This window comes from Atractosteus spatula, chromosome 7 (assembly GCF_055471065.1).
Source record: "Atractosteus spatula isolate fAtrSpa1 chromosome 7, fAtrSpa1.hap1, whole genome shotgun sequence".
Taxonomy (NCBI): Eukaryota; Metazoa; Chordata; class Actinopteri; order Semionotiformes; family Lepisosteidae; genus Atractosteus; species Atractosteus spatula.
The window spans coordinates 34,975,022-35,117,530 of NC_142712.1; the positions used below are offsets into that span (position 1 = coordinate 34,975,022).

Here is a 142,509-nt window from a genome sequence, read left to right on the forward strand (position 1 = left end):
GTGTGTGCCCTGTCCAGGGTGTACCCCACCTTGTGCCCATTGCTTGCCGAGACAGGCTCCGGCTCCCCTGTGACCCTAAATTGGATGGAGCAGTTAGAAAATAGATGAATGGAGTAATGGCCATGAATAACTCCAGCATCTGGTGCTGGTTGAGAGTGTGAAGCTTCATAAAACCCGAAATGGATCAGATTGCAATACAGCGGGAGTCTGATCCATTTCCCCACAGTGAGATCGCCAAACCAAAGGCGTGCACCCAGCTACAGTTCAGAACAGAGGTTCAGGGCTGCAGAGGAAGGAAAATAAAATGACATTCCATAATGAATTAAAAGCAAATAACAAATGTATGACATAAAAAACAGGCTTGCCTGTGAGCATTTCAAAGCCCACCCTCGGGCAGAAAGGGCTCTGCCACAGAGAAAGCCTTGTTTTTCTTTTGAGGTTGCTTTTCACAGAAAAGAGACTGCAGTCCGGCCAGCTCATTGTTCAAATATGGCACAGGAAGCAGATGTCATGAGGACAATAGGAAACATCTGAGTATCGAAGTTTTGACAGCCGCAGCCCAGAGGAATAAAGAAAAGAAAGTCTAAACATTGCAGAGTGGGTTTAACCCTTTCTGCCTTAAACAGTAAATGATCTGAAATTAAGTCTTCTACAGATATTAGAGCATGGATGTGCTGAGATGATCTCTGACACAGTGATGCAAAGATAAGATAAGAGATAAGATCACTTTATTGGCCATATACAATTTCTTGTATTAGGAGTTTGTCTTTTCACATACCCCAACTTGCTCTCCATGAGACACACAGACAGCTTGGGGTCAGAGCGCAGGGTCAGCCATTTATATGGCACCCCTCGAGCAGTTGGGGTTAAGGGCTTTGCTCAGGGGCCCAACGGAGTAGGATTCCTCTGCCGGCTGCGGGATACAAACAGGCAACCTTCCAGCAACAGGCGCAGATCCTTAGCCACAGAGCCACCACACCCCTCAAAAATTCCCCCTGTGCTGCATTAATGCAATTGTGGCATATCAGCTGAAGTGAGGATAGTAAATAACATCTTACCTGCCCCTAGAGACTGTTATGACCTCTAGTTTGTATGTAGGTTCACATGAGGTGCGTCCTTTAATTAGTTAATTGGTGGAGGTCTAAGAACCACATTATCACATGTGGTTAATTTAGACTGGTTTCGGGGGTTTTTAGAGCCTGAGCTGGGACTTTGATGGTATGGTAGAAGATTGTTTTGCTGGCATAAAGACTTTTTTATACCACCCCTCCACCTCTGTTTTTCTGGCCATCATGAGTTTCAGGCCTCGTGAGCCACCTACTTACAGGAAGGCCTGTCACAGTCATACTCCATTGAGCTCCTGAAATCTGTTAAGCTGTGGAGCCCTGGCTATCCAGGGTGATCATCATTTAGAAGAAAAGACACTCGGAGTTGCTCCTTTAGTATTACTGGCAGTGCTCAACTTTCAATTCAGGCTACATGAAGAATTGTTTTTCTTTATAACAGAAAGTAAATATGATTTAAATCAAATCTCCCTGTATAGATGTCATGTCAATTTCACTTGAATTTCAGATAATTCATAAAAGAAATTCCTACTACCTGGCAGTCTGAGTATCTTAAAAAGCCTAGAGAGCCTGTCATATGGTGTATGCAAAGAAGCACTTCATAAAATTCTTTATAGCAGGCTCAACTCACTTGAAAATAATATATTTGCACCAGATGTGTTGTAGGTTATGGTTCCAAATTCCTGCCTAGAACATTTCTTCTCAGGCAGAAAGCCTGATGTTTTAAAATGCTGTAAGACTGTTGCTGATCTATGGTGTGAAAACGATGGGTAACTTCACACTTCTTAACATGCATTTAGTTACAGTTGCCTGTACCTTTCCTCTTCAAAGCAAATGCATTGCCTGTGTTCAATACCTTTAAGTTCGATACCTAATTGCCATAACGACTAGTTGCATGGATTTGGTATGAAAGTCATCAGTAAAATTAAATGTGAAAGTAAAAAATGTGCCTGTTTGACAGTTTCTCACTGGCTTTGAGACTCAGCACTCAGCTGCTGTAATTGTTAAGAACAATAGTGCGTCTCTGGGTGGAACACCCACAACTATTTGTATAAAATTCCCACTTGTGTACTCTAGTTGGTGTTTCACTGTTAATACTGAAGAAGTCCATTGGGCTGCCATTGTCAGCGCATTTGAGGATTTTGGATACTTGAATCAGTTCCCATTTAGTCTGTTCTGCTCAAGACTTCCCTCATCACAACCTCAACAGAAGGCAATCCAGAAAGGATGAGACTTCCAGTATTTCATGCCCCTGTGGAAAACACCCCACATCCTATTTAAACCTTTTTTGTTGTGTGCACACAGGCAAATATGTTATTTGCTAGATGATTCCTACTATTTTGGCCAGTCTGGATTAACAGACCAGGAGGCCTAGAACATCTTCAATTCAACATTAATTTATTAACACAGATTAAACGTTGTACTCTTGTCAAATTTTGGATGGTAACAAATCTCTCTCCAAAGGAAATTCGACAAACACATACTGCAGGTATGTGACGTGCAAGTTAAGTGATGGCATAAAGATGATGTTATGTTTTAAGAAATACACTGGGGCATTCTCTGGTGCCTCCTTCCATCTCATGTAAGTTACACCTCACATGTCAGGGCTTTTACTTAATATAGTCAGTCTCCTTTGACAAACCCTCCACAGGAAACTGTGTCACAAAGGTGACAGTTGCCACAGTTGCTGTGCACAGTCAGTGCAAGAGTATGGTGAGTCAGCACTGCTTCCTGGAGACTAAGGTTCAAAGCCACAAAGTAAAATGATGAATGGAGTGATGTGCTTAACAGTCACTTTATACTATTTAACAGGGCAGAAGGTCAAGGCACCTGTTGAAGTATAACATACACTTGATTCCTCCACTGGAAACAGTGAGCAGGGCCATCCAGCACCGACTGTAGATATCTCTCTTTCTCATGGTCACAAAAACTTCCTGCTATTTAAACACCAGACACATGTTGTGTCATTTACTTTCATTAAGGATGTCTTCTTTTAAGAGTTTAAAGAGGGCTAGACACCTTCCCAAGCTGAAAGACACTGAACTGTGATGACAAACAGCACTTCATCTTCTCGGGCTCACTCAGCGGCAGCTCACGAGAGGCTGAGAGGCCTCCCAGAAGAAAACTGGGAAGAGTTTGACTGCTGTTTCTGGAACCAAACAGATACCGAGGCCCAGATTAAATCAAAGCCACGTCATGTCTGAAAGTGATACATTCACACCCCCGATGGAAGATTCACCTCCTATTTGTCTTCTTTACTAAATGTAAAAGTTCTGTCATAATTTATCATTGGTTTGTCGGCTCTCACAGTCTCCTCTGTTATACTTTTTGAGCCAATTCAAAGAGATGTTGTTTTTATACAGAGAGTGGTCAGTGTTTGTTTCTCCTGGTGGACCCAATGAGCTACAGTAGGCCCTTGCTCACACCAGATGCAGCAACAGAATGTGCCATTCCACTTATCGGAAACCATGAGCTTCTTAATTTGCAGAGTGCAGACACTCCAATTCTCAAGTGCAGTTTAATAAGCGGCTTACTTTTTAAATTGCCGTGGAGTTTATCCTGATCCACATCCAGTTCAAATCAGAACAGGATGGACCTCATTTTTCTCTTCATAGTCTACATCATGACTCAAGATTAAGAATAAAAGTGTTTCGTCCTCTGCAAGTTGAAAACATTTTTGTCTTTTGGCGATTCCTTCACTTTAAGCGAAAGCACAAAGACAGATTTGGGAAGTCATTGGCAATTGTACATTGCACCTTTGTCCAGTAAGAGGTGAATTTTGCTTAAACGGGAATATTGCTTTTCCCACTCACCCAAATGTATCTTATTGGATAATATATGCTTTGCACCTTCCCTGTTTCCATTTATAGTAAAAGAAGAGTGCAGAGAAAAAACACAAAGGAAAAGATTCTTTTGACTGAGGTCAAAGGTACTGGCACAACAGCAGGCTCCTTCCTAGAGAATTGTTTTCTTTTCCCTTCCGCACAGCAAGGATGACCTGGTTGCACTGGGACAAAGAAGTAATATAACAAAGCTCACAGGACTAACTGCTTGTCTCTTGACACTCAGGTTTTAAAACCTTTTTGTTGAAAGGAGAAATCAAGAAAAGAAAATCACACCAGTTAATGATTCTGTTGAAGGTCATTTCCGTCTTTACTACTGCTTTACACAACACATGTGCATGTTGTGTGTCTTTTCTACAGTCGCCCTGTGAAACAGCTCGTTCTTTCTGCATATATAATATAACATGCGGTCTTGTCCCTGGGTGTAAAGGAATAAAGGGATACCCTGCAGATTATTTTTACTACCACACGGTTATTGCTGGGCAACCTTTTAATAGAAAATGAAGGTATATTTTATTCACTTAGCGACAGCAATGGATTTTTTTGCTGTTTTTGGAGGAGTAGGTATTGTTGGCATTGAAACAAACAAATCTGAATATTTGATTGTTCCGGAAAGTTCCTGCATCCTTGAAAAAAAAAAGGCTATTCACTAATTAATTAAATGTATTTGGTGTTGTGTGTCAATGATACTCCTGACTATCTTGAACGCTAATTAAGCCCTACATGTAGTAGGTAAATTAATTTAACTAGTTTTTTTAACTAGAACACTATACTGAGGTGGTGACATGGGTAAGGTATTTGTGGGTTCAGCTCTCACAATATTCTACCCAGGAACAAGATTCCTCACCCACATTGTTCCAGTAAATTACCCAGCTGTATAAATAGGTGATTTGGATAAACGTGTCTGTCAAGTGAGTGTACGCTATGTAATACTCATGTGCAGATATTTATATCTGAAGCCATGGTTATCTAGCAAGAAGAATGAAACAACATTCATAACACTTAAAAAATAAGTTAATGAGTTTAGTTTAAACAAGTGCCACTAGTTAATTCAATACAATTTCTGAAACTGTATTTTTGAAATTTCACATTCAGAAGTCCTCGTTATTAGAGTTCGGTAATTAGTAGATGACGCAGCTCACAAAATGTTATGGAAAGGCTGGGTAGCGTGGTTAGGCTCCCGCTATTTAACTCTCTGACGCCCTCAAGTGGTCAAATGTTTAATTCATTTTTTTTAGAAGAGGGGTCAATTCAGCTTCATCCAAATGGCTAGACAGATTTCTCTAGTACTCCTACTGCTGCTGAAGTCTGAAGAAATGCCTCCTGTTTAGACCTGCTCTCAGTTCTCATTGTTGCAATTCTCATCTGGGTGTGCTGTCTTACTATCATGCAGCCCACTGAAATCACAGAAGAAGGATCCTTGCAGGGGAATGCAACACCATCTATACACAGTATGTGTGGCACATATTTCTATCTATATGTACTGCAAAACGAAATCAACATGAAAAATACATGCATGTACAAATAATGCATGCCTGTAATTTCCTATTTAATAGCAGATATACAAGCTCTTGCACAAGGCTTTCCAAAAGGAACATGAATTTGCCGTATTGACCTACAAATTACTGTTTATCAGTACAACAAATACATAGGATCTATCATTTTAGTTTTTGGTACCTTAAAAAAAAAGTTCTGTCGTAGAACATTGTGTAAAAGAACACTGTGATTTGTGTGTTACCAGTTTTCTCCTATTATCAATAAAAATGATGAACTCTATACAGGTATGAATGCAATCCTGCAATGTGTGTTACTATTGGCCCCATGATTCCTTTCTGATGAAGCATTATATAGGTGTTCCTGTCTTGCCCCATGTGACTTCAATGCCACACTGCTGCTCAGCCAGCACACAGGAAATGTTCCTTTGAGTCAAGGAAGTGGGGAGCACTAGGCTGGCCGAAGGTGGCACACGCCAAGTGAAAAACAAATGTCAGTACACAACAGGGCAGATTCAGGTCCAACTGAGATCTCGTCTATCAAGTTTCGGTGTGACTGGCTGAGTCATCTTTATGCAGCAGCATTGGGGAGTCAGAGCGGAGACTCTCTGATGGATTCCAGGACCTTGATGTCCACTCAGCGCTTGTGTCACTCTCCAGCAGCCACTCGTCCACTCGCTGCTCTGCCAACATTTCAGCTCTGCAACGTTCTCCAGTTCCCCAGTCCTCTTCCAAACACACTTCCTCGTTTTCTAATCTCGTTGGTTGGAGAGTCTGTCCACAGCACTCACCACAGCACAGGGGTTGGGCTGGAGCTCCTATTCCACACAACACACGTGATAATCCCCTTGTAGATCTGGGAGAGCACATCCTGACTCTCCTGGCATGTAGGAACTGTGCGTGACATCCATATGCTGGTAGACCTACAGACCAGTTATTATGTCTACATTCCCTGTCTTCTCTGTGTCCTCCTCCCTCTCTCTCTTTTCCCCTTTTGTCCTTATTCCCACCCCAATCCTTTAAACTCTTCTCTTCGCCTCACCTTTTCATACTCTTCCTCTTCCTTTATCCCACCTGTCTACAATACTTTCTCTTTTCTGCTTCTCTCTTCTTCTCTCACTCCAGTGTTCGCCTTCTGTTCTCCCCCCACTCTTCCTCCACCTCTGCACCTCAGCCCTCCCTCCCATCACCAGCCCCACCCCCCACTCTTCTCTCAGTGCAGGTGCCAGTCTTGGGGTGCCCAGTCCTGGGGTGCCCAGGGGTGTTGGCTCAGGAGGCGGAGGTGGTTGTGCTGGAGTGTGCGCAGTTCAGTCAGGCGCCCCAGCAGCCGGGCAAAGCGCCGCGGGTCCCTGGGGTGGCACAGGCCGCTCACCCTTCCCAGCAGCTCTAGGACGGGCTCCTGCAGGGTCTCCACCTGGGTGGGGGCGCGAAGCAGGGGCCGATCTGACAGGAGGGGTCAGAGAAAGGGGGAGGCAGACCATCAGTCTTCACCTCTCCCACTTACAGAAATCAGGAATTTCCAATGAAATTCGGGAGCGCAGGCAGCCGGCTATAGCACTGGGCCTTGAGAGAAAAATGTGCAGATCTCAATATCTCAGTCTTTCTTTTCAGCTCTGAATCCAGCTGCTTGAAAAGGGACTTGGAACTCGGAGTTTTATAATAATAGTTACCTATAATAATAATTCCTTACACTTATATAGCACTTTTCTGGACACTCCACTCAAAGCACTTTACAGGTAATGGGGACTCCCCTCCACCACCACCGATGTGCAGCCCCACCTGGATGATGCAACAGCAGCCATAGTGACCAGTACACTCCCCACACACCAGCTATCAGTGGGTAGGAGAACAGAGTGATGAAACTGATTGATAGATTAGGAGGCCATGAGTAGTAAAGGCCAGGTAAAAATTTGGCCAGGATGCTGGGGTTACACACCTACTCAGAAACACCCTGGGATTTTTAATGACCGCAGAGGTTTCATGTCTCTTCCGAAATACAACACCTTTTTACAGTATAGTGTCCCTTCACTATATTGGGGCATTTGGGCCCACACAGACCACAGGGTGAGCACCCTTTTTTCCAGGAGGTCTCCCATCCAGGTACTGGCCAGGCTCATACCTGCTGAGCTTCAGGGGGTTACTAGTTAGGAATTGCAGGGTGATAAGGCTGCTGGCTGGCTAGGTTGGCTACTACTTGTTATTGAGTGAAGAACTACCACTCCCACATAAATTACACAAAATTAGTAATATGTAGAATAATGCCAAAGAAAATCCTGGTCTTGTGCTAAAGAAGAAGTATAGAAACATTATGTATGTATCAGCTTTTCAAGTACAGTAGTGCACATGTGGGTGGCAAAATAAAATATATATTACAAAATAGTTATTGGAAAATGCGATTTAACCTATACTATATCTAAGCTGTGTTTTTCACGTTAAAAAGCAACTTTATTCCGTAGAAGGGGGGATCAGAAGTAATCAGAAATTGACAGTGGCGTCCACAAGGGGGCGATACTTACCAGAGCAAAGCACAGCAGTGGCAGTGAGGAGGGCATATTCTGACTCGGTCACCCCCAGGACACCCATACTGCGGAAGAAGCTAAGGACTGTGGTCAACAGATCCTCTGTCACTTCTGCAGACACAAACATACACACACCAGATCAGGTAACACATCACTGTCACCCTTTCCTTCTGAGTGTGTCCAGACTTCCAGCACTTCATGCTGTCCAACTCTGCAATCTTTCTGCATGCTGGTCTTTTTGTCTATTCTTAGATCCTCTATTACCAATTTCCTGTGTCCCTCTCTGACTGACATTTGGGCTCTTCCTTTTTGTCCATTTTCTCTTTGTCTTGATTGCCCTTCATCCTCCCTGCTAGCTAGTGTCGAAGGTCCATATTAATTACCATTTCTGACACACTCTCAAGCTGGCTGAATACCTTTCCCACTAGTCTGTCTGTCTCTGAGGATGGTGATTGGTTACCTGTGGCCCCAGGGATTTCTGTTCCAGACCGCAGGCCACGTGTCCAGTACAGGGGTGAATGCTCCAAGCTAGAGGGATACACAGCTGAAAGCGGCCAGGACAAGGGATCTGAAACCAAGAATGGAGCGGTACCTCTCACTAGACTTAAAGTCACATCACATACAACCACTGACATGACCCTGTGTTCACTGCCCATGAACACTACCTATGTCACTTAAAACACCTATAGAAGAGAATGAAAGCAGTGCACTCCACAAATCTTTATATTTACCAGGTGTCTTAATTTAAACAATATGCTATAGTGAATAAACTAAGACACCGGAAACCCAAGGGCCAAGGCTGAGAATCCCTGTTGATGATGTGCTTACACATTTGACGATGTGCTGAGCATGATCTCTAACCATCATTTCACAAGTATCTGGCTATGTCCAGAAAAACAGGGATGATTATGGGGATAGGGGGGTGAAAACCAGAGCTGATCTCAAATAATTAGTGGGGTATTGCAGCATTCAGTGTTCAAACCACTGCTGATGAGGACAATCTACAGAGAAGCAGGGCGATCGAGATTGTCAACCTGCTAAAAGAGTTGGTATGTGAGTTTAGGAACTCAGCCACCTGGTTTCTGAAAGATTCAGGGAAGCAGATCTCAGCTTCATACAGCATGTCTGAGCTGCTTGTTCCAGACACCCACTAGTCTTAATGCAAAGATGTGTTTCTGGGTTTAGGTCCTGAATTCATCCTCACATCCTCTTCATTGACATTCATGTCCATCATGCCATGTTTTATTTCTGGTTACCGATCAAGATTGCAGAAGGTGCAAGGGTAATGTAAATACAAGAAAACACGTTATCAGAGGAAAGAAAGCTAAAATAAAATTGGAATTTATCTATCCCTTGCTTTTGGGACTCCAGTGCCTTTTGATCCTTTGCTCTAGCTGAGCTCTTAGTTGCTTCCCTGTATTTTAATTTTATTAAGTACAGTCTTTACTCTACTCAGCATTTGTTGGCGATTTGGAATGTTTATTTCAGAAGTTAAATAGCCTCTCTAGTTTAAAAACAAAAGTCCTGGGATCAGCATGGCTTGATGCTTAAAGATAATGAAAAATAATTTTGCATTCAGCTTCCAGCAGCTGCCCCATACCCGTTGTGGCCTTCTTCGGCCCCTGGTTAAAATGCTGAGCTGAGTGCAGGAACATGACCTCCACTGTGGAACCCCTAAGCAGAGAACTCTGATCCTCACAGTCTAGGAGCTCAAACCCTGTGGAAAATGTGAAGAAGATATGTGAGCCGCCAAAGTCAGGCTATGAACAGTTATTGAAGGACAGACTTATTGTATTGATCTGACAAAAAAAAGAGGAAACCATCACAGATTAGATACAGGGAAATTGACATGTCCAAGCTCAGTGTAAAACTAAAATTTATCTTCTCTCTTCTGAAAAAAAAACAACAGAAGGTGACTACAGGAAGTTAAGTGCGGGGCTTACCAGGCAGACTCCTGGCAAACAGCAGCAAGGCATGGCACTGTGGTGATGCCAGACCTGCCAGCCTGTCAAAGCCCTCCTCAGCATCTGGGATGTCAAAGACCTGTGGAGATGCCAGAAAAGGCCACAATTTAGTTTTAGGACCATAAGGACATTAAAAAGGTTACAGACCACAGGAGTTCTTTATGCCATTATTAATTGGCCAATTGATCTTGGGATCTCAATCTCCCACTTCTGGAATTGTTCATTAACCTTGTGGATTAGCCTTGAAATTGAAAAAGTTGTTCATTAACCTTGAGCTGTTGACAGTACACAGAGTGCAAGACTCTCCTTAGATGTGTAGCTACCCCGTCACAGGTGAAACCCCATTTTAGCAATGATCAGCTGAGACTAAACAACAGCGGCTCACTAATCAGTTTTGTATGAGATCCTCCCAGGAGACTATAGGGTCAGCAACATGAATTATAGGTTATATATAAGGTGAGGACCTTATATCTGTCCATTAATTTGTTTTCTACTTGCGCTTTTAATCGAAGTGGGACCTAAATAAATCCTGTGCAGTTTTCCCTAATGGTGTTCTTCTGCCCTACATGAACTCCACTCACAGTTCAGACACAGACAGATGAGTTTGTCCTGCAATCTTAGAAGTTGGCACATACTCGTTTCACCCCCTGACTCCCTGTCAGTCAAAAGCACCCAAGCATCATTAAGCAGGAAGCAGGAGAGTGAGAGCATAAGGAAAGGCTACACACAAGAGAGGCCCATGTGGCTCATCTATCAAACATACAGTTTATTACGTAGTTGGTTGCTGTGACAAGTTTGATCCCAGTCTCTCATGCATTAAAAATCTTCATTTACAGGGAATTTACCCCTGCCTATGGGCTCAGTAGGACCTTATTTATCACAAAGTCACTGATGTTTTGACAGAATGATTTTAGCACAAATAAAGCCTGTTTGAATCATACCTGACAACAAGAGAAAACACAGTGCAATTCCAAAACACAAAATACCAGGATTGGTCAAAGCCAGCCTGTCAGGAGAGTGAAAGGCTAAGGGAAGGGTGCCCTACCGTGCTGGGCAGTGTCTCCTGTTGCCCGCGGTACTTCCGATGAGCCTCAACAATGCCATCTAGCAACCTCTGCTCCTCAGGAGTCAGCCCTGTGTTGCCCTGCAAAGAGAAAGGAAACACCACAGGGCTCAAACATGTGCTCAGACTCATTACTGTGCTGTTGTAAAGAAGCGGGATGCAAAGTGTAGGAAACCAGGGCAAAGGGAAGAGCAGCAGGGTCTTAACATTCATGAGTTTCAAGGGTTCGGTGCATTGAATATATCAACCCCCATACCATCGCATAATGTACTACAATATATTGTATGTATGGTTAAAAGACAAAACTAATCCTCCCTTATATGTTAAATTATTAATATACTGCCTTAATTAGTTCATTCAAATAACATTGATCAACTAAAAGAACAGTAATCACAAACGTATCGTAATCATCTAAAATAAACAACACGAATCCCTTCTCTATGTCCAGCGGATGCCTGTACTTTCTCTCTCTGTCACCTTGATTAGCACGGTCCTATGCATTGAGAAGGGCTATAAATCCATCAGCGAGCCCGTAAAGTCATCTCCAGCCTGTCTTTCCCAACACCGCCGATTCAACCAGGAGCGCTCGTTGCAATAAAAAAATAAGACCACGCTGAGATGCAGATGGTGGGTAGTGGGTACTCGGGCAGAGGGCAGGGAGATGCTCCCTCACAAGCTAGATTCATCTCACGATGCTAGGCTGTTGCGCTTCTGATCTGAAACTTGTGCTTAACAACCTTCTGCTTGGTTTCATCCTGCTCTACTCTTCTTCCATCCAAGACCCCATCAGCCAGACCTAATAACGAATAAGCAAATCTGGGAATGTTGAATTTGCAGATGTCAAGACCCTGCTGTATATGCACGATTCAAGCATGGTTGAAACAGAAGCTCAAGGCATATTTACCCAGCACATTTGCCCATGGTACATTTTCACAAGGATAACCTCATCATGGTTGTTACGGGAGACTGGATTTAAGCCAGAAGGGCTGGATACCTGGCCTGGCAGCCTGCTGGTGGAGGAGACCTGTCGGCTCTCTGTGCCCTCGTCCTCCTCCTGCTTGATGGCACACAGTATGTCCGAGCCCTGCTTGGCACTCTTGCGTAGCCTCTTGGATTGACACTGTACCTCTGTCAGCAGGCCTAGAGAGGACCCACCAAACATGGCTGAAAGATGACATATCACTATCGGACGTTATAAAGACACTTCTTATATCCAACGTCTTTCATCCTCTGTCGCCAGGTTTTATCAGCACCTCACTTGTACAAAACACTTAGTAGGCTCACTTGCCAGAAAGGACAGAATGAGAAGTGTTAAAATGATTCATAACCACACATGTTGTGCAAGATTCTCGTTTGCTGCTGTTAATGTTAAAAAAATTGCAGACATCATTTACTGAGAACCAGCAAGCAATGGGAAAATACAGTCAGACCAGACCAGAGTACCAAACCGTTCTCTGTTTATTGCTCATTTACTCTGGGGTCATTTGCACAGCCAGTCTGCTTTGATAACTATACTTCTACACACATGATGTAAGTAATGTCTACAGCATATTTATTAATTCAGAGATGTCAATAATACCTTCATTCTGGCCAATTGCCCTCTGAGATGGTGCAGTACATTGATTTTCTCAGTAGAGTTTCAAAACCTATTGCATGTCATACTGGGGAGAATGACATTCATATTTTAGCACTGTGTGTTTTTCTCACTGTCCCAGGAAACCACTGTCGGTCTTCATCAGACAGCTTCTTGTCAGCACACCAGGATTAAGCAAGCTGTTTGCTCAGATTTGCGCACACACAGCATTTACAAATTATTGCTTACACTTATATAGCACTTTTCTGGACACTCCATTCAAAGCGCGTTACAGATAATGGGGACTGCCCTCCACCACCACCAGTGTGCAGCCCCACCGGGATGATGCAACAGCAGCCTTAGTGTGCCAGTACACTCGCCACACACCAGCTATCAGTGGGGAGGAGAGCAGAGTGATGAAGCCAACTGATAGATAGGGATTATAAGGAGGCCATGATTGGTAAAGACCGGGGGGGAATTTGATCAGGACGCCATTTTTGCAGTTTGTTTTTGCTTTGAGACATCAAGGTGTGCAAAAGTGGGTCCCCAGCTCAAGGGTACAAAGCCTCCAGCCCCTGAGAGCAGACCGCGCTATAGCGTTGGGCGGTGAGCACTCACACTCCGCCAGCATGCCCACAGCACGGCACTTCTTCAGCCGGCACTCCTGGCACTTCCTGCGCATGTACATGTCCATCTCGCAGCCCCCGCCACTCTTGCATTTGTACACCGCCTTCTTGGTGATGCTGCGCCGGAAGAATCCTGCAGAAAGAGAACAGGAGCCGGGATCAGACACAGCCTTGTCTGTGTCCAGTACACACATCACTGCAGCTCCTCAGGCTCTGGAGACACAGTTGTTTTAATGATGACCCACATGACCTGCTGCAAGGCTCTAGTGCCATCTTGAGGCGGCAGACAGAATTACAGGGTTTTGCCAGTCCATACTGTTAAATACTGTCGACACACGTGACATTGTTTTTTGATTAGAAGAAGATAAATACCAAATTTTAAAAAATCAACCATGTCAAAACAATAATAATATATTAATAACTATGAAAACGTTTTTTTTATGTTAAAGGAGACTGTACTTTTGTTGTGCTCCCCGACAGTTATCAATCAGCAATATTATCTTGTTTCATTGCTCTGATTACAAATGAATTTCTCTCACTCTCAGGCAACTCAGGAGATTGTGTCTCACTGTCCCAGGCAGTACTAGGCTAGCTGACTGCTGTTGTTCAAGTTGAGAACTCAAGACTTGCCCTCCGGCAGGTTGTCTTGGCCTCTTTTTAATCATCACCAGGTGAAAACCTGTGGAGGCTCATTAAAGTGATCTGGGTAACCTGTCAATGAATGATTGTGATTGTAATAATTATAACTGTTGTCCACAGGTATCAAGCTAGTGATGACCACAAAGACATAGATAACCTGCTGTTCTGTGGCCCTTAAGCTTCAAGAACGGGACCTCTGGAAGAAAAGCCCATAAGGACCAGGATTGAGAACCCCTGTGATGCACCCTGTCAGGGCAAGGGCAGCGGGTCCCTTCTCTAGACAGTGAGGGCCTTACCTTTGCAGCCCTCACAGGTAAGGGCATTGTAGTGGTACCCTGAGGCCTTGTCCCCACACACCACACACAGCTCATCCTGCCCACGCAGCCTCAGCGCGCCAGAGCCCAGCCGTGCCCTTTTCAGCAAGGGTAGCCCAGGGAGGCTGGACTCCATCTCAGTGGGCAGCATGCAGGGAGGTCGACCCAGTTCGCAGCTCCCAGGTGGATAAGGTCCTTCCGGGCCCTGAGGGCTGTAGGAGTAAGGCGGGTAGCAGGCTTGTGGGGAAGGCGCCCCCTGTGGCATGGATGAGAACTGTAGATTGGAGTACTGGCTGTAGGAAGGCAGCTGGAGGTCATTCTCCTGGAGGGAGTAGCTCAGAGGGTCTGACAGCACATCTGCCAAGGAAAGAAAGAGTCAGCAGAGGGTTTCCATATCTCCTAGAGTTAGAAGAGTAATTTTTCGGCTCAACGTGTCAGGATTTCTTCATGCCGGCATGTTTTCTCAGGGTTGCTGTTTGCCTGACATCACTCGCAGCTGCTGAAGTAATGCCTGTCTCCAAAATTTAATACTGACTGAACAATTCCCTGTTACAGTGCCAGCATTATTTGTAGAGCTATACATGTGCAGATCAAGCTTTAATCAAGGCTTGAAGGATGGAAGAGCGAAACTCCAGCTGATAACTTACTGCTGACCAGTCATCTCTCTGGCCAGGAGACAAGGGTCTGCTCTCAACATACTGAGCATCTGGACACAGCTGGGACGTGTTGGCCTACTGTCAGAGAGACCTCGCACGTACAACGGAGCAGGAATGTAATTCTCGCAGCCCTTTCTTTTTAGTATTTTCCTTTTACGAGGCCACCGAGACGCCATTGAATGGACCGCAGTGACCTTTGAACTGGTTGGACTTCAAAAACAGGATGCAGCTGGTTGGCTGGAACTGTGTTTTAACAGCATGCGGAGTGGGGGACTCCGCCCGTGTGAAAAGAGGGACAGGGCTTGTGCTGGAGGGGACAGCGTTCACACTGATCGGGATCGCAGATCAGAACTGCAGAGAGCAAAGCGATGACATCATTGGCAAAAGGCCTTAAGGATGCCTCAAGGAAACCAACCGCCAACTCTTCCCTTTCCTGACTCTCACTTTCACAGCTAGGGACAGTCTCGCAAGTACAGTAGCCCTGGACCTTCAGTAATTTCCTGGGATGAGCTTAAACACCCATCCATCAGTTTTCAAACCACTTCATTCCCTTCAGGGCCACAGGACAGGCCTATCCCAGCAAGCAATGGGCGCAAGGCAGGACATACCCTGGATGGGACGTCCGGGCAAATTTTAGAAACCAATTAACCTACCAATATTTCTTTGGAATGTGGGAGGAAGACCAGAGCACCCATAAGAAACCCATGCAAACAAGGGGAGAAAATACAAACTCCATGCAGACAGCATCTCAGGAATGGAACCCAGGGACCCAGAGCTACAGGGAAGCAAAGCTTACCACTGCACCATCATGCCACCCATAAGCTTAAACAGTACAACTGTACAACCAGCATAAAAAAGCTATACAACATGATAAGGACTAAATGGACCTATTCAGATACCAATACATGGCAGATTGCCTAGAGTATGTGCAGCTGTGACTCCTGACATGGCAAAAATATCTAGCAGTCTGCAGTAAAATGTCTGCAGGACACATTCTCTGCTGCAGTTTCTTCTATCCAGGTTAATACATGTTCTAACTGATCAATATCTTATGCAGATTCTTAGTTGTAATTTGGTAGTTTGGCAGGTGATGTCATAATATTGACTGCTAGTCGTAATATTCTCCTTACCTGAAGTTCTAACAGTCTGGTCACACTATTAAATCCTACTATCATTTCTGCCTTCAGTCCGACCTAAGATATTCAGTCTCTTTCAGGCGTCTTGGCACAATAGCAAAATGTTGAATTTTAAAATGGACTGTAAAGGAATCGTAAATAAGGTTTACTTGAATTGCAGCAATGCATTCATTAATCCCGGGTACGTGCAAATGGGCTAATCACAAAGACACCAGGAAGGCAACGGAGGCTCATGTCTCCGAATAAAAGAAGCGTGGCCCTGCATAGTGAATAGTCAAATAAGCACAGTGTTTCCAAATATTTTAGAGTGCAACAAATTTATATCATGCACAGGCTGCTCACAGACTACACTGACTGCTTCAGAGCCTGAAGCAGAAGGCTCCTTAGCCTTTACTGCCTTACACTGCCTGCCTGCAGTGATCAGCTATTGAGGCAGCTGAATGGAGCAGCACTCCAGGCATTCTAGTGAATTAAGCAGCACTTGGGTAACAAGCAGTAAGATATTTGTTATTCTAAAAACTCTCATTTCTCGTTCAGTGAAAACAACTTGTTTGTTCAGTGAAAACAATTGCACCTTCTTAAATGAAGTCAAGTTTTTTTTCTTATACATGCCCTTCCACACCTCCCCAACTTGGAATCTCAAATGGTGAATCCACATAGCGCACTACCTCGACCTCCCTACCTCTGAGGAGGACAGAAGACTGATGCAGCCGTCACTGAGAGTAACCAAGGACATTGAGACAAACCTGACTGACTCCAGCCCACGCAGGCCCTGTGGCACTGTGTCAACTGTACCTTGACTCTCAGGCAATCCTGGTCAGAGTGAACTCAGAGCGTTGCTCAAACATTTGATTTTTTTTTTCTATAGGGTTCATTTTCTACTACTTGGATCACACAGGAGTCTCCCTCAATTGGCACGTGTGAATCGGGTGGTGCTCTGTCCCATTGCAGACAGGAGCATGAGAAGTGTTTTCTTCCTTTCTTGGTAAAGCCAATTCCAATCTCCCCCCTCCTTGTTACTGCCATTATTATCTCCTTCCATCTTTCTAAACATAATAACATCACAACAGGGCGGAAGTGGAAGATTAAATAATGCTAGCTTAGAGAAAAAGGTAGAGCCTCCTTACACAGTGAATTAGGAGCTCACGGAGCAATCTCCAGTGAAATCTGAACCAGGTGAAATCAGGGGTTTCTAATCCTGGTCCTGGAAGGTCAGCATGTCTACAGGTTTTTAGTCCATCTGCGCTCTTAGCACCATGATTGACTCCTCACTTGGACCAACTTCTTCCAGTTCCAATCAACATATATTCCAATATAACATAATATTTTAAGAATATAAAGAAGTTGGATGGGCTTAGTAATTAGTATCGTCCTTCAGCAAAATTCTGGTTTCACAGCTTCTTAAAATTACATTTGTGGAATGTAAGCAACTGGGCCTCTGAATCACTATAAACATCCATTCCTACCTGTATTTGGACAGCAATCATTAGTCACCCACCTATTAAGATCTAAGAGACGGAAATAAAGTAGTAACCACTTAATGAGCAGGATGAAGAGTGAATGGGTAATATTTTTACTGCTGTTTTTTTTTACAATGGAGGCAAAGTATTTTTGAAACCAGATATTTTAAAAACCTTCAATTAGCTTCCGAAATTCAAATTGGTTTCAGTGGTTAAGAATTCAGTTGGTACAAAAACCAAAAGATACAGGGAAAGTCCATGACCAGGAGTAAAGACAATAGCTCTAATATATTTTAAAGTCCCATGTGTTTATGTTCCAGATGAGCTTACTTAATTGGGGTGATTATGTACTTAATTGCTATCAGCTGTAGCAGAGTTCAAGTTGGAATGAAATCCAGGAGAGAAATCATCCTTCTGTGCATAAAGCCTTAAAGAGGCTAGTCAGTGCTAGAGATACATTCTTCCCTGACCAGAGGACTGCTGAGCTGGTCCTAGAAATCCACTGTCCTGCAGGATTTTTAAGTGGTCAAGGAGAAGAGATCAACATCTGGAAAGCATGTTCACTCTTCATAAGTAAGATTGCTGATCCAATTAGTCATTCAGGTCATCACTGAGTGTTAAATCCTACAGAGCTCTTCTGAAGTGAAACAATTTTCTCGTCTGTTTAATTCAATTCATCTCAGTCAAAATGTTCTGAAAATTATTATTTAAAAACTACCTACAAAACCTGCTACACCAGGGTTGGAGATCTCTGTTGTGGGTTAACATTGATTTTCAACAAATGTTTTTATTAGTTTAAGTCCTTAATTTCACAAGTGTTTTGATTTTAATGGTTTTCTGCACTCCGATATTAGTTACAGAAATAATATTTTATATGTGTGATATTTCCAAGATATTTAGTAGATATATCTCTGTTTTGACTTTGTTTAGCATTTTTGCTATCCAGCAGTTTTCTAAATCACTCCTGATAGGTTTCAAATTTTGATGTATAGAAAAGGCTGGGAATGACACTGTTTAAACAATCCCATAATCAGCATTCTTAATTTTGTGTAGACTCAGCAATTAAATTACTTTTGGTTCTTTTTCTGCAAGTTGGAATCATATTTATAAGAAAGGTTGAATGGCTCCACTCTTTTTGTAACCTATCTAGTTTGTTTGGTTACTAGTAACTCATTGATCCAATGGTGTCATCAAGCATTTTTCTGAAAGGAACCAGGGTATCAGCTTTAACAATATAGCTGGGTAACTTGTTCCATACTCCCACAACACTTTGTGTAAAAAAAAAAGTGGCTTTCATAATTACAAAAAATGAACTTCTCCTTAGTTTCCATAGTTGTCCTCTGGCTCATGTTTCATGTTTGATACTGAAGAGGTGCACTAAAAGTTGACTTGCACCTTTTAGTTTTTGAGGATTTTGAGTACTTGAATCATGTCCTCTGCATGGAGTTTCCATGTTCTCCCAGTGTTCACATGTTTCCTCCGGGTGCTCTGGTTTTCTCCCATTGTCAAAAACATACTGGTAAGTTAATTGACTTCTGGAAAAATGGTCCTGCTGTGAGTGTGTGTCTGTGCCCTGCAATGGACTGGTGTCCTGTCTAAGGTGTATCCTGTCTTGCAACCATTGCCTGCCGAGATCCCTGTGACCCTGTACTGGATGAAATGGTTAGAAAATGAATGGATTTCATGGAATTCCATCTCTTGTAATGACCAGACCAAGAGCAACTGTGTACCTGATTGCTACCTGCATGCTGTCAAAGCAGAGCTTCGGCTCCAGGTCCTGATCCTGGAGTGCCTGTATTTAGCTCTCATCTCCGACAGGCGCTCATTGAACAGATGTTTCCTCTCCACAGAGGAAACTTCCTGTGGGCTCCCCTGTGTGATTATGCTCCAATATCAGTGTTTGTAAACGGCATTAGCTCTATATAAACACTTGCACTGTCGGGGCTTGATTCTCATACTGGGAAACATTGGGCTGCCAAGATAAGAGCCAATTAATTCAGCACAAATTAACGCATCGGGTACTGATAGTTCATATCAGGGTCAAGGGCTTAATGCAATTTGTCACTCTTTGGAATGAGAACCCCAGGTGATGACACCTAAATGGGCATCTGTCACCCCAGAATTCAGTTTAATATTGGCTTTAAATCTTATAGGGAATGTTGGGCGGGTTATAAGGTGTGACAAAGAAGCACAGATTTAAATAAAAATGTATATTATTACCAAGTGTGAGAGACCCCTTCTCCTCAGAGAGGCAAATAGATTCACAGTTGTTTTACAGGTTAAGTATCCCTTTTACAAAATGACTAAAATAATTTCCATTCCAATTCATCACCATTAAAAACCGTCTGAACAATCGTACCGAATGCTTCTCTTCACATGCTTTAACGTTCAGACATGTTTTAAAACAAGTTCATTTCCATTACTTGGAATACCTTGCACTTGAAATCCTGTTAAAAGGCATTATTTGGGAAAACAGAAATTATGACAAATCCCTCTGCATCAAAGAAGAGAACACTTCTTTCCCTGAGCTGCATGATTATCTTACCGTAATACGGCAGGGGCTCTGACATGCCGTACCCATCAGGCACTGCCAGATAGCTGTTGGCAGCCATGCTGACGTCTGGCTCCCCCCACTCTCTCATTCAGGCAGCGTATTGGTCAAGGGATCTGGAAAGAGGGGCAGAGAATATCTGCACAGTTGCAATAATAAGCAAGTGTATTGTAAAGATACATGGAGCAGAGCCATATATTCAAGGTTACACACAAAAACACACAGGTATGTCATTTCTTTTAAGAATATGCAGATATTGGCAGCAGTAACCAGCTAGCATTGAATTTAGGAAAGTGTGCAACAGAGTCAACGGAGTCAGATGATTCCCACAGTTAATCAAGCTAAAGAATGGTTTTGTCCTAAAAAGAAAGTATGTAGATGTATTTCACATGTATATAAAGAATATATGAAGACGAATGATGGGCTCATCCCAAGAGGTCAGGATGAGGAGGCTGATCAGATTTGTGTAGTGTGAGAGGTGGCAGGAGGGAGACTATTCAGTTTTCTGCATCTTGCAAGTATTGGAAGGCCACAGTAGGAGAGGTGGCTCACAGGAGGCAATCTGATGATCCGTTCTGTGGTGTGAGAGATGACAAAAGGGAGGCCAGTCAGATGCTTGCAGAAGAAAAAATGATGAGGGCGGCTCTGCCCCCTGCACCGCCTCCTCCAGCTGTGAAACAGCAGAGCGCCCCTCTGAGTCTCCCAGAGGCCAGAGTGCAAAGAGAGCATCACCAGCGCCGATCGCTGGCAGGAGCATGTTCTGACAAGGGCCCGAAGCTGGAAGAGAACTGTGATCTGAGAGCACTGCCTCAATTCACAACACGTCCGGCCTGGCCTGGGGTTCAGACACTGCCAGGAAGTGTCTTAGGGCAGAGGGAAGACCTCCAGAGTGCAGGAGGCCACACGCTCAACCTGGATTGATCTTTCAGTCACGAGACACGATTATTTCTCTCTTCTGACGCAGTGATGAGGCCCCAAATCCCATTCATTCTTCATACTGAACAACTGTGGAAAAAGTCACCAAAGTGCATTGCTTTACATACAAGTGAGGCTGGCTGTTCCTATCATGGGCTACAGTGTACAGTGGTAAAAACACAGTGGGGGGGGTAGAAAACCATGGTAATCCTAAATAGAGAGGTGGAAAGCCACTCTACAGATACAAGTATCACTTAGAAACATAAAAAGCAAGAAATGCTAAAGCCAAGTATACATTTCCAGAAAGGTTTGTGGGAGCCTGAGTCAAGTTACCCACCCATGTGGTTGAAGCCAAAACCGTTGTTTCGTACAATGGTTGGATGGTTGGATGACATCCTTGTATCAGTTGGCTGCTAGCAACTAAACAAGCCAGACAAAGTGAATGACCTTCTCAGGTTTGTAACCCTTTTTATGTTTTTAAAGAGCAGCAGCCGTACACCAAATTGTGCTCAGTGCAGAGGGGAGTCACAATGACTCAGTCAGGCAGAGAAGTCGCCCGCTGCTGGAGAGACAGGAGAGTAGCACTTCAAGGCCAAAAGTCGTGAAGCATGTTTAAATTTAATTTTAACGATTAAATGTTTTCGTTATCGGTTTGGCAACGATAGAGCTCTTTGAGTTTGATTTTCATGGGGGTGGAGCACAGCGGTATCTTCCTCCTCTCTTATCTCCAGATCTCTTATGTTTGCAGCCATTTTGTTGATAACTTTTTCAAAAAGGATCAAAGACATGGATGTACTGGTGCTCACATGAATTCTCATGGTCTCTCATAGTTACTGTGTTATTTGTCAGTTATTCACATTCAAGTGACCACCTTCTGCAACACACACACACACACCTCTTAACACAAGACAGTTTGGGCTATTTAGTGCTCTTAGAGGGAATAACTTAAATGATTGTCTTTAAAGAAAAAAAGGACTGAATTGCACAAGCTAAATCCAAGTTTGAGAAAATGGCAACATTCTAGATTTTATATCCTAGCTTTGTTCAACAACTTTCCAATAATTATGGCTAAACAAAGCCACAAACAACTTGAAGCAAATTCTCTCTCTTTGACGCTCTCACTTGCTGCCAAAGTCTAGGCTATGAAGTTCAGCAGAGAAGCACAGCTCACTGTCGCAGAGGAGTAAGGGGTTTTCCCTGATGTATAAGAGCAGAAAAGCATTTCAGACATCTTTCCCCGGCTCATCACAAGTTAATTACCTCCCATGGTGGACGGGACAGGTCAGCTCTGTCAGTCTCAGAGCAGGTTAGCTCTTCCAGAGCCAGAGTGGGGGCCTGTGTGTCCGCCAGACTCCTTTCACTGTGTTTACTCTGACAGTGTTTGTCCTGACCTGCTCATTCCCTGGCTGATGTTTAACAAGAGAGCAACTCAGATAGTCACTCTACTGGGAAGCCCCACACACACACTGTGTTCTAAATAGACAGTCAGGCCTCTCTGTTTACTGGAATTTTGTGCCTTGAATGTCCCAAATGCAACAATATTCTGAGATGATCAATCAGTGTTGAGTATATCATTGTAAACGTTAGTTTTCATTATTAGTTTGCTAGTTTATTCGTTGAGAATACATGTGCTCCCTAGCTCTCTGTGAAATGTCTCCAATGGGTTTTGTTTTGTATCTCAAAGATATGCTAAACCTAGTAGTGTAAATTATGAATGCGTATGAGCACTATAACTCCGTTTCTTCACTTCCGTCCATCCGTTTTCTAACCTCTCCTTCAAATGCAGGGTCACATTTGAAGCAAGCAACAGACACAAGGCAGGAGACACCCTGGATGGGATGTCAGGCCATTGCAGGGCAGTCACATAGACATATACACACTCACACCAGGGCCAATTTTTCCAGAAGCCAACCACCACCTGTGCCACCTGTGTTCATGTAGGTGAGAACCCATCCTGCCTTGCACCTGTTGCTTGCTGGGTCATGCTCCCCAGACCCTCTATTGAATGAAGTGGTTAGAAGATGGGTGGATATTTTTCTCTTGGCCTGAAAACCTTTCTCCACTCCTTAGACTGGGCCTGTGGAGGAATAAACCTAGTGAATATTATTGTTTAACAGAAAAATATGGGTCATTTCCTGTTCAATACTAAGTTCTGACAACAGGGAGGCACTATGCCCCCTGTACTGCAACCTGGAGAGGTTTCTCTGCTGACATGAAAGCTGATGAAAGCAAGAACATCGAAAATTGGTCAATTACTGGTCAATATTGCAGGTTATATATTAATACTTTTATTCTGGTATGTGAGAAAGTGTACCTCAAATACGTACCTTGTAAAAACCTATTTAAATGTTTATATCAGATTGAGTTCATTGCCATTGAGACTAAACTAAAAGATAAAATCCTCATGTGATTGGGACCCCCTGACTCCGGCACCTCCTAGCTTTTCAATGGGCTGATTGTGAAAGTGGACAGACAGGCATAATATGGTTTCTTATAATATTTTGACATGATTATAACCTGCTGAATAAGTTGCAATAAGCTACTCTTGTTTCAGGTGGAAGCTGGTCAGATTAATCGGAGGTTGCTGAGCCTGCACGTTCCTGCCTGTCAGCTCTGCTGCTTTGCACACAACCACAAGGAGATAAGCAGGGGTGCTGTGAAAACCAAGCCCTGATTCTGCAAATAAAGAGCAGAAAACAGGGGCTTCTTCTCATCTACAGCTTATCTGTAAATGGTGCACAACAGAGGCCTGTCACTGCGATTGCTATGAACAGAATAAACCCCAGAGATCCAACTAAAAGAAAATGGCATATCCGTACTGCTTTCAACACTGGGGAAAAAAACAGCTTACGAAGGTTACAAAGGCTCTGAAGCTATTTGGGTAATATTGCTTGTTCAGTTATTTGCAGCTGAGTGACCCCACAGTTTTCTGAAAGATCCCAGGGAGTCCACTGGGGCCAGGCTGTTTGTTCTAGTCATTTTATGTGGCTTCTGCAGTTTAAGGACAATACAAATCTGAGAATCTGATACTGAGGATTTCTGCTTCGTTCTAACAATGCAGGAAGTGTACACCTGTCCGTCCAGGAGACAGAAACACTGTCTCCTTAGAGGAAGAAAACTGGGAGTTTCCACACCATCTTCCTGGCAAAGAAAGTAAAGTCAAATCTCTGCTCCACAATTGGTATCAATTTCTCCTAATGAAGACCAGCATAACATTCTAGTCGGTTGTAGATTCAGGTTGGAAATCACCACAAAATCACAAGTGCTCCTAATCTCTTGAGAGGAGAAGTTGTTTTTGTTCCATGGTAACTCATTCATTCTGTAGAGAACCAAAAAAGTCATTTTCTTGCAAAAGCCAAGAATGAGAAATACCAGAGATAAACTCACAGCCCTCTGAGAAACACCAGTTTCTAAGAAACAAAAACACAAATCACTATGGCTTAAAAAAGCGTGGTGACTAGAATATAGTCCCAGAATACCAGATGGTCTTATAAAACGTGTTTAATAAATACACAAAATGTCCTAAATAACATAACAAGTTTTCACCATTCAGAATAAACTGAAATACTGTCAGCAACAATGGTATCAATTTCAAATTATTGAGATTTGATCAGCAATGCTTTGCAGTACTTAAATATCAGAGTTGCTTCAGGGTTTGCTTTAAAACCTCAGTCTCTTTCATGAATATATATCCATCCCAGATGCACTGGACATAAGGCAGGACTATGAAGAGCCAAGCAGACCCAGCCAGCTTGTCACTGGGTAGTGGAAGGAAACTGGATCACCCAACAAAAATCCAAGCAAAATGGAGTACGCGTAAACTCCACACAGACAAACCTCATAGGCCAGGACGGAACCCAATATCTGGATGAGGCAGCAGCAGACACTCTGATATTGATATTAGATTGTGTTTTTTTGCTTGACATGTGAGGTGGCTTAGTTGCTAAGAAACACAATTGCGACAGCAGTTCAAGAGAGGTACAAGACTGCCTACACCATAGTATGTCACTAAAATCACAAAAGCTCAGCAGATACGTTAATTACAACACATACACAGCAGGGGTCAGGATTCCTAGCACCATGCAACAGTGTAAAGTACTGTAGGTGGGAAGGCAGTATCTACAGTATATACTAACACAATTGCAGAGAATACGAAAGCTTAGAGAAAACAGCCTTTACCAATCTCTGCTTACAAAATTTTGCAAAGTGTAAAGTTCCTATCCTAGGCATAAAAATAATAATAAAATGAATTGATCAGTAGTTCTTAAAAAAATCTCAAATTAGCTTGTTTAGAAAATGATTGATTTTTCTAATCTTTTATAATGAAAGGATTGGTCATTTGATTATATAGTCATAAAAGCAAACCTAGCTGTGTCTAGTCTTTGGTATGAGAAAATTTAAGAGAAGAAATCTATTTCTTCAGACTTCGACATCACAAGGCTTAAAAACTTCACTTTTGCTAAATGTTAAGGTTTCTTAATGAGCATGGTGAGCATTTTCTTATTTTCAAAAAGTCTTACACAGGTAATTATCTTACCCCGATAACTGATATTTTAACTTCAATTAAACTATCAAGAATTACACACCACACTTGATAACTTTCTGCATTTTCTTCCCATTTTGGGATTTTGGCTTTCTGCAAGTGTGGCACGGTGGTGCTGTGGTTAGCATTGCAACCTTGCAGCACTGGAAGCCTGGGTTCACTTACTGGGGTACTATCTGTGCTTCAGTTTCCACCCACACTACAAAAGCATACTGCTAGGCCAATTGGCTTATGGGAAAAATGGGCCCTGATGTGAGTGTGTGCGTCTGTGTCTTCCCTGCGATAGATAAGCGTGCCGTCCAGGGTGCATCCTGTTTCATTACCTTGAATTGGATTGAGTGGTTAGAAAATGGATGGACGCATTTTTCACAGAGATGCAAATTACCGTGACAATTGCAGAAGTGAAATTTAAGTGAAAATTACGGAAGCCGTAACTACAAAACAATGTCCAAATGTTCGTTTTCTGATCTGTTTTCCCTCAAGACTACATTTCTCTCACGTACGAGTTAGGCAAACCGGAGGACCTCTGTGTCACTGCTCACAGCAAAACCAATCTCAGGATCTCATCCTGTCAACAAGGAGATGTACTTCACTCAGAAAATAAAGGAGCAAGGATGGAGTGCTTCATGCTCTCCACACTTTGCTTTCTGTGCCAGAGGCTTCGCCAGGCTGTTGCAGCGTGTGGAAATTCGATATCTCGTTGTCTCTTTGAAATCAGCCCTCACTCAGGCACAGTCAACAGGGCCCTTGTTTGCCCCCTGTCTTCTGACTGGGCGGCTCAGGAGCCGCCGTGTTTGCTGTACAAGCAGGAAGTGGGCTCAGGAGATAAAACCGCGCCATGTTTCTGAGAGAGTGGTGACACAGGCACGACAAAGTCCAGGGCTGATGCAAGAGGTTCACAAAACTGTTGGAAGGCTCACTGGGGGCTTCATCTTTCATTAACTCTTTGACACCTTCCCTTTCAGAACTGAAATTTATTCTTGGTACCGTATGTTCCCAATCAGATCGAAAGACTCTAGAAATACCCATTTTCAACTCAGGAATATTTAATAATACGCATATACATTATAAAAATAAATCAATGAATAGATTCAATATATAAATATCTTGGGTGGCATGGTGGAACAGTGGTTAGCATTGCTGCCTTGGAGTGCTGGGGCCCTGGCTTCAATTCAGAACCTGGCATCCTCTCTGTGTGGGGTTTGTATGTTCTCCCCATCTTCACATGGGTTTCCTCTGGGTGCTCCGGTTTCCTCCCACCAAAAAGCGTACTGATAGGTTAATTGGCTTCTAGGAAAATTGGCCTAAGGTGTGAGTGTGCCTGTGTGTGTGCCCTGTGATGGACTGGTGTCCCGTCCAGGGTGTATCCTGCCTTGTGCCCTTTGCTTGCCAGGATAGGCTCCTTGTGACCCTGAATTGGAAGAACCGGATATAAAATGGATAGATGGATGGATATACAGTATAGCAATAAGCAAGCCATATCATTTACTGCAATGATACATAGTTAAATATAATGGCAGTAGCTTTGATCTTATAACTGTAATGCACCTTACCATGCAAAATCACACTAGCTTCTCTCACTCTCATATATAACAGATATGCAATGTGGCATTTGTAGACACCAGAGCATAATGGATTTTACAACGTAATTGTTCTGCTTTCCATATTTCATTAGACTGCTTTGTTATTTCCAAAGTTCATAAAACCCTTCCTATTGAATCAATGAATCATTATAAGTCCTTAGCAAGGACTGAGTGGTGTCGGTTGATGCAGCAGTCTCACGGAAGGAACGCTGAGTCAATTATTATTTATTGCAAAGTACCGAGGCAAAAATTACTCAGGCATACGTGAACACAGCTTAGAATCACCCTCAGTGTTTGATGTGCACACTGCAAAACAACAGACCTGTACCAGAAACAGCAGCAATATATTGTGAAGTTTATCTATACATTTTTTTAACCTCTCTTTGTACTGATTTCTTCTGCTAAAAAGAATTGGGGAAGAAGATTGAAAGATACAAGATCAGTCTAAACAATCGCTTGCGAGCTCAGAAAAGGAAGCTGTGGAAAATGAGACCAGCTCTGGAAACACAAAATCTGGGGCTCTTTTAAGTGAAGGCTTGTGGCTGCCTGAAACAAACTACCCAATAATACTGTGGAAGATGATTCACTGGGAGTCTTTAAGAAAAGGCTATTGAAATTGCAAAACAATTACTTTAAGAATGCAAGAAAGGTTGTAAAGGAGAGGCAGCTATTCATTCCAACAGCGCATTAGGTGCTAGTAGTTAATTGATCTCAGCCAACCACTTCTTCACAGAGGTCAGGGTATCAGCTTTATCACGTTATTGGGATAACTCGTTCCAGGCTCCCACAACCCTAGGTGTAAATGAAATCCCTCCAGTTCTCAGTCTTCAATGCACTTTCCTGTACTTAAGCCACTTGTTAGAAACCAAATGAGCAAGTTGAACTGAATTGTCATTCCTCTTTTTGGTAAATTTTCAGAAGACTGCTGAAGTGAACTATCAACTGGTACTGAAAATGTTTTAAAGATACACAGCAATGGAAAAGGTCTTTTCCTCAGCAGGGAAGGTGTGAAGTATCAGATATAAACAATTTTAAGAGCTGCTAATGTCATCTTATTTGTAGTTAAATTAAAACAAATAAGCACATAATAAGCATTAGTGAACCACTGGGATCAAATAGCCAAATCACTAACATGATTTGTAGATGTTACTATTTGTTTTCCACAGTTTTTTTTCAGTGTGTCAAAGTCAAAGTTTATGGCTTATGGCTGTGTTTTTCAAAAAACAACATTACTTAAGTGTTTCCTGTTTGCTTTCCATCTTTATCATTTTGAAGTCTGCACAACAGACTGACCAAGATCTGCACCTCTGTAAATCAGCTAGTGACCTACCCAAAGACACCCCATGAAGTGTTTCACTTACATTGAATCCAGACTTATACAAGTACCATTGTGGACTACAGCGGCACAAGTGAAGAGCTGTTTATTAAACAGATATTTTATTAGGCTCCAGGAAGGTTTTTCTGTTTTATTTATAAATAACAGAAGCTCATGAAAGTTCAATGAATTGCAGCTTATGACACAGCACAAACTTTGAGTGTACATAGTAAAGTAACAGTCTTAACAGAAACAGTGATCTTGCTATTATAAGTAGTAGTTTTAATATATAAAACAGTAGAAACATTGGCATAAGTCGCAACAGAGTGCTAGAATCAGCTGTAGTATTAGGAGTGTAAGTATAATATTAGTGGCGGTAGCATTTAAAGGAATGTTTTATTCACTTTAGGACAGTGTCACATGTATCTGACACCAAAATACACTGATATATCACCTTCTAAACTATTTGGTGATCATCCCTACAGCATATTTTAATTTGTTAATTTCAGCAGGTGTGACAGAGTTGTCCTTGTCTGAGAAAGTACTCAGTACTGCTACATTACAGGAACATAAAATATGTTGACAGTCACTGTAAACATATGAGTACTATCCTGTATATTTAAAGTAGTATGGCTAAAAAAACACTTTCACAGACATCACAATGTTTGTAGATGGGGTGTTTTTTGTAAACACGACTTATTTGTGTAGACCCTGACCTGATCTGTCCTGAGTATGTGATATTTTTGGAATAACTGAAAGGCGGGGATAACCTTATCAGAAATAGTCATTGTGCCATGTGTGGAAATATTTAGTTCTAATGCATATGCAATGGTCGCTTGTACACACTCAGTCATGACAATAACAGAGAGTGATGGTAGCTGTACTCAGGCTATAAAACGTCCTGCAAAACCGCTTGGATTCAGAGCACTACAGGGGCAGAGGTAAGGGATACACCTTGTGTGTGTCTTCTTGGGTGTTCTCCGGTAATTGCCTTTTTTGTAACAAATTATAACTTGTTTCAAACCTTCACTGGGCTATGTTTTCACTTCTTGCATCTTCTAAATTGGTCCTTGGCAAAGCCAACACATTTTGGTTATTTAGAGCCATACATAAATTTCTGTACACTGCAGAATATCCATCCGTAAGGTAATACAAAACTCCTCTCCTGAGATTCAGTGTGAATCAAAGACCGCAGGTCAGAGAAACTCTCACTCTTCTCAGCATTGCTGTGTAACCTATATAGAGACACTCTCTGAATTGGAAGCTGTGAGAGCAATAAAGGTGTTTCCAAGTCAAAACCTCAGTAATGTAACCTGGCTCAGACTTCTATTCTGTTTCTTGTTTTATGTGCAAGACTGCTGTCCTATCATAAAAGCTAGTATTATTTTTTTCTGACCTGCTCAGGCAAATATGGTGATACCACAGCAACAGGAGTTGAAAATTCCATTTGTTAAGACATGAAGAAAGCCCTGATACATCTATCAATAGTCCCATACCCTCAGAATGTTTTCATGTGTTAAATTCTTTAATACCACTATTATTAAAGTGTGTTTAGAAATGTTAACAGCTGGTTTGTGAATAATTTATCTGGTGTCATTAACAACACCTAAAATGTAACAGAAACATTTTCAGAAACGTGATTTGGTAATGTGAGAAAGAATCCCTGTTAACTGCGTTCTAGTTATTTTTTATATTAACTATCTTAAATGGCTATTCCTGCGAGTTCATCAGGACAAATGTAGAGGTAAAAGGCTGAACAGGAGATCTTCTTCAACATCACTACGATTTCTTCTGTAATTGTTCTTCTGATTGTAATTTCTGACAATCAGAAATAGTCAAAACATGCATTTTAAAATCTACCTGATCATTTCTAAAGAAAACGTTTGCTCCTGTGTTCTTTTTGGGGGGGAAGCTGTATAAACAAACTTTTGTGGCTAGTATTTCTGCAAGTGACCTAAACTTTTGTCTGACAACAGCAAGTGTGCCTTCAGGCAAAGCAGGGGCTGAAACATTAAATCATTGACAGTATCATCCCAGGGAACAGTGAGGGCAGAAGTGTGTCTGCAGTCTGCCAAGAAAAGGAATCTCTTTTTGTATTTTCTGTCCTCACTGGGAAATTCCTATCCCGGTTCACACTGGAAGTTTGTGGTTTTAGTGTCTATAGATTTTTTTTATTCAGTGCCGTCCAGTTCTATCTCCTACAAATAACTTCAATAATTGTGGTTTTGAAATTCGCTAAAGAAGACATAATATGTTGTTGTTTTCCTGCTTCCAACAGTCTTCCCTCCCTGACCTTTGACACGCTCCATGGATTACTCTGTATCCTTTAAAACATTGGCAGATAAGTTGAAATCAGGACTATTCAACACAGTAAATTTGTTGCAAAACAATTAAAGGGTTTGAGGGGATCTGTTTCTGTGCATTCTGCTCTTAAAGCAGATAATTTGATTATATTACTAGCCTCCTTACAGATGTTTTTGCTCTGAAAATTGCTCCAGTTTTTTCCAAAACAAAATAAAAGTAAAAGTACAGACAATTCTTCAACCAACACTGTGTTTAGGTGATATTTTTGAAACACCTTTCAGACATCCAAACTCTTCAATAGTCACAGGAAACCTTGCCAGATATGCGCCTTTAAATATTTTTACAGTGACTTTCAGAAAATGGAGAGAAATGATTTGATCTGGTTTAAAAGACCCCCTGCTGTGCTGTTGTATTAATTTTTAAATTAGAAAACAGCTGCTCTTCCAAAATGCTTTGCACTTCACTCGCTTGTCCCCCGTGTCTGTCTTCTTTGATTATCCTTCATAAGAATACGCCGTTATGCTGTGTGGACATGCCAAATGTGTTTTAACATCTGCCATCATGCACTCAGAGCATTTCTGGAGTTATTTTTAAGAGTTTTACTCACTGCCACGCTCACTCGCAAGGCTGCTGTCTGGCCACTCTCTGCTTCCTCGCTTCCCCCAGCTCTTCTTCTGTGGGACACTCTGTCTCTCTTGTGCGCTGTCTCTGCACTCAGCCACTGAGGCTCCAGACTGAGCACTGCTCTCTCTCCTCTCTCCCGAACACTCCCCCCACCCCCCACACAGCAGCGCGGCACTGAAGAGGGGGGGTGCTCGGAGAGAACCCACTCTCCTCTGGACAGTGCCTGGGTACAGGAGCAAGTCTTTTTGAGGTAAGGGAGGGGGATACCAGTATTGATATTAAACACTTAGATTGAATGGTTTAATTATGTCACCAATGGGCTTAAGGGCTGAACTGCCTTCATTTCTGTAGATTTAGGGCAGAGGGGGGATTCCGTTAATTATTGTTGAACAACCATGTTATTGCCTTCCTGATAACTATTGTTACATTTTTCCAGAAGAAAGAAAAACGAAAGAAATATCCTCATTCTCTTCCTCAATTTGAACATGGTAGAAGGAAGATTTTGTTGCTGTATTGTTATGAGACAATGATTTTTACAATAGATTCCAAAGTTTGTATGTATATATATTATTGTCATTTTCAGTTTAAGTGTTTTTGTCTCAAATGAATTGTTGTAATAGACTTGGAATTGATCCTATAATGACTGCAAAATCTATAGTAAGTTGTGCATTTTGCCTAAGTTTGTATCAACCAGGAGGCAAAAGATCTACTTTAAGTTGAGAGAAGGGGCAACTTCATGATCCACACTGAGAAATTGGGACAGCAGTTCCCTTTTAATTTAGCTGTTCTCAGAATTGGAATGTTTCTAAAGCATATTCACGAGAGGCAAAATACCAATGATAAATAATAAGATATCTATGGCACAAAATGTCAGTTGATGACTATAAACTGATGTGCAGTTTGTTGATACATTTTGGGTGATCAGAGCACAAAGATTAACACAACAATAACACATAACACGGGCATAAAGTTGCACAATGAAAAATTGTTGAATTATCAAGAAACAGACACTAAGCTTTATTTCTTCTCCACACTCATTTTATATTTGAAGGCATTTAATAAGTACTGATGCACAATGAACATGGAACTGTTTTACTTCAGTATCTCATTGGACACAAACATAAAGTTATTTACATTTTAAAAAGCGAGTACATATGTTGCTTGAATAGTTCTTGGAGGGCAAAATGTTGGAATCAAGCTATGTGATTTCATAAAAAACAGGTGCTCAGTTTGCAATTTGAATCAAAATGAATGTAAGAATCTGTGTAAATGACAATTGTAAAAGGCAAGATTGTGATTAATTAAACAGTGTAAGAGTCAACCATTTCCCACCTGAGAACTGAAGACCATGTGGTTGGTATCAGTGCAACTGAAGGTGGCCTGACTGTGAGAGAAATGTTCCACTTCAACAATCAGTAGACTAGTCCAGAGAATCCAGAAAATTGGCTCTGTGAGGGACTGAATCACCTGTGAGGCAAAGGAATCACTATACAGGCCCAGAACAATCTGACCCACCTGTTTGTTTTCAGACTGCAGTGGCTACAGTGTGAGGAATTCCAAAAACAATAGCCTGGCCATCTGCATAATAACTGTGGATCACCATGTTCTTGATGATCTGCGTGCTAGCTGGTGACATCTAAGCTGGTTGTAGAATGGGAGAGAGTCATTTGATTTTTCTCTTGATGGTCCTGACACTTCAGAGCTCATCTCAACCAAAAACCAAGAGAAGTGGGGTTCACACATAAATGAACTTGCAGTACAGCAGTGACAGCTTTCGCACAAAGGATTTTCAAACAACATTTGTCATTCAAAACAGTTCAACAATATATTAAAAGAAGCTTTTGAGGTTTTACAGAAAAAAATATTATCAAAAATGCTTGATCGGGTTACTTTATCAGCTACTGCATTAAAAGGAATTCATAATAGAAATTCCTCTGATCGTATTGAAACGGAGCTGCACTAGTTTGATAAAGTGAATAAAATTAATACTAATTAAATTAATATTTCACGGGCATTCGAATGTGTGCAGGGGGTAGGTAAGATCTCAAAATATCTGCTATCACCTGTAAATACACTTTTTATTATAGTTGTTGTAACAAATTTTGTTTATTTTGGAAAGTGATCAATCTTATCCACAGTGGTAATGCAGTGAAATTGATTTGGATATAGGTGTATTTATAGTGTTTATATCGAATCAGTATAATTTATAAAACCAAATAAGCAACCTACATTAAAATCAGAATCAATGCTCTATAAGACATTTGTTAATTAACTCTGTAATTATTATTTAAACCCACACCTGTTGTCTGTAGAGAAACGGGACTACTACCAGATCCCTGCATCTGAATAGATCTAATCGCTTTGCCTTTCTTTTACTAACATTTGGCGACGGGATTTTGAGAAGGGACAAGTCATGCCCTCCTAGACTCTTGAATTCTTATTTCCAATAATTCATTACTCGTGAGTTGCACAAGGGAGGACCTTTCAGAAACACATTTGGCCCAGGAACAGAGGAGTGAACAGGGCTATCCCAGGACTGGCAGGAACACTGCGAACCCTGCTGGGTCACAGCAAGCCTTGATTTACTGGAATTCAGCACTACGCCTGGTCAAGAGGACACTTTTAGTGGTGTTATGTACTTCAGGAACTTGCTAAGAACACATGGCTCACTTTGAGGAAGTCTTCCTCCTCCCTCCTGGGACTGTGACTGATCCACAGCTTCCAGAATGTCCAGAATCCCTTAGTTTTCATTCTAGCTGAGCTTCCACTTAATTAATTGAACCAATCATTGCCTTAATTCGTCAAGATAAAGGATTGAAGATGCATATGTAACCCAAAAGGCTGGAGCTCCGCAGAATGAGGGCTGGAGAAATCATCTTTCTCCACTTCCTATATAACAGTTACTGTATATAGCATAGGAAGGATTGTTCTTTTAAATACTCTGCCACAGTGTTCTCTCCAGAGCTCCATTATTTTGTGCACATCCACCTTTCCCAGCAGTGATAAAGCAGACTTCCTCAATTCAGGCACCCAGTAGTTCCTCTTTTGTGGTCCATAGCACTTTTAATGAATATATTTTTACCTGAATACAGTACATAAGTATGTATTTTGGTTTTTATGCATTGCTTTTGGTGCCACAAGAACATACACAGCTTTTAAATGAGAAAATTTCATTTATTGAACTTCAATTAAAGCTTACCTAAGTGTGGAAGGCAAGACTGTATTTGAACTGTCTCCATTCCAAAACGGGGATTTCACTCTGCTCAGCGGGAGAGAAGGAGTTACACAGCGTGGGAGTGAAGAGCAGTCCAGTGGGCTCATTAAGACATTCCCAGCAGCAGCGAATGTTTATAAACACTAAATAATCTGCTCTCTTGTGATTGATGGTGGCCGCTATCACAGGCTCTTCCTGTAGCCCCTAGAACAAATGATTTTTGGATTAAGGAGATGGGCCCAGCACCTCATAAAACATAACGGCGCTGGGTTTCGCAACCAGGCGACAACAGCCTTCTCCTTACAGCGTTCCAATAAATCGTGCTGCCTGACCCCCCTACCTCTCCGCCCCACGCTGGCTGGGTGGGCTTTCTGTCACTATGTCACTGCTGGCTGTGGAAAAGGGGATTTTGTTTCCACAAGGTCAAGATTCCATTCCCCATCAAAACGGCATAAAGCAAAAATAATAAAAGTCCAAGTGAAGTTATGACAGTATTGGCAAAGATGGGGTCGTGCTCATCGGTTTATTCTTCTCCTTAGAGACCAATGCTCCACAGCTGGACAGGGCTCTGAGGTCAGCAGTCATGGGACCTCGTTTTCGGGCCCCTGTATCAAATGAGATTTTCTGGAACATTCCTTGCAAGTGGGAGGCTGGGATTTTGAGATTGGTGGCTAAGGATGTCCAGGTCAGGAATTGAGTTCGTCCCTTGAGCACAATTTCTCACAGTGTCCCTCTCTCACTGTCGTCACTCATCTTTTGTGCCAGAAAAAAAATAAATGTCAAATTTGCAAGACTGGTGGGGGGGGCTTGTCAGTCGTAAACGCCTAACATTCTTGAACTGCTGAAAGGTGTCAAAGATGGAAGGTAGAAATTAGAGGAAGAGATATGTAAGTTGTGCGCATAAGAAACACTTTCGTAACATGACACATCAAATAAATATTTGGGGTTTTATGGTGGTTATCACTACTGCATCCCAGGTCCTGGACTCAGTTCCAGTTTGGTTCACCTATCTGTGGGGAAATTGCATGTTCTCCCCATGTTTACATGTTTTTTATGTATTTCAGTTTCTTCTCACCTTTCGAATACTTGCAGGTGAGTTTTCGTTACGTTCTCTTTTTTGTGAAGATTTCATTAGATTACAACTATAGGAAAATAGAGACAATGGAGCTTGATGGACCAAAGTTTGATGAGGGATGGGAGAACTAGTTATTTCACTTGAAATTTAACACAGAAGCTAAGCTCTGCTGCTAATAACATAACATCAGTCTATAAAGAAAATGGAAAAAGTCCCGATTTCATGAATATACATCAAAGGTGCTAGCAACTGGGCCGCAAAATTGAACATTTCCAAATGCTTCCCTTATTTCTAAAACCTTGGCTTTTCACTCTGTTGCCTGGCTTGTGTCTGATTGTGTTTTCAGGCCTGGTGTAATTCAGACAACAGCAACGAAAACTCAAGGGTTTTAGCAATATTAGCCCTTTTTTACAGGACATTTTTACAGGTTAATGCTTCGATTGTGCCACAAAAACGTGTGCCTATTTTTTTTAAAATGCAGGAGAAGCTGTGCATTTAACCTTTGGAAATGAAAAGAAAAAAAAAAAGCAAGTCTTGCAAGAATTCTTATCTGAAGAGGATCCCAAAAGCAGTTTTTTATTAGAGAGCGTGCTACCACAGGTTTATTGTAACTGGAGCGCCTACAGAGCTGTTTAATGTTACTAATCTAGAATGGGCCAGAGATTTAGTCTGGTTTGTGTTTGTATTACAAGCTTTAGGACTCTGATACACTGGAGGGAAGGAGGATGGTTCTTCCCTCATTACAGAAGATCCAACTCAGCACTTTATCAGTGAGATAGTGTGGCTTCATGGAGGCCTGCAGGGCTTCTTAAAATTACCCCCCGGCCCTGTCTAAAGCAGCAAGCCTCCCTGTTGCCTGGCTTGTGTCTCCTGGAAGTGTGTTTACTGGAAGTGAAGACCTTTCAAGGCCCAGAGCCCCAGCGTTAGGCTGTGGGGATAATGGGCCAGCACAATCTTTCCAGCCTGCCCTCAGGACCATAATTTTCTCAGGGCTGGAAAAAAAAAGCCAGCGGAGTCAGCAATGTCAGGAAACACAAAGGGCAATTAATTATTCTTTACTGCAGGTTATGCACAATAATTAAGTGGTAATAAAATACATCCCAGATCTCCCATCATCCTCTGACTACCTGGGGGCTGGAAGCAAATCTTCCCATAACCAAGAATGCTTCACGTCCATATTATTACCACTTCAGGCAACTCTTCACAAATTCTGACACTCTGGTAGCAATGTGTGATTCACTGCACAATAATTCTGCACGCAATTTATCCAAAACAGCCCTAAAGCGGTTTGTATAAGCCATTTCCATAGATGTGTCACAAATTGAAAGATTCAGTCTGTAAGCTAATGATAACATCTAGAATTTTATCATTGAGTTATTCTGACCGTTTCTACATGGTGGGTAGCCAGAGTGATTTCCAATCTGGACATACGTACCTGGATCTCTGACCCAGTGCAAACAGTAAAAGTTAACCTCTGATTATACATGTATAATGGGGCTGGGTGATGTAGCGGGTAAGTCCTGCACTCCTGGCTGATGGACAGTGGGTTCATGTCACTTTTGGGGTTCTTTACTCTAATTATTCCAGTCACAATTGATGGGATAATCCTTTAGAAGAACTGGTGTCCTATCTGTGGTCAGAGGGGGTCACATGCTTTCTTAATGCCACAGAAACCAGGGAGAGCACTGGCCCATGAGCCGATGTGATTGCAATGGAAATTACCTACATCTATGTAGGTAATTATATGTAGGACTTTGTTGTTTTCTCAGACAGACAGGTGAAAATATAGAGAAAAACCAGGGCTACAACCCTGGCATGTGTCCAGTATAACTCTGTGTGATGATCCTTGTGGGCCCTATACCACTCATGTGCATGGAGCCTTAAGTATGAGATTAAATACCTCTGGTGTAAAAGATAGACTCCTTTTCTAATTTACTAGGCTAATAGCTTCTAGTGTGTCAAAATGTTTTGCGCAATGTTCTTGTTGTCAAGGAGATCTTAAAGGGAAATTTAAACACAGGTGGTGTCATGTATTATCCCCTGACTGCTGGGCTCAGGCTGCACTGTGTCAGTGGATTTGTATGGCGGACATTTTCTCTCAGGGCCTATAGGGGCCCCAGCCGCATCGGGGAGAGATGGTGGCAGCAAAGTTGGCCTGCAGCCCCTTATGGGACAGGACGCTGAGAAGATCCCTGTGAATCAGGCTTAGCAAACATTACAGGACCTGATAACAGCTCTTGACATGACAGAGCCAGCAAATGCTTATCACCAGCTTTCACTGAGGTATTTACAGGCGTAAATGGGGCAGGGGCTGAGGTCAAGGGTAGGCACACAAGAGTGTCCTTCAACATGGGAGAGACCGTTCCTGAACAAAAGCAAAAACATGTTCTTCGAATTAATTTATCATTTACATTCACACCAGTATTGTTAACTTGTGATTTCCATGTAGCCTTAGTTTTGTGAGACAAGCTCCTCGTAGGCATCACAGTTTCTCGCAGGAGATTTCGGGCGACTCTGAAAGAGGATTTTAAAGACAAAATTACTGTTAGGTAATCAAAAAAATTTGAAAGTTTAGGTACTGTCAAAATACTACTAATACTATGAAACCTTAAGGATTGAGGCTGTGGAGAAAATAAGATGTTATGCGTCTAAACGTTTTTATTCTAGACACATCATGTCCTCTGTGCTCTAGCGATTGCCTTGGGGTTTTCCAGTACTCAGGGGGTTATCTCTGAGTCCTCAGAGATGGACGGACACTGTTTTATACATAGAACCAACAACCAGCACTCCAGCACAGGAAATCTACTGTCTGACAGCGGTCTACCACAGTTCAGATGTTAATTCTGCATCTTTAATAAATAATAATTAAAACCTTGAGTTTCGCTCCCTGTTCGATCTTTATTGAACGTCTTGAGGCTCATCCTGCTGGTACGCGAACCCCGCCGGCACTGAGACCCAGCGGACGGCGCTTGGCCATGGGGGTGTGGCAGGGATCGGAAGTGTTCAGAAGGGGAGACAGAGGAGCGGAAGGCATTACGGGACGGTTGAGGTGAAGTGGTGTTATCCTCTTTAATGTGTGTTTTTGGCTATATTAAAAAAAAGAATACGGTATTATCAACGCAATATGTTTGCTGCAATGTAGAAAAAGAAAAGCGCTCTTTTGAGATCTAGCGGCTAGTTGAATTATAGTAGTCACAATAAAATTAAGCACCGACTTTTACAGATCCCATTTTCACATATATTAGCTGAGGTTTTTGCCATTAAACAGAATCCGTTACGGTTTTTTTCCCTGTCATCTCACGATGAGAGCGTGTAAAACGGTTAATTTGCAAGATTTGAAAAATACAAGTGGTTGTCTGATTAATGCGAAACTGCAGTAAGAAATAATCAAACCGGTAGTTAAGCGTTTTTTAAACCCGTTGTACAAGAGTACGTGTTCTGTGTTCTCTCTAGCTGTGTGTTTCTTCTTGTTATAGTTAACCTTTTAGATGTATTTCGTTAATCATCCGTGTCCCTCTGTTTTGTATTTGTCATGTGTTATATTTAGCTACGTATCGTCGTCATCATCATCATCATTGTCGTCATCAGTCTACTGCTGTCTAAAGCCCACCCTCCTGCTAGATCTTTTGTCTCTTGGGTTTTAAAACTTGATCCTCCGGCTCTGATCCCCTGTCGGGGAGAGCATCACTGGTCCTGAGGACCACGCCGGCTAGATCTCATTCCAGCTGAGCTCTTTACTTAGACTAATTGAATTCTTGATTAACGTACACGAACTTACACGTTCCTTGATTGGGATCCTTGCAAGGTGTCTGCTGAACAGATGGAGATCTTAAGTTACTCACGAAAGGCAATGGTTAAAAGGCAATCCACCACATATTTAGGAACTGACAGCAGCTGGAATTAGTGCTGTTATTAGCTTAATTAAGTGGCTGAGTACTGTATGTAACTGAGAGCTCAGCTGGTATCAAAATGGAGCAGGCATTCAGCTCCACAGGACTAAGAGTGGGAACCCATGCTCTGGGTAGCCGGTGTAGTGTCATTTCCCCTTTCACTCCTACGGTAATGTCGCAGCTTCTTGTTTGCTCACCTCTGTTATTCACAGCATGCACCTTTCTCTGTCTGTGGCTTTGGCTGTAATTGCTGAAGCTTCTTTGTGTCTGGATCTTCCTTTGCATCACGTGTTAATGACCTTGTCTCTCCATCTGCTGTTGTGCTGTCGTCCCATCCAGGCCCTGTCCTGTCCGTTCTGCCTGTGCTTCACTCCTTGGCACAATGGAGTGCTTTTTTGCCCTGTACCTGCTCTTAGCTGACCTGATTTCTTTGGTCACTTCAGTGTCCTGATAGAAATTTTAAAATGTCCTCTGCCAGACATGTCTATTGTTCATGGGAATATGTTCCCCATTTTCCTGTCTGTCTGTGTGGAACATTTCATGCTGTTATAAATGGCACACTGACTTCATCAGCACACTAAAGTATGTCTTGTTTGCTCATGTGCTGGGTTCTGTTGTTTCTTTCCTTCCTCAGTCTATAGTTCCTATATCATTGTGTTTTTCAGAGTCTAGGCTGTGCATACATGGTACTAAAACCAGCACGCATACATACAGGAAGTTATGCACTTGTATTTTTACAGGTATGCTGTGTTAAGGAATAACTAATCTGCTCTATTGAACATAGTACTTGCACATGTTCAGTGCTGATGTCTGCACTGAAAGAAGAAACTGGAGAAAAACGTATAGTCTGAAGAAAGGCAGTGACTAAAGCAGGGAGGTTAAGGGGAGAGGCTGCTGTTGTTTTTTCTCAATTCCAGTTAATAAAATTTGTAACCACGAGTGAGCAGTGTCTTAGTTATATTGTGTGTTTGTGTGTGGGTAGATATGCGGTGTGAATACGTGTATTGGCTAGCCCAAAGGCTGCACTGTCATCCCTGTACTTGTGCCCCCACAGTGCTCGACCGCCTGGCTGGCCAACATGACTTGCACGCTGGAGAAGGTGCTGAGCGATGCCCGCACACTGCTGGATCGGCTGAAGGAGCACGACATAGCCGCAGAGTCCCTGATCGAGCAGTCCAGCGCCCTCAGCCAGCGGGTCCAGAGCATGAGGGAGGTGGGCAATGCCCTGCCCGACAAGGTGAGAGCTGCCGACGGGTGAGGAAGTAGCTGAGACTTCCCCCTGGGGGTCCAGTCACAAGGCAGTTTGAGCTGGGGCAGGATTTCATAAGTGCTGCATCAAGATGAACATTTAAATCAATCATGGGAATGCGCTTTTGAGGTTTTTGTTTGTCATGTCCTTGGTTTGATTGTTTTTGTTGATTTTGCTTGCTCTTTCTCTTTCCACAGTACCAGGAGGACTGCATGGACCTGAAAGAACTGTCCAAGTACAAGCCCCACATCCTGCTGACCCAGGAGAACACCCAGATCAAGGAGCTGCAGCGTGAAAACAGAGGTGCGAGCCGCTGGCCCTCTCTCCTCTCTTGTTTTATGGTGTCTTACAACACTCTTCAGACTCTTCTTATGGTGTCCTCTTTTGTGAAGTTACAAAAAACGATACACGCTTTTTTAAAGGGGAGCTACAGCCCCAATTTCTCAGACTGGTTATCAAATCTCGATAACAAATTAAATTCATTGATGTTCTAGAAAAAAAATCGCGATGTGATGTGGCCCTTCCTGCTCACTAGTCTCTGTAATGACTAATGTAGTGTAATGTAGAAGTGAATAACTTCAGGTTGTGCCGCAGATATTTCACTGAAGAAATGTTCCAACGAGATCTGCATGCAGAGTTAACAATTAAGTAGTGTTTTTTGGAAAAACGAAAGCAATATTTTGATTGGATTAAAAGAGGTGTATTCATAAGCCTGCTTGTTTACAATCTAATAAGTCTGCACACATCATGTTTTGTAGCCTTGTTCTGAATCACAGAAAATGGTGCCGCACATACCACATAGCATGGTGCTGCACATCCACAAATTTAGTCTATTTTGTGATGCAAAGTGGAGGTTTTACAAGTTACTGTGTGCATTTTACTTCAATGCTGATTCTTTCTAAGCCCAAAATATAAAAATAGCATTGCATCTCCCCTTTAAACTTAAAATATTTATGCATAACTTGAATGTTCAAAACAAAAACTAAGGGTAAGATAAATTCCAGTAAATGTCTGCAAAAACTAAAGAGAAAAGGCTGAAATTTGTTCCTGTTGTGAGTGTGTGAATTTTTGTCCCAGTTTTAAGTCTTGAGCAGAGTGGACAAGGCTTAGAACTATGACATAATGCTGCCACCTCCATGCTTGACCACTGCCTTTGAATATGGTCACCTCCATGCTTGACAGTAGATATCGCTATAGATAAAAGGATGAGCTGTACAGTGAATAAAGGATAAAAAGGTTTAGGTGTGGTGGCAGCAGAATCAGTCAGAAGGTTCATTAGGATGACCTCATACAGATGGGTGCACAGCATATAGGTAGAGTTGAACTTGGAGAATGGAGAGTTGCTAAGCCAGTAGAGGTTTTCACCATGGAAAGCAAGTTGTGTTGCTGTCTAGGCTATGACATTATTCTACTGTAACTGGATGGTATCAGCTGATAGGGTTGCAACCAGCCAAGTGCTGTTGAGATGTAATAGGCCAATAGGGCATCCTCAGCTATCCATGAAACGTGAAAATGGTTACTTACGAGAAGAGGCCATACAGCCCAACTCATCTGTTTGTAGTTAGTAGTTAATTGATTCTAGGATAACATCCAGCCATGTATTGAAATAAAGTAGGGCATTGGCTTCAAAACATGGCTAGGTATGCTTCTTCCATACTCCCACAACCCACTGGGTAAAGAAAAGTCAAGTGTATCCACTAGCTTCCTTCTGGTTTGTGTTTCACTGTTCCGGGAACCTGCGGTGAGCCTACAAAGGCATCGTCGAGACTCTGTTGAGGAGATTGGCCCAGTGAAGGAGGTTTCAGGAATGTATGGGGTTTAGCAATAAATCTGCTAAACTGATAAAAAGTTCATTTCTGTGTTTGTTTGATACAGCTAGAATGGAAGGATGAATGAAGCACAATTCTCTCTCTACCTACAGAGCTATGGCTGTCTCTGGAGGAGCACCAGTACGCCCTGGAGCTGATCATGGGGAAGTACAGGAAGCAGATGCTCCACCTGATGATGTCCAAGAAGAAGATGGACACCAAGCCTGTGCTCTCCCTGCATCAGGACCATGCCAAAGTATGCCACCCTGTCCATACCCGCTGCCAGTCCTACTCCTCTGCTGCACCTCCTGTGGTGATACAGGGATCAGGATAGAGATTGGGAGAGATGGACATTGATCACCATGCACAAACATGTCATTCGCTAAACCCCCTTCCACCTCATCAGATAACTTAGTTTCTCAATAGGTTGTTATTAGGAAGGTTAAAGATAAAATTATTTTCATGTTTTGCATACTTAAAGCTCTCTATGACAGTGTTCCAGCCATCGTTTGTATGGGATTTGAGAAGAGAGGTATTCCTGTTTTTTAGAATTTAATTTAAACCCTGCTTTCAAGTCCCCTATTAAGGACTGAATCACAGCTTTGAAGCACTCACCAGTTACAAAATCCCAGAAGAGCTGCACGAACAGAATGTCTGCTTTCCTGAAATTTTTCACTGGTGCAATGGAAAGCTCCACACTTTGCAGTTTGTGAAAGGTGGCTGGATCAGAATCAGGCCACTAGTTCAAATTCAATTGGCTTTTTCATTATAGTAAACTAAAGGCACTATATTTACAACTCAGTCCAAACCAACAGAGCAGTTTATCATTAATAATCTCTCCTCAATAATGCAGAGACAACTGTTGTTAAAGACCCTTTATTAAACCTGGTTTAATTTTGTCTGTTTTTGTTGCACCTGCGAACTAAATTGTACATGTTTGTACAAGCCAGAGGAGCAGGCCCAGCTCCTTGGTCTGTTACTGTTTGTGTTTCTCTGTACCAGCTCCACAGAGTGTTTGCCTGGTACCTGTGCCAGTCATCTCTCTCTCTCTCTCTCTCTCTCTCTTTCTGGCAGGAGGTGCAGGTGCAGGTGGAGCGGATCTGTGAGATGGGTGAGGTGATGCGGAGGGCCGTTCGCGCCGACGAGCAGCACTACTGCACTGTCCGTGAGCGCCTGGCGCAGCTGGAGGTCAGACTCGTCGGGGGACAAGCAGAGCAGTTATTTTGAGGGACGGGGGTGTGGAAGCTGCAGCAGACAGCTGGGTGTTTCGTGCTTTTCACATGTCAGCTTCATGCGCCACCTTGAGGACTGACCTCCTCAGATCTTGCAAGCTAGGGCCTGGTGTGTGCTGGGATAGGAGACCTCCTTGCAGTGACACTGGTGGACCTTTAGGTGGTGCTCTTCTCTCTGCCTCAGAAATAGCAAACCAGTAAAGAGAGGACTCTGTACTGCTGGAGCTAATAACTTTTGGGATGAGTTGTTTAACGGAGGTCCCATTGACCTGTGGTCATTAAATACAAGTATATGAATGACTAGGGATGCAGACCCTGGTGTCCTGGCTAGGTCCCTAACATGTGTAGTCTTGCTCAATCTAGCCCACCAGCATTTCCCCCTCATTTACATTAGTGAGTCACTTCCTAGCTCCTCCACCTGCTGGGCTGCCGGTGCTGAAATCCTGCAGCGTGTCACTGATGTGAAGATGCACCTCAGTGGTGAATGACTGCAACCTCCTCCTATATGTAAAGTACTGAGGTATTCCCCTGTATGAAGAGGGCAGTACAAATTTCTATAATCATTGCTATATATGGAATTGTTCCTGAACTACGAGAGCTTTCCAGCTGTACATCTGGAATCTAGAAGCAGCTGGGGATGCTGTTTTATGCCTTTGACAGTTTCTCTCTGTCTTGTTCTGCCACCTGTGTTGTTCAGATGGAGAACAAAGAGTTGCGGGAGCTCCTCTCTATCAGCAGAATCTGCCTGAAGCCCCGGAACGAAGAGCCTTCTCAACCCGCCAACCCAGCCAAATAGCGCCGCCGACGGGCCGACGACCTGCGTGACACTGTGAGCTGAAGCCCTCTCTCCTCGAGTTCACAGGTGGACAGCCCAGCAGGGGAGCTGATCTGGATCGGCTTTTCTGCCGCCCGGTGATGGCCAAATCCTGTCTTTTGATCCACATGAACGGAAAACAAATCTGGGGAGCAGCCTTTACCTTTTCTAGCAGCCAGATACACACCATGCGTTACTTTTGGCACTGTGTTGGTTTAATATCCATGCATTTCCCCATCTTGCTGTCCCCCTAGTTCCTTTTCCATCCCTTTATTGTCCTCATGCAGCAATCTGGCTCTGTAGCCGCAGACTGAATTACCTCTGTCACACGTAAAATACCTCTGTCACTCATTCATACTTAATTCTCACCAGGGTCCTAATCTTTACTGATGTCCTGTACAGCCAGCTCTGTGCAACTGGCCCCAGCCTTAATGGAAGTGCTATGGGAGAACTGGAAGGGGAATCGATCGCTAGACCTGCCTCACATCTACACACTTCTCCCCACCACATGTGAAACATATGCAAGAGGTCCCTCCTTGGGCAAGTGAAAAGTGTGTCTGAAGGAACTGGAATGCAAAATATCCTCAAGGGCACCCAGAATATCAGATATCATCCCGGGCTGTTTAAATGTAGCTCCATCTCTGTACACAGCAAGTGCTTTTGGAAGTTTTCAGAAATCTTTCCAGAGATTCCTAAACTAGTAAATCCTGGAACACACTCAAGAACAGCTGGCTGTAATCTAGGAACAGGATTCAGTGGGAGGTAGCACATGAGATTTGGTTGGGCTCGAACTTCATTTAGGTCTCATTCATTTCTGACTGACCAACGTAGAAGAGCTTCTGTGAAGAGTGGTGCATTTATTGGTTCGAGGGGATAACACTGCCTAATGTTTCCTCTCAGAGAGCTCAATTGTTGTGACCGAGTAATCATGTCCTTCAGCTCTCATCTTGTGCGCTGTGTTAAACCATTTTCAAAAGCATGACTTCAGTCCAGTCCTGACAGCTGGGTAAGGCCAGCTTCAAAGATGCGACTTTAGTCCAGCCATGATAGCTGTGTTGATATCACTGCAGTCAGAATTATTTACATTTTCACAGAACAAAGGTGCATGTTTTTCAGATGAGAAACAGGATATTGTTACGTTTTTGTAATTTCTCTGAATCTCCACATAGCTCTTTGTGGAGTTCTATCAAAGCTGTCTATGCCTTATTGTTTCTGTTGTTTTGGACTTAATTTCCAGGGCATACAGTAAATAAAAGAGAAGCCTCCTATGTGATATAACTATGAGTCATGCCACAGAAATAACAGAATGTCTGTATTCTGGAAATAGCAATACAGTCTGCTTTAGCTTGAAGCGTATTATTAGTCTGAAATCTTACTGGACACTTATATTAGGAAACATGTCTGTAAGCAGGCACATATTCTTTTCCCTCGTCTGCAGCATTCTGGTATTTCCAAGTAGTCTTTGTGAGCTCTCTGTGGAGCCTGCCTTATGCAGCAGAAGTATTGAAAGATCATATTTGGGGTTTCCCGCTCTCAGGCAACACTGCAATTATGTCTCACACAAACAGCCTTAACTAGGATTGCTACTTTTTGGCATTTCTTTTTTCAGAAATACATTTTATCACAAATACATTTTATCGCTTTTAATTGTAGTGTTGTGTAAGCTGAGTTTAACACCTGTAGATTGCATTAGAGGTCTGGACACAGGGCTGTGAAACTTATTTTACATCGGACATTTCAATTATTATTTTTTTATATATATAGAATGTTTTTAATTCTGAAACTACCACAGCTTTGAATATGTTTGGAACATCAGGAGGCCGATTTGTCTTTATAGCTGCCTGATAAACTCTTTATAGGTAGGTGATTGTGAAATTGAGCTCTTGTATTGTCTAAACTCAGTTCTGTTAGATAGTTAACCAGTCCAAACTAGTGATGTAACAGAAACATTTCTAGATGGAAAAAGTAAGGTGTATTACGGTGTTCAGTGTGCATATGAAATAAAAAAAAATTATAATGGGGAAATCTTAACATTAACACAATACACAACAATGTACAAACGTCCCCAGGCCTTCATTTTTTATCTCGGTAGCAAAAAGACTTTTTTGTTTATCTTTATTTCACATTTTGTTTGTGTTTAGTTGCAGGTGCAGTAGTACCCATTCATTTTTCTGTAGAGATGTATTTTAGTTACAATCTGTTGGTGGACTCCCAGCTTTATTTGTGGTAATCTGACGGTACAAGGGTGTTTCTAAATGATTCTTGCCTGTTATTAACCGAATACAGCTGTGTGATATGGGAGTGTGGTGAGTGAAAGGGAAAATATATAATGTTTCCTCCAGATAGCCCTGCAAGACCAGAGCACCATGTTAGACTTTCTGTCGAACAAACTGATAGCCCAAAAGACTGACAGATTTTTTACTGAAAGTGCTGTTAGTCCAGATTGTTGTGTCAGAATTTCTACTCAAAGACGTGTTAACCTAGATCTCTATGTCAGATGCTGTACTGGAAGCCCCGTTAGCCCTGAGCACTATATCAGATTTTCTATGGAACAGATTGGTAACCTAGAGCACTTTGGGAAATTTTCTATGAGACAGACTAGTAGCCTGGAGCGCAACGAACATCCATCTTGCCAGACATGAAGTGCTCTGTGCGAGCACCATTCTGTAAGGTAGTAACTTTGTCATATATCATCACAGAAGAGCACTGTGCTTATAGGAGCACTTCCAGCCTCTCCATAGCAGGCTCGGCCAGGGTGGTTTAACGTGTATCCTGACTGTATAACATTGCAATTTTAGCTCCTTTAGAACTGTCCTTCAAAGCTTAACAGTAAGGTGGATATAATTAATATTACAAAATAACCTTTAAGAGCAACGTTAAAGGAGTGCAGGTTTACTTAACTAAAATTTAGTGTGGGTTGCACCATGGGATTTTACATCTTTACCATTGATAATTTATTTTAAATAAAGGAAAATTGGATATTATCTTTCTGACAGGGACAAACATTATAGAAGTCTTTTGTGTAGTTGTAATGTCTGAATTAACTGTAAATATGGTGTTTTGACTCATCTCACGTTCCTTGTCAGTGACAACGGTGGATGCAGAATCAATTTCTTGCCCTGTATTAATATAAAATGTTCTGTGTGTCCTCTTGCTATTTTTTAAAATCACTTTTAACTGTTCTTAGTCCTACATTGTTACAGTGGTGACTGTTATTGTTGACTGTAATCAAGTTCCTAATAAAGCTGAGAAACTCAGGAAATATTCATCACTGTTTATGTAAAAAAAAATTCTGCTTCGTGATATTGCTTATATCCATTCTGAGTCTGATGCGGAGATATTAATGTAGGCGTTTGTATAATGTAGGTTTGATCATTGTAATGCAGTGCTTGCTGGAACATTGAGACATTCTAAGTTATTACATTCAGAAATCAGCTGCTCAGATCTAAAAGCCTGAGTTTCCGAATGTTTTTACTCCTTTCTTTTACCAATTATCGATTGGCAGTATGTTATCTATGAACAAATTCTCATTTATAATGACAGCCTGGGGATCCATTGATACAGCTTGGCAATCACTGGACCAATCTCAAAAAACAGTCTGACAGTACTGATCCACTCAAGATTTGAACCCATAATCGTCCTATCCACTGTCCACAACTCCATGCTACCTCCTTAATTTTAGAATCCTGCAGCTCAACTTTAGGGCTTTGAATGAATCTCCTGACTACTGTATATCGGTATCTCAATATCAACCTACATACCAGGCTTCTTTCAATTCTCAAAACTAGACTGCGAATCTTTGGAAAATGTGCCTTCTCTTCTGTCGCTCATGGGTATGAGATGAGCGTATATTAGAATGTGCTAACCAGTCAACCCTCGGAAAAACTGTCTTTAACATGTGCTTTTATATGTTAGATTTTCTTTATTTTTCGAGCCCTATCTTAAATTTCTGTATTATTGTGCTTTCTTTTTTTCTGGTGCGTGTTGTCTTGAGATGCTGTGTCATTTCAGGTGAAAGGTTGGCACGGTTATAAATCATACTTTGGTAGCTTGATCCTGGCCTGGACTCCTGAAGACCTTCCTACACTGTAACTCAAACTCACACCAAATCATGGCCCCATCAGTCACTTTGCTCTCAATATTTGGTGGAGTTCTAGGATGAGCTCGATGGAGGAGTGGAAAGGAATAGTTCAACTTGGATTAGTTCAACTTGCATCCATGTGTTGTGGGAGATGGCTGGGGTGGACACTTGAAACGTGGCCACAGGCAAGCTTGGCTTGTATAAACGAATACACAAAAGATGATAACACGATTGCATTTGCTTTTGAGAAACTTGATAAGTGTTTCCGTAACACCAGTCCTTCTATTCCTTAGTTGCTCTTTGGTAAGACTGTTAAGATACCATGTCATCAACTGCGAGTGCAATCGTATGTGTAATCATCCCATATGCATCCTATATGTATTTCCATGGACTATCTGCTGTGGAGAAACCCAAAGTGATCTCTGCCGACCGCAAAGCCCAGCTTGCTGATAATCGGTACTCTGCAAGTTTAAAGTTTTCAGCACATGCTGATGCAAGCTGGCCATGACATCCCTGTGTTAGCAACCTCTCTCCACTTGTTGGGGGGCTATCAGAGTTGTGTATGCTGAAGACTGAGTAACGCCTCATCCAGAGGGCACAGTGCCAAACCTGCTGCATGCAGTTAATGATTGCTGCCAGAATTCCCTGGTGCTCATCAACAAACCAGCAGGCTAGAGGGCATTTCTTTAGCCACCTCTCCCTGCCACGTCATGGCAGATCAACGCAGCACACTCTCCTCCTCCTGGATCTGAAACCTTCCCATTCCAGTCAGCCATTAACTGCTCAAGAAAAGTAAACACTTGCTCAACCACATGTCCAGTTCACACAGATCACATGACAGCATGCTGAATGTGTGAGTGGTTTTGTAAAAATAAAAATACTCTTTATCTTTTTTTTATTTTGTCTACTTAATAATCTAAAGAGATTACTTAAATTAATGTATTTTTAATTGCATTCATCCAAATGATGAGAGTAAAAGGACTTCAGTTTTCCACAGAAGGGATTGATCATGCAGGCGATGGAGTGGTGTCACGTCAAGGGTGTATCCTGTCTTAGGCAGACTGGATGAAATGGACTGATCATGCTAATGTAAAGCACTAGTTTAGAATAAGCACTGAAAACAGGAAAAGGAAGCTCAAAAGGGAAGGAAGTACGAAACGTACTGCAGTCTTAACTCCTGAAGATTTCCATTGCAACTGGATTACTTAGTCTAATTACTCTTTTAATTAGGTCTATTTTCAAGATTTGTATCATTATAATATGGCAAATGTTTGGAACCTTGTAGAGAACAATGAATTCATCCTTTTATTCGGGTTAATTCATATTCAATCAGGTGAATTTAATTTGTTCAATTTACAACTAATTTGTAAATTGAACAAATGAAAGCCGGGAGACACTATAGCACATACAGAAGCAGAGACTAACATCCTTGACCTAATTCAGGGTGGGCTCATCCTTCTGTACACAGAGTTGTAGGTACAGTACGTGGAACGAGCTGCCAAATTATATTGAGTGTTAAATATAGTATTCAAAGGAAAGGCTTCTTTCAAACTGTTTTAAGAAGTGGGTCTAGACTAAATCCAAACTTCTTTTGTGAGCTAATTATCCACCAATCACAAATTACAGGCCCAGTAATGATAACCAAGGGTACCAAGGCTTGTTCCAGAGCTGAGAGATACTGGTGAATAGACCAATTGAAAGGTACTTTGTTTCCAGGTCTCAGTGAAGAAAGAATGACTGAAAGGAGATTTAATGGTTTCACAAAATTTAAACAGGAATAAACACAAATGGCTTTATTTCAGAATAAATTAAAAGAGCAGAAGGTAATAACATACAAAGGAGAAACGTCCTGGTCCTGAAGAGCTGCCATCGTTTGTAGTTTTCACTCCACACTGGGCTTCTTAATGATTTAATCCAAATCAACTGTTCACTTCATGGGCCTGCATTGACCAATTAGACTGTCTCCAGGTCTTTACTCATTGAGTAATTGAAGTAAGATTGAAGTCCAGGAGTGAGTATCTGTACTGTAGAAATATAGAATGCAGTCCTGTTATAATTCTTCATAAACACTATTTATGGCTTTAAAGTGTCTTGTCATGATTTTCTTACTGTGTAAATAAAACCTTAATTAATGAGCTTTCCCTTATGTATGTTCATACCTCCAGCTCCCTGAATTTACCAAATATGTGAGCCATTTAAACCTGTCTTTGAGTTGTAGTAAAGTGATTCTCACTCTTGTCCTAGACCAATAACACTGCAGAACTACTGAATTCTTCACCGCTGATAAACCCTAAATGCATCACACTACAAGGCGCATACAGTTACAAAGATACTTGATATAAGCTGTTATCATAACGATAACAGTAACACCTGTCTCTTTAAGAGGAGGACTGCGGGTTTTCCCAGCAGGGGCGGCGAGGGATCTGAAGCGATGATCTCGCGAGAATGGGCAGTTTTATCCCTACGTAATGTGCCGTGCTGCTCATGGCGGCGCTGGAGATAGTGCTAAGGGCTGTTGGGGTGAGTTCGACTCTATTTCTCTGAGTGGAATGGCCTTTTAACCGACTGAAAGTTTGGTATTAGAGCGGGAAACGCCCAGGTTGCCGAAATAAAGTGGGTAGTAGGTCTCTGCGGATCGTGGCAGTGTCCTCGGCGCACGGGTCGGTTGGGTGGGGGAGAGCGCTCCCGTTGTTCTTGTCGAAGGTTTTGTCATAAATCATCATGACCGCCTCTTGTTTCTCACAAATGAATTTCTTTTATCTAGGATTATCTTTTACTTCTTGACGTAGAAGATTGCTTACTGAAACACGGTGCCTCAGAAAAGCCTGACAGTTCTGAAGACTGGGCAAAAAATGTACTCAGTCGCGTTTGTTTTCTTTGTTGTCAATAACGGCAATCCCTTCGTTTTGTAATAACGGGGAATTTTAAAACATTTTTTGAAATGCCTTCGGTCCCCGGGTACTCTGTAATGCATTTGTTGTTTGTATTTAGGTATGTTTAGTTAAATAATGAAGTACGTAGCACATAAATGCGCATTTAGAATTTGTGTTGTCTGCAGCTAACTTTAAAGGGAGGGATAATTGACGTAAAGGGTAGCCAATCGGCTTCGAAGACCACACTCTTGGGTAGTCAAATATCCAATCAGCACGTAGCTGGGGCGGGCAAACAGATAGACTGTGTGCTCGGGTGAGTTTTGGCTGCGTCACTGGCGATTGAAATGGACTGGGAGCGTGGTCAGAGCGTGCAGTGGGAAGTGTAGTTCGCGCCGAACGGACTTTTTCTGGGAGGTGGGGGTTCTGGCAGCATCAAAGCACTCGATTTCCCATGTTGCATACCTGCGCTGACGAACGCCTCGCTCTACTCGTTTTGCAATTCTTTTGGAGTACATAGAACATAAATAGACGGATTTCATAGGAGAAGGGGGCAGGTCGAAACCAAGCTTAGTGGCACTAAGCAAAAATGTAGATCAACTACTCTGGTCGTTTTCAGAAGGAAACAGCCTGCCAACGAGTTTTGCCTGGCCCGGGCTTTTGCATTGGGCGCTTATAAATAGGTTTTTTTTATTCCTTTTATTTTTTTTCAGCTTTCCCACACCCCAGTGTTTTGTGAATTCAACTAGTCATTCATCGCGCATTATCATGGGCGTACGTATAAACGGAGAGACTAGATGTAAGGTTTTACCTGCATTTCAAGCTTTGGAAAAGATGCAGCATGAGGTTCAGCCGCTGGCTGCGTTGTTTGTAATGGCTTGTCAACAGTAGCGATGCAAGTCGTTACAGCTGCTTATCTCCTGCCTTAAGGACAATTTATACCTGTAGCTGTTTTGTGCTGTAAATGCCTCTTAGGCATTGTAGGAGTCGATGTGATTTTATACCCAATCACGATACTGCTTGTGTACATTAATATACCTTGAGAATACAGGTATGTACTTAATACTTAAATGCTGTTAGTTCTAATACTCATTTGTTGTTTCATGCCACTTACTGTTCTTTAGATAATCACATAGTGAGTCAACTATAATGTCCATTGCAGAATTTTCCCCCCTCACAGTCACAGTTCTAAATACGCTTGGGCTTTTAATTTGACCCACTTATCCATTGCAGGCTCAAAACCAAGTGTGATGTGGCAGGTCTAAATAGAAATCTCCAGAAAGCAGAAAGCTACCACAGTTGTCACACTTTGATTTAATCTAGACCACAACCCATGTTCATTGGTGAGTTCTTGAGAAGGATCTCAAATGAAATTCTTTCAAGTTGGGGAGGGGTGGAGCAGAGCATCCTGAGAGGTGGGGAAGATGGTGAATTGTTTTAGAAAAGTATCTTCTCCTGTCTGGAACATAATGTATGCTTAAACACTAACAAAGGACTCTGAATTACATCTGATCAGTGGTGTAAAAAGAAAAATTCTAGTCTTCATAATCTTTTTATAGTGTGAAGTTGACAACCATTATAGATCCACTAGGGGTTTGTAAAAAAAAAAAATCTTATCTGCTGGTTCCCTGTGTTTGTTGTTCATTTTCAAAGTGATAGGTTAGTGCTGCTTTCCAAAGACTTCTCATTCATTCTCATGGGGGCAAAAACCCTAGGTATTGCCCTCCACTTAAAGCTTTTTCACCAGTTAAATGATCAATTTAAACACTTCTTGATACTTTTATGCTGCTCTTGAGTTCAGAAGCGGCAGTCTTTAATTTGTTGTTGATTGGTTGTCTTCATTTGTCTCAAATACAGCCCTACAGCTATGATGGGGAAACGTGAGTCTTTGTTCCTAGAATGGATTGAAGGGTTTTAAAGTGATGTGCACACTACCCAGAATCCTCTTCTGGTGTTGACCTATTCAGTCTGCTCTGAGAACAAAGCACAGAATTTAGTGAGTATGATGATTTAGAATTGCAATCAACTGGAGACTTAAACCTATAGTATAACATTAGGGGACCCCCATCTCTTGATGTTTTTTCACTCCACTTTCCTTATTTTTCATCTTAATGTTATGTACTAGGTTAAGCATTAGCTCAGTTATCTTGTCACTGATGAGTCTCTAGACTTAAATACTTCCAAGGTTCATTTAGCTAATGGAGAGCTTAATTGTAAAGAAATCCAGACTGGGGTGGTAAAGCCCTATTTCTGGCATCTATATGCCACTTGGTGAGTAATACCCCCTGCTCACAATGGTGCTCTGCTGAGTGTTTGGTTTGTTCCACCCATGCTGGAGGTGGTGAATGCACAGCGCAGCTGTGCTGCCAGACTATCAAGTCCTGCAGCTGCGTCCGGATGCAGCTCTACTGGAACTGTCTGTATTAATAGCAGATGAGGTTCTTGGTAAAGAATTTGGAGAGGCTGGTGAAAGGGGGGGCACTGAGCAGCTGACCTGAGTAAATGCAGGCTCTGTGCAAACGTCCCCTCCTGCAGCTAGTCTTGGGAGCCTTCACACAGGACTGCGCCAGTGTTGTGCCTTTCGGTTGGGTCTGGGCTGTCTCAGATCTGAGCAGACCTGTTTTGAACTTGCCTGCTAGAAATTGTCCTGTGTGAAAGGTGATGTCAGAAGCGGCAAACCAGCATCTGATCTTTCTGCTCTCTACAGTTGTAACCCTTATCAGATTTGTCGGTACAAATAAGTGACCTGATTCTAGATGGTTGTGTGGACTGTCTGTAACTTCCCCCTTCTCCCCATTTTGTTTGGAATGTGATTTTATGGAATGTTTTTTTAATAACTTTTTTTGTGTGTTCTGTTTGTTCTTTGAGTGTTTGCCCCATAAACTTAGTGTGAAAATAAAACTTGGTTCCACCAATTAAATTTAAGTACTTTTTTTTAAAAGTCATGGGGGCACCAAAGTATCCGTGTCATTTGAGTGAAAGAAACTAACATGTCATTGTCCTGGGAAGCACCTCAACAGGCTAGGTTTTGAAAGAAGAGGCAAAGGACAAAGGAAATGCTAAAACATGTTTTGTTTGTTTTGCCCTGGTTATGATGGAAAAACTAATTGGAGGCTATATAAAAGCTTCAACACTTCTAAGCTGCTTTTTCTTCAGTGTTATATGGATATCCTGAAATAAGGTTATACAAGGAGCTTTGACAAAAACCAGAAATGGAAAGGAACTGCCGTCCTACTTGTTATTCAGTACAGCCTATTGGTTTCTCAACATTTTGAAATGGTTAAATTTGATTACCAGAGAATGTTTTACATATTCTGGCCTCTTTTTCTTTCTCTCCTCAGTATGAAGTGAAACGGAATTGATTTTACCATCAGAAACTGCTGCTTCAAAGTTCAGATCACGCAGAAGAGAACCTTAAAACAAAAGTTAAAACGACGCTCCAAGACAAGAACAAGAAACACGCAACCAAAGAACCGAGACGGCCACGATTGAGCTGAAAGACACAACACTTGATCTGAAACAAGAAGATTGTGCCTACTCAACAGCTTCTGAAGAGCACTTTCCAACGCTGCTGCTAGCCTTCTTCATCCTCTTTGTTGCACTGTGCTGATGTGTTCAGTGCAACAGGAGTAGTAACCTTTGCTAGTTCAAATAGATTCCTCTTGTCTCTCTCTGTCTGTCTGTCTCTTTCTGTGCTATTCTGTTTTGTTTAACGCAGTGTTACCTGCTTTTGGAACCCTTCACGTGCCACAATTGTGAAGTACTGGGCATATCGGAAACCAAGAACAGAGCAAGGTATGAGTTTTCTTGCAGGCTGTTGTCACTAGTTTGTGGTTCTGTTCACAAAGCCAAGGATATTTGTTACCATTCCACCTCAACAGCAGGTACCTCTTGTACTGTAGTGAAGTTGTTGGATGTGGTAACTGACCTTTCCTGTTTTTTCCCCCCACCTTTTCTCCTCTCCTCTCAGTACAGTGGACAATTTTGGAGCCGAGAATAAACTTTACTTCCTGAGTCCACATTGAAATTTATGTATTGCTTGTAAGGAAAATATACAGGAGTATGGGGTGGGGTTGAGTCTTTCATTGCTAAGACACCTTGTCTAAATATTTTACCATGTCAGAACAGATTACCTGTTGTTTTCAATGTGCTGAGGCAAAACCACACCACTTCCACAGTGGAGCCTTGAATTTTGCATACTTATTAAAGCTATGCACAATAAGAGTAATCTCCTTCAGTAAGTGTGGTAGATGACAGTCCTGTTGGTTTTCAGCATTGTCTGTTTTAAATAAGCAGCTCTCCAATAACAGGAGCTTGTGTTGTCATTAAATGTTAATTCTTCAGGTGAATGACTAGCAGTGTTTTAAAGATTTGGAATGATTGTCACTGTATAGCTTTTGTAGGAAAGAGGAAGATGTGCTCTTATTGATGTGAGGTAGCAGATTCCTCAGTTACAGTTGTGCTACAGGGATGGGAATTGACAAGTGACAAGTCCTGCATGATTCTTCATAGTCACTGAGATTCAAAAAATGATTTGGCTTCTTGCCCAAATACATGTCCGCTGTTATGTTCCTTGTTAGAACTTGTAGTCTGTTAGCTGTATTTGAGGTGGATTCTGTGTGAGCTGTATGGAGCTGAAGGCAAGTGTTTTTGGCTGAGGACATGGTCTGTATATTAACTATCAAAACAAGGATCTCGGAACTGAAAGCTACTGATCTAATAAAATGAAGCTAAACTTAGATGTTGCTCTTGATTGAAACATAGAGGATTCATTTCTTAATTTGATTATTGCTTTAATAAGTTAATATTTTCCCTTGTTGCATTAAATGCACAGACTATAGTGACCACAGTGGGACCCTCTAATTGCTAGCCCAGGATTTGTTTTGGCTCTTGGGTTTCAGCCCTCATTGTGTTGCACTCTACCACCCATGAGAAGGTGTCATAATAGATCAGTGATGGGATGAGAACTAGAGGATTGTGCTGTTTTGGAACACTGAAGTTCTGACTCCTTTTGTAATGTCTTTGTTCATGTAGTCCAGGACATTTAATATGGATTTACTTGCATACCTATGTACAATGGATGTAGAAATGATGTGGAACTGGGCACCATCTGCACTTCCCATCTTCAGTATGCCATTCTTTCAGTATGTCGCCCTGTGCTTTCTACAGAAAAGTTGTAAATTTAATCTGAAAATACACTGGGAAATTCTCTTCTTGGAGCAAAAGCACAGAACTAGTATGTGCTTTAACAAAATGCACATTAAACAGCACGCTCAATATTGATAGTTTTGCTTATACTCAGCTTGCAAATTATTTTAGTAGATGCAACATCAAATTTGTTTGCCCTTTCTATGCATATCTAGTGAGTCTCATGTTGCAATACCGTTATGGTGAACCAAAATTGGAAATTCTGCGCGGAACTTAAAATTTAGAAAATTTAAAGAATTTAGAGTTCCATGTGCTCTTTCTCTTGTAACTATGAATGGACTTGTGTAAAGCTTCCCTTAGCTTATATTAGTCTCATAGCATATGATTTTTTTGATCATTCAGATCAGTCTGTATTCCCCAGATCACCAGTAAATAGTATCTTTCATTCCTGCAGTAGTATGATTTCATCGAGTTTTGCATTTGTAGTTATGTTGGCGTCTTTGCAGTAGTGATTTGATTACTTGACTTGTTTTCTCTTGGCAAAAAAAATTGTTCGTTTTGAGTAGTCAAAAACACCAGCTGTTGCTTTTTAATCATATAGAAGACAGAAGAAATGTGGCATTTGTAGAAATCGTTTTAATGTTTTCCGAATAGTTTTGATGTTGAATGGTGTTAAGTAGTTTTCTTGTCCAAAGCTGCCATGCTGTATCCTGCCTGTGTTGTCACTCTGATTCCTGATCAGTGCTTATTGGCTGCAGGGTAGCAGCTAATAGTTTGTTTACTGGCTCTTGTTGCTCTCTGTCTTTTCTGTCCTCACATGCAGCTTTTTAAACAGTATAGATTGCAAAAGGGCGTAGGAATATGGCGAGCACCTGGAAGGGCTTTGTTGAGTTTACCTTGCCTGCCTCCCCCCCTGCTGCGTATGTTAATGCTGACCTGGGGAACACATCTCCTGTTGGACTCAGCTTGTCGCCGTACGGCCGATCTGTAAGTTCCATTCTCCTGCCCCAACCTTCCACCCTTTCTGGCGCTGTTTGGCCTAACCCCCCTCATTCTCGTTCTCTCTGGGCTCTGGGACTAGCCTCTCTTGCTGCAGGAGATGTAGGTGGAGCTGCCATTATGCATCCATAGACAATTAAGCTTGATGGATGAATAGGCAGTTTTTGAGTTGCAAGTTTTTTCCTGGCCTAATTTTGGCAAGTCTGTCCAAAATGTTTTTTGGTATCCGTTTTTCACACCTTAATGTTTGTATTACGTATCTTAAAACAGACCACCTGTTTATATTTGAGGCAGATGCCATTGGTTTAAGCTTGAAGTATCTACACTGCTTTGTTAGTTCAGTGGTATTTGTAATTGCTGGCAGGCAGTCTTATCCATGCACTTTGAGGGTGGGGGAAACCCAATTGGAATTCCAGCCTTGTATCAGTTCTTAGCCTTCCTGCATGGCAGCAGTGATAATTACTGTTAGCGGCCTGCATCAGAGTTCTTCAGTTTGGCTTGTGTATTAGAAGCAGTGGATGCTGCTTTTACATTCATGCCTTTTTACAAGAAGCTTCACTTGTGGTAAGACTGGTTTTAAGACAAAAGTATTGTATTATTAGTAAATGTTTTGATTTTCACCGGTTAGCCTATCTTCATAAATTGTGTATCGCCAGTACATTTTCATTGTACAGCTTGGCATTCCTTTGAGTTAATGGGAATAAAAATCTAGAAAGAGCTTTATATCCAATTTAGCTGCTACTACCATTTTTCCAACTTCAGTGGTCCATCTAACAGGCTCTAGCCAGATGTTAAAAGCAGGCGGTGTATTTGCATTGATCAGAAACTGCAGGTTTGAGGCTGGTCTTGTGCCCTACAAATGACCTCCCCATCTAACTCACCATTCTCCCCCAGTGTCATACTCTGTAGCATAGAGAATCATGCATTACTTTTGTAGCTGTTTTCATTTGTATACTCCTTGAATTTTTATGACTGAGTGACGATCAGCAGAATATGCCTTGGTTACAGAAGAAGAACCATTGTCGAGCATCTCATTTGTCACTTAATCATTTCAGCAACCACTGTGGCCCTGCATCTAAAAGCCTGTATGTGTGTGTGTATGGACAAGGTGTTATAAAGGGTTTTTATTTTTAAATCTGATTCAGTGCCACCCTGAAGATCTTACAAGTTTACCTTACCTAGGACCTCAGACGTTTCTGGCCTTCTCAGCTCCACTACTGTCCACATTATCCCCTTCTGTTAGTCTTGTTTTTTTCCCTTTTTGGCTTTGTTAAATGTTTTTTTTTCCTGTTATCTCTTAGAGTAAAAATATTTTCTTTGTCATTTTGGAAAAAAAAATCCAAGAATAGCTGCTTTTGTTGGAAAAATTTAAGTTTAGCACAATGACTCTCACACCACAAATTCTAAACAAAAGGAGATAACATTTAGCTTATTCAGTTTACCTGTTGAAATATTCCTGTCATTCCAGAGCAAGTCCTCATATCTTTCAGCTCAGCTGGGTCTTTGCATCTGTTAAAGAACACTTCTAATAAAGTGATAAATTGGTGATGCTACCCACTCTTGATAAAGCTTACTCTGCTAACAGTGTCAGAGTTAGCAGCAGCATAGTGCCATGTCCCATTACCACCCCCACTGCCCCTTCAATACTGAGCTGTAGTTTTCCCTCGACAGTGTGCTGCTGTGCTCCCCCAGCTGTACAAGATGGAGCGGGTGTATCCCGCCCCCCCTGAGCCCTCTCTTGCCCCTCCCCTGGCAGCCCTCCCCATTCCCCGCTCCTCCTCAGTCTCCTGCCCTAGCACCAGCGCTTCAGGGGGCAAAAAGCAGAAGAGGATCCCCCTTTATCAGAGATCTGTGAGTTGGGACCAGCCAGGGTCTGCACTCCACTAGTCACTGAGTCTAACTGCATGATCAGGTGCTGTTTGCAGTGTAGTTTGAACTTGTGGTGCTTCAAGCTTGTGGTTACTTATTGTAAGTTGGTTCCTTTTCCACAGTCTCTTCCTTAATTCTTTCAAACTAAATTGCTTAAAGTGAACTGCAACGCTGTTCTTATATTTCTTGGTTAGAAAGAACTGGCGTTGTTGAGAGTGCATTCTACTTTTATTGCAGTTTGAAAGACAAACTTGTAAAACCTCCAGTTTGCATTGCAAAACAGACTAAATTTCCAGTTATGTGCAGCACCATAGTCTGCGATTCGTAGTGAGGTAACCATCCAGGGACTTGAAAAGGCCCCATTATATTGTAAACAAGCAGGATTGTCAATACATCTTTTAATCCAGTAGAAATTGCTTTTGACTTGGACATGTTTTGCTAATAAATACTGCTTACTTGTTAATTCTGCGTACAGATCACTTTGGAACATTTCTGCAGTGAAAAGTCTGCACAACCTGTACTTATTTGCTCGTATGTCACATTACAATAGACATTATGGTGACTAGTGAGTAGGATGAGGTGTTTCACATCGCAATTTGTATGAACTCTTGCCCAAGGTTTACCAGCAGTCTGGGACGACAATGGCAGTCATACAGTACATTCCCAAGGTTCACAATTTTGTGCTTGATTTGATGGTACAGAGCAATCTTACAAATTTCAATGAATATATAACCTAGATTGAAGTAGCGGTCTGAGGAATTGGGACTGCAGTTCCCCTTTAAATCTAAACATCCATCTTTGAACTATTTTCTTAAAGATACCAAAGACTTGAATATATAATTAACTTGCCTTACCAAAAAACAGCTAAACCTTTTTTATGGCTTCAGCTGCATTGCCAGCAGTTAATCCTGAATACATCATAAAACTGCCTTTAACTTGAGGTTAAATTGGTAATTGTCTTATTTGTATCAATGTGACATTTTCTCTTTAACACCGATTTGATTTTTCTGCATGAATTTGGCCTTTACACTTGCACTGAATTCACATTTTCAGCTTTCTGATAAGTATTCAATTTCAAATGTTAAATGCAGAAGGAGTGAGCTGGCATTTGGATTCATATTGCAGGATAAAATGTGCAGCTATAAGAATTCTTTTAAAAAGAGGTTAAAAGTTTTAGACTTTTTTTTTCAGAGAATGTCAGTTACTAACTACATAAGTCTAGGAGCTCTTCTGTAATCTTAATGTTCTTTTAGTTGCCCTTGTTTTGCCATAGGGTAATAGTAACCTTGGATTTCCTTGGTGGTAAAACAGAGCATCACTGATTTTTAAAAGATTCGGACATTTAAATGGTGAACAAGGACCATAACATCTGAAGAAACTGAAAAGTACTCTTAGGTTTGAATTGAGCGATAAGTTTTCCATTGTGCTATAATTTGAAATGAATGAGTGAAAGTCCTGGTTTTCTGAATTGTGGTTTTGATTTTGTTTTTTTTACTTTTAGTATTTGATATATTCAATGAATGTTTGGCATTGGAAGGTTGTATTTAATCATGTTTGTACTAGAAATTGGCATGCTTAATCCATGCATGTATGGATGGTTTTGAAGTCTATGCATCCATTTTCCATGTTGCACTGACATTTTATGTGACATTACAAGAACTAAACTGATGCCAAATCCAGGACAAGGAGTTTGTTTGATGGGTATTCCTATGCGCCTTTCCAAATTTTACATTACAAAAGTTGCACCTTTGTTTGGCTTCCCCAGATCTTCCTCATTACCTTTTCTTATTTGTAGTTATTTGACCTGATTTGAAATGTAGTATTGTGTGTGAAGTAACCCACTCTCCCCAAAGTAGCATATTAAAAACTGGTCTCTGGTGCATTGCCGCGTCTGGCTTTTCCAGATGAGTTTCGACCCCAATCTGCTGCACAACAATGGCCATTCTGCCTATGCTAATGGCACAGCAGGCGGCCTGCGGGAAACTGGTGTCATCGAGAAGTTGCTGATCTCCTACGGGTTTATCCAGTGCTCCGAACGGCAAGCACGTCTCTTCTTCCACTGCTCCCAATACAATGGTAACCTTCAGGATCTGAAGGTTGGAGGTGAGTGGAGGCTGCCTTGTACTACGTTTTCTGTTTTTTTGATTCCCTGTGTTGCATTGAAGTTGGGGTTTTTTTTCTCTGGTTTTATTTGGTATGGGTTCCAATTTCAAATATTAAAGGCAGAGGTGTCTACCTGTGGTTTTAGGAGGAGTTTTGTTTTATATTGCAACAGTTTTTCTAATTCACGCTTGTAAGTAACTTCATTACCTGTTTGACAGGATTGGTTGAGCTCAGTGCTACTGAAATGGAAAATACATTTTGCAGCTCGGTAGTGATCTTGGTTTCCTTACATTTTTGCAGTGTTTGATCCAATTAAATCCAGTCATTTTGATTTCTGAAATACTTCACATGCTTCAGCCCATTCCATTTTTTTAGCCTATTGAACCTCTTATGTGCTGCATTTTTGGGGGTTTGATTTTGATTCCATTTGGGAAGTAATGCATAAACTTAACCCATGGGACTAATCTAAATGGTCCTTTTTCAGGTGGAAAAAGATGCTTTCATTAGGGTTCTGAAGACTTTATAATCGCCATATTAAAACTAGGGAAATGCCAGAAAAACTTCAGACTAACACCTCAATGGGGAGGTGCCTCTTTCTTCTGTGTGTGGATATATATATAAGTACTGGATGTTAAACGGCATAAAAACCTCTTACTATGCATATGAAGTAAACTGTTAATGAGTACAGGGTGTCAGAGTTGTGTGCTTGTGGATGACCTGCCTGTGTGATAAATGAGAATTGAATCCAGAGTAATTTGAGGGTGTTTTAATGAATCTGTCTCCTGCAGATGATGTAGAGTTTGAAGTGTCGTCTGACAGGCGCACTGGCAAACCCATTGCAGTGAAGCTGGTGAAAATTAAACCAGAGATACTGCCTGAGGAGAGAATCACTGGGCAGGTGGGAGCGATTGACACAAACTCACTCAACACTCCCCTTACTATGCTGCATGGTTTTATAAATCCAGTTAAGGAATCTTTTTTTGGTTATGTTTACCTTCCATTTGTCCATTTTGTGTTTGGTCAAACGTACTTTAAATGTTAAACTATCTGGTCTGTAATATGTCTACACAACGTTACCTAGAATGTGAAAAACAAGTGCTCTTAAGTCCATGAAGTGGAAAGCTTTTGTCCCAGTTTTCTTTGGTGACGAATCCCATGATCGTTGTGTAATAAACTTTAGGTGCTATGATATGTTGTCCATAGGTAATATGTAGTACAGTGTCCTAGAATTCTGATCAGTCAGTGTTAACTCATTTTTATTGCATTATTCTGATTTTCATTCACTGACCTTAAATACTCATTTGGTCCCTAATTCTCCTCCTTGAGAACAGTTCAGATTCGGGGGATTAGGTGTAATAAAGAAAGGGTCTCCCTTTCACATCTTGAGAAATGTATTGCCAGTGTTCTATATTCAACCAGTTAAAGCAATTAAAGTAAGTTTGACTGTCTTGTCCTGTCTGTGTTGGGGTTTGAGGTCTTGTGGTGTCTGAACTGGGGTGGTGGTTGTGGGGGAGGGGGGGGGGGTTAGAGCCAGTGCCATTTAAAAGGTGCTTTGTTCCTTTTTGCATTTTTCTAGGGGCTTTTCTTTAACTATCACTCAGCACAAATTTGTGAAATCGTGTCTAAAGCTGTACTTTTAAGCCCAAACAAATGTTCAGATCAGTCTCATAAAGAAGACTGTGAAAAAGCGAGACCTAGCGGTTTACCCTTCTCTGTGTAAATTTGGGAATGTTTGTCTAGAACTTGCTTATTGCTGACCTCCATAAGAATGCTTGTACTTTTGTCAGGCCAATGTAGATAAGAAAACGTTTGTGTCCTCAATGAGGCTTAAAGTCATTCCATTTTAAAGCTGATTTAAGAGTTAACTAGATTTACAAGCATGATGGCTGTAATCATGTTTAAGCTGCCACCTACACAGTTAGAAAAGAAGCCTGATGCTGTGCTTAATTTGAAGATAAATGTTGGTGATTTTTTGCTGTAAAACCAATTAAAAGTACATACATTGGGTACATGTTACATCTAAAGGTGCAGATTGGAGCTGTCATGTTAGCCACCTCTTACTGGACTCCCCAAGCACTGGATGGGTGAGCACTGTCATTAATGGGCTGTTTTTGATAGGCCAGAGTTACATCGGCTATCAGTTGTAGCAGGAGTGATGTCAGTGAGAGAACACTTTCTACTCTAGTGGTTGCAGGATTTCCTTTAAGACACTTTTGGCACCTGATAGCTCACTATGCATGCACAGGTTCACAATCTCTCAACGTCAAGGGGTTGTAGTAGCAAGCAGAATTGATTAACTATGGGCAGCTCTAAATTAGGAGAGTAGAAAATAGAAGGTCGCAACGTCACAGAGTAGGATGCTTAGCACTTAAACATTTCTGGAATATGTCCATGCATACCAGAAACTTAACCTGTAGTTTAAATCTGTTGATGGAAAGAACTTGTTTTGAAATTAAGAAGAAAACTGCCCTAAAGAAACATTAAAAAACAAATTTTGGAAAATGTAACCTGTTAGACCCTTGTTTACTTGTCTTTTAAGTGGGGAAAGTACTCCAGAATGTTTTTGTCGATGAGTTGACCATACCAAAACATTTTAACTAAACTTTTGGTGTGGTCAAAAATGAAAATCAGTTGGTGTTGAAACATTTGTATACATTTTCTGAAGTGTAGCTAAATGTGATCAATATTCCTGCAGGTTGTTTGTGCGATTCCAAATCACCTTGATGGCAAGTCAGCCCCAGGACAGGTTCCCACTGGCAGTGTATGCTATGAGCGCAATGGGGTAAGTCATCACTGTTGCCTCCTGTATCCAGAAAACTAGCCTGAACAATTCAATCTTTTCTTTTGACAAAACTTGCCATGACCTCTAGGTCCCATAAAGGGAAACCAGTTCTTATCTTCCTTGCACATATAAATACAAATAAAATTGTTTTTTAGCCATTGTCTCCTCAATACAGGTTTGTGTTTAGCACTGTTTTTCAACTAAATCTGTGCTGGATATTCAACTGGATGTTTAATTCCTTCTCAGACGCGTTACTAAAAGCCATGTACAGTATATACTAGTATTAAGTATCGGTAGTGAAATGAGTGAAAAGTGGTCTCGTTTTCAACCCAAATCAGGTGTGAAGAAAAACAGAAAATTAAACCTCCAAAATCTGCTTGCAGAACCTTTTGATTAGTGCAAAAAGTTGTCATAGTGATTCTGTTTTGGAACAGACTTTCAGAAGCACTTCAGATGTTTGGTTTATATTAAATCTGCAAAGTACCTTTCCTTGTGTCTCTCTGTAGGAGGTATTTTATCTGACCTACACTCCTGAAGATGTGGAGGGCAACACGCTCCTTGACACTGGGGACAAGGTCAGCTTCTTCATGGAAACGAACAAACAGTGAGTGCTTCTGTTACAGCTTGTTTGCATCAGAATTTTTCTTAATACTATTAAAACAGCTCACATGAAATCAGTTTTTTTAAGTTTTCTCTACTTTTAGCAGTTACTAACAGCTTAGCAGAATAGGCCATTTCAGGCTTGCTTGGCAGTTAAAAGCAAATTCATCCAGGGACTAAATCTTGAAAAACCTAAATGAATCTTCTATTGCAATGTGGAAGGGCAGCTTGTTCTAAGTGCCTACCTGGTACATCTACAGCAATTGTGGAACGGGATCGGGGCAGTGGTTGAGGCATGCTTTACTGACCTGGTATGTGATTAAATCCTCAGCACTGGTGCGGTCAGCGCTCATAATATTGTACTGGTGAAGAAGAAACAGATGCGCTGCCAGGGCGTCGTCTGTGCAACCAAGGTAAAGTGATAGATTTTATAAACATGAATAATGTATAACTGAAGTTTGACAAACTTGTCACACTTGATTAAATTTTTCTGGACTGGATGTTTGTAATGCACACCTACGCATGACTTCTAAAGAAGCCTAATGTGTTCTTTTTGGTTAGTAGGATGTTTAATTGCCAGGGTCTTGTTGCTCTGGATTAGGTTTCTTGCTGTCTAAAACTTCCTTTGTTGTGCATTTGAATTAATAAATAGAAAAGGCAGATGCAGGCAAGAGGTCTGGGAAGAAGTTCCAGTGGAATGTTCTAGGAAAATGCAGTATGCTTAGATGCATGCTGGGTGGTGCTGTATTAGTGTCCAGTAAAAAGGACTGAAAGCTAATAACGCATGTATGTTTTTACGGTATATGGTTTACACACTGCTCCTTTTCTTGCATGGATGTCTTGTGATTGTGACCTTTTTTCCCCCCTCTTTAGGAGGCCTTTGGGTTTATTGAAAGAGGAGATGTAGTGAAGGAGATCTTCTTTCACTATAGTGAGTTTAAAGGAGACCTGGAAGCCCTGCAGGCAGGAGATGATGTGGAGTTCACCATCAAAGAGCGAAATGTGAGTGTCCCTGCTCAGCTGTTTGGGCTGATATGTGCTACAAGATATTTTAAGGTGTTTTCAATGTTAAATTATAATTTGTGTGTGTGGAGAGTTGCTGCCACTTCAGAGCAGTTTTCACATTTTTTAAAAGCTGACGAATCCAGGCTTTTACAATTTATTATTTGAGGACATAATCCTGTTTATTGTAGCACTTAAGTATTCTTATGCAAAATTTAAGGTTGAAAAGTCAGTATGATGCTATTCATTAAGGTGTTTTAATGCCCTCTAGGGAAAAGAGGTAGCCACAGATGTGAGACTGCTGCCCCAAGGAACAGTTATTTTTGAAGACATCAGCATTGAGCGCTTTGAAGGAACTGTCACTAAAGTAATCCCTAAAGTTCCCACTAAGAACCAGGTAAGTTTCTTGGTTTTGGCCCAATTTGTATAATGTCTTATTTAACAGAATTATACTAGTCAAGTGTTACTGTTTCAGTATACACTGCAGAAATTCTCCAAGAACAAAAAAGGTTACAATTTAAATGCAATATTGAGGAATATTTTTTACAGTAACATTATTGGCTTGTAAAATGTAATTAGAGCTTTTGATAAAGATTTAAGGCTTTCTAAAAAATGTATGAACTAATCAACAGTTTGTGACAGGATCTTTACACTGTAAGTGAATCTTTCCATTTTTAATACATGGGGGGTGGGGGGGGGGGGAGGACCGTTGAATCACTTTTAGTTAACGCAGCAAAATCGTATTGCAACAAATCTTAAATGCTTAAAATGATAATGCACAGAAAAAGGCTAATTTGAGTTCAGTCTTTCAGAGTAGTCGTAAGGATTCCTGATTTGTGCTTTTTCCTGTCATCCTAGAATGATCCCTTACCTGGCCGCATCCGTGCCAGGATTCATTTCGCTGACAAGGAACTGTTATTTGGTGACAAAGACACCAAGTCCAAGGTTACGCTGCTAGAGGGAGATCATGTGGAGTTTAATATCTCCACCGACCGGCGTGACAAGCTGGAGCGTGCCACCAACATCGAGATTCTGCCTGACACTTTCCAATACACCAAGGAGACCAGGGAGATGGTGAGATTAATTTCAACGTGCCAATGGTTACAGCACAGCCTTTATTTACACAAAACGTTTGTGGCAGTCTAGGTCAGGCATCAGATAGGGTCTTTCAACCTCAATGCTTGGATTCCTATGGCCAAGACATCAATGAGCTTGAGTCGTGTCATTGCTCAACAGTGACAAAGATTTCCCAAGATGTAAGGACTCTGCCCACCTTTCTCAGTGTTCATTTGGCATTAATCAGCCATGACCTACTTGTATTTTGCTTAAGCTGTGCCTTGCTGGGCACCTGCATTCTTGAAACTGATCAGACCTACTGCAAAACACGTAGCCTCAATTGACTTGGTTTTCAGTGTTTGTGCAATATGTCCTTCTGTCTATGCCAATTTAAGTATCATGGAGCTTTCAGTGCATCAAAGATAAATGACAAGTAGGCATTTAAATGCCTCGGTAGACACACGTTTCCTAAATACAGGAGTTTCAACCATAATTCAAAACCTTAAGTTGCATTTCCATTACTGATACAATATAACTGATCTTGCGTTACCTGCATTCTTACACCTGAAGCAATAGGAAAGCATGTTTTTAGTTAATTGGTATTTTAAAATAATTGCAGTAGGAGCCTTTAATTTATAACTTGCCACAAATGCCCTTTCCACCGGTTCCCCTAAAGTATAATTATTCCCTTTAAAATACATTAGGAATATGTTGCATCCCAGTTATGTATTTCCTCTTAACATTACTCATTCAGGTGGGTATATGTTCATCTGACAAAACTTCATTTTGCAGTAAGTTTTTCTTGCAAATGTTTTAATTTGCTAGCTACAGTTCAGTTAAGTTACACAATGTAAGTGCAATAAACACTTGGCTTTGTGAATGAAAAAGCCATTGCACATCAAGGTTTGTGTAGTAGTAGAACATCCCAGATGATATTAAATAGTCCTTTATGTGGGAAATGTGGCACAGTTAGGAGTTATTGACCATCACATTTTCTATGCCACAGGGAGTAATTGCAGCTATGAGAGATGGCTTTGGGTTCATTAAGTGTGTGGACCGTGATGCCAGGATGTTCTTCCACTTCAGTGAGATTTTGGAGGAGAGTCAGCTGCACATCTCTGATGAAGTGGAGTTCACTGTGGTTCCTGTAAGTGTACCCCACTGCAGCTGACTGGAAATGACAGCCACACTATGGCAGAACAGTGGAATTCCATATAAAAACTTTATAGATGTATTGGTTTCTTAAGTAAAAATTTGGATCTATTCAAGATTACATTGTTTTTTCTAGACTCAAGTTAATTATAAGATGAAACCATTCACTTCAGGTTAGTGGATATGAATAGAATTACAAAACTTTCAATTACTGTGCTGTAAAGGTTCCAATTCCATCTGGCCCTAAGGAAGATTTTTCTTCAGACTGTTCAATAAATGTGCAAGGAGCTTATGCCAATATAAATCCCTGAACAAAAATGCATAAATGTTATGCAACTGTGAAATCTTGATATCAGATGTGGTAAAGGAAGGTAATTGAACACTCATTTCCACACACTTAGCCACACATTACCTGCAGCTGAGTACATTAAGTTGAGGATTCATGTTTTTCTGACAACCAGAAATACGCTGGTAAGAAACATTGGATTTCAAAAGCACCATATGTCAGTTTACCAGTCTTGCTGTGAAAAAGGAAGAAGTGGCCTTGAAGTTGTTCAGAGATGTGAAAGTTTGGACAAACTTTACCAGGTGTCTTACATGAAAACTGATCAGACCTGCTACAAAGCACTTTGACCCACTTGAGGTTTTAGGCTTTTAATTAAGCATTGAAGTGTTTTTTTATTTTTCTATACAAGAGCCTGCAACTCCTAAAGCCTAAAATGAAACCCTCTGCTGTAGAAAAACTATCCAGTTTCCTTAGTTTGTTAGGCTTTTGTCCCAGCCCCAAGCTCTCCTTAAATTACTAATGTTGCTCTTAATTGTTTGGGATTGTAAATACCTTTTTCCTGTGGAGCACATTAGACTCAAGTTTGGGTATCCCTGTGCAGGATATGCTGTCAGCCCAAAGGAACCACGCAGTCCGGATCAAAAAGCTCCCCAAAGGCACAGTATGCTTCCACACCCAGTCAGAACATCGCTTTATAGGCACAGTGGAGAAAGAGGCTCCCTCCAAAACCACCAGCCCAGCCAAAGGCAAGGAGAAGGTAAGCCTAGTACATTTTTCATTTGGTCTCTGACCCCTGAAGAATTACAGGTCTTTGAAAGTCTTCTCCAGCCTTGGAAATGTTTCATGCTAATCAGGCATGCAGGGAGCCAGTTTAGCCATTAGAAGTTTGTGGACCAATGCTGGCCCATGCCACATGTACCTTACCAAGTTGGATAATTGATCAAAATCTCAGATTTGTACCTTGGCATTAGAAATTGATAATATATTGCAATGGGTGAGCCAAATAAGGTATGTCTTATTCATTTGCCATTGTCCTTGCTCTCCTATGTAATGCCTTGTCCACATTCTTCTGCATCATGAAGTAGAAATATACCTTCCAAATAAACTTGGCAGTTTCTTAAATTCAGTTCCCATAAGCAAACAGAAATCTAACTTAAGAGGGCTTTTAGTTTTTAGCTGCTGTTACAGTGCTACCAAAGCCTCAGCCCATTCCCTGGGGAACTCGCTAGTTCCAAAAGCAGTTTGTCTGTCAAGAGCAGGAAGTCATAGGGTGGAAAATTGAACTTCAACCGAAGTAAAATTGTTTGGTTATCAATGCTCTCTAATTTTCTTCCCTTTTATCTAAAGTTCTATTCCACAACAAATTAAACATTTGACATTTTTTCACTTCCTTGCTTGTTTCTAGTCTTCAGAACACTTGAGTCCATCTCTTCAGACCTCTCAATCTTACTACTTTTCTTTCTCCTTTCCTCTCTTTTCCTTTCTTCATTAGAAAAAAGAGAAGGTAGGATGCTGCCCTTTCTCCCCCCCTTTATCTTGTTAACCTTACAGTCAAATTCAGTTTTTCTGAAACCACTACATTGTATCAAGCTTCACATTGTATCCAGTTGCCTTTCACTTTGTTTTGCAAAATCTGTTTGTTTTGAAATTTTTTCACACTAGAGTATAAAACTGAAGTGTTGGAAAGTGGGTCCTAATTAGGAAATGCACCCTTCATTGTTAGGGAACAAAGCACTGTTCAGTCAAGCTCAGTACACTCCAGCAATTGGAGTTCTGTCTCAGCGGTTTAACAAACTTTGATTTCCAAAGAAACTTAAAAGTAATGAAAAGGCAATGCTACATGCTACAGAAATGTTATTTAGAAAATATCTTCAGATTAGTTGATTAACAGTTAACATCTCTAACTTTGGATCTTCCTGTTCTGCTCTTTGAATGTAAAACTATCTAACTTAATTTCCAAGAATCAAGTAGAGAAGATGGGTGTCTGATGTGAATGGCTGTGCATGAGAAATACTTTGTGTGTGCACAGAGCGCTTACAGCACATTATGGATGCCACAGCTGTACTGAGAATGGGGCATTTACACTTCAGTACAGTCCTAACATCTTGCTGTTTTTTTCTGTATAGTTACGGAGGGTAAATAACATGATTTGGCTGTTTTAATTAGAGGCTGATTTAGTGCTTCCCTTCTGCTTATTACAGCATACGGTGTTGGAGTTGTTTCTGTGGACTTGATGTTCCTTAATGCTACTGCATATGATACACTAGCTTTTAAGATGTCTGCTGCACTCCCTGCAGCTCATGGCTTTTCTGATCTTTATGTAATGTCTCCATGTGTGCATCAGGATTCAGAGGAGGGTGTGATAGGATACGAAGACTGTGGCATGAAGATGACTGTCTCTTATCATACCAAGGATTTGGAAGGGTCCGTGTATCCGCAGGTTGGAGATAAGGTGGGAGCTGTGAGCATGTGAGAGGTGGAAAGAGATTAGTACGAGCAGTACTGTAGGGTTATTTTTCATTGACTTTACAGTTCTGGTTAGTGCACTCAACTAAATTAGTTCATTTGTAAGGGACACTTAGAGCATCCCTTGCTCTGAATTACACTAAAGATGAGGATTATCTGAATGTGCTCTAGTTCTAGTTTTTTTGTGTGATGTGCAAACATTTTGAAACTCCTGTATCTCTTTCAAACCATCTGGTACAGAAAGGGTAAAATGGCCAGTTCTAAACTAAAATTCCACCAGCATTTGACTAGCGTATCCATCCCTTGTTCCAAGCTCTTTCCAAGTTGAGTCTGATTTTACAGGTGGAGTTCAGTATTTGTGAAGTAAAAAGGACGGGTCAGCAGAGTGCAGTGTCTATCAAAATCCTCAACCGCACTGCTGGCACCAGGAGGCTCCTGGGATATGTTGCCACGCTGAAGGACAACTTTGGGTTCATAGAAACAGCGAATCATGACCAGGAGATCTTTTTTCACTACAGGTTAATTGCTTTGTAGCTTTAAACATTTTATCAGTTAACTCTGGGCAGTCAGGGCTTCATGCCACTCTACAATAACCTGTATGCTGTTTTTTGCAGCGAGATGTGTGGGGATCTTGAAAATCTTGAGCTGGGTGACACTGTGGAGTACACCCTATCTAAGGGCAAGGGCAATAAGGTCAGCGCTGAGAAAGTCACCAAGGTCACTGCAGGTAGGGGTCAGTTCAAGTGGTTTTATCAGTGGTCATTTCAGTTTTTCTCCAGGTTGCTTTATCTTCTAATCCCATGTTCTGTACCTCATACAGGGTAATTTTAGAATTAAACTAAATTCCAGTTTTGTGACATGTACTTTGTAAATGGAGATGCTGTATCTTGTCCTGCAGCAAATGTGGGATCAGTTTGCAACACTACCTCTGGTCCTGCTGGGGCCAGATATTGAATTTTATGGACGCGTTCCCTTGTACATTGATATGGATTTTAAGTAGCAGTAAAACAGTTAATATGATCACCATTATGGAATCTCCGCCTCTATAATGTTTCAGTAACACAGTGTGTCCTGGTGCATTTGCAGTTAATGGTGTTGGGGAGGATGTCAGTGCAACTGTGTGCCTGGGGAAGGTTGTGAGACCACTGCGCAGTGTGGACCCCTCCCAGACTGAGTATCAGGGGCTCATCGAGGTCACAGAGGAAGGTGAGTCATTGCATGAAATGCTACTGGCACATTTCCGCAAGGCTTCATAATTCTGGCAAGAAAATGCTTCCATATGTTGTGATGCAGAAAATAAATGTAGTTATGTATGACCTGATGGGAATATTAGAGACTGCCCCTGTTGGAGTCAGTCCGCATCCCATAGTGATTACAGTGGTCAGTTTGAGGCAGTATTGAATCTAGTGCTTACAAAGCACAATGGATATTTTAGTCCATCAGCTTTTCTCTCAAGCCATGTCATATGTCCCTTTTTTGGTTAAGAGCTGAGTAGTGCCTCTTGTTGGGGTTTTTCCCCAACCAGTGCCTGTTATCTCTTGAGATTGCCTGAATTGACCTATGTTATTATATCTTCAGATACAAGAAAGCCGACAATCATGCCTCCTAATTTTTTACTTATCAACCTTCCTTCCCATAGCACACTGAGGAAAAAAGGTCTGGTGTACTGATACTTCACCATTCATGGGAATTGCACGACATTTTGACTTTTGACTCCTAGAACTGTGATTTAAAATTTTAAACTAGTATTTTTGGGGGGCAGCTTTTGTAACATGCTATGGGGAAAAGGGTTTTGTACCAATGTTAATAGGATCTATTAAATGATGGTTTTAAGGCAGACCACCCCTGACTGGTGTTTTTTTTCTAGCCCATGCTAACAGTGACCTTCAATCAGCAAGCACTTTGGGATCATCTGAAATGCAGGAGAACAGACGCCTAATTTCAATACTTGATTTGTCTTATTTAAAGCCTGTTTGCTATACACAAGCTGTAATCGCGGTTTACCGTTTATGAATGGAAAAGCGTCACAATGTGCCTTGCAACTAGGGGGTGGTGAGTAGTATGGGTGTTGGCACTCAAAGCTCCTGGTGGTTTGTCTACAGGTAGCCTGAAGGGGCAGAGCTTCCCCTTTGGCATTGTGGGGATGGCCAGCAAGGCAGACTGCCTGCAGAAGGGCGAGTCGGTGAAGTTCCAGCTGTGCACTGTGGCTCAGACTGGGCAGAAGATGGCCTGTAATATTGTCCCATTGCGCAGAGCCCCTGTAGAGTGTGTAAAGGACCAGGTAAGGAAATCCTTTTTTTTATTTCTAATGCAGTGTCTACCCCGTCCTGTGTTTGGATACCAAGGTCCCCACCAAGAGCAGCTCATCATTGACTCATGCGTATTGCTTATAAGAATGGAATGACCAGCTGTTGGTTGGGTCCAATATCTAGCCAATGAGCATGTGGCCTGGGATAGTCCATAAGTTAGGGAATCATTGAAGAGAGGTTTCATGCAATATTGTTTGGTGGATTGTAGATATGGTTTGAGTTCATGACTGTCATTTCCTGTTACAAAGCTTAACATGTAAAGCAGGTCAACTCAGTGAAACTGAATACTCTGCAATATTCAGAACGGTTGAAATGTTGTAAGGCTAAGTGCTGTCAAATCAGTGGTACATTTTTTTCCCCAAGAGATTGAAGATTTATCTACAGCAGTTTTTCATGGCCAACCATAAAGAACATGATTGTGGTACACGGGACAAAAAAAATTGCATCAGGACCTTTTGAGTAAACTGGAAGATTTAATTTCTTGCTTCCTTGAACTGTACCCCCTATCTCCCCCTGTGTGTCTGGTGCAGTTTGGCTTCATCTCCTATGAAGTGGGTGATGGGAAGAAGCTGTTCTTCCATGTGAAAGAGGTGCAGGATGGAGTGGAGCTGCAGGCTGGAGATGAGGTGGAGTTTTCTGTGATTCTGAACCAACGCACAGGAAAGTGTAGTGCTTGCAACGTGCGCAGAGTCAGGTACAGAATACCTTATTAAAAATGAAATTAAATGTGTCAAAATGCAAAAGAGGGTTAAAAAGCTTTAAGAAACTTTCCATTTGTAATTTCTGCTTCATAATGCTGTTCCTGATTTATCCATTTTGGTGTCTGTGTAAAAGCTCCAACTTCATCAATTGAGTAGCAGAATTCAGTCTGAATGTGTATTGAAGCAGTGAATATATTTACTTCAAAGCTGTTAATATTAAAACTAGAATGTTTTAAGCAAATAACAGATTTAATTTTGAACTTTCCTAAGTACCTTGAAAAAGCTCCCTCCCCAAACTTTAAGTCTTTGTCTAACATGAAGTTTTAATCGATTTCACTTCCCTTTAGTGAGGGTCCGAAGCCTGTGGCCACACCTCGGCCTGACCGCCTGGTGAGCCGCTTGAAGAGCATTACCCTAGATGATGCCAGTGCCCCTCGTCTGGTCATTCTTCGCCAACCCCGGGGACCTGATAACTCCAAGGTACTTATTCTCTGCAGTCTGGGGTCTTTCTGATCATAGATCATTAGAGTGGAGCAATCTCCCTTCTGAAGAGCAAGGAAAGTGGTAATGACAATAGTCCAGTACTGAATGTTACTACAAGGTAATATTTTTCTCATTCCTCATACTGAGAGCTTGACAGCTTGCAATGGAAATATAACGTCCAGCGATTAGTTGTTTAACCTTTTTTGTCTTTAAAAACATGTAAATGATTGCGAAGTGCCATGTCATACTATAATTTTTCAAATTGAGAAGAAACCTACCACTGTTGGTCTATACCTCTTTATAAAATGATTTCAAGTATTGATTAAATGGTGACTTGATCAGTTAAGACTGATTGTGATAGTGGATTCTTTTTGATCCTGATCACCTCTGCCCCACCCAAATTTCAAATCACCTTTCAGGTTTTTCTCACCTGTGCCACACCCAGTAAGAAATAGCAGTCTTCATTGTCAACCCTGGTGGAAAAAGTAAAATTTAGAAAGGAACCGTTAATGCTTTTCTTGTCAAGAGCGCATTTAAGGTCTGGGAAGTTCATTGGCAGCGGTTTCTATCCTAGACATTACAACCAGTCAGTGTGCAACAGGCGTATCTGGGAGTTATTTTTCACAATACATTGGCTTGAAAAGGAATGTTTACATTTTTACGGAGTTCAGTGAACAGGCACTGGTTTGTATAATCTGTGACGAATAGGACAGAACCCCACAGGATCACATCTACAACCTTGGGCAAAGCATGTCTAACAGATGAACAGCTCCTGTTTGTGTTCCAGTGATACTTTTTCTCAGTATACAAATATGGTGGTTAAACCTGTTTCTTGAAGTGATAGTACAGAGTTCTGGTGTAAATTTCATGTCAAGGGGGGTGAGGTAAAAATGTAAAATTGTGGAGTAAATACCAATTTTGGGTCTTCTGACCTGCCTACAGGGTTTTAATGTGGAGAGGAAGATACGCCAAGCAGGTGTCATCGACTGACTGCTTCAAAGCATGAGCGTCCAGCAGCATCGGAGTGGAGGAGTGCAAGTGCAGCAGCAGGGGGTGTGGGAGGTGCCAGAGAGCGTACCAGTGTGCCCACCCTCACCTTTCTCCCCCCTTGCCCCTCCAAACCCGTCCTCTTCGTGGCTCTGCACCACCTCCTTGTCTGTGCTCGGAGATCGGCACCGCTAAGCACAGCAGCAGACTGGACTCTCTCCGGTCTTCGCGAGGCTTTCTTTTACAGGTGGGGGGGGGAAATGGGTGGATTTAAAAACAGGAATTACTGTAAGACTTCTTAGCCTCTATTTAACCTAAAACTGGAATGATGATGGAGAAGGCCCTGCTGGAATTCTGCACCTGTGGTGTGCGTTTGCGTGTGTGGTTCCTTTTTAAACATGTATTGACCTGCCAGATTTGTGTGGTAACCCCCCTCCCCCATACTGCAGAGAATTTTTTCATGCTTCATATTTACTTTTGCTGCTCTGGATGCTTTTCTTAAAGCTACTGTATTTTTTTTTCAAGCACTGTGGGGGGAGGGAGCTGCTGTGTGTGAAAACCTGTTACAATGCAGAGCTTCCTTTGGGATACCCGATAAATGTTGGGGCTGTTAAAATACTTGTCATTCTAAAAAATGGAGCAGACTAGCTCTCTATTAAGCCCACCTCACATTTAACTTAATTTGATGCAAATTCAAACCTGAAAAAATAAATTGCTGTTAATGAAGTCCTGTTAAAAAGCTTTGCTTTAGAATTTTAAACTAAGTCTGTACTTTTAAGGGTGTGGAAGCAAGTAAAAAATATGAACCACATGTGGTCCATTTCCCTTAAATTGCTTCATGGTGCAGAGTTCCAGGTGGTACCATGATGCCATTGTTAATTTGCTTTTTATATTTTTTTTATTTTTTGCACATACCTTTCAGCTTTTTTTCTCAATCCCTGATTTCCAATTTCAAATAATACTAAAAAATACAAAAAAAAACTAAAATTGTGCCTAAAAATTCATTAAAAAAATTCTTTATCCCAGATGGCACCCAAAATGATGCCTCCTTAATGATGGCTTTTTTGGTAGAAATATTGCAGATTCGCATCAAAATTACTATGGGTTGACATTCATGTATGTGAACGTGCTTTTTTTTTTCCTAGAGGAATATTCTGACATCATGAAAATTGGTATCTTTGCAGAAGTAAAATGAGCAAAAATAAAACTCAAAAGAATCAGGATTTCAATTTCTGTGGTTTAGATGCTGTTAGGATTTCTGCTGCGCCTCCACTCAAGTGTGGAGTTGTAACTTATCTAGGAGACCGCTTGGTTCTTACAGAACAACATGAAGAAGCTCTCCTCTGTACTTTTGTTAATGGTCTTGAATGAAACAATAGAATAAAAGTTTTACGAAAATTTTACAACTGTCCTTTCTAGTTCCTTTGACGGTTTGGGTTACATTTCTATACATCTCTTGAATAGGTCCGTTACCAGTAAATTTTAAATTGTTAGAGTAACTTGAAATACTGAAATTTTACATCCACCCCATCTTCTTGGAAGTGATGTCCTGTGTGACCTGCATCTGTTATGCTTTAAAGGTCTGCTTCAATGATTAAGAAATATAAAAGTCTTGAGAGATTATCACTGTTGTATGCTCTACAACCCCAATTCTCCTGTACCCATCCAAGAGTAAGTTTTTTTTTTTTCACAGTAGATCACAGTTGCCGTTTATAGCAAGAAGAGTAAGGGTTATTTTGGGACTGGGATTCAAATACAGTATGTAGTGCCTTAAGAGGGACATCACTTGGGAACAAGGCAGACTTTCCTTAATGCAGCCTCTCCAGGCTTTTAAAATTTGTCAGAAAGCAAACTGTTGACTTGATGTTTAATATTCTTTCTAATGAAACAGAATAATTTCAGGTTCAAGCTCATACTAGTTAATGTAGTTATACCCCTTAAGTTGAACTAAAAATTTAACACTGCAGTGAAAACAATTTAAGCTCAATTTCATTATGTAAGCTTTGAAAATGGTTGAACCCTCTCCCACATTCTTATAGTGCAGGGTAGTTGGAGATGTGGGGGGATAAGTAGATCTTAGTGCAAACGAGCTCTCTGCTACTTTATTCTGAAAGGTAGCTGCATATCCAGTTTATAGTGCAATTGTCATTTTAAATGATTGCTAGAGGCTAAATGGGTTTCTGGGTTCTGTACAAGTATAGTGATTTAAATGTTCTGTCCTCTGGCCAAACTTAAGTGTAGTACTAAGCATTGTTGTGGACTTGAACTTGGAGGTATGCCACACACCTGAAGAAGGCTCCACAGTCAATATTCTCTTTATTCCATGCTGAAAGAACAACCTTTACCTGTTCCTTTGCAGCCTATGCATGCTGGTGCATCTGACTACTCAAAAGACAAGAGTAAAGTTAATAAGGTTGTCACTTTGTATAAATTAGTCAAACCCTTTTTAGTAGGACTTTCTAGTGCTTGGCAGTGGCAAAACCACACTGAAACAGTGAATTAAAGTTAACAGGCACAGCCTGGGGCCAGAGGGCTGCTGTTTTCTGTGTTATGTCCTTCTGGGTTATGTCCTTAACTGAACTTGCTGCTGCCAACCCAAATGTGCATTCAATCTTCTGAAAGCTGTTCAAAAGCAAAGGTAATGTTCACTCCTGAAAGTGATCAGCTTGCATTTTATTACTGCTTTACTTTTTTAATTTATAAATTACAATACCAGTGTGTTATTGTAATTAACTGGGTGGCACTAGATAGACATTTGTCAGATGCTTATAAATGTGTAAGGAAAAACACTGAAGTGAATTTACTTTAAATTGTTTGGAAAATAAGTGACGGTAGAGAAATCAAAACAATAGGCAAGTTTATGAAATATGCATTTCTTAAGATTAAAAAGCCACAAATTATAGAATTGAAAATTACTCTTCCCCCTGTGCAATGTCTGATATGTACAAAATTAAGAGTGCACTCAATTTCGCTACTAAATATATAAACCTTTAATGTGTACTAGAGAAACATTTCTGTATTGCATTACTGCAGACAAAATAGTCACTTTCACAACAGGCATTTTGTGTAACTTAAAAACCTCTGAGATTCTGACATTAAAAAAAAAAACATCCATTGGTTACATCCATTGGTTATTGGATATTTTTGAATAACAAAATAAGATCTGTTCTTAGTTTACATCCATCCATTTGATAACCACTACTTCCAATTTATGGTCACAAGCCAGACCTTGTCCCGGCAAGAAACTGGTGCAAGGCAGGATACTCCTTGAACAAGACTCCAGTCCTTTGCAGACACAGTTAACCTAAATCTACGGACTGGGAGGAAACCCATGTGAACACGGGGAGAACATGCAAACTCCACATAGATAGCACCCCAGGTCTGTAATTGAACCCAGGGCCCTAACACTGCAAGGCAGTAGTGTTAACCATTACACCACTGTCATCTTTTTAGTTTACATCAAGTACAAAATGTTCTGAACGTGTTTTGTTGGAGCACCATTCCTTTCTTATGGTGCTGGAATTATAAGTAATAGCCTTATAGAGAACTGACACTCCAGACCAGACGTGGCAACAAAATTTACACCATTAATTGAATTACTGGTGTAATTCACCAGTAATTATTGAAAATTCTGTTGTACTCCAGGACCAATGAGTGAGAACCAATATTTCAGTTGCAAGCAAGCACACTCCTTCACTGTAGCAGAGAAACCAAACATGAATAGGAGCTCCAGCAGGTTTTCCCACGTGTTTTTCAATTGGGAGCCAGCTGTGATCTCCAAATAATTATTTAAGCTAAACAATTAAGATCCGGGATGGGATGAAAAGCCATGCCACAATGCAGGCAATGAGCATTACCCTTCACCAGTGAAGTTTACACTAAAGAACACTGGAAAGTGCAAGGAATTCCAATAATCCCACTATAGACCCTGAACCTGAGATACTAGATTTCGTAAAAATGGCAAAAAAAATGATAAAAAGCTATTAAAATGGGTTTAAAAGATAAAGATAAGATAGCGATTTACTCCACTACAATTCACTGCCAACCCAGATCTTAATGTTTAAGTCACTCCCTATGACATGTCTGACTATCCCTGGTGCAGGAATTGCCCTTTAGGACAAAAATACATCTCCCCTGCTGAGTTTAGATGAAGAGGCCTTCTCTCGAAAGAGGTGGATAGTTTTTGGATCCATCCGGTGATTTTGAAACTCGATCTGAAAAAGGAACAGATCAACTCAGGACATAAGCAGAGTCAGCTCTTGGACCATTTCGGTGTCCAATATTCTACCAGTGTTGCTCCTGCCACGGTTATGGGCAACAGAACAGAAACAGCCAGTTATCTGCGTCGTCTCGGAGTAATGGTGCAAAATCCCAGCTGAAGCCTAGACCTGGTATACCTGGTAGATCTCGGTACCTGTACTGTCATGCCATGAAGAAGAGGACCAGCGAGTCGCCGACCGTCGGTTGAAGCTCTTCGGGTAAGTTGGACAGAGTTCTGAGGTCAAAGTTTCCAGCTCCTCATGTTTCTTCTGTAAAAAAAAGGGGGGGATAACAGGTCACTTTTTGGGGACACCATTAGGGTGTTAACTTCTCCTTTAAACCCTAGTGCTTTCCGACCCCTGGGCTGTGTTGTGGCTTGGCCTGCTGGAGCCTGAAGACCGGTCTCTGTAGCCCCAAACTAGCTGCTGCCGGTGCTGCCCTGTGCTGTAGCTTATCTCACTAAAGCAATAAGGAAAGTGCAAGCCTGCTGGGTCACTGGAAAGGACCTGCCTTCTTCTGGGTGCACTGACCTGCAGCTCCTTGTCAACTCTCCGCAGGGATTCCTGGGATTCTGTGAGAGTGGCGTCCAGTCGAGCGGCTTCTGTCCTGGTCAGGGCCAGCTGCTCAAACATCTGGGTATCAGAATGGGTCTGGGATGCCCCAACCAAGTCCAGCCCCCGAAGCCGGCTTTTATATTCTTCCACCTTGCCCTTGCACTCCGCAGCTTTCTGTTTCATCTCCAGGAACTGTTCCTGCAGATCCCTCTCGTAGACTTCCTCCGCCGTCAGCTCATTCTCCCAGAACTCCAGCTCCTCCACGTCGGCCTGTCTCGAGGCAATCAGATGTTCGAGCTTCTCTACCTCCTGTCTCATCTGATCCTCCTCCTCCTCCAAGGTGTGGATCTCAGCCTCAGTATTGCCAAGCTGGGTCTGGAGGGCCAGCAGCTCAGTTTGCTGCTGGATCAACAGTTTGTGAAGCCCCACTTCTGTTTCTGGTCCCGAGTTCAGATCACCTGCAGTTGCATCTCTAACCGTCCCATTGATTGGTTTTAGGAGGTGGATCACTTGGCCCGTTTCTTCCTGCTGGCTCAGGACAGAATCCTGTTTTCCAGCTTCCCTGTTCTTATCCCTGTTCTTGTGCAATCTGATTCGGCCCAGGGACTCGATCCACTCTCTGGCCTCTTCCACAAAGGTCAGTGACTTGCGTTTCGGCTTCTTGGCGTCAGGCTTAAGGTCTGCCCTGATGCACAGCCGGGCAACGGGGGGCAGGCTCTGCCGGTGCCGGCTCCGGTCGGCCAGCCGGCTGCCTCGGACCTGAGCGCAGGGCCTGTGCCCCGTCACAGACGGCCCGTTGTGGTTCAAGATGAGCTGCACCTCTCTCGCCTGCTGGCCATATTTATTCAGGGATTCCAGGAGCTTCTCATCAGGGGTGACATGGCGCTCAAAGTCCTTGAATTTCTCCTTGAGAGTGTAGCGCCCTGGGCGACCTGGGAGACCCAGAAAAGAGCGTTAGGAGACCAGATGCACTTCCACTTTGTGTGATTTCAAACCAATTAAAAAATGTCACATTTACTCTTCATTATTTGTCTCTTGTGTCTAAGGTAGATTCCCATCGACTTCTCTAGGAAACAAAAAGAAGTATTTTATATTCATCATACTCAATTTATGTCTGTGTACATGGGATTTAATTAATAAATCTGAAACTACCACATTTTATCAACAGCATAAGTCACAGGATGTCTGAATCTCAAAGGTTGAGTTCTTTAATTCTGAAAACTGGAAGAAAATAAAAGGTAACTATGAAAATATATATACTCCTGTGAGGAAGGTGCACTTCATGTGTGACATATAGGCACTCTGCATACAATACCTCTATTAAATGTCCTCAAGCAATTTAAACTTTCTACAAATGTGCATTCTGATGCTCAAAACAATCTAGAATTATTTACCCCCAAAGTACCCACCCCCATCACCCCTATTTCCCTTCTCCCTGGGAAAGTGTTTTCACTGTGACTCACCCATGGCCTGCGCTAATGCAATCACCACTTCCTGGCAGGTGGTTTTCTCTGTGACTCCACAGATCACTCTCTGGACATTATCCACCCAGACCTTCAGCTCCATGGCGCAGAGTTCAGTTTGTCCACCCTCACGGGCCAGCCTGGGATAGCCTTCTGAGCTGAAAGGGAATGGGGGAGTGCGTTACGTCTAGAGCCCTTCTACGTGAAACCCTTTGAAGACCAAGCAGAGCAAAGTATTTTAAAAAACATCCCTCCATTCTAACTGCTTCTTTCAATACAGGGACCGGTCGTAGGTCAGCCGGTTTCTGGGAAAATTGTCCCTGTTGTGAATGTGTGTGTTTGTGTCTGTTTGTATCCTGTGATGGACTGGCTTCCCATCCAGGGTGTGTCCTGATGTTTACTGGGATAGGTTCTTGCTCCCCAGCGAATGTTGGATAACATCAACAACAATAATCATCATCATTACAGTTAGTGCTTTTCTGGACACTCCGCTCAAAGCGCTTTACAGGTAATGAGGACAGCCCTCCACCACCACCAATGTGCGCCAATACACTCTCCGCACACCAGCTATCAGGAAAGGAGAACAAAGCAATGAAGCCGATTCATAGATGGAGATCATTAGGAGGCTATGATTGGTAAAGGCCAGGGAGAAATTTGGCCAGGACACCAGGGTAATACCCCTACTCTTTTCAAGAAACGCCCTGGGACTTTTAATGACCACAGACAGTCAGGACTACTGTTTTACATCTCACCCAAAGAACTGCACCCTTTTTACAGTGAAGCATCACCATCATTATGCTGCAGTATTAGGATCCACACAGACTGCAGGGTGACTGCCCCCTGCAGGCCCCACTTACACCTCTTCCAGCAGCAACCTTAGTTTTTTCCCAGGAGGTCTCCCATCCAGGTACTGGCCAGGCTCACACCTGCTGAGCTTCAATGGGTCGCCAGTTGTGAGTTCCAGGGTGGACCAAGCAGTTAGAAAATGTATAAATTGATTACATCCTTCCTTGTTATTCTATGTACATTTCTAACCCTTGGTTGTTGATCATTTAGCTCTCTGGAATTTGTGTTTAGAAGCTGAAATCCTTAGTCATGTCCCAAAGCCGCACATGCAAGAGGGAGCTGCGCTCCTTAAGAAGCCCTTGGCCAGCCTCTGGCCTGGAGCCGCGTCTCTGCTGAGAAAAGATGATGCAAAGTGAGACTGACCTGACATAGAAAGTCAAGTGGTACAAACTCCAGTGTCTCAAAAGAATGCCATCCCTAAATGGAAGCAAAACAGGTTTGCCCGGAAACCAACAATGCCCCCCCCAGAATCTCCGGATAGGCTCGAGACTGGTTGGGCTTGCCCAGTTTCAATTAACACCAGCTATTGAGAAACCTACAGTATGAATATCTAAAGAGGATTAATTGCTGGATCCCCCTTGCTAAAAAGATTTGCATGATGGATGTAAAGGCGTGGTGCACAGACTCTCTCCAGTCCTGCATTTGGAGATTCACCTCTTTAGAGGGATATAGCCCATTTTCAATAGCAGCGGTATTAGGAATCAGAAACTCACAGAAAACAGTCCCCATTTCTGTTTTAAAACAAGTCAAAGGAAGGCATTCTATTGAATGCACAGAGAATTGTATTTATCTGTATACAATTGTATGCAAACGTATGGGCAACCCTGGTCAAATTGCATGTTTCACTGAATCTCTATGTGAAAAGTTGAACACAACCTCTACAGAGTACTAACTTAAACATGGTATATTTCTACACATTTAAGTGCACAATTACTATTTAGTTGCTGATTTGAAACGTTACAAAAATAAAAGCGAATGTTCCATGTGCAAAAGATTGTAATGCTTGTTACACTGGGCCTGTTTGAGAAAGCTGTGGGACGGTTCTACGAACCTTGAGTGTCAAGTAAGATGGAAATGACAGAGAAAAAAGACGAGAGAAAGAACAAAACGCGAGCTCTTCTGTTTTTCCCAAGTAGAATATTTTGTAAAATTGCGTGCCTTAAGGGGTTTCCTTTAAATAGATTCTGATGTTGTTTTTTCCATGTCACCCCCACCTAAATGAGAGCAGTACTTTATCTAACGAAATACACACGTCCCTCTGAGACCTACTGCCCTAGCGGACAGCTACATTGTACTTCAGTCCTGTTGGTTTGCTACGCAAATCCATCAGTAAACACACGAACTTCCCTGCACAGCCCTGTCTCTCTCCGGCAGCCTTTCCGTGCAGTGGATATCTTAACGGTGAAGCCTAAATGTTGGTCATATCCTACTGGGTTTCCAGGGGAAATGCTGTAGACGGTTTAGAAATTAAGCTAATTATTGTTTACCGAGATCAGCTTTTATCTTGCCTTGTTCATCTCTAAGAAACTCGGTTTACATCATGAAAGGATGTAGCTCGTTAGTGTTTTGCAGTCACTCTTCCACAGAGCCCTTTCAGTCAAGAAACTAGCAAGTGCTTATACATGCATTTTATTGCTAATGAAAATTGAACGCCTCCTTTATTTGTTTTTAAAAGTATTCAGTAAAGTGTCACATCAAAAATACATAAATATAAGAAAGTGAACGAGTAATGCGCCAAGATCTTGGATAGAGTACTTTATAAATCGTCAAAATCCTGTCCTAGTATATATACACATTTTACACGTACGCATTTTACAGTTGAAGATCACTGTTGTCAACTATACATCTCAAACGCTAAATAGCATATGGGGAACACCTACCACTTCATTTTAAAATTAAATTAATACCCTAGCGTCTTGATAGTGTCGTTCCACTTTGCAACTTTACCAAAAAAAAACACAGTGTAAAATATCCTGGAGGCAATACATTGAACGACAGGTGACGAGATTTAAAAATTACATTTCACTTGTCGCAGCACGTACTTCGGATTTTACTAGCTAAATAAAACGTAATGATGACCCTCGAAGTTTAAAAAGAGAGAACAGCTTTGCACTTTATAGCTTTTACTTAGCTTGGTTTATTGTAAACATAGAGGTTTAAAGGTATACTTACTCCTCTAATGCAGTGTCCGACGCGCACTCGGTGTGGTCAGTGTCTGAGCTATCTTGACTATGCTGTGTTCAGCGGCTCGCAGCTTGGCTGTCCTTAGCTCCTGACCGCTCTACGGAAATTTGGGTGACACCCTTCTGGGGACAAACAAGCCAATTTAGGTGATGGAAATTGGGAGTGTCGTCTGGTTTTGTGTTCTCGTGTAATTTATTTTCTTTTATTCTGTTACTTGGTCATGCAGTTTTGTGGTTTCCACTAGAGCTAGAGGTTTCTGAGTTTCTACGCCGGGTTGCAAAATCTAAATGAAGATGAAAAGGTAAAAATGTTTAACCTTGGTTCAAAGATTCTCTTTTGTTCCAAAAGATGCCGCAAGCCCCTGTTCTTAAAATAAAGAGAATGACAGAGTCATTTATTTCAAGGTTTTGGTATTTTTTGTTATACCACACACAGACACACATAGTCGCGAACACGACCTGTAATAATATATAAAATTTAATTATATAAAGGCCTATACATCACATATATAATATATATATGTGTGTGTGTGAAGTAGGCTTTTCACACCTGAAGAAGCCTCCACGGCCGAAATCTTGTTTTCTTTCTTCTCTTTTCAGCGTGGAATAAACCTATTACTTGTTCATATACAATACATTATACATCCTATATAAGACATACCTTTATAACCTGTTTACATAATCTAATCTGATCTAATCCAATTTGAATCATTTTGTACATTTTATTTTAAAGGTAATGAATGAGAAAATATAACTCCGCCATGCAAATTAAAAGCGATTATTTTTTCTAATTGTCTTTCGTGACGAATGTGTAACGTTGACACGCATTGTTGTTACAGGTAGCTAGTTCCGTCCTTTGGAAAATTAAAACAATACAGCCCCGCTGATACTCTTGATCTTGTTTCGCCTGAGAGCTGTCGGGGACGCTAAATCTCGTTCACACCCCAATGCACAATACAATAGGGTGCAATGATGGGGGAGGATTTGGTTCCCGCCTGCAGGTATGCGCGCATCTCTTGATCGAGCACGGAGTACATTGGGGATTCGCATGTACAACCCGAGATTTAGAGACGGCAATGTTGATTAGGTGTTTTTAATAGCCACATAATGCCTACTTTTACGCAGCAAAAAAACGTTAACGTTTAGTTGCATACTTTTGTTTTTATATAATTAATCAGACGGCCACTCATCTCAAAATTAGCTAATCACTATCGTCTGAGGCAATAACAAAAAAGCACCCGTCTTGATAACATTCTATTGCTGATTAAACTCTAATCCTGTTACCTAGCATTGCTCCCGTTACAGCGTAACAGTTGTGATTTTGTTGATTAAAATGACATTATACAAATAAACCCAAAGTAGGTGGCTTTGAAAGGACGCATTTATTGTTTTTAGTGTTATTAGAAATATTCACAATACTGGTGCGGGCTAGTTGAGGACAAAATCGTAACACTTAGGCCATGGAGTTTAAAATACGTAAAATGTTGACGTACTAAAGCAGCCTTTCGTTTTAAAATGAACATTTAAGCCCTGTTGGCTGAAGATAAACATTTACAACACAATTGATTACCTTACACGCAAATGCGCGTTAAGACGACCATTAGAGACAAACCCCTTGCGCTGCTAGCCAGGCGCACACCATCACTATCCGACGCTGGGTGTGGCAGACCGCTGGGGAGGGGGTGTCTTTTGGAGTTGTCCTGAGAAAATGATCACCGAGGTACTCTTCACACTAAGACCGCGTATTAAACATCCGCTATGGAGGTCGTAATTAAACTGTCCTCAAATTTCATTTGGACATTTTCCGTTAACAAACGTTAATGGAGTTGGCTGAGGAAAATTAAAGGCTAGACAAGAGCCAGATCCCCGTGTCAATGATTATAATGATTATGCACTGTAATTATTGACATCCGAAGAAGGCTCCACAGCCGAAACGTTCTGTTTCTTTTCCTCTCTTTTCACCATGGAATAAACCTATTTCTTGTTCCTCTGTAATTGTTCTTTTCCAACAGCTATCTGGCCAGGTTTCCCGCAGCCTGACAGTTCTTCACGATTCTCCCTGTTGTTCTTTATCATCGAAGTCACTGAAAAATATATAAAATATTTCGCAGTCATTACTTACTGGGATAAAAAACTTTCATATTTCGAGATTGTTTTTGGGTCTGAGACTGTTACTTTCTGCGTTTTATTTAAAAAAATGGGGACTTTTGGAACATTAGAATGGCTAGAGATGAGAAAGTCAAATCTGTCCATCTTGCTCTTATGAATTGGTTTAAGTAACATAACCAGCACTGGTCGTACTGGGAACAACTCCACACCCATTGATTTTCTCGTGTCTGGAAAGGGACAATTTAGAGAAGCCAATCAAAACTAACGAGCATGTTAATGACCAATGGAACGCTTTATAATTTTCAATTATATTATACCAATTTGGAATTACAACAATTCCGATTGCCCACATTAAAAAGCGTGAGATAACAGCCCTTTATAAAATGGCGAACTGCTTTTGCTCTTTAACCGATCTGCTCTCTTAAGTGTGTGTGGTTTTTAATAGATAAAGCTATTCAAATACATTCTATGTTCAGTAAGAGCTGACCTGTAATATAAGTAACACGTAGGAGAAAACCAGTCCTTTCGCTTGGTTTCAATAAAGCCGAAAATCTGATTCTCTTGTTTTTTGTTGCTTTAAATGAACACAGAATAGCTTTGCTAATAGTTTCAAAGTAGGAAAAGGGGAAATGGGCAGATAAGGAAGAATGTGTAAACAAGTGATCAGAATCCGAAAACACATTTATCTGTAGTTTGTCTAAAAGATTTTTCTTTAATAGCGCTTCGTAGAAGTGGAGTTAAAAAAGGCATGACAGCAACAAAGGTAAACGCTGAGCTTTGTACTTCTCGGATTCATCCATCTCCGAGAGAAGTATAGAAGGAAAATAAGGTTAGGTGTCTGATAAACAATTTTGGCAGATTCAGCGGAAATCCATATTTTATTCAGCAGGAATGACTGATTTATCACAGTGCTTTCTCTGTTTTCTTCCGACTAATTTTCATAAATCCTTTAAAAAAACGATAATTCTTGGGTAATCGCCAGCTCATTTTAGAACTCGGAAATGGTTAAATTCGGAGTTTTCATTTAAAGGTTTCATTTGCGTTTTTTTCCACTTCACTTTCAACTCTCCTTCCCATAGAACTCTTATAGTCTGATAGGGTGGGCTTTGTGTTTCCTTTAAATTTAAAAAAAACGTATTAAAATCAATGCCTTATGTGAATAAATTATATGGTCAACTGCCTTTTTGTTGAGCAACAATTCCACCGATTTGATAGCTTAATGTAAAGAGCCTGTTCAAATTAATCCGCTGCACTAATAAACAGCGATTCTTTAAAATACTTATACAGTTTGTATAAGTGTAAAATAACTGAAATAATTATGCAGATACACAGTATTCAATAGTTCAGGTGGGTAACTGCGTCATCATGCGTAGTCTGCAAAGGAACAAGTGAAAAATTTCACGCACAGCGGAAGAAGGCTTCACAGCCGAAACGTTGTGTTTTCTCTCTTCTCTTTTCAGCATGGAATAAACCTTTACTTGTTCCTCTGCAAAATATTCAACGTAGCTTTTTAATTTGTAATGCATCTAACAATTGCATTTTCAATTCTGCACATTGATAATTATGTAACAACGTGAGTGTAGCGAATAAATAAACCGATTCTATTCTTGTGCGTTAAAATGTTTCGAAGCTAGGCGTAAAAAAATGCATTATTAGTGTTAATCTAAACTCTAAACCAACTGACAACTTCTTACTAAGAAGAGAGAGATCTCATTTTTGAAGGTAGGTACTTTTTTAAAAAGATGAGACATTTTAAGGCATAAGTTAAACCTTTTTTTTTTGGCCAAACTCTTCACTCATATATATATCTGAAATGGTAAGAAACCATTGAGAAAACAATTCCTTGCGGTGCAGTTTGAATTTTAAAAATACAAATCCCACAATCCCGTGCGCCAAATAACTTGGCTTTTAGAAAAGCACATGTGTTCACCCATATTTTGGAAAAAATATATATAGAAAATTAATTTGATTAAACTTTTGAAAAATCCTAATAAAGTTAAGGATTCAAAAGACCAAGCGACGCAGGCAGTTGGGTGAGCAGCTATCTGCGAGGTCCTTGCGGACTGGGTGTGTCTCCTGGAGGCAGGAAGTTGAGCGCACGGCCGAGCTCGTTGTAGTGTTGGGAGTTCGTTAACGCTGTTATTGAATAACAACGGCAAAATGGTCGGTTTCAGATTAATTTCTTTGGCGATTAGTCGAAATTAAATCACGTGTGTTGCTAAACGAAGTTTTATCGCGAGCGACTGCAAAAAAAGACTAAAAAAGGTAAGTTTTTTAAAAAAACGTTTTATTCGTAATAATTGTTGCAGTCGTATGGAATTTCTTTTTATTGTTATGACTGACCGGTTGTGCTATCTTAAGCAAAACAATAAATATTTATACACAGTTTATTCAGTAAAATAATTTCTCCCACACAAGTAACGCTGCTCATTTTACGCTCCCGCTACCATAGCGCCACCCATTTTCTGAAACTGTGCTCCAAGGAGCATAAAACAACTGAATTTCTACTAATAATGTAGAAAACGAAAAGTATCGTCTTTCTAGGAAAACGTAGGTGAACGAGGGTGATGTAATCTTAGATAACACAGGGCTCCGGCTCTGCCTGAAGTCGTGATGTAAGTCCATTTAAAGTTTACGTGCTCCCGGGTCGGCGTTGCATAATGGAGTAGCTATCTTGTCAGGTATATCTGAAGCGAACCCACTGTTCGCCTTTTGGTGTTGGCTTCAGCAAGATGCATTCCTGTGTGTGTTCCTCACGGTCCTGTACAGGTTTAACGAAAGTAACTGTTGGCCTATGGGCATTTGGATACTAGTGTCTAATGTCGAAGAACGCAAGAGAGTATGATGTAAGTTTTCAACAGGGTATAGTTGTCTACAGTCACGGTTGACTTCTCAATATTTAGAATAGGCAGATTTCTGGAGCTGTGCGCTAAAGGACAATGCAGGCATAACCATTTTAGAAAGAGTCTGAGGTGCAGAGCTATTAAGCAATGAACGTCCAGTCGTGGGGGTTGGGGGAAAATGCTGAAAGTAGACATACATTTCTTTAAAATATAAAATAGTTTATATCTAACTCTGTGCATGCTCATATGTTTTCCAATCTACTAAATCTGTAGAGTGAAACACTCAAGACAACGTGTGTATTATGAATTAGTGCTATGAGCAAAAGGTTCTAAGTGAAGCAAAAACATTTGCGAGGGTGGGCTTTGGCAGCTGTATGTTTGAACATGGCAAGAACTTTTCAGTGTTTGCTACCAGATCAGTTTTCTTCTGGGCCTCCTTGAACAGGAGCTTTTGTGTGTGATTGCAGTTTCTCTGTGGCCTGTTAAAGCATTACTAGCTGCTACCAGAAATATTTTGTGTTGGACTCTGAGCAAGTGTGGTTTGTGTGTGCTGCGCTAATATACCCACGCCCAAAGGAGGCTCCACAGCCGAAATGTTGTTTCCTTTCTTCTCTTTTCAGCATGGAATAAACCTATTACTTGTTCCTTTGCAATGTGCCGATTGTATACATATTGTGATAATCATAATTGTATGACTAAGTGATGGGGTGTTCAGTGTATCAGTCTGGGCTATTTCAAGCCCACAAGGACTCTGAGCACTAGCAGCTCCATACTGTGTCCCCTGTAAGGAGGTAAGTGCCTGGAGATCCGGGGCTTCGGTGTCTTCTCGGGCTAGCGGTATTTCTGTCTTTGGGAAGCCAGTTAGTAAAATCAGAAGACCAATTCTTTTAATGAGAACATAAAATGTTGCAAAGGACAGGAGGCCTTTCAGTCTTTCTAGCTGAGACAGTTGCCTGCAACAAACTAAATTAATAATCCTTATCTTTAAACAGCGCTTTTCTGGACACTCCACTCAAAGTGCTTTACAGGTAATGGAAACTCCCGGACTCCCGAGAACTCTCCAAGACCTGATTCGGAAATCTCATCCAGTCTTTTCTTGAAGGATCCAAAACAGTTTTTGTTTCTTGCTTGTTGGATCCAGTTATTTAATTTCTGTCCATGTGGGGCTGGTTTTACAGAGCCTTACAGGTGTGCTTTTTTTGTTTGTGTTGATCACCTTGTCCAATCTTGTTCTGTCCACAATTCACCAGACTGTTTCATGTAGAATAAAGAATGCTCTGTCGATCATTTTGTACACTGTGCTTTTCATGTGAGGAGCATTTCCAAAGTTTTCTGAATGGGTGGGCTTTCCTGTGACAACCATTTAAAGTTAAAAAAGGATCGAAAGTGTTACAGGCCATTGTGCAAGACATGCTTTTGTAGTTCACGTTGATGGCTTCAGAGAGCTCAAGTGTGGTTTAAATGAGTCGGTTATCCAGCATCATCTACATTTCGTGTCACAGTCCACTTCCTCTGTCTATTCTGGGTGACTGTCTGTTACAGATTCTTTTTATGGTTTTAATTGAGCTGATGCTCTCTCCAGAAACCTGCAGCTGTGAGAAAGGAGGCAGTGCTTCATGACGTGGTCAGACTCGGGGTTCAAGTGTGTCTCGGCACCTCTGCCACCTTGATATACAGGCACCAGAGCCCCCTTTTTTGTCTCTGCCTATCCAGCTGCCAGTGTTGGAGAATCTTTGAGAATCCAGTGGTGCACAAGTTAAATCGTTCTGCAGATGAACGTCAGGACAGGAAGAAACTGATTAGTTACTGTGTAGTGTGAAAGGTGATTTTAGGGGAAAATAAAAAAAAAAACTTAGGGAGACCAGGATCAGCTAATGCTGGATAGCAAACAATTAAGGTCTGCCTTCTTTGATTTCTATTTTTTTTTCCTTTGCAAACTTTGATCCATTATACAAATCCAGTGCTAATTTAGTATTTCGCTAAGTGGAAATCAATCTTGATTACAGAGTTGCCCATTGTGTGTCTGTAGAATATGCTTTTATTAGCATGTGTTTTGCAAGTGTGTGAGTATAAAGTTCATCTACTGAATAGCTACTGTTTTTGCACTTTGGTTTTGGTTTAAGTGAAGCAGTTAAAATAGTAACTCCAAACATCTGTCTGTGCAGATAGGACTACAAGATCCTATAGGTTTTAAAACATGGAATAAACAACACTGCTTTGAAGTTGGTGTCTAAACAGTTTCTGTGCACCCCAATTGAGTAACTATTACAGTGGGTGTTGCATTACTCCAACGTTGCAGGCCATCTGTGATGTCACCTTACTAGATCTACCCAGCTTAAGGATTTAATCATTATATGATGATATGGCACATTGAGGTCTCTCTATGCACTGAGTGATCCATGGGTCAGTTTGAATCGGCCCTTTTAGTTTGAAATCTTGAAGCGGGCCAGCAGCCACATCACCCTGCAACTCACAACCGGCAACCCACTGAAGCTAAGCAGGTGTGAGCCTGGTTAGTACCTGGATGGGAGACCTCCTGGGAAAAACTAAGGTTGCTGCTGGAAGAGGTGTTAGTGAGGCCAGCAGGGGGCGCTCACCCTGTGGTCCAGGTGGGTCCTAATGTGACGGGGACACTATACTGTAAATAAGCGCCGTCTTTCGGATGAGATGTAAAACCGAGGTCCTGACTCTCTGTGGTCATTAAAAATCCCAGGGTGTTTCTCGAAAAGAGTAGGGGTGTAACCCCAGCGTCCTGGCCAAATTTCCCATGCCTCCTAATAATCCACCTCTATGAATTGGCTACATTACTTTGTTCTCCTTTCCCCCCCTCCCACTCCGATGGCAGGCGGAGTGACGCACCAGTTGGAGTATCCTCGGTCGCAGTTAATGGCAACGTCAGCCCAAAGATTTGGTTCAAACCACCAAATGGAGACTGGTGTGCCGACACCTGCTGATGCGGGATTCATGTTAGGAAAGAGAGAGAGTTTGAAATCTTGAAGTGATTATGGATCTCTTATTGCAAAAGGAAATTTATGGCAGTCTTCTTTGCGTTCATCTAAAATCCATCTATGTGACCCTGTAATTTTAAGCATGATGAACATGAAAATTAAAATTCTGTGGTTTATGGTGTGAAAATTTGTGGCTTCTGTCTCTTTAGCTGGTCTTGCCACTAGGTGGCAGCAGTGTTCTTTCCACCTATTGCACAGCTAGGTTCTTGATGAATTTAAGTAGAACTCGCACTTTCTACAGTGAGAACATACAGTAACATAGTAAATGGGCTTGATGAACCGATAGCGGGGTTTGACACATGGCGTTCTGATTATTTTTCCTGCCTGTATGGGTCTTTGATTTCTGGTTTGCAGTCCTGCATGCACTTTTCAAAACGCATTCCTTGGTGTGGCACAGGTGAGTGCAGGGGCGTGTCCTCATGACTGCTGTCTGATTTCACACTGCCGCGAGAGAAGAGCTCTGCATTGTGAATTTTTATGCTACCATGTGGTGTAAAAAAAAAAATCTAAAACTTGGGAACAATTCTGCTCTAAACGCGGGTCTCCCTCCCAGTCTCCACCTGCCGTGTAGTGCACGGTTTCTGCTCTAGCCCGTCAGGAGTACAGGAGCAAGGTGGTCAGCCTAGGCTGCAGAGTAAGGACCACACCTTTCATCCAGGGCTGTGGCCATCAGCACAGTGCTTATAGGAAGATATTACTGAGCAGCCTTTGGACAAAGCACACTGGAAACATCCCCCCAAGAATTGGGGAATAAGTGAAATGGGGGAATTTTTGTGTAATAGTTGGTTTACTTGTCCTTATTCTATGGAGTCCTTACATCTGGGATCTCCTGGCGTATAGCTGCAGAGCCCTGGAACAGCAGGCTTTATAGGTGGCCTTTGATTTGCCACTTTCTAAATCCCTGGAGCAGTTGAATGCCGATCAGTTAAATAGGTGATGTGTTTAAGTCATTTAGGGATCATTTGGAACAAAAATCAGAATATGCTTGAGTCCTCAAGGATCACTGTTCTCTACGCAGAAACAATATTTGCTTGATTTGAAGAATTGCTTAAAACAAGTTTTCCTATTTTTAAAATGTCGGGTGATTTAGGGTCAGGTATGAGAAAAAGTGGATTGGGACTCTCCAGGACCAGGGATGGCTGTCGGACCCAGGGACAGAGACACTCAGTCAGCTTCTGGTATGGGGGGCCGTGACAGCCTGCCCCTCCAGTCATTAACAGGAGGGAATCCTGGCCTCCGGCGAGTGTACAAGAGCCTCGCTCCAGGCTCTCAGCTTTCTTCTGCCTCAGCCCCATCTGAAACGAGGGAACTTTGACATTCGGCTTAGCAGGCAGTACACGCTTCCCTGCCTGATGGATCAGAAATAGATTTTAACATCCATACTCAGAGTGGGCACTGAGTTTGTCCAGCAGCTGAGAGGTTCTCTTATCTGGCATTTACATAGTGTAATGGAGGAAGCCAGCTACAGCCTGCTGAAGAACGAGAGAGCCTGAAATTGACATAATTGGGAATTTTTTTTCTTCTGTTCACAGTGCAAGTTGGACTCTGTAATCCAGAGGTCTCAGGTTTCTATTGTGGCTGGGCTTCCCAATATAAACTTCAAATATAGAGACAATATAATGAGATAATGTAGCTTCTTATCTGAATAAGAACACACTTCCATTATCCTAGTCTTGTATTAAATGCTACATTATAGATTTTAACACCCACACTTTCAAAAGCGTGTTTGATGACCTAAAGAGTGAGCATAGTTTTCTATCAGCTGAGAGATGCTCTTATCTGGCTTTTCTTTATACATTTCACTGAATACAAGTCCAGCTCTTAACACCTCCCCACAGAGCTCTCTAACACTCGCTTGCAGACTTGCAATCAGGGCAGGAGTCCAGGATAATCCAGTAATTCCCCAACATTACTGATTTTTTTTCCATACCCCAAACATGCATTTCCTGGTTTAACCTGCTGAGGGAAGCAGTAATTTACTCTTATTCATTTATGTTCTTCAGACAGTTCTAAATAGTTGTTTTGAGTTTTATTTCATTATATATTTTAAAATTAGCAGGTTATTTAATTGATGTAAGTTACAGGTGGCGGTCCACTGCAGCTGGCTGGGCATTTGACTCCTGACCCATGTGGTTAACAGACTCCATACCCATCAAAATGGGCTTCGATGAAGTGTGTAGAACACATTTGTATATAAAACAATTTCAGAGGTACAAAGTCTCTTTTCAGACCACAGAGAAACTGATGTTTCCTGTCTTTTAACACTCTAGTCTAAAAGACCCAGTGTACTGGGCGCAGGTCCTTCTCGGAGAAGAATGGAACTATGTGCCTTAATGGGAAGTAAAAGGATTTAATTGGCCAGATTGTAGAGGACACTTAATCTCTCCGGCTGCCTTCAGCAGGTACTGTGGTGAGAGAAAATGTGATGTTGCTCTGCATTGCAAGATGCGTTGTGCAAGAACTTTATCCTGTTGGCCAAATCTGCAGCTGCAGAGCCTGACTGCTGGGGAATCCAGTTACTTGGTGCCCTGTAAATGCATCAGGTGAGAAATATTTCTGAGCTGCTGTGTGGCATTGGAGTAGGAAGTATTTCACAGCCCCACAGTAGATGAACTTCAATGATGGGCGAAGAATTGCTCAGCTAAAGAGTTAATATCTACCGTTTTCAATTTTTGATTCTGTGTCTTGGTTTTTATAGTTCTTAAATATTTAGAACACCACTATTGCTACAATATTGGTCTTGGTGAATGACTTTGTGCATTATACTTCTTGCTTTTATCTACTGAACATTAGAAACCTGTTATTGTTGGGTTAAAATTTGTATCCTGGTATTGCCTCTACTGAATGAGCAACTTAAGGCCTGGGGTTTTTCCATAGTCAAATGGATACTCACAGGTGTTTATCCATTATAGCAAAAGCATAGGAGTTTTGCTTTCCTTTTTCAGTAGGTTGAGCAACATGAAGTAGCACTGCATTCAGTCTACCAGTCCAGTGTTACTGTGCCCTTTTCCGCCTAAGGCAACTGTTAAAAGGGGTTTATGTTGTTCCTGAATTGTAGACGGGAGCTCTAGATGAAAAGACTTCTGTTAGTGCTAAATAAAATTCACAAACAGTCCATAGAACATCTGGACAGCCTGCACAGTCTGACAAATTATTGCTTTCCTCAGCAGACTAAACCAGGAATGCTTTAGGGGTACAGGAAAAAATTGGTAATGTTGGAGAATTGTTGCATTGTTTTGGAATCCTGGGCTGACTGCAAGTCACTGTTAGAGCAGCTTGTGGGGAGGTATTAAGAGCTAGATTGGTAATAAGCGATTCCTGTGTTTGGAGTTTACAGTATTACAAAATGCCATAGTATTACAGAGTGTTACAGCAAGAGATAACCATATTGATGTTACAAAGTGTTGAGTGTTACAATGTCAGCATTACAGATATCCTGTGCCAGGAAATACTGGAGCTGATGATGCAAAGTCATGGCAGACTATTGCTTTTATCAAAATCTGCATTCGTCTCCAGTTGCTGGAAGGATAGAGCCCTGCAGGTTTATGGGGATCAGATCTGTAACACCCTAATGGTCAAAGACCAATGGCATCGTTTGATCAGTGTCATTGGGGACAGACCCCTCTGTCACTCTGTTTTTTCTTCCACAAGGGGATGCTGAAGGCTGATCTAGCATGGTGAATTGCAGTAAACCTCAATCGAATTGTAAAGCACATTGGAGCATGAGAGTACTGAAAACTAGTAAAATTCAGGAAAACCGTTTCTCCATGACCCAAGCGTGGGAAAATGACCTTGACCCTTACAGGTGTGTTTCTCTGGTGCAGGACGGGGTTGCGTTGAGATGACGGAGTACAAACTGGTGGTGGTGGGAGCTGGAGGAGTGGGAAAAAGCGCCTTGACCATCCAGCTCATACAGAACCACTTTGTAGATGAGTATGACCCCACCATTGAGGTAGGTACTGACCACCTTATCCCATCTTCTCTTCATCAGATTTCTAAGTCCAGACTCCTGATTTCTACTTCTGCCTGTGGGTCCTTGTTTTGATACTGGTCCTGAAGTAGCCCCCTGATTTGTCTTTCAAGATAAATCCTGGTATCATCCCCTTCTTAATTATCTTTTTCCAAGGCCCATGTCAAGTGCATTGACACTTTATTGTGCATTGATCCTTTAAGAATGAGAATAAATCTTGTTCACTTCTTTGAACAGATTCCAGAGCAATTAAATATAAATTATATTGCTCTCCGCAACGCAGTTCATCATATTGGTAATGTATAATGTATACTATAGTTTTAACATCCATCGTTCTCTTTTTACATTGTACCCCAGGACTCCTACAGAAAGCAGGTGGTGATTGATGGGGAGACATGCCTGCTGGACATCCTGGACACTGCTGGTCAAGAGGAGTACAGTGCCATGAGGGACCAGTACATGCGAACAGGAGAGGGATTCCTGTGTGTCTTTGCAATCAACAACAGCAAGTCCTTCGCTGACATCCACCTGTACAGGTCAGAGAACAACCTGCAGCCTACCTCTCCTTCTCTATTGGCTTTCAGAAAATCTGAAAGTGCTTAAACATAAAAAAAGCAAGGTTATTGTGCCATTTCCTTTAGTCGTTGAGCTGTGAGACCATGGGATAAAAAAATCCCACTGAACATCAGAATTGTTTTCTACTGAGAACAGCACAGTGTCCTGCCAGTTTGGTTCTACATTTGTTGACCTCTCAACTTGACTAACTGATTGCTGTAAGCATGGTTTGATTTTCATGTTCAGTTGTAATTACGAGGGCAGAAATTGTTTAGCCAGAGTTTTATCTCCTGCTTTGGTGCTTACTCAGGAAAAAACCACGGAGTCTCTTGTTATCCTGTAGGGAGCAGATCAAGAGGGTGAAGGACTCGGATGACGTGCCCATGGTGCTTGTGGGCAATAAGTGTGACCTGCCAACGCGGACTGTGGACACGAAGCAGGCGCAGGAGCTGGCTCGAAGTTACGGCATCGAGTTTGTGGAGACGTCGGCTAAAACCAGACAGGTGTGTGGTCGCCCATGACCTGAGAAAAGTGTCCTGAGCTCACGCTTTTTTTCCAGAGAAACATTTCATGACAAACCTCATTTCGTAGGGCCTTATTAAAGTCGTGTTAACTAAGGATGGGTAGAAACCAGATACTGCTTTGTCACAATTTGAAGATGATGCAGCACTACACCGTGCATAGGTTGGCATTTGCAGTTTTTGTGTATTAGGCAGGGCAAAGGAATTCTAAAATTGTAAATTTTTAAGAGACTAATAACTATTACCAATATATGATGGATTAAGCTGGGAATGTTCGGATATAAACCAGGTCTAGGTGGCTTTTCAGCTTTGTATTTTTTTCCCCAAAGTGCAGAAGTAACTGTTATAACATGATGAGCATTAAAAGGTCAATGAACAGGTCATTTGAAGCCAATTGTGAAACACAAACTTGGATTTAGTTTTGTTGACTGGAAGCTTGTTTAACACAGTTGCTTTCAATGTAGCTCACTTAGTGTGTACATTATATTAGTCCTCTAAAACTGTTTATTGGGGACACTCTTTAAAGTGGATTAGGCAAGTATATTATTTGATGACTGGTTTATCCTATACTTTTATACTATGTTTTTTGCTCACCTGCTGCAGTGCAGTTAGCTTTCATATGGTAGAAATCCTTAGTGCTCAAGGTGGATATATGATTAACACAGGAGGGGGACTTCAGGCGCAAAGGCTGGTTTTCTGTTAAGATAATTAACAAGTAAAATAGGTTCATCTGAAATCTGAATGTCCAATGGAGGGCCAAGATCAGTTAGGAGTAGTGACCCACAGTTTAGCTCCAGTTCTCCTGTAACCCCCTTGCTGTGTGTGTGTGTGCAGGGAGTGGAAGACGCTTTCTACACTCTGGTTCGGGAGATCAGGCATTACCGGATGAAGAAGCTGAACAGCCGTGAGGACCGGAAACAGGGCTGTATGGGGGTGTCCTGCAGCGTGATGTGATCGGGTGAGTCTGCCATTAGGGCAGTGGGTGTCCAACCGCACCCTGACTGCCACAACCAGGGCTCCATGAGCTCCAGGATGAGCATGCTCCAGTAGGACAGGCTGCAGTTGGTCATGAATTAGGGTAGGAATTTGTCCCTAAATGTCACCCTCTTTCCACCTGGGTTTCCAAATACGCGTCTTTGTCCATCTGCATTTGTATTACCATTGACATACCTCCTAGGATGCTCATCCTCTTTTGAGTGTTTGATCCATTAGTTGTTGAGCAAAAGGAAGCTGAAGCCTTATAGTACAGAGAGAGCTTAAGAGCCTACAGACGGACTCCTCTAACACACCCACCAGTCAGCACATTTGTCACCAGCTCCACAGCCCCTCACAGGAGAGCAAACTGATTGGAGAAAAGGAGTGTGTCTTTTTGACAACACCAAGAGCCCTCAAACCCTGTTCAGCCATTTGTGTGCTTCACCTTGTGAATTCCTGATCACACTATCATTCGCTATCTATACTTGGGCTCTTTTAGCTCTAGGTGAATGTGATATACTGCACTATACCTCCCATGGGGAAATGAGCTGTTGCTTTGCCACTTTGTGTTGATTTTTTTAAGTCCATCCTAATTCATCCTGTTGACTATTCTTTGCCATTTCTCCCCTGCAGGGCTAAAGTCATTGCCTCGCCCCCTGCTGGTCGGGCTGGGCCTGGACACAGTGAGCTGCAGTGGAGAGAGAGAGAGGGGCATTACTGTGATTGGATGTGCTGGCAGGTCCTCCTGCTCCCCCTCCCTTGCTTCCTCTGGGCCCTGGGAGCTCCTCCACTGTGCTTCAATTGCTCGATCACCTTGGGTTCTGTTCTCAACTTCCCTGGCCAGGCGAGCACCACTGTGGAGTCTGTAGCCCTCGTGTTCCCCCCCCCCCCCCCCCGTCCTTTTCTGTACCCAACCTTGAGACTCCAGAGACACCAGAGATTCCAGCAACGTCATCCATCACTATCCCAGCTGCTCGGCAACTGCCAGATTAGCCAACCCACTGCTCATGGTTTTTGGTTTCAGCGTTTGCTGATAAAAACCCATTAGAGTTCCAGTTGTGCTCGTTTATCTCTACATCTACATGCAAGTGGCCTGTATGTGATGAACTTATTTAATTTTTTTGTACATTTTTTTGAATCTATAGATTATTTTTAAGCCTGACACATCTGCCACACTGTTATAATCTTTGAATTATTCAGGAGTAGTTTCTTGAGTAAAAGCTTTTGAGTTTTACGGTTTCCCCTGTTATGAAGTACCAGTGGCTTCTATGATACAGACTGAAAAAGAAAAATAAGTCACCCGGATGCCTTTTGCCTTAAAGTGTGCTAATTACAGCACGGCTTTGTTTGGTTACTGCTTACATCTCAGACCTTAGTGATTCCTCTTTAATTTTTTTCAACTTTCCTCTTTAATAAGAGCTAGTTGTGCTATAGAATTGCATACCTCTGAGGCTGACAAGTTAGTTGTCAAGATGTATCCAGGAAAATTCAGTTGATTTGGGTTAATCTTGACCATGCCTGACAAGACAGTGCCTCAACAGAGGTCCAAAGTAATGTGCTGAAGCATGCCAGTCCCTGTGTTTTTGGTTTTATTTCATTTTGCCCCAAAACATTTCCCAATGTGGCCTGCAATCGCCTCTACCTCAAAGCTTAAATCTGCAAATCCAGTGCACCTCTGCCACAGTGAGTGTGTAGCAGGGCCCAGTTAGGCCATTACTCTTCACCCCATAGGGAGAAACTCAAGTGTGACTAGTAAAAGAATAAAGGTATTTCACAGCACCTGTTTGCATCATTCATCTGTAGACCTAGCTTCTACCTAGTGGTCACTTCAAATCCTGCCTGAAAAAGGGTTTAGTAATCCAGACTAGGAGCAGGCCAAGTCTCCTTGTTTGTTTTAATGGTAGAATGGCTTCTGCATGCCTGTGGGGACATGGAGAAGGAACTGCTCAGCAGTATCTGTGTGCTTCCTGAGGTTAGGCCCTTTTCTGTCCATTGCTGGTCAGCATGAAGGCCTTGAATCTAGAACCACCACTACTGCCCTTTGCAGGCCCTGTGACATCACACAAGGTCTTGCTGATGGTGAAGACAGTTGGTTTCTATCCCAGCTAAAGGGCTCTTTCCCAGGACTTTCCTTGGTATTTGACTGTCACTGCAAAGAAATCAGTCCCCTGTTCTGTTTCTTCTCAAACTGCATAGCTGAGAATTGGAGTGTCCTTTAAAACATGGTCAAACTCAATTCCGAGTGGTCCTGGGGGTTTTCTTGGTTTTGATACAGTCTGGGGAGTCAATTCAATTTCTTTAATTAGATGTATAAAGGATATTTCTTGAGGTTGTTTATGAATGGTTACTAAAAAAAATACACTTCAGTCCACCCAGGTTCCCATAGCACACCAAGCCTGATTAGAAAAATGAGCAATTATACTGTTAATTAGACCAATAATGTGTTACTGAGAGCTCAGGTGGAGCAGAAACCAGAGCCCCAAGCCTTCCAGGAGTTCAGTTGGCTCATCTGCTTTATAAACTAATGGAAAGTGTCCACCTGTGTGATAAGTACTAGACTTTGAATGCAAGATCTGGCATTTCAGGAAGAGATTAAATTCTTCAGATGCAGCTGTTATATGGTTAAGTAAATTGTAGGGAGTCCTTGCTCCCTAATGGAACCCTCTCTGAAGATGCCATATCCTTGCAGAAACCTCTCCCCAAGATGGGAGCACATTTGTTAATGCCATGCCGTCCACTGTTTAAAATGTCCACTTCTTTAGTTAATGCTCTAGGGTTGATTCTTCCTAGTCTTTCCTGAATAAGTTCTTTATAACTAGAAGTTGTAACACCTTATTGTAATGCATCACTATTTTAAGGAGGTGTTTTTTTTTTAAGAATAATTGGAGACTTAATGTTCTGGGCATGCTGAAAAAGCATCCTGGTGTAGAGAATTTAACTGATCCCGGTACTGTTTGCTTAGACAGTTTTTTCCCATACCACTGTACAGAAAAACATCTAGCAGGCAAACTGGCACTGGAAACACAACAGGACAGAATGTGATCTTTAGGTGTTTGCACTTGTATTCTGTTAACAATTTCGTATTGGAGTCACAAGAGTTCACCAGAATGAAGAAGATAACACAGTGCTCTTTGTTCCTGATCTTGGAGAGCTTCAACCTACAGGTTTTATATTCAAACTTCTGAATGATTAAAGATTTTGAGGGTGTTGGACTAAGTTATGCCATTGATTGAGTCATTAAAAGCTCAGAATTAAAGCCCCCAAAACATTGGCTCTCCACTGATATATTGAGGAATTTCAAACATTACCTTACCTTTGAATATATTTAGGCTTTAGAACCTTTTATTGTGACAAGCTGGATAGAGTTGTAAAACTACATTGAAGAAGGCTTGAAGGCACTTTGAAAGTTTCACAATTATATTGCTTCCCTGCTCACTTAATACATTGGCTTTGTGTGGTGAAGTGGACATTTTTAAAATTAGAAAGTCAAAAAAGTGGTCTTTACTAACATGAAGTTTAGAGCAGGAAGGGAGTAAAAAAGCTCCTGTTATTAATATTTCAGACTGAGGCAATCAGACTTTCTTTATGTGCTATAATTAAGTCTCTGAAAGTTAGCCTTGTACAGCTGGGAGGTGTTATTGAAGCCTAGTGCCACAGTATTTTTCTGCAACAGATGATGGGTGAAAACAAGGCTCGCTTCTGAGAGTGTGAGATCTAGTGACTCAGCCTCTGCAGCTGTATGGCCTTTGACGTGCCAGTCAGTGTTTATTTTGAGAGCCCACTGGACAGCTTATCTGGCTCAGTGTTAGTCAGTCAGATCTTCGTTAAGCGGAGGCCTTGATTTGGCATCTGAGAGTTTGATGCTGAATTTCTGGTCTTCATTACAGGTTTCTTATGCTCATTTCCATATCTGATTTCAGAAGTGGGCGGTGAAAAAGCTAAACCCATTATTTTTATGCCATTTTCCTCTACCAGTCCTCTTTGACACTATCCAATGTCAAAGGATAGAAATAATGTTTTTCAAGTGGTAGATATTGTAAGGTTTTCTACATTTAAGGAATGTTATGGAGGGTTTTAATGTGTTAAAAATTAAGAGTTTAAACATTTCCACTAGAATTTTACTATAAAATTGGTCTCCTTCACACAAGTAAACCATGTTCTGCTACAACACTGTTCAATGTGACTGAGCCTCACAAGAGTGTTGTTTAAGAGAACATGTGGTGTTATCACATTTTATCTCGCAGGCTTTGTTCCATTGGGAATGCCAATGACATGACTTCAGATTTGGTGCTGGAAAGATTTGATCACTATGAAAGAAAATGGCTATGCTAGTGTCAGAAGTTTGGGGTTTAGGCCTTCTTTGAGACATTCTGTAACACTGAGGACTTGTTTTAATATCTTGCTCTAATGTACTTGGTTGATTCACATCTGCTATGTGATCAACCTTGGTTTACTTGGGTATTTAAAACCATGTATCTCTCACCTGAGGGTTGCAACAGAATCAAGGATCACCTCCACTGCTGTCCCGCTGAGGCTATTTAAGGTGTATTCATGTACTTATGTGGATGATTTTGGTGAGCACTGGTGTTCTGGATCTAATATATGAAATATCAAATAGGTAATTGTATTACTAAAGTCAAGATGAGCATGTTAAAAAGTGTTCACACAATATCTCTTATATGTTACACCGGTGGTTTACAATTACAAACCTTAAATGAGTATTTTTACATTGTCTGATATTTACACTGAATGTGTAATGTTGAAGTATTCAGTTGAACTTTCATATATGATGTACCCAGGGGATTTCGGTGCATCACTGCAAACATGGTGAAAGTATATCAATATCAATTTAGTGCTTATCGAGGACTAGAATGTGATGCCTCTCAGCCCAGCAAATTGCTACAGGTGATAAGTACAAGTGAAGCTGCACTGAGAATTGAGGGCTGTCTTTCTCCTCTGGTGTGGTGTAATAAAGAGCAGAACAGGCAAGGACAAAGTGTGGAGCCCTGCAAGTCATCCAGAGAGACTGCAGGCCAACGGAGTCTCTTATCTGCATTCTCATCTGGTATTGAGAAGAAAAAAAGATGCACAGACTGAAAATTCTTATTAAAGACATACGCTTGATAGTTTTTGGAAATCCCTGATGGCAGTCATCATTGGCCCTTCTGGATGGAAAGTTCAAACCCTTTTGATTGGAGCTGACAGAGGGGGGACATGGGCACAGCAGCTTTGTCAGGGTGGAGTGTTGAATTATTTTAAACTTCGTGAATTTGGCACCTGTAGCCATCAAAGCATTTTGAGTCGTTTTGGAAACTGAATGCATTAAACAGTTGCCGAGTGCCTTCCTTTTTCTTGTCACGGAATTATCGGACTGCACACATTCCTGTGTGAATTCCTTTTTTGCAGCTGTAATATTAAAGGGAATGTGCATCTTTTCTAGTAAGGTGATGAACAATTCATAGCTGTTTTAACTGCTGCTGTTAATTTGAGGGGGATTTGATGATTGCTTCACATTTAAAGAGTGTTCTCCAGATTACCACTCTCATTGTCTGGGATTCAGTATTTTGCTGTGGCCTTGTATAGTTACATCACAAAAATCCCAGTCGACAGCAGCACCTCTCTGTTCCCACATGCCTCCCTGTGCTCGGGTAAGGGTGCGAATCTACTGACAACTGTGTTCTAAGCTGACTATCACAAGGGCTGCATTCGATTCTGAAAGGTTTGTTTTTACTTTTGCTTCTGTAAATTTGAAGTTGTATAAGACTGTGTGCTTGGATTTGTTGTGCAGTGTAATTGTGACCTGGAATGGTATTATGGTTACGCTTGTATTATAATGCAAAAAATGTAATGCTTAATGAGTAAATTAATTTACTAGAAAGTGTTTTCTTCTTTTTACTCGGCATTGGGTAAGGGTTTCATATATTTCTGCGGGAAACTGTGTGAAGAGTAATAACACAATGGGAGTTGTGATTTGTTTCAATGTTTTTGTGGGTAGAGTTTTATGTAGTGCTTTTGGCTTCTCTGAATGGTCAAGTGATATTACTCCCCCAATTTGAGAGAGGACCATGGAGAGAGAAGCAGTGACGTGGATGGATACATTTTTCTCACACTGACCTTAGTGACCACTACTATAGGGCTAGATTTACTACGGTTCATAACTGCAATCCAGGATGCCCTTATCAAAGACCAGGGGCCCAACCTCACAGTAGCATGAGAAGTATCAGCTCAGTAAGGTGCACAGTTGTGCGTCACTGCTCACATGTGGAGCTCGTTATGTGAATTATTTCCACCTAGGTTAGGGTGAGCAGAATGAAAAGCAGGCTGAAGGGTATGTTGCTTACATATAGACAACAGTTACTGGACCTCTGCTTCACGAGTCGAATTTCTAAAGATCTGTAGATTCAACGAAGACCCTTCAGTGCTGTAAATTTAACTGGTAGCAGGGGAGGCCCCAGGACCATGAGATCTATAAGGGACCATGGCAGTACAGAATAAGATGTCCCATCTTCTTGTTTGGTGTTTTTGAAAGAGTGAGTGGGGTCACAGTCTTGCCCAATATGTTTTCTAGTCCAATTCCTACAGTATAGGGAGGACAAATACAGATATAGATTTTGCCTTCGATACTTTTCTGAATTGGAGACACCCATTATGTAATTTATCTGCCTTATTGGATAGTGCAGCACGTATCATTACTAAATGAAGTTAATAAAATAAATCAACTAACTGAATTAACTGAACTGGCACTTGGTTAGAAGAAATATAATTAGCAGAATTTCAGTTTTATATTACTTGGCCAAATGGTGATAAATCTATTCTTCAGTACTAAAGACACAAGCATTCAGTGTATGTCTTTTGGTAGCGTGTGCATGGCTCTTCGTGAACTTGTGGTCGCGGAGTGTCTCGGTATCTTCCTCATACAGTATGTACGCTCTGTGGACTGCTTTATCTATGAAATCCCCGAGGGCGCGGTTCAGTTGCTATCGTACCGGCTCATCTACTGGCTCAGCGCTAGCCTCTCCGTGCCAGAGCGGTCTGCACTCTGAGACCCCTTAAAATAGCTAATCATGCCTCCTCTGCCTTTTTTAAGACTGGGGGCCTCTCTGGTTACACTAGTCGCTGGGGAAATATATTCCAATGAGCTCTGAAATCCTCTCACTGCTCCGCTGTCTCGGTTGGCTGAACAGCTCTTCATCTCTTCGGTGGGAAGGCGTCGGATTGTCTTGTCGCCATGTCCAAAGTCAAAGCTCCAAGTGAGTTAGACCACGTTTGTCCGTGTCTTCGCAGCCAGGATCTTAAATTAAAAAAATCTCCTATTACGTTTTTTTTGTTCCTTTGAAGGAAAACACGGCTCCGATATCTTGCACTACATTTTACACCCTGTCCCAGCTGCAGAAGAGTATTTCCGAACTTGTTGCTTTTATTATATTTTATTATTATTGTTGTTGTTACTTTTTAATAAAACCGATAGGTTTATTTTTTCATGTGACGTTTATAATGTTGAGGTTGGAGAATGCGAGCATTGGACTTATTTTCTAAATTTTCAGGCTCAATATAATTTTTCGCATTGTATTTTTCGGTACAATTTAATAAGATTAAAATAATAATTTCCAGATGTTCCAGGTCAGTAATCCTACAGGTAAACTGATGGATAGTTTTGATAAATGTAAATTAAGGCGCATTTAAGTTTAACCATATAAAGAGAAAGCTGTTCTCAGCTCCGTGTGAATTCACCCTCAGTGCTGTACTATACAACACAGGTCTCATAATTCACTTCACACTTTTAATGGCGAAACAGATAACCTGATACTTTAGAAAAAAGATAACCGATATTTTGATATCTCAATTTGACCATCTTTTGTTATCTGAAATGGAAGATTATGCAGTACAACAAATCATAAAATGTATTTTTTTCAAGTTTTATAATTAAAGATATTTAATATATATATATTTATTTCCTCCGGTTAGATTTGTATTGTTACCATTTTTTTAGTTTCAACAACCAATGCAGTGAAGAGCGAAGACGTCGAATAAGATAAGCCTCGCTTTACAGATACTTAAAACGCTTACAGTAAACTAGGAGTCCATTTATTGCGCTTTTAATTTCAGTATACGTTTTGTATTTAATTCGAGCAATTTGCATACTTACTATTTTGCTATTGTAGTAGATTTATTCCAATTCTATTCGCTGCTTAGTTGACATTAATATATTCTGTAATTAATACATTGTTTTATTGGGCAAAAAGCGCCCAATGGGCAAAAAGACTCATTCTTAAAAAATAAAGCTCGTGGAATTAAAAGCGAAACTTATTTAAGAAAGCTCTATAGGTTCGTTAGAAGTTCCCATTTGTGTATTCGTGTCTGTAGAAATTGAGGGTAATCTGACATTTTTCGTTACTCCATAGAGTAACTAGAGTTGATTTTTCGTTAGTGTTCCCGTAACACGCGCCCTGTGCATGGGAACACAAAAGTAAAGCAGTTTAAATGGGTCTCTGGTCGTCATGATCAATTTAGCTCCGCCGATCCTCCAATCCTACTGTGAGTTTTACGCAGTATCCGTCACATGAACACGAAGTAATGCTTGGATATTATCTCGATAATTAGAAGTTTTGAATTAAAGTCTGACCGAATTAGAGGGATCACATAAAATACAATCCTTGGACCCACAGACATCTAATTTAGGAAGAGGACAAAGTAGCTTTCAGAAAGTAAAGCAGATTCATTAAAATGTTTGCCTGTTTTAGCACAGCTGTTTAAAAGCAGGATCTGGAAATTAAAGAGTGGGAAAGCAGGTAGCCAGTGCAGTAGTTCCAGGACTGTGGTGATGTGGGGACAAACTCTGTAATGATTCTATTAACACTTAGCTGGCACCAATATCACAGTCCAACTCATAGCTGGCAACCAAATAGCTATGCGGGTGTGAGCCTGGTCAGGACCTGGATGGGAGACCTCCTGGGAAAGCTAAGGTTGCTGCTGGAAGTGGTGTTAGTGGGGTCAGTAGGGGGAGCTCACCCTGTGCTCTGTGTGGGTCCTAATGCTCCAATCTAGTGACTGGGAGACTATACTGTAAGAAAGGCGCCATCCTTTGGAGGAGGCGTATACCCGAGGTCCTGAATCTTTGTGGTTATTAAAAATCCCAGGGCATTTCTTGAAAAGAGTAAGGGTGTTACCCTGGTGTCCTGGCCAAATTTCCTTTTCTAATCAGGGCCTTCTAATAATCCCCATCTATGAACCGGCTTCATTATTGTGCTCTCCTCCCCACCGATAGCGGGTGTGTGGTGAGTGTACTGGTCCACTATGGCTGCCGTCACATCCCCCAGGTGGGGCTGCACATTGGTGGTGGTGGAGGGGAGTCCCCATTGCCTGTAAAACACTTTGAGTGGAGTGTCCAGCAAAGCTATATAAGTGTAAGGAATTATTATAATGCTGGAATATTCAAACAATTAACTTCCTATTAACATCTGGATATACTATAATGGAACAGTGTGGTGGCACAGTGGTTAGCTTTGCAGCCTTGCAGGTCTGGGTTCAGGGACCTGGGTTCAGTCTGCCCTACAGTGGACTGCTATCCCATCCAGGGTGTACCCTGCCTTATGCCTGTTGCTTGCTGGGATACTCTCCAGCTCCCCTGTGACCCTGAATTGGATGGAGCACTTACAAAATGGATGGATGAATAATGACATATTATACATTTACAGGTAACTGTAAATGTGTTGTGCAGTGTAATACTTCTTTTGTAAAAGAAAGCATTGTTCATCTATGTAATGATGAGGTGTCACTTTTGACTTATAAAAGGTGCAACTGTGGAAAAGAAACATGCAGGATTGTAGACGGAGCACAGTCGCAAAGGACCAACATATCAAGGGTAATGATATTGGTCATCTTGTTTTGCCCAGTACCTCAGAATGAGAGCTGATTGATTCTGACCTGTTCCTTGATGTGCTGCCTAGCGTGCCGGGGCTCAGCTGGTTGATTCAGTGGGAGCTAGCTGTACCTTCAGCGCTGCAGTGTGCAGGAGAGAAGGCCTCAGCACAAGGTGGCTATGGCAATAAGCAAAGCCTGTCCTCACGCTGCACCACAGGAAAAGACGTGACTAGATTAAAGGCCTCATGGTGACCCAGAAGCAAAATAATGAATATCACAGCATTGTTAGGTCATTTATCAAACCACTTTATACCACATGGTGTCGCGGGAAGCCAGAGCCTACCCGGCAAGCAATGAGCGCTAGGCAGGGTACACCCTGGACGGGGCGCCAGTCCATCGCAGGGCAAGTGCAAGTCAATCATACATGGGGACAATTTAGAGGCCACGGTAAAGGCAGAGGGGGGAAATTTGGCCCAGACACTGGGATAACTCCCTTCTCTTATCGAGAAATGCCCGGGGATCTTTAATGACCACTGAGAGTCAAGACCTCAGTTTAACGTCTCATCTGAAAGATGGCGCCCACTACAGTATAATTTACCCACCACTATACTGGGGCATTATGACCCACACAGGGTGGGTGCCCCCCGTTGGTCCCACTAACACCACTTCCAGCAGCAACAATAGCTTCCCAGGAGGTCTCCCATCAAGGTACTGACCAGGCTCAACCCTGCTTTGCTTCAGTGGGTAGCAAGTTGTGAGCTGCAGGGCGATATGGCTGCATCGCAGCATAGAATTCACTTTAATATTCATTATTACTTTTGCAAAGTGTCTAATTTTCTATTATCAGAAAGCTGCTTATTCCTGGTAAAGGTTGTGGTAAGCCATGCCCTGTCCAGGAAACAGGGTTCAAGGCAGGACTACAGGATGCCAGTCCATCTCAGGACACACTCAGACAGACAATTTAGAGACACCGCTTTACCTAGATGGCATGTGTTTGGAGAATGTGAAACTCAGACAATGGTGTTTTGGCATAGCTAAATCCCAGCAGGGTCGCAGCAGAGCTGCAGTCATTACTTGAGGAAACTGGAACACCTGGAGGAAACTATAAAACAACTCGTGCAACTATAAAAAAAAGAACATGCAAACTCTACACAGAAGGTACATTTTAATTTAAATTAAGAACTCAAGTACTATGAGGCAACAGCACCAACACCCTCCACACTCTCCCTCTTGGCTTCTAGTGAAAATTGTTGGAATACATCTGGCATAATCTCTTCAAAGGTCACTGTAACCAAACACCAAGCACAAAAGTGAGCAGATGTAAACATAACAGTGTCTGAAAATGTGATAAACCTTTTGCATCATGTTTCATGTGGATGTTCACACAGAAAGCAAAGATCACGGTGGTAAACCTTTGAGCGACTGACTTCAAAACCTAAATCTTATTGGTTCCCCAGTGTCAGTAAGTTACACTTCAATATTTTAGCAAAAAGTGTGTTCCTGTGTTTTCAGGGTTTTTTTTCCAGTTTCTTTTCAAGCTGCGCCCCCAGACTCTGGGTACAGACCCCGCTCTGTACCCGTTCCTTCCTCATTCTCCATTCCCAAAAAACTATTTCACAAGAACAAACTGAAGCAAACCTGCCTGAAGAGACAGCTGGTCTTGTGGACAGGTGGATGTCACCCTGGTAGCTATTTGAGAAAGTGCAGCTCTGTGATGGCAGATTTCCAAGGGTGGGCTACGGTATACTTGAAGAGGGTGTGTGTATGCGTATTGTAGGATATCAGGGCACAGAGGCCTATCACAGTTTTTGAAAACATTTCTCTTGACAGCAATAGCATGAGTGCTATTCAGACTCCATAAGTGCCTCTTAGTCCTATAGCAGTGTTGTCAATTATTAGCGGTGCCGAATGCTGAATATTATACTGCAAGGGTCTGCGCTCTGTAACCCTGGTCCTCAGGAGTCCCAGGCTTGTTAGTGTTACAAGCCTCCTGTTTCTGGAGATAGAGAACCCCTGTATGTTACTGATGATTAAAGAAAATGATCTGTTCTATTGAGATTACTCAGTTACATCTTTGAAGAAATCACCCCTTTAATTGAATACAAATAAAAAAATATAGCTTTAAGAAATGATTTAATAGTTACCTACAAAACGTGGTGGAATGGGTCTCTCCAAGACTAGGGTTGGAGGCTCTTGTCTTATTGCAAAGTTGCCAACTTCCAGTCAAAAGTGTGGGGCAATAGCAAGATTTTGTCCTTATATCAGAAGTATGGCTGGGAGAAGCAAATGGGATTCAGGTTAGAAGCTTTTTAAAAAGAAATAGCGCTACTGCCGCTGAAGGGTTTACAGAAAGTGAGAATGTGTTCATTTGAATACAGCTTTCCTTCCAAGATTCTCATAGTAGGTCCTGGATTTGTGCTAATGGCTTCTTGAATATGAGACCTCATTCCTGAGTTATTTTCTCTGCAGCAGTTTGTCAGTTTAGGTATTTCCGAAATAAACAGCTCCAGCCCGTTTAATTGTACGAATGTTTTGTAAATGTCTGAGTGTACAGATTCTGAAGAGCACTGCATCACACCTTCTAGAACCACTGCAGGTATCGCCAAAAAGTTGTGATTTAGTCAGTTATTGTTAATTGATTATATTCACAGAAGAGTAATCGGTGGAGAAAATATAAATGTGAGTCATTTAAGATCACGGTGTCCAGTATCCTGGCCTCATAAAATGTGAGTTTTGCAATAATTAATAATTCAGTATTAGATATTGATTAAAATGAACCTCAGTTTTTTTACCTTGCACTTTCGGCCACTTTTTTTCACTGGGGTTTTGGGCATTTTACTTCTTCTGTTCCCATTCTGCGAATAGCAAAGACGGTTTGCCCACATGGCACGATCTGTAGACAGTGTTGCATCCGCAGGGAAACGGTCCAGGCCAATCTAGGTGTGTCCAGTCTCCTGCCTTATGTACTTTTCTTCTCTTTTTTTTCTTCCTCTTATTCCTTTCCTGAATGACCTCACAGCAGGTGCAGCAAGTAAGTATGGCGGGCAGGCACAGAGGTTTGGAGTTGCACCGACTGGCACAGTGTGTGGCACAGATGTGCCCTCAATCAGTGCCTCAATGAAGCTGTGAGATGTACACAAAGGATCTGGGCTTCTGAGCATCCTGCATGCCAGATTTACCATGATTAAGTGATCGTCTTCCAGAACAAAAAGAGTATGGGTATTGATACCATGTATCTTACTACACTGAAGAAGAAAGAAATTTAATTGCATGAAAAATGAAAGGAAAACAAACTGCTCCTTTCAATCACAAGTTGCAGAGCAGGAGGAGTGATGTGTCTGAAAGGATTCTTTCCTCAGCTCTTCTCTTGTTCACTTAGTAAAAGTTGGAAGGTCGTCTTGCTCTTTTCTTCCTTTTTTTGCACGACGTCTTCTGATGTGTAAAATGGTGTGTATTTGGGGGAAATTATATGCTTGGCTTGTTACATCCCTGAATGATTTTTCAAAAATCATTCCTCCATAAGACCCCCGCATGGCACGTCAGACCTCCTTGGCAACACATTGTGATGCACAGTGTCATACAGTTTATACGTTTCAGTTCTCCACATGTGTGTCATCTGGAGCTTGATCTCACTTATAAACTGCACAGAGGTTTTTATACCTGTTTCTTTACACACATCATTCATTATGTGTGTTTCTGTATGCTGATGGGTCACTGGATGGGTGCCCATTAGTTTCTGCATGATTCTGACATGACTTACACATGGACTGTAAATGTCCACTGTTGAAGGGTGTTGTAGACCTGCGGCTCGGTTTAAATAATGGGATGTCTCTATGAATGAGACATGTCTCTATGGGGCTGTGTATGCCTCTGGAGTTAATTAGCTAAGCAGTTTGGCAACACTCTTTTGAAATCTTTCTTGCATGTATCGGCAAAGATTTAAAGTTACAGTTATGATTTTCTCATTAGCTTATGAAAATATAATGTTGTTTCTGTATCTTATTGTGACTGGTTCTCATAATGTCAGGCTCTGAGGTTAGGCTGCTAGTAGGTAAAGATCAAACCGGAGGATTCTTGAAAGAAGGCAAAGGATCAGCAAGGTCTGTGCTTGTCTGTGTTTTCCACAACAGAAAAAGAGCCTTGTTTTCTCAGTTTTAAATGCAGGCATATTTTTCCCTTGTGGAATGTGGATGTAAAATAAAGAAGGTCAGACCCAGAAGAGGACAATATAGCAAAGTTAATTCAGCTGTACCAAGAAGGGCCTCAGTTTCACTCTCTGCTTAGCTTCACCAGATTCGAAGTAGTGTCTCTGCCTTTTTCTAAATTGTTCTGTTATTGCCCTCTTTGTTTTTTGGAACTTGTCATAGATTCCTCACATAAAAACCGGGTCAGATTCCACACTTGTGCTCCTCTGATGGTTCTGGTCACTGATCAATGTAGTTCCACCCAGAATGAATCCAGGAGTAGAGAATCTGACTTTATACTTGAAGCAGGTACTATCCAGTAAAGTGCACCACCTTCAACAAAGGACCAGGTCTATCATCTTACAGTTCTAAAAAACAGGACTACCTATTTTTTAAAGGCAGTGCTTCATTGAGACCTAAACAAGATTTTCATAACATAAGGGGAAAAAACCAAACATTTCTTTAGCTGGAGAAGAAGGATGGTCCAGAGTTTCCTGTCTCCTTCACGTGGAGACAGTCCCAGAGAAAAATACAAAATAAAAAAAAAGAATCAGCTTTTTTAAGGAGCAATAAAACACTGCCCATAACACTACAATTCAGACAAAATCTGAAGCATTTCTGTTATGTTTTTGAGTTGGCAAAGAATTTGAGCAGTGGAACTTTGTGTGGAGAAAGATGCCGCCTCTGAGCAGGTGTATTGTGGCGTTGCAGAGACGGATGACTCCATGCGAGCATTCGCGGAGAAGGTGTTCGCCTCGGAGGTGAAGGATGAGAACGTCCGGGAGGAGATCTCTGTCTTTGATGTGGCGGAGGACTGTCCCATCTTCCACCATGAGTTGGCCGATCATCTGCATCAAGAAAGCACAGAGAAGCGGTAAGGTGATGGTGCCAGGCTGGCTGTTGCTTCCTGGCGCAGTGATTTCAGAGGCGGGCTAAGAAGACGTAGCCGTCTTACCTGTTGCAAAATTCAAGCATTGCCCCAAACACATCTAGATTGGTGGGGTCCGCTCTGCAATGCCACTTTGTGGAGGTTGCTACTGAATTCCATTCTGAGTCTGTCCCTCCACCCCCACAGGAAGAAACGCCTGCAGCGAGCTCGTACCATCTCCGTGCCCTCGCCGCTCAGCGAGAAGTCTCCCACCACGCTGGTGCCAGTGGTGGAGGATGTGCCAATCTACCTGGAGGTGCCCGACTTCCAGCGAGTGGCCATCATCGGAGACTACGCCTCTGGGGTGGGTCCCATTCTGTCCTTCTGTCCCTCCCTTCTCTCTGTCAAAGTCCAATTCTGTCACTTCAACATGAGCAGATGTGAGTTTCTCAGGCCTGAACATGTCTAAGACAGTCAGGCTGCACATCTATAATTGGAGGAGGTAGTCCTGCTGTCTGCTGTCATGTCGGAGTCAGAGAAACTCAGGGATGTTCATGTCCCTGGCCTCTGCATATCTGGGGCAAATATGCAGAGGTGACCTTAAAATAGAAGTTCAGAAGGGTAATGAGATCTTCAGCATCATCTCACATGGCCCTGCTTTAAACAGACTGGCAACGGCTGATGGTTTCACATGGTGACTACGTTCTGCTGTCTGTGATGGACAGCCTGGTCAGGCAGTTTAAGTACACACCTTTCTAGCGCGTGTGCCTTCAAGAGCTAATGTTTCAGCAGCTGAGAGTGGGGGGGGTTTAGATTTGAAGTCCCCAAAGGAGTGTATTACAGGCTCTGCACCAAGGTTTCTCAGTTTAAGGGACACATTTTAACTCTCTGAACCTTGGAGAGAGGAAAATAGCTTAAACACACAATTAACTCAAGGAAGATTCCAAATGAGAGAAGGCCATTCTTCAAGGGTCCCAAGACGTCTACTTCCACCACAATTTGGCTGTTGTTTCCAGACCTCCTTACCCTTGTGTATAAAACGTGCCTCAGTCTTGATTGCACACCCTTTTAATTTTTACTGGCCTCAGTGGCTTCTTGTTTCACAACTGGCCTTGACGTAGTCCTTTGTGTTGCAATTTATAGTATATGCACTAATCTGTACCGTTTCTTAAACATATTGGATCAGTCACATACAATATATGGATGTAAAAAACATATGTATATGAAAAAAAGAAGTTTGATTTTGCTCCATTGGAAACAACCAGTTGCACCTACCTTCACTCACTGGGTAAGGGATGTGATGTACTTTCTCCACCTTGAAAAAAATAGGTTTTCCCTCTGTGGCTCAACTGCAAAATTTTATTCTGCCTGGCAGACTTCTTTAAAGTTCTTCAAGAATTTGCAGCTCAACCCAGACATATGAAAGTCCTTGAAGACTGTGGCTTCCCTCTTTTGTCCTTTCACTACCTTTTTTTCTTTCTTTTCTCTTTTTCCTTTGCTTATCTCTTCCAAATCTCTGGTTTCCTTTTTTCTACTCATGTATGCCCATTGTTATATTATTGTCTGTTTTTAAGTAAGTCTTTCATGCCATGATGATTGTTCACATTTGAATTTTTGTGATCAGTACAGGAAACCACTTGCTCTGTAGTGTACAAATGTAAGGGAAATCTTGGAAACATGCATTCTTAATTCTCTGTGAGGAGATCCTGCAATAAAAGCCAAATCACAAGATGGATCAAATCGGTACTTTCCCCATGTTCCTCTGGGACATTTCTAAACGGCTTGTGGCCTCAGGGCTTGATGTGCCTCACTTCACTTGCTCTGGTCTGACAGGTGACCCTGGATGACTTCGAGCTGGCCTGTAAGGGTCTGTACCGTGCTTTGACCATCAGAGAGAAGTATATGAGGCTGGCTTTCCAGCGTTTCTCCAGCACGGCCTCCCAGTATCTGCGCATGATCGAGGGGGAGGTGTGGAAGGCAGAAGACCAGGTGCAGCCAGGTAATGTGCCATGACACGTCAGGCCTCAGATGGGAGAGCATGGTCCAGGGTTAATGGATGTGCTGTTTGTAATGGCTGATTAAAACAGAAAATCAAGGAAGTTTGGTAACTTTTTCATGCGTCACATGGTGAGTCAGTGGTAGAATCAGGACTTGAACCAGGAAGCCTAATTACCGGGAGGAGCTGTGCTCAGAATGTGTTATGCTAAATCAGGAGCTGTTTTCATGCCAGCCCACTCTTGGCTCCAACCCAACCCTCAAAAGGAAAGAAAAAAAAACATTTTTCTTTTCACTTGACTAAAAATCAGAATTAGGTCCCAGAGAAACTAGAGCTGGCTGCGAGGTAAGCAAACTGTCACAGAATTCATGTGATTTCTCTTTCAGTGTTCACGCCACCTCCCAAAAAAGACGAGGACCCTCTGTCCGCTGATAGCCTGCCTGAGAACCTGGGCTATGTAGCCCGTATAAGGGATGGCGTGGTCTATATCTACGCCAGTAAGGAAGCAGCAGACAAGCACGAGCCCAAAGACCTGCCTTACCCTGACCTGGCCACATTCATAGATGACATGAACTTCCTCCTTGCCCTGATTGCCCAGGGACCCACGTGAGTGCCCAGCCCTTCGTACCTTCAGGCTCTTGAGTTGGTCTCTTTCTCCCAGTTGTAGTGACACATAAAAGCAGATCACAAGTCTGCTTTTCCCCCTGCTGGTTCCAAGTCCATATTCCCCAGCAAAATCTCCATTTGGCAACAAGTCCTGCAGAACGTGAGAGTTTGAAAGGGATCAGTAGGACCATGTGCAGTGTAGCACTGCGGGTAATGGCAGCCTGTCTCTGTCCTCTGCAGTAAGACCTACACCCACCGCAGGCTGAAGTTCCTCATGTCCAAGTTCAATGTCCACGAGATGCTGAACGAGATGGAGGAGCTGAAAGAGCTGAAGAAGAACCCTCACCGTGACTTCTACAACTGCAGGAAGGTAGGAGTGATGGAGGCCGTGGCGACGGTCACGCAGCTGCTGTGGGTTTGATCTGTTGGCTTCTTCACCCCTGGTCTCTGAAATCCAGGGCTTTCAGACGCTCTTCTAATAAGCTGATTCTAAAGGGAAGGAATTCATCTGTGAAGTGCAAGTGACGTCTTTGGTAAATTTACCATGTGTGCAATGCAATTTACCCTTGTCACAGGTCTCTACAGCCACAAGTCTTTGTAAGACAGGTTTTCACCAAATGTCTTGACAGAACATTTAAAACTTCATTTAATTGCTTGTTAACTTTCTTATTTCTAAGCAATGCCTGCACCCTCACACCCATGTGTTTTTCATTTATATAAGATCATAGATTGAATAGTTCAGTGTCCATTCTATCACTGGAAAGAAAGGGATTTCTTTACTGTTTGCTATTAACAGAATAGGCCCTGTGTTGCCATGACCCCTGTGTTCTCGACCTCTCACGCCACAAGCTTTCTTGAATTGACTGAGCCCTTAATTCAACCCGGAGCAAGTTGCAACCTTAAACCTAACAGTGAACAAAAATGTAAAAAAATCATATTCAGATTAAGCAAACAATTAGTTCAGTGGAGTGGAATGGAAAGTAGTAGAAAGGGTACTGAAAACTGCCGAACTCTGAAACCACAGGCAAGACATGACTCACTCAAGCAAGAATTTGTTATAATGTCTACTCAGCCTGCAGCAACCATTAGCAGTCGTTTTTATTGAGGGGTACAGACTTCCACTCCACACTATTAGCCCCAACTGCCTTTCTGTTTCATCCAATGAATATGATGCGTCACTTCCTACTTGCAGTAAGACAAATTCATTGTGACACAGGTCACAGTAAAAGGAATACAACTATATTTTTCAGTTGTGAGAATAATTTAGCCTGCACACCTGGAAAACACATTGAAAGCCTATTCCATTTCATGTGGAAACTGCAGGGAAATTAAGTGCACTAATCTGTTACTGCTGTCTAGTGCTGCCATCTGCTGTCTGCAGGTTGTATTGCGGTAGCAAGATGAAATTACTTTTTCTTTTGCACCTGTCTAAATCTATCCATCCGTTTATCCACTCCAGTTGTCCAGCGGAAGCTCAGGCACTGTCTATGGCTGAACAACTTAAACAATTTAAGGGTGTTTTTAAGTTTTAAATGAGCTAATACTGGAATTATGTTGTCTGGCCCTTTGAACGTGGCACAGCACTGTGGACTGCTCTGCGTCCGTCCAGTGCAGGGATGCTAGTCTGCCTGTTATGTTGTATCGGCTGCAGGTGGACACCCACATCCACGCGGCGGCCTGCATGAACCAGAAGCACCTGCTGCGCTTCATTAAGAAGTCATACCGCGTGGACTCCGAAAGGGTGGTGCAGTGCATAAAGGGCAAGGAGGTGACGATGAGGGAGCTCTTCGCCTCCCTCAACCTTCACCCCTATGACCTCACTGTTGACTCCTTGGACGTGCACGCCGTAAGTATTGCCCCCTCCCTGCAGGACCCACCCCATCTGTCTACCCAGATCACAAAGGACCAAACTTCACTCCATCCCCCGACTCCATAGAATGTGTCAAATCTACACTGCTGCACTTTTGATGCCAAACACTGTTTAATGTTAAAATGAAGCAGATATGGGAGCTACATGAAAGCATTAGAACAGCATGGTGATGCAGCGGTTAGCATTATTGGCTCACAACACTGGGGCCCTGGGTTCAATTCTGAACCTGGGTTGCTATGTGTGTGGAGTTTGTATGTTCTCCTCCTGGTGCTCCGGCTTTCTCCGACCATCCGAAGACATGCTGGGAATTGGCATCTGGGAAAATTGTCCCTGGTGTGAGTGTGTCTGTGTGCCCCCCTGCGATGAACTGGCGTCCCATCTAGGGAATACCTCCCCTTGTGCCCGTCGCTTGTCGGATTGGGCTCCGGCTCCCCCACCACCCTGCACTGGAGGAAGCAATTGGAAATGAAAGCATTTCCGAATTAAGACTTACACACTGAAGATCTGCAGGAGTGGGTGTTGATCCATCAGCACCATGTGGAGCAGAAAAAAAGTCTTGAAACTAATCAGCCTGGTGAGAAACTGCGTTTGCACATCACAACAATGTGTTTACTTAAACAGGTTCCATATGTGATTGCACATATGGAATAATCTGATAGCTGGAAACCTGTAAAGGTTTAGTTCAAACTATTTCCCATTCAATTGTTTAGATTATTATTAATACCTATTATTATGGGGGGGCACAGCTCTCACAGCTCTAGTACAAATTAAAACAAACAGGCTATGTGGGTGAAATTCTTGAAGTTGCTGGGAAAACAGGTCAGATCTAGCCTCTATTAGCATTGGCTCTGCACTGTTTATTTCTCATTAAATGTACCGTTTCCAGTCTTTCTACTTGCAATCAAGAAATGAAATACTGTACTTGAAAATCTGTATTCAAAAAAACATATAAAGATGTACAATGAAAACAACACTGAGGGTTTACGTTAATAGCTCATTGTGTGCATACAGTAGATAATAGAGAGCAAATTGGTTGTTTAAATATTATTTTGCCTTAATAATTTTGCATAACAAAATATTCATAAAAATATCAGGTACTCCTTTGGAGTTATGAAAACAGTGGATATGAATTATGATTTTACTCTTCTGTTAACGTCCCCCTTGAAAGATGAAGATTGCAGAGTTCTGGAGCGTGTCTAAGAGTAGGATGCAAAATCATAGCTTCTCTCTCCCCTCTCCCCTCAGGGCAGACAGACCTTCCAGCGCTTTGACAAGTTCAATGCAAAGTACAACCCTGTGGGGGCCAGTGAGCTGAGGGATCTGTACATGAAGACTGACAACCACATCGATGGGGAGTACTTTGCTACCATCATCAAGGTAAAGTCCTGAGTACTGCGCTTTGAGCACGGGCCTTAGCACAGCCAAGCCCATACTGTCTCCACAAAGGCCATGAAAATCCAACATCAGTCGCAGTGCGACTCGGACAAAGACAGTCACTCACATTAGTCACAGTTTACTGCAGTATACCATAGTAAATGCAGAGAGGAGTGTTGTAAGGCAGCCCTGAGGCAAGGTGAAGATACAGAGCCTTTAAAATACATCAGTGCATTTAAGAGCAGTGAGAGTGTTACAAGAAATGAAAAGTCACAGCACCAAACTGCAGAAGGGGTGGTGAGGATTAGGATTCATAATAAGATGTAAGATGTGGGAGTTTCTTTTAGAGAAATATTTTTTTTCTCTAGCTGTGATTCAGCAATACCCAAGAGGAACTGTGAAAATATTTTGCAAATGTCCACACTGCAACACTAAAAATGACTGGATAACCTACAGCCTATAGTCCAATAAACTGAAAGATTATAAATATTATACAATTATTATGAGTACACTTATTATATTCACTTATATGTACTGTATGTGAACATTTTGGCATACAGTACATTGACATTTTCAGTACTTTGTTTGAATAAAAGTTGAAATGTATTTAGAAATAGGCAAATATGTTTTCACTCCGTACTATTCAAGTGGCAGTAAAAGAAGTAATGTCATTCAAGGAGAGAAATTACTGTACGAACTCCAGCATAGCTCTTTGTGAAGCAATGTAACAATCAGCTGTTATCCCAGCTGCTGGTGTTTCAACAGAAATGAAGATCCTCCTTTTGTAAATGAATGCTCTGGGATATAATGATCATAATGGGCGTGTGCATGAGCTGTGCTGCAAATCAGGAGGTTATGCTTGTTCCGTCTTTATCGGGGTTGTCAAACATATGGCCCGTGGGCTATTTTTTGGACTGGGAAACTCACGTCTGTACAGCCCACAAGCCAAGCAGATGCTCTTGGTGATGTTATTTGTATGATTCTTGGATTCACAGCACTACATGTACAGTAGTTCTCTGCTTCTGAGCAGTCACAACACCCCTCTTTCAATGATGTCACAGATCTAGCTTGACAGGGGCGTGGCATCGCATGAAAACGGTGGGAAAACATTTGATGCCATGAGACCTGTGTGCACACGTTTCCTCTAAACTCCCCCAAATCCTGGAGCAATCTCAGCGACTGAGCCACCCAGACTGTACCTACTGGGTGGCTATGATATCAAAAAATATTTTTTAACTTAGTAATAAGGGGCTTGTCATTATATTATCAAATAAAAGAAAATAATGAATGCTGTGTGGTTCAAAAGTGCATAAATGTTTATTTCTTCATAGGAGTGAATGGAAATATGACATGTTTGATGTGTACAAAATATAGTGACTTTCAAAAGAATCATATAAATCGGTAAAGTGGATTTATTACTGTTTACATCACTGATATCTGGAAAATATATGGTGTTCTGTATTTTCAGTGTAACCTCAGCGTATGAAGACAGGGGCTAAGCTTTAAACACAAAACTCAGATTTTTAGTGGACTTTAACCATGTGTGAAATCATTTTACACCATGTATAAAATCATGGTTTGAGGGGCCAGTAATAAACCTCGTTTTCATAGCAATAAGCAGACTAGAGAGCAGTGACTCCCTCCCTGGATGGGATACCAGTTTGTTACATGGATGACCCCCAGCAGTGCTGGTCCCCACTTGTACAGCTGGGTGGACTGGGGCAACTAGGGTAAAGTACCTCACACCAGGTACAACAGTGCTGTCTGCACTGGGGACTCGAACCCACAACCGAACCGTCAGGAGTGCAAAGGCTCATTATTAGGGAAAGGTACTTTAAAATAGTAGACCATTGCAGTTAAAAGTTATTTGTATAGATGACTACTTCTCAAAATTAACAAGAGGCTGAAGGAGAACAAACTGTAAATGCACAAGCCACAGCAATCGTTGTAGTGTGTGTAATTTGCTGTGTAAAGGAATTCATTAAGCCTTTAAAGCATCTGCCACCAAACTCATATTCGTTTTGAAAAGGAATCCCTTCTCACGGTAAGGGTTCAGTCTTTTCCCAGCCCTTTTGGTTCCTAAGCTTTGTTCCTCCCCGAACAGGAGGTGGCCTCAGACCTGGAGGATGCGAAGTACCAGTACGCTGAGCCCCGTCTGTCCATCTACGGCCGCTCGGCCTCCGAGTGGACCAAGCTGGCCCAGTGGTTCACCAAGCACCGTGTCTACTCCCACAACATGAAGTGGATGATTCAGATTCCCAGGATCTAGTATGTCTCTATTTGTCTTCCAGTTCCACTCAACTAACTACTGCAGGGCTACGAATACTTGTTTTAACAGTTGTGAAGCACTAACAAAAAATTGACTCAAGCCATGCTCTTCAGTCAAGGACAGAAGAGATTAGAGCTTGTTAGTTCATCCTATAACAAGTTGCCTGTCATTAGCCAGCCATGTGGTGATCGCCACAGCACGGACAGCAGAGATGAGCTTAAGCTTGAACAGCAGTCATGAGCATTGGGGTGACCCTGAGTGGAGTTCCATTGAAAGCTCCAGGGGCCCGACAGTGCAGGACATTTTCAACAGCCCCCACACAAAATATTAAGACTAGAAATAGGATAGATCATTAAACACCATTCTAGTACCAGTCTACCTTTTCTTCACATTAAATTGCTGAAGCAGGAAATGAATAGCATGTTTTTCCACAACATAGTGCACAAGCTAAACAACGCAGCCAAGCAAGACTTTTCCCAGCTTCTAAAAAGCCTAACGCAACACAGCAAAATGTTTTTTATTTCTCCACAGTTCTTTAATGAAATTGTTATTATATAAACGTAACATGCCACAACAAGCATTTTCTTCACCAGCCTGTAACCTGTAAATCTGAGTGGATTTTAACAAATCAAACATGTGCAGCCTGCCCCCAATATGTCCATGACTCCTGGAACGGAGGACACACGATTTACACTAACAACGCCACAAACTGTACTTCCACCAATTAAAGCGTCACAAAAACTTTAATATAGCTCCACTAATTTCAGGGTCCTGATAGGTTCCCTTCAGTTTAAGCACAGACAATTGAAACTATTTTTTGCTTTTACTTTCAGTGACATTTTCAGAGCCAAGAACTTTGTGCCGCACTTCGGGAAGATGCTGGAGAACATCTTCCTGCCAGCCTTCGAGGCCACGATCAACCCTCAGAGCAACAAGGAGCTGAGCATCCTGCTGAAACATGTGAGGGAGAGGGGCAGGGAGAAAGGGAGTGAGGCTGGGGCTTATGTTTAAATTGACTGTTTGGCCCACTTGAAACATATAAAAAACCCCATCAGCTGTGAGGTTGTAATTTAATGTTTCCCACAGTCTCTTTGCCACTACAGGCTGGGAACCTGCCACCCAGTGTTGGGGTGTTTGTTGGTTGATTTAATTCTGGAAACCAGACGTTTTCCTTCTTGGAAGTTCTGATTTCATCTGGGCACTGCAAAGGGGACGATGGATCTAAGGAAGAGAGCTCAAAGGAATGAGAGGAGAAAGGCCAAAGGGAAGGTAGAAGAGACAGAGGGAGAGATGGAGAGAACACGGCACAGGTTGTGAGTGAAGGGTAACAATCCAGCCAGTTAAGCTCATGTTCTAGAGAGAAATTGGGCAAGCTGGACAGGCAGAAGCAGGAATCGGCACAGAGGGAGATGGAGAAGGAGGGCGAAAGGCAGACAGGGCAGAGGCACTCTCCTCTTACTTTTTTCTTGTGCTCTGTGCAGGTGACAGGCTTTGACAGCGTGGATGACGAGTCCAAGCACAGCGGCCACATGTTCTCCACCAAAAGCCCCAAGCCCAATGAGTGGGATATTGAGAAGAACCCCTCCTACACCTACTACATCTACTACATGTACGCCAACATCATGGTGCTGAATCAGCTGCGCAAGTGAGTTCCTGATCGCTGTCACTTGTACCTTAGCTTGGGGTAACCAGTAGTTGGCCAGTACCAGGTTTTGAAGTTGGTTAGGGTTTCCTCGATCTTGACATGAGGGTGATACAATTGCAGTTCTTTTGTGGCATTACTGAGATCAAACCATGTCTTAATTCAGTTTTTCCATGGTTGTCGATGTATTAAAGTACAGAATTGCGATCCACAGTTTCAATGTGTTTAATCACATCTTGTTCTCATATTACTGTAGTGTAGCTCAGTTTGCTGTTAAAGAGGCATAGAGTCTGGCTGAGTGTGGTGCTGATTTGAGCAGTGTGGGTTGTGTGCTGCAGGCAGCGTGGGATGAACACGTTCCAGTTCAGGCCTCACTGTGGAGAAGCTGGCGCCATAACCCACCTAATGGCCTCCTTCATGACTGCAGATAACATCTCCCATGGGCTCAACCTGAAGAAGGTCAGTAGTCTCTGCTTGCAACTCACAGTTCAGAGCCAGGGGTGACTGTCACAGCCTCGGTAGTCAGTGCCAAGGGTAAAAGCAGTAACCTTCACTGGTTGTCATTGTGATGAATTACAAAAATCCTAACCATAAGACAAGGTAACAGATCTGTATGCTTCTTATTTGTAATGGTTTTTACTACACTTTAGCCCCCATTAAGATGACTTAAAAATAAAGTTTGATCTTATATTCATTAAGTTCCCTCCTTTCTTGTGCTAAAGATACAGTATTACTATGAAGGTTTTCATATTTGTGCAACTGCCTATAAACAGTGTTATATCAGTAACCATTTTAGAAAATGATTTGATTTAATCCAGATAAATGGGTATCTGTATTCAGTGGTAATCCAGGGAGTGTGTTTTCCAGAGAATGTCAGTGAATCACAGCCAATCCTACAGTCCATTACTGAGCAAGTGCTGGAGTGATGTTTTTGGGAACATACTGTGAATATACCTGCTCGTGAATGATTTGGTAATAAAATCAGAGCAGTTTTAAGACTTTTTTTAAATGCACTTTTTAGTTTTCGACTTGTGCAACATTAAACATTAAATACTGACAAATACCTTGTCTGTGGGTGCAGCAGAATCAGGGAGGTGGGTGAAGAGCTTTTATAAATGAGCTTTAAAGACACACTGATGCTTTACTGTAAGACTGTTAAGTGCCTCTCCAGAGGCAGTCACTACACATGCAAAAGTCTAGCAGGTGCTTGGAGTCAGATTTCTTTCCAACTCAAGCCTTCACTTGGAGCAGCAGTTGGATGGATCATTGGCTGAAATTTGGGATTTGAAATGAATCTAATAACAACAGGACATTCTAAAGATGGTATTCTGAGAAGTAGTCGAGTACTGAACAGGTTTGAAGGTGGCCAGGGTTTCTTCAGTCGGTCATGCAACTTTTCTGTACTGTATGTGTGCTGCTAGATTGTCTAGCCAGCTGATGCTACACGCATACCTAACAGTTTAACTGTGTCAGTGTCTGCCTGAAGTTCATCTAGGTCAGTGGTTCCCAATCCTGGTCCTGGTGACCCACACACCTGTTGGTTTTTGTTCTAGCCGAGCCCTCTGTTAACACAATCAAACCCTTCATTGACATAATAATAGGATTCATTTGAATTATTTGTTCCCAGCTCCTAAAACATGTTAGAAATATAACTATTGTATTTTGTAAGTGAAATCAAATCCCAAACTTGTGACTAGAAACAAAATGCAAATAGTCAACTGAAGCAACTTTTTAATAAGGCTTCCATTATCTAATGAAGGTGGGGTGGAATAAAAACCATTCCATCCTGGAATCCATCCATCTACCCAGGATTGGGAACCACTGATCTAGGCATATTTTCTGGAGCCCTGTACTCTTTATCATTCTGCAATGCTAAATGTTGCAAAAGAGGACCAAATACGAAAACAAAAGGAGGACATTTGGCTCATCTGGCTTGTTCAGCCATAGAAGCCGGGAGGGCCAAATGGCCTTCTCTTGTTTGTGACCTTTCTTCTTACAGTATGTCCTTGACTTGCCACACCAAAGTCAGTGTACCTCACGGGAGGTTTGTAGGAGACTCTGTACCCCAGCAACCCACTCCTCTCTCACTCTCGGCTTCTCACGTTCTTCCACGCCTCACTGTCTTGTAGAGTCCCGTCCTGCAGTACCTGTACTTCCTGGCTCAGATCCCCATCGCCATGTCGCCCCTCAGCAACAACAGCCTGTTCCTGGAATATGCCAAGAATCCCCTGCTGGAGTTTCACAAGAAGGGGCTGATAGTCTCCCTGTCCACTGACGACCCCATGCAGTTCCACTACACCAAGGTGACTGAATGCATGTGTTGGCCAGTATCGTGACGGTGCAATATTGCGGATTTGTCCAAAATCTATATTACACCACCTCCTGAAATATCATAATTCTCTGTTTTATAAAATCTAAATTTAACAATACTCTGCACTGCAATTTATTTCAAATATATAAATACACTTCAGTGCACCTCAATGTGTGTAGTTGTCTCTAGAAGCATTTGATTAGATTTGCATTGCAGTGGTAATGGATCAGAGGTCTGCTGCACGATGTTCCTCACTCAGGTTTACTCCTGCGGCAAAGGATTGTACGGAAGGTAAAATTCCTTCAAATGCAGCAAAATAAGTATTCTGTAAAAATAAAGTATTGCAGTTGTTTATACCAGAAAGGGAAATGTAAAAAAGGAAGTTGTTGTGACCTCCCTGCTGGTTGGTTTCAGCTGTGCACGAAACTGCAGTTTCCTTTTCAGCCCCTTGAAGGGAAGTTCTCAAGCCTTCTGAGCCCAGCCCCAGGAGGAGTCTTCTCGCAACCTGCTTATTTCAGGATGAGGCTACATACTCTATTCAGAACAATCACAGTTATTATTATAAATGACTGCATTTCTATTTTATTTCTGGATAGATTGCAATATGTTAAAAAACTCTGAGACCTGCGTCTTGATCTTAAGAACGTATTTTTAGCTTTCAGGGCCTTGGCCCTTTGTCCTGTGCTTTGATGTTGGGCTTGAGTGTATTCCTAAGACCTGACTATGATGTGTGGGTACCAAGACCTTCTAGTTTTTCTGCTCCAAGACTTTGACATGCCCTTTCCAAAGAAATCAGAGAATCTCACATCTTGGATACTTTTATTTCTTGCCTAAATCGGATTTTTAATTTTTCTCTCTTTATGTATGGGGCACTGTGATTATAAATGTTACCTTATAAAATAAAGATTTTTTTGTGTTTATGTTTAAATGTGTCTATCCAACTATATTTTCTATTAAGGAGTATTAGAATACAAATCCAATTCATACATTTTGATAGTAATTGACTTCTAATGTGTGCTAATGTGTGTTCTAATAGAAGAAAGCCAAGATTTAAATTATCCATGGAACTTCTATTGTATCAGTACATACAGTAGATAAACGGGAGATCTGTTTGTTAATTAGACTATTGATAAGATCTGTCAGAATATACTGTTCTTGTTGTCTCTGAAAACTACTGAAAATAAAACAGAGAAGAAAATTTGAAATAATAAAATTAAGAAAAATGCAATTAACCATTCGATTGTCATTTTATAACATTTTTAGTAGGCGCTTCTATATCTTATCTGGTGGTTTAAAACATATTTCAGTTGAATCTTGTGTGAGCTTTACAGGCCAGAGGCTTGCTATCTGCCAACACATTTGACCTGAGCTGTGTTTCATGTCCTGGTCCGATCTGAATCTGCTTGTGCCCCCAGGAACCCCTGATGGAGGAATACGCCATTGCAGCCCAGGTTTTCAAGCTGAGCACCTGTGACATGTGTGAGATCGCCAGGAACAGCGTTTTGCAGAGCGGCCTGTCCCATGAGGTACCTTACTGCACTACAGTCCTGTCTCCCAGTGCTTTGGTCCGGTTTAGCCTTCCTGAGATAAGGGCTGTGTTCAAGCTCTTGCAAAGGGAGAGGAGGTGGCACCGGCTGGCCTGTGTCAAAGACAATTGCACAAAGGTTTGCTTTTTCTAGGACAAATGAGAAGCCCACTGTGTCCATAAAGCTCACTATTGGGTGTGTGGCCCAAACTATTGACCAAGTCTGTAAGCAAGTTGTGCCATGCAACCGTTACAAGGCAAGTTAGATATTTAACAGATTTCCCTTTTAAATGTTTCATCTTTTTGTATATTTTGCTGTTGTCCACTTTTCTACTATGTTCTTCTGGATTACTCCCACCTTAACTTGGCAAATCTGCAGCATCCTGTGCATCCCAGTTCCGGGAAAACAAAGACCACTGTATTTCAGTTGTCTGCTGTCGCCCAGGGTGTGATCGAGTGTCTGTTTCAGTCAGAAGCGCAGGGTGGAGGAAATGGAATTACAGCAGAGGGAGGGTGCCTGGAAGTTTGCTTCAAGAAAAGCATGCTGAGAAGTGCGTTTAGAGAGAGTGCCGAAGACAGGGTTGGGCGAGATGACAAAAACAGAAACAATGCCATTGTTGGCGTGTCCAGGCTTGCTTGTAGATGTCTAAGGAAATATGTTTGATCTTCAGCAACTACTGTTTGTGGTACTGTGGATGTGGTGTGTGTGTGTGTGTGTGTGTGAGTGTGTGTGTGTGTGCATGTTTGCTGTAAACAGACATATCATAGTGACTCGGTAGTTTATCTATTCATATCCTTTCTTGAATAAATTGTTTTGGACTATTAAACACTTCCATCCTATAGGGCCTTTAAACCAAAGTTTTTGTGTACTCTATGTTGAGGGATTTCTTGTTTTTTGTGTCCTTGCTTTGTTTTCAAATAGAGTTTCTCATTTATCAGGCAGAAATAAGTCAGTACTAATTGTTTCTCCAAGATGATCTCAAAAAGGCTTCCAGACCAAGCCTGAATACCCAGGGAATCTTATTTTTTTGTTTTGTTTCGGTACATACTGTACCAATGGAGCTTTTGCTGTGATTTAGATATGTTGCTGTGTATTCTACGTTCATGACAAGGGCTCTCCTACCCGTGTTCCCAGAATATTGGTTTTTATTGCATTCAGTTTCAGTTACCAAAGATTGAAAGTACAGGAGTCAGGTAATCTGTATTTCGAAGTCTCCTGTATTTAGAAGGAAAGGAATAGCACACATTAAAAAAGTAGAGGTGATATTCATGTCTAAGTTTGTTTTCCATTTTTTACCCGAAATATTTGAGAATTAGGATGATGATTTAGGAATGAACTTTGGTGTGAAAGACCCCTGCTTTGTCTTGACTTCTTGACTTCCTGAACACCTTTGTACATGTGGTGCTAACGACATAAACAGAACACAAATTGGCAATTGCTAAGTTTTCAAAAAAAGAAATTCAAATATGTTCTCTCCCTGCTGGGTTTAGATCCCACTAACGCCAGCTTGAGTTGCCTGTCAGACACAAGGAAGAAGATGCCCGCGTTGGCGTTAGTAGTCAATGGAGCCAAGCACAGGCGCACATGCTGCCGGCATCTGTGACCAGAAGGGGGCACCACTAAAGTGGGTGTAAGAAATGGACATTTTTGGATGATCTGTGTCCTGCGTCTTTTCTCTCTACAGGAGAAAGTTCACTTCCTTGGGGATAACTACCAGAAAGAGGGGCCCGAGGGCAACGACATTCGTAAGACTAATGTGGCCCAGATCCGCATGGCGTACCGTTACGAAACCCTCTGCTATGAGCTCAACCTCATCAAGGAAGGCATCAAGGCCTCTAACTGAGCCCACTCCACTCCACAACTCTGTGTATGGCACAGAACTGGATCAAGAAGCCTCTCTTTTTCTCCCTCAGTCTCCTAGTATGTTTCTCTTTCTGCTGTAGCCAATCTGGAAATTCATTTACGTGGCTTTTGTCACCTTTTAATTGGTAATAGTCCTTTAATATTATGGTTACCTAAAAAGAATATATAAAATATTACATAAAGCCATGTTATCAGGTTTCCCGTTTGTTTCTCTTGTCTTCAATATCTGTTAAAACATTTGCTTTCTGGATTCTAGTGTTGAATAACTTACGAAATATACGAATATAATATAAATATACGAATGAATCTATTTCAGCTGCTGTAATGCACAGTTGCACTGTAGTGCTGACCTGCTGACATCAGTGATTTTCATTTATATGTATTTTCTCAGTGTCTCAAAAAACTAGCATTGACATGGTAGCATGCTTCAAAAATTATTAGACACTTCCTGCATTCTGCTCTTCCTCTGCCTTTAAAAATACATCTGGATGTGAAATATGTGGTAGAAATACAAAATATAAACCTTCCCATGATTTCTTCTTAATTATTACTGAAGGAAGAGGGTTTGTATCAGAAATGTAAATCTCTTATACATCAAAGCTGCCAATCAATGTCAGAGCCAGAAGGACATCCGTGCTACACTGTAGTACATTGGCTTATTTATCCATTAGTCATGACTGAGCTCCAGGAGGAGCAATTTTGCAGAACTTATAAGACCCATTAAAAATAGTGAGGGAGAGAAAACACATTAGATACTGTGCTGTTTTTTCAGGTATTCATAACTCTTTTACGAAATTCTGTCCTCCAACACAAGCTGCTGCTTGTGGAAAATTAAGAAAATTGAATTTTTTTTTTATCTGGTCTTTGCTTTGGGAGTGTTACAAATATGCTTCAAGCCAACCTGATGCCCAACAGATCAGCACCTGGCTCAGCACTTGCAGATACATCCATCATTGAAAGAGCTAACATGCTGTAACACAGAAACTTTCCATAGAGCCTGGTAATAATGAGACTGTGGACAATTCATGTAGAGGACCTACAATTCAGGAAAATGCCCTGCCTTCTGGTTTAATTACTCCTGACCTATTAATGACATAATCACATCAATAATTAACTTAAACTAAATTTCTGCCATTTCCGAGTTTGTAACCGTTGAGTACTTTTGAATTTCCTATAAACCCTACAAAAAAGCTATTTGAACAATTCTTGAGTGTCATTAAAGGACTTCATTTAAATCATACTGTTGTCTAGACGAAGATATGACAAATCGGTTTCAGTGTCTGTACAGGATATGTGAGGCAGGTCACATCAGCTTGTATTAACATTGCTCAGAGCTTTCTGGTGGTTGCTACTGTACATTGAAAAACAGAAGTAAAATTACTGCTGTACTTTGCTGTTCTGGATATGTCAATCAAACATTAGCACAGCCTTTGTTCCAACAGAGTTGCTTGAGTTACTCACAGTTTTTTAAAATACACCTTTTTGTGGAATTGTGTGGATTTTTTGTATTCAGAGCTTGAGGTATACAATACAGTACTTTTTATAGCTATATCCATACCACTATACTCTACCAGTATCACTGCACTGTGAATATTTTACTGTAACTGAGTTGCATAGTGCCATACCAATTACAGTGGTCGCTGGGAAATAACCCTTGATTAATCTTGAATCAACATTTTACACAATGAAGCAAACTCACAGGGAAAAATAGAATATGGACTCCTACAGTAAAAACAGCAACAAGCTATTACACAGGCACAGACAATGAATTACATAACACTTTCTACTCTTTCAGACAGTATGTATGAATAAATGTGCCAGAAACAAAACTTGCTTTTGTTACGTTGTGTCATGCTGTACTAGTCTTAGCCTATTCTTCTGTTGCAATAAATCTAGCTTTATTACCTCCTGATCATTTTTTCAAAACTTGAATTACAACATAATTAGGTCATTGTTACCAGAAAAGAAACGTTTCAACATTGAACACTGTTGTTTAATCAATGTATGTGCTGTATGTCCCTTGATATGTAAGGTATATAATGGGATAAATTATATATTCTGGTGTAAGCATAACTTAAATATATTTAAATGTTCAATATTTTAAAAACAGATTAAATGATATTTGCAGTTTGTGTATTATTTCAGCTACAGTTCAAAATTCTAAAGCATAAATCAAGTGTTTCTGGTTGTGAGTAACACCTGATGTCAGAAGGGCATTTTAAAAGATAATCTATGGTACGTAATCCATCCATCCATTATCAGAACATTACTTAAGTTTACAATTGTCGCGGCAACACAGAACCATTTCCAGGTGTGTAGCCCACGAAGCAGGACATGCTCTGGACAGGATGGAGATCCATTGGAGGACACACAAATACACAACAACAACAACAACTCAGAGACACAAGTAAACTTAAACAGCATGTGTTGGGAAGCTGGGCAGAATCCCGAGGACCTTGGCAGAACTCATATGAACATGACAAGAACATGCAAGCTCCATGCAGAAGGCACCCCAGGCCAGAATCTAACCCCGGATACAAGAGCTGTGAGGCAGCACTGCTGACTGCCAGGCCACTGCGGCACACCTCCATGACATAATGTGAAGTAGTTTTGAGTCACAGTCCGTCTGTTGATAAACAGGCAGGGCTCCATCCGCAAAAGCCTGCTGTTTGCAATGCAGATGTAGTCAAGCAATACCTGTGAGTCAGTTATTACTGCTCATGGAGGTATTGCTTCTGCCGCATGGGGGCTCCAGACTTTCAAAACCTATCTTTGGGGAAGATTTCAGTCCTCGGCCTCCAGCCACAACACAGGTAAATCTCTCTGTGGTTTCAGTTTACTTCAGGCAATTAACCATTCACTCTTCTGCACATCCAGTACAACAGGTGATTTCTCTGTGGGGAAACATAGATGACCTGAGAATATGTGTCTCGGGGCTGAAGATACTAAATTTGTCAGTTTTGAAGAACAAAGAAAAATATTTGATAAATATTTGTCTCACAAGTTCAGTCTTGTAGGTCTTGTAAGCAGTGGGACTCTGCTAACCGGAACCCCTAATGGGAAGAACTAATTCTGAGTCCTATCCCAAAATATACTGTGTACATATATTTCACGTCCAAAACTGGGTGGGGATAGAATACTGACATACTTTTAAAGCTTGTACAATGAAAAGAATTCAAAAATATTTTACATTTATACATTTTAAATACATGTCATGGGTGACATGATGACACAGTGTTGCCTTGCAATGCTGGGGCCCTGGGTTCAATTCCAGATCTGGGGTGCTGTCTGTGTGGAGTTTATACTGTATGTTCTCCTTGTATTCTCATTTGTTGCCTCCAGATGCTCTGGTTTCCTCCCACAGTTCAAGAACAATCTGAAAAAACAGGCCCTGGTGTGAGTCTGTCTGTCTGCCCTGTGATGGATTGGCATCCCATTCAGGGTGTACCTGCCTCATGCCTGTTGCTTTCTGGATAGGCTCCAGCTCCCCTGCAACCCTTGACTGGGAGAAGTGGTTAGAAAATGGACAGAAATATATGTGACAGTCTGTAATATGTATGTATGAATGTATTTTTAACAAAAATAAATTTTGTTTTTCCCAGTTTGACTCCATGTGTCTTTGTCATGTTTAAAGACAGCAGTGTACTGTAAACCATGCTGTGACATTTATCACAACAGGTTAACCCATACGTGATGAGTCATCCTCCTGATAACAATTGGGCGAAACTTGGCACAGCGTGTCACCACACTGACGACAAGGAAACATAACATGTTTCTAGATGATTCTTAATTTGGGGAAGAAAGAATCCAGACAGACCAGTCTGTTACCTAACCTGTATTCTGAACACAACTCCAGGATTAACACCCACAATATTCCAAAGTGGCTTCAACAAGAGGCTGTTATAGATGGATTGAAAAAGATGCTCTGCAGATTTTTTCAAGAATGTTCTCTGCAGAGCTGGGATCAACATCCCTGGAGCAGTTAAGAATAGAACCCTTGATTTATTATGTAATGTAATAGGAAATGTTGGCTTAGTGCCCCTCAACCCCAGTACTTCCACTGTGATCTGAAGAAAGGGCTGTCTTTTCAAACAATCAAAAACCCCAGTTTCAAGAACAACCCTTTGGGTTGTGCGAGTCTGGAACAATCTTGTCCAAGCTGAAATCCCTGCTTCTTTTAAGAAATATATGGATAAAACCCTTGTGTATACCAATTGGGCTGAATGACCTCCTCTGTTTTACCACCTTTCTTATGTTCTTTACCTTTCTCACAGTGGCCCCACACCAATTCCAACAACATCCTCGTTAGAAACTGATGTCCCCTGCCCATCCTTCAAGTTTTATGTGTGCCTTTCCTTGCTCTAAGGAAAACTGTGTAAAGCTGGCATCAGCAGTGTCATTCTCTATCCTGGTGCAGTAGGCTGTCATGCATATTCTTCAGCCCTGCTCCTGAAGAGCCCCTATGCAGCAGGTTTTACACGGTAGATCACTATCACATTCTCAGTTTCTAAACTAAAAATTGGAATATCATTCACAAACATTAGAGTCCCCATAATTTAACAAATTAATTCTTTCACTGAAAAATAACTCACAAACATTTCTGATCTTTAAATAGGGTGATGTAAGGTGATGTAGAAGATCAACAGGACTGTTGCTGTCTAGAGACCCCTGCTTTAAAGAGAACTGAAACTCTTCAATAGCTAAAGGTGTGGAAAGAGTGATAATGTACCACTAGAAGTAAATCATTTTCTTAATTAGGTCATTAAGCTCTCATGTGGAATTTAAATCCAAAAACCCTGTGGCTCTCCAGAACAAGGAGAGAAGGACATTGACTTAAAGCACCATTTAAAACAGTAGGAAGCAGCCTTCTAGGGCATTGCAAGTCTTTGCTCTAGCCAATACTTAATTATCTGAGTGATCTGAAAAGACATCCATTACTTAAACAATGAGGAATCAAATCAGTAGTAAGTGGAACGTCCTGTTACAGCACAGAATCGAGGTGTCAAGGATAACCACCCCTGATTTCGATCAAATGATATATGGGTGGCATGGTGGTGCAGTGGTTTGCTTGCAGTACTGGGGCCCAGGGTTCAATTCCAGTCCTGGGCTGCTGTCTGTGTGGAGTTTGTATGATCTTCCTCTGTTTGTGTGGGTTTTGCTGGGTGCTCTGGTTTCCTCCCACAGTCCAAAGGCATACTTGTAGGATAAACTGGATTCTGGGAAAATTGGTCTTGGGTAGACTGGCACCCAGTCCAGGGAGTATCCTGCCTTGCACCCGTTGATTGCCAGGATAGGCTCCAGCTTTCCCACGACCCTGAATTTGATAAAGCAGTTAGAAAATAGATGAATGGATATATGATATGCCTACAAATCAAAGGGGTTTGAAGACTAGGGTAACCGAATTAGAGTGAGAAGCACTAGAATTCAACACTGGTGAACTGGAGCTTAACTTCAATTTCAGCTCCAGCTCACCAAAGTGTGACACCGACACGCTTGCCTGATGAATTCCTCCTGAAAGCTTCCTGGACTCACGTCCTGCTCATGTGCTCCCCCGGCCGGTGATGAGGTCATGCGGAATGGCAGTTTTCTCATCGCGGAGCTGAATCCCACAAACTGGTCCGTATTGATTCGTGAAAACAGAATAAACAACGGGAGGCCCGATGGGCTGTGTTTTCCATGATCCTGTCACGGATGAGGGAGAGAAACAAGCCAGCAGTGATTTCATCTTTTGGTCAAGCGCACTGCCAGCTCTCCGATGAAGTGGAATTCAGCTGTTCTCCCGGTGGTACATGGAACTGGAAACTCCCTGAAAAATCCAGCTTGTTTTTTTTAATGGATTTATTTTATTCAGCAGCTTGAGTAAATGCTGTGATGTCTCATTTGCTGTTTTTTGCTCCTTGATGTGCTAGGATTTGAAAGACTCCATAACACTGGGATATTTTCCAAATGTTTTTTTGTAAGTATATTGAGGGATCTTGTACTTTTGCTGAACATGATTCAGACCCAGACTGCAGTATTTGCTCATCATTGCTCTCTTGGGGCACAGCCATACTCATTTGGAATTTCTAAAGAGAAATACAGAAATTGTTTTTTTATGTTTTCACTACTTGGGCATTTCATTACAAGCTCTTTCTTAACACTTTCCATCCATCTACTTTCTAACTGCTTTATCAGGAGGCTGTCCTGGGAAGCACTAGGCACGAGGTGGAATATACTCTCTGAATGGGATGCCAGTCCATTGCAGGGCACACACAGACACAAACATGCACACACTCATGCCAAGGTCAGTTTTCCCAGAAGCCATTGAAACAACCAGCATATCTTTGGATTTTGGGAGGAAACAGCCCCTAGAGGAAACACACGCGAACACAGAGTATTAGAAAATATTAATGAGGACCCTTTACAGAAAAACCAGGACGATTTCCAGAGGTGTAGTTGATATAACAGTCCGAGGTCCGAAAGCCGAAAGTAAACAAACAGGTGCAAAAGTATAAAACCAGAAGTGAAGCCGTAAGCCGTGAGGAAGCCAGAATGATAACCAAAGTACCAAAACAAAACCAGGAGACTTAGTCAGAGAACAAAAACCAAGTAGTAAGTAATTGCAAAAAGTTGAAGTAGCTCTAACCAGGAAAAAACCTAATACTGATCACAGGGGAGAGTGTGAAGCAGCATTAAATAGGCGGGTAAATGGGTTAATTGGGAACTGTGCTGGAATGCGAGGTGGAATGATGAGTCCTCCGGGGGCATGGTGAAACACAGAGAGAACATACAAACTCCACACAGATAGCATCCCAGAAATTGAACCCAGGACCGCAGCTGAAGTGAAAACCACTGCCCTACTTTAGGCTAATGCTGCTTATGTCTATATTGTATTGACTTGGTCAGGGGTAAGCAAGTCCAGCCCTGAAGGCCAAGTCTGCATATTTTCAATACAGCTCAGCCTTTCACAACCTTAATTTACTAACTATTGGTTGACATGGTTTTCTGAGGTCTTAAGGTGCTGCTATCAAACATGCTGGACTGCAGCTACTCAGGACTGGATTTGGGCACCCGTGAACTAGAATATAGTCAGACCCCCTCCACCTCTTGAACAATCCCCGAAAATCCTCCCTCTCAGCAGCGCTACGGTGACACAGGTGAGTTTCTCTCAATTTTCAGCTGTTTTTTTCTGATTTCACAGTGAAAACCAAACCTGCCCCTCGGCCTGTCCACACCCAGCTGCTGCAGGCCGCGGCACAAGCACTGCTAGGAGTTTTGGGAAGAAGGAGCGTGTTGAGGGCAGTCTGTGGAGCTTCCTGACTACCAAAAAAAGGACATTCCTTCCACTGCTGGCGAGATAAAGTGCAGCCTATGTTTTCGTGATTGGAGATATGGCTTTTAATTCAGCTGGAATACTCAGCTGACTCTGGGTAGGTCTTGTACGAACATCTGTACACCACAACTTGTATGAACATCTAAAATACTGGATTACAGGACCTGGCCCTGGCAACACCTGTTCTGAGCACAGCTGAACCCTGAGTGGAGCAACCGTTGACCGGAACTGCCTCCTCTCAGTTCCCAAAGTGGGTTTTGATCCAGCTTAAAGGGCTGCTGAGTGGTGCACTATGAAACAATTAGAAAATGAATGCCGCTTGGGAAGACAACAGATCTTAGCATGGGCTATTAGAAAGCACATTGTCTTTAAAAGCCACACTGTCAGCTTCTACTTCTCACTCTCATTTAAATGAATTGGTCAGAAAAGTGGCTCAGCTGGACATGTTATTCTCTATATTGAAAGCTGACAGTTGGAATTCAGGTTACCTCAGGTGCTGTGGTATCATTTGACTCTGGCTTCACCCTGAGCTATTTCTCACTTGATCGGTCAAGGTCATTAATTAGCACCTCTGTACATTCCTGACTCTAAGAGCTACTGGACTTGTAGTCAGGTTTGTGGGTTTTTTTTAAATCAGTGTTGACTAACTTCATCCTAGAGGGCCATGATCCTGTATGTTTTATTGATACTTTGAAATAACTGGCAACATAAGGTTTGGAAAGAGGGCTAAATAGGTTTGATTCCCAAATAATTTGTTCAAAGGTGTAATTCAGAGTTCTACTAGAACTATAACTGGGAAACTCTGGTGCCTGTTCCATGGGCTCCTTTATTTAACTTTGTCCTCCAGCAGAAAGCCTGACTCTCTTGCTATGGACCAATTATGAGCAGTTCTGGGCTTGGTGGACCACTGTGTCTATAGGTTTTCTAGGTTTACTCCTAGAAACCACCTCCTGATGAACTTGGAGAAGCTGTTAGGTTGGTTGTAAGATGGAACAAAAACTTGAAGACTGTACATTGCTCCCTGGTGATAGATTAACATGCTGCTGGCTGTTAGTACAGAAGCAGCTTGTTGCCACACACTGTCTCAGGGCCAGTCAGACAGTTTCCAACACACACAGGATCACATTTTGCTCAGCACTGTTTCTCTTTCATCTTCTCCCTGGGCTTTTAAGATACATAGACCTCTATAACTTGGAATATGAAAACATTTCCTGTGACAGGATACCCACCAGTCAGCTCTCTAAAAAAGATCCTGTTTATAATCAATGCTTATAGACCATTCACATGAAAGTGTTTTAAAGTATTTAGGAAACCCACTCAGTGCCTGAAAGCAAGTGTCATAACAAATCACACGGGGCGAACTTCCTCACGACAGGCGCGGACAATTAAGTTTCTTCTTAGCAACTATAATGCGGAGCCTAACTGTAATTTAAAATAACTTCTTAAACTGGGATCATTGTCATCGTTACTGAGTATACCACTAGTAACCGTTCTTCGCCGTTTCTCACCTCTCCACCTAAGTGTGAAGTGTGGCTGCAGGCGCAGAATTGCTGTCGCGCGAGAGGTGGATAAAGTGGGTTTCCTCTTAAAGCGCTTTGGGATCCTTTGCAATTTATGCAACTTTAAAGAAAGTATAATTAACTGTTAGGATTTGCGCCAATAAGATTTGTTATGATTCATTTTGATAAAAATTCAAAAATATCATTGTCTAAGGTTTGCTGAATTTTCATTTTCGGCTAGATGAAAAATCGTATAATAGCATAATACCGACCTTTCAGTTTTGCAAAACGTACCAACGCTACATTATAGCTATGAGATGAGCATATTCATCTAAAATCTCGGCAATTCACATCGGTATTTTTATTTGTAAAGCAATAGAGAAATAAACACTTAATTAGGTGTCGGATTTTGCATATGATTTCAATAAACCACTGAAAACGCGGACCAAAAATAAGTAGAAACAACAGGAGGCGGGATTAGGACCATGTTTGCTAAATATGCAAGATCTCAACAGTTTTCTTAACTGCAGCTGATAAAAAAAATCTTATCTGTTATTCTGTGTGTCCAAAGTCAACTGCAGTTTGTTTCTCTCCGCGTAGGAGGAGGCAGGGAGAGCTGACTGACAGCCGCGCTTCCCAATCCGGATCAGCGCCCACAGGGAGGCGGCCACGGCACCGAACTGGTTCCTGTTAAACTTCCAAAGAGCGCTGGCTGCTAATGAATCGGGCGAACAAGTTCGCTCTCCAGAAACCCTTTCAGCGCCACATCGTGAAAACTGAGCTCGGAGGGCGGTCCGCGAAATGCGAGAAGAAAATAAATAATTCGTTTACAAATAATAACAGTATCCATAGCTAAGTACTTTGAGGATATTCTGAGTCACACAAGAGGAAGGAGAGCAAAGCAACGTTTGGTGTCTCGAAATATTCACTGAAAAACTGACCTCACAGTGAACAAGAGGCATGCGAGTGGTCAGTCACACTGCACTGTATTGCTCAGAGGTAAGGGGAAACTGATGCTTATAGGAGAGATACTGTACATCAAGCTGCCTGGAAGACTTGTGCTACTCTCGCGTGTGTTTTCGTACGCGTTATTGCTGCTAACAGTATGTGGAGTTTCGCTTATTTGTTGCATCCGATAGCAGTGTGTTGGATGACAGCCACACAGCTGTGGTCGTTCTAGGAAGCACGTTAGATAATTTGGCTGCCGGCTTAAGGCTAATAGCTGTTAAAAGAATCTGTTCTTTCCCTCTTGAGTGAGGTGTATTGCTCTCGGAGGCGGATACATCCACTTCTTGGCTTGTTCCGTTAGCCAGAGTCTGTGGAGGAAATTTGCTCCTGCCTTAAGGAGTAGGGCTTCGCTCATTCTTCTCCTAAGCCTGAACTCAGGTGCTAAACGCAAGCTTCGTTTTTATGCTTTGTCAACCCCCTTTTGTTAGCTGTGCTAGGTGCATATGGTATATTAAAAATGAATGTCGTTGCCTGAGGTTGGTCACAAATTGCATGTACCATCCTTTGTCCATGTCATTGTCGTGGGTATTTCTCTCTTCACTGTAGTCGCACTACTGTGGAGATGGACCATAGCCTTCTGAGAAATTTGAAATTCTTCATCACTGAGATAACTTATGTTAACGACAATACCTTTTTTGTACAGCTAATATGGTCATGTTTTGTATTATTGAAGTTTGAGGTTACTTTTCCATTTTGCCTGCTATAAAACTAGGAGATGATCATAAAGCTTTGAAGGTTGTGATTTGCCCATCCATGGTGGTGTAGAGCATGTCTGGGATGGTCTTGAGTGGTAGTGAAAGGGTAGCGCATAGAAAGAGTCAGGTTTGCCATCACATGCACGGTAAGGGCTACACGAATTGTTACTTTAGGAGAGAGAATGTATTTGTACGAAATACATTGGGTTAGGATTTATTTCTCTTCTTTTAATTCTACAAATGACACCAGTGAACCTTAAGAGTTTGAACGAGGCTGCTTTGTTTTGCATGAGGTAAACAACTTGTTGATGAAGGACAATTCTGACAGCCAAAGACACTTTTTTATAATATGTGAACTGTGATGCTATTGAAACTAATAACAATTAATGCACATGATTTTCATCATGTTAAAACTGATGCTGTAGCTAATGAATTAAAAACCTTTATTGCCCCTGAGGGAATTTGTCTTGCATATCCAGAGCTCATAACATATAACATATTTCACAATAATACAATACAACAACAGTACAATACCATAGTGCAAAACAACATTTCTCAATCAGAACTCTTCTAGTACTATAACAGCCAATAAACAGACAATAAGCAGGTAAAGTGTTCAGAACACAAACAATACTAAAAAGATCCATACCCCGAAACAGTCTTTTCATTGTTCAACAATTGAATGCTTTTAGGTAAATATTAAGTAAACGCTCTCTTAATCTTCATGTGGGGGATCTGGTATCTCTTCCCAGAGGGTAGGAAAGCATACAGCATTCTCAAAAGATTGGGTGAGAGATCAGCTAAATCAGCTAATATTTTATGTGCAATGTGCAGGTTCCAATAAACCTACCAGTATGTCTATGATTTCACCTGGAGGAAACCTCCAGTACATGAACACAGGGAGAACATACAACTTCCACTCCATAGATAGCTCCCCAGGTGTGGAATTGAACTCAGGGCCTCAGTGCTGCGAGGCAGCAATGCTGATCACTGTGCTACCATGCTGTGGCGTTATAAATAACTTGACAATTATATCTAACTTGTAAGTTTAAGGGTTACCTTTATTTTACTGGTAAAGTAAGATGAACGGGATTGGGGACCTCCAGGACCAGGGATGTAGGCCCCTGTTTAACAAAGAACTAGATTAGATTTCTTGTCCTAGCAAGACCTACAGAGTTCTTCCTATATTCTGAACTCTAGGTACACTCAACTAAACAAGCTGTTAATGGCAATTGCAAATGGAGTAGACATTTAATAATAATTTCTTACACTTATATAGCGCTTTTCAGGGCACTCCACTGAAAAGAGCTATACAGGTAATGGAGACTGTCCTCCACCACCACCAATGTGCAGCCCCACCTGGATGATGTGAACGCAGCCATAGTGCGCCAGAACGCTCACCACACACCAGCTACCAGAGGGGAGGAGAACAGAGTGATGAATCCAATTCATTGATGGGGATTATTAGCAGGCCATGATTGGTAAAGGCTAGGGGGAAGTTTGGCCAGGATACCAGGATTTCTAAATGTATTTTCTTTTATGAATAATTGGATCAACACACCACACTGGTGACAACTGTGCATTCTCTGGTGGTTAATGTAGTTCATCACAAAAGATTGTTATGCAGATACTGTAAATCAAATTGTTTATACAAACCCCATACAACAATGTAGCCTTTTGCCATGAACTGTATTTAAAATAATTTGCATCTGGTTTCAAGCATGGAAGTTTTCTGTTTCTACAGTTAAGAGCTGTAATGAAATACGCATTTTTTTTTCTGCAGAAAAAATACAATGTTAAGGGAAAGACTTCAAGCATGTTTAAAATATATATAATTAAGGAATCATATATAATGCAAATAACTAGAGTGAGCAATTTTTTTAGTAGGCTTTTCATTTTTCCATGTGAAACGTTCTTTTTACATGTGCTATGTGGTTATGAATGTCTAGCTCATTTGGCTCACAAGACCAGCTCAAGCTCTGCATTGGACTGGGATCAACAGCTGGGCTGGGAGATTGTTCCAGACTTCCACAACTCTTTGTGTAGTGATGTGCCTCCTGTTTTCAATGCCAATTCCATCTACCCTTCAGTTTTCACTTGAGCTCCCGTGTGCATCCCTGTAATAGACTGGTGTCCCATCCAGTGCATGTTTCCTCAAGGTTTACAGTATCTGTATTTGGGGATTTTGGATTTCTTAGCTCAAATCCTTTGGCAGTTCAAGATTTAACTATATTTCTTTATTTTTTGTGTACTGTATATGATATTCCTTTTTTACCAATAATTCATTATGTGTCTGTTTCCTGTTTACAGTGCTTCAGAGAGTCATTTTCTACCATGTTAACCAGAATTTAACACCATAACACCAAGTGAGTTCTTACTTGTGCATTGTATAGTTTTACCATACATACAAATTGGTACTTGAGATGAATCAGCTCTCAGAGCTGTCATGCTGAAGATTATTAAATCAATTTTGCTTCCTATTTATTCACTTGCTTTTAATATGGATCCAAAGTTTCATGTCAACACTTATGTTTAATAATAGCAGTTATGTGAAAATGTGTACATGATCCACATAGTGAACTCGATTACATCAAAGATTTGTTTGTTTCTAATACTGTGCATAGAAACTGGTCAAGTGATTTTTGCATTATTTGTGTTTAAATGCTCTGATTGTTCTGATGTTGTTTAATTAACACTGAAATCGAAGGGATTAATGAGAGAATTGCAGTTTCAACACTATAGAAAGTCACTGACAGGAGGACATCAGTTTGATGTGTCATGTGAGGAATGTAGCACAGAGGTGTAGAGTAAGACGCTTAGGGCTCTGCAGTGTGGGAGCTGGTTTTACTGCCCTTGACCACTGCAGTAGCCTCTTGGCTGTCTTGTATTTGAGGTAAAGTTTCAAAATTTAAATTATGTCCTGAGAAGAATGCTGCTCTTCTCTTCAGTTACAAAAGATACAGCTTTCCCCCTGCCT

The 142,509-nt window shown here is 41.7% G+C and overlaps 6 protein-coding genes across 15 annotated transcripts; 4 read left to right on the forward strand and 2 right to left on the reverse strand.

Moving 5' to 3' along the window:
- Nucleotides 1-6,494: 6,494 nt before the first annotated feature.
- Nucleotides 6,495-31,266, reverse strand: nr1h5 (nuclear receptor subfamily 1, group H, member 5). Its single transcript, XM_088920053.1, has 11 exons — nt 31,169-31,266; nt 19,896-20,017; nt 14,081-14,455; nt 13,138-13,278; nt 11,941-12,086; nt 10,929-11,027; nt 9,863-9,962; nt 9,520-9,636; nt 8,380-8,487; nt 7,917-8,030; nt 6,495-6,843 (listed from the first exon to the last, which is right to left on the reverse strand). Exons 2-11 carry the CDS (start codon nt 19,990-19,992, stop codon nt 6,614-6,616), a joined length of 1,527 nt encoding a protein of 508 aa, XP_088776179.1. The 5' UTR covers nt 19,993-20,017; nt 31,169-31,266; the 3' UTR covers nt 6,495-6,613.
- A 5,255-nt stretch (nt 31,267-36,521) lies between these two features.
- Nucleotides 36,522-47,729, forward strand: sike1 (suppressor of IKBKE 1). Of its 3 annotated transcripts, none has more exons than XR_016091340.1 (7): nt 36,522-38,523; nt 40,419-40,601; nt 40,811-40,916; nt 42,535-42,677; nt 43,496-43,609; nt 44,351-44,515; nt 44,840-47,729. XR_016091340.1 is itself a non-coding variant. In XM_088921599.1 (7 exons), exons 2-6 carry the CDS (start codon nt 40,443-40,445, stop codon nt 44,447-44,449), a joined length of 621 nt encoding a protein of 206 aa, XP_088777725.1. In that variant the 5' UTR covers nt 36,522-38,523; nt 40,419-40,442; the 3' UTR covers nt 44,450-44,482; nt 44,840-47,729. The 3 variants fall into 3 exon arrangements, 2 of the variants coding, with proteins under 2 accessions (XP_088777725.1, XP_088777724.1); XM_088921599.1 differs by having other exon boundaries at nt 44,351-44,482; XM_088921598.1 differs by having other exon boundaries at nt 44,351-47,729.
- Nucleotides 47,730-50,986: 3,257 nt separating this feature from the next.
- Nucleotides 50,987-76,762, forward strand: csde1 (cold shock domain containing E1, RNA-binding). Of its 7 annotated transcripts, none has more exons than XM_088920967.1 (21): nt 50,987-51,068; nt 54,760-55,213; nt 57,390-57,553; nt 61,339-61,537; nt 62,326-62,501; nt 64,233-64,319; nt 64,826-64,923; nt 65,251-65,332; nt 65,793-65,921; nt 66,193-66,318; nt 66,780-66,995; nt 67,984-68,124; nt 69,017-69,172; nt 70,760-70,867; nt 71,224-71,399; nt 71,496-71,608; nt 71,968-72,087; nt 72,984-73,162; nt 73,721-73,884; nt 74,239-74,371; nt 75,317-76,762. In XM_088920967.1, exons 3-21 carry the CDS (start codon nt 57,428-57,430, stop codon nt 75,362-75,364), a joined length of 2,577 nt encoding a protein of 858 aa, XP_088777093.1. In that variant the 5' UTR covers nt 50,987-51,068; nt 54,760-55,213; nt 57,390-57,427; the 3' UTR covers nt 75,365-76,762. The 7 variants fall into 7 exon arrangements, with proteins under 7 accessions (XP_088777093.1, XP_088777087.1, XP_088777089.1 ...); XM_088920961.1 differs by lacking the exon at nt 57,390-57,553 and adding an exon at nt 59,237-59,416 and having other exon boundaries at nt 62,326-62,435; XM_088920963.1 differs by lacking the exon at nt 57,390-57,553.
- A 1,565-nt stretch (nt 76,763-78,327) lies between these two features.
- On the reverse strand, nt 78,328-84,718 carry LOC148830843 (ras association domain-containing protein 8-like). Of its 2 annotated transcripts, XM_088920968.1 has the most exons (4): nt 84,657-84,718; nt 81,639-81,796; nt 80,152-81,107; nt 78,328-79,890 (listed from the first exon to the last, which is right to left on the reverse strand). In XM_088920968.1, the coding sequence occupies exons 2-4, from the start codon at nt 81,739-81,741 to the stop codon at nt 79,744-79,746; spliced, it is 1,206 nt and encodes a 401-aa protein (XP_088777094.1). In that variant the 5' UTR covers nt 81,742-81,796; nt 84,657-84,718; the 3' UTR covers nt 78,328-79,743. The 2 variants fall into 2 exon arrangements, with proteins under 2 accessions (XP_088777094.1, XP_088777095.1); XM_088920969.1 differs by lacking the exon at nt 78,328-79,890 and having other exon boundaries at nt 79,957-81,107.
- A 4,116-nt stretch (nt 84,719-88,834) lies between these two features.
- nras (NRAS proto-oncogene, GTPase) lies at nt 88,835-104,526 on the forward strand. Its single transcript, XM_088920970.1, has 6 exons — nt 88,835-89,041; nt 96,452-96,579; nt 96,955-97,133; nt 97,496-97,655; nt 98,508-98,631; nt 99,282-104,526. The coding sequence occupies exons 2-5, from the start codon at nt 96,469-96,471 to the stop codon at nt 98,625-98,627; spliced, it is 570 nt and encodes a 189-aa protein (XP_088777096.1). The 5' UTR covers nt 88,835-89,041; nt 96,452-96,468; the 3' UTR covers nt 98,628-98,631; nt 99,282-104,526.
- A 1,206-nt stretch (nt 104,527-105,732) lies between these two features.
- On the forward strand, nt 105,733-129,204 carry ampd1 (adenosine monophosphate deaminase 1 (isoform M)). The gene is made up of 15 exons (XM_088921524.1): nt 105,733-105,898; nt 113,405-113,567; nt 113,769-113,925; nt 115,395-115,560; nt 115,944-116,163; nt 116,404-116,533; nt 117,815-118,009; nt 119,279-119,410; nt 121,512-121,675; nt 122,510-122,636; nt 123,158-123,321; nt 123,657-123,777; nt 125,448-125,621; nt 127,045-127,155; nt 128,840-129,204. The coding sequence occupies exons 1-15, from the start codon at nt 105,877-105,879 to the stop codon at nt 128,996-128,998; spliced, it is 2,205 nt and encodes a 734-aa protein (XP_088777650.1). The 5' UTR covers nt 105,733-105,876; the 3' UTR covers nt 128,999-129,204.
- Nucleotides 129,205-142,509: the final 13,305 nt, after the last annotated feature.

What these genes read in the sequence shown, in the direction of transcription:
- nr1h5 (XM_088920053.1), bottom strand. Translation starts at nt 19,992, where the DNA reads ATGAGAGAGTGGGGGGAGCCAGACGTCAGCATGGCTGCCAACAGCTAT. An exon ending in AGAGCCCCTGCCGTATTACG is followed by an intron (nt 14,456 to 19,895) that starts GTAAGATAATCA and finishes TTTCCTTGGCAG; the next exon opens with ATGTGCTGTCAGACCCTCTG. An exon ending in TACCTGTGAGGGCTGCAAAG is followed by an intron (nt 13,279 to 14,080) that starts GTAAGGCCCTCA and finishes CTCTTTCTGCAG; the next exon opens with GATTCTTCCGGCGCAGCATC.
- sike1 (XM_088921598.1), top strand. Translation starts at nt 40,443, where the DNA reads ATGACTTGCACGCTGGAGAAGGTGCTGAGCGATGCCCGCACACTGCTG. An exon ending in TGCATCAGGACCATGCCAAA is followed by an intron (nt 42,678 to 43,495) that starts GTATGCCACCCT and finishes TCTTTCTGGCAG; the next exon opens with GAGGTGCAGGTGCAGGTGGA. An exon ending in AGCGCCTGGCGCAGCTGGAG is followed by an intron (nt 43,610 to 44,350) that starts GTCAGACTCGTC and finishes TGTGTTGTTCAG; the next exon opens with ATGGAGAACAAAGAGTTGCG.
- csde1 (XM_088920960.1), top strand. Translation starts at nt 59,267, where the DNA reads ATGGAGCGGGTGTATCCCGCCCCCCCTGAGCCCTCTCTTGCCCCTCCC. An exon ending in TGCATGGTTTTATAAATCCA is followed by an intron (nt 62,502 to 64,232) that starts GTTAAGGAATCT and finishes ATATTCCTGCAG; the next exon opens with GTTGTTTGTGCGATTCCAAA. An exon ending in TATGCTATGAGCGCAATGGG is followed by an intron (nt 64,320 to 64,825) that starts GTAAGTCATCAC and finishes GTCTCTCTGTAG; the next exon opens with GAGGTATTTTATCTGACCTA.
- LOC148830843 (XM_088920969.1), bottom strand. Translation starts at nt 81,741, where the DNA reads ATGGAGCTGAAGGTCTGGGTGGATAATGTCCAGAGAGTGATCTGTGGA. An exon ending in TGCATTAGCGCAGGCCATGG is followed by an intron (nt 81,108 to 81,638) that starts GTGAGTCACAGT and finishes TGGGTCTCCCAG; the next exon opens with GTCGCCCAGGGCGCTACACT.
- nras (XM_088920970.1), top strand. Translation starts at nt 96,469, where the DNA reads ATGACGGAGTACAAACTGGTGGTGGTGGGAGCTGGAGGAGTGGGAAAA. An exon ending in GCTGACATCCACCTGTACAG is followed by an intron (nt 97,134 to 97,495) that starts GTCAGAGAACAA and finishes GTTATCCTGTAG; the next exon opens with GGAGCAGATCAAGAGGGTGA. An exon ending in CGTCGGCTAAAACCAGACAG is followed by an intron (nt 97,656 to 98,507) that starts GTGTGTGGTCGC and finishes GTGTGTGTGCAG; the next exon opens with GGAGTGGAAGACGCTTTCTA.
- ampd1 (XM_088921524.1), top strand. Translation starts at nt 105,877, where the DNA reads ATGTCCAAAGTCAAAGCTCCAA. An exon ending in GTGCTGAATCAGCTGCGCAA is followed by an intron (nt 123,322 to 123,656) that starts GTGAGTTCCTGA and finishes TGTGTGCTGCAG; the next exon opens with GCAGCGTGGGATGAACACGT. An exon ending in AGAGCGGCCTGTCCCATGAG is followed by an intron (nt 127,156 to 128,839) that starts GTACCTTACTGC and finishes TTCTCTCTACAG; the next exon opens with GAGAAAGTTCACTTCCTTGG.